Source organism: Amphibalanus amphitrite, unplaced genomic scaffold, assembly GCF_019059575.1.
Source record: "Amphibalanus amphitrite isolate SeventyFive unplaced genomic scaffold, NRLGWU_Aamphi_draft 001805F_arrow, whole genome shotgun sequence".
In the NCBI taxonomy this organism is placed as follows: domain Eukaryota; kingdom Metazoa; phylum Arthropoda; class Thecostraca; order Balanomorpha; family Balanidae; genus Amphibalanus; species Amphibalanus amphitrite.
In genome coordinates, this window is record NW_024883298.1 from 1 (window position 1) to 109,572 (window position 109,572).

Sequence of the window (109,572 nt, forward strand, 5' to 3'; positions counted from 1 at the left end):
GAGAGACGTTTATGCCTCACTGCTGGGCACGAATGGCTTGATGGTCTGTTAGTTGACTTGATTTCAGACATGCAATGCATGTATTGTATTTATGTAGGTGTATGTAATCCATCACTGGTATGTATTATGTAAGGCAAGTCCAAATGAATAAAATCTTTCTCGTGGATACCATTAAGCCTGCTATAGCGCTATATAACATTCATGCTACTAAACTGTTTGCAAACATAAAGAATAAGACAAACTTGTAACATCAAACGAGTTCAGAACTAAGTAAAGTCAATTTGTAATTCATATTATTCAGACACAAAGAACATTGAAAGAGCAGCAACTAACTGGCTAATGTTGCAGCCGTTTCATGCATCAATGGCTTTACATTCATTCTGTTGACTTGTAGTTTTGTTTGAGTTGTTTGAAAACCAGGAGTTTGATTTGCTTCATTTTTTATAATATTATTCACACTTATTTTGCTGCCTGAATGAATGCACTTTACTTCAGAAGCGCATGCTTGAGCATTATATGCGTAAGTCACTGCGTAAGGCAGATTCATTTGGTCTTTTATGAAGGATTCCCAAAGAGGTGAAAACAACACAAATCCGTATCGCTTATTGAATGTTGAACTCAGCTGCATTCCAATTCGTTTTGGCGTGAACAATTTAGTATGTTTTCGTCGCGATGTTGCCTCGGCCCCTGACGATGGAATGCACCAAACATAAATCCACCGCGGCATTTCATCTGCCTTTACGATCGTCAGCCGCGCGCTTCCTTTATTCAAGCATCGTCATTCTTTCTGCGCCATTGAGCTGGCCATATAGCTGGGAGCCAAAGCAAAAGGTGGCTGCCACAATATTGTGACGAAGCTGTTTTCGGTAGAAGCGCTGCTGTTGTTTACGTACCTCTGGAGTGTATACAACAGTATTTTAAGTTTAGCTATGGTAAATTGAACGTATAACTGATTGGAATTATTTGAGTAGAGTTGGGAAATAACGAGCATACAATTTGTAAGTGTTTATTCGCTAACAATAAGTCAACCAGAAGCTGTAAGTACACGTGAACGATGGCTTAGTTAATTGCTAACATCTTACGAAAACCTGCATAACAAATTTGTTAAAATATATTTTGTTTCTTTTGACTGTCTTATCTGATATTAGCTTGCAGAATGAGTTGATGAAAACACAATTTCTGGCTATCTGTGGACAAAAAAACACAATTTCTGGCTCTTGCATCTATCTGTGGACAAAGAATCAATATAATAACATTCACGCATAGCGCAAAATAGTAGATCCCAACATCGATTAAATGTATGCCAGATGCCTGCGTTATAAAGTAGTTCCATTATCACGTTTATTGCATATTCCTGTGGCATATATTTCGGTATGCAATATATGTAGCGCTGCCCGGTGACCTACCTTGGGCATATTCCCATTTGGTTACCTCATACCTCCCAATAACGATGCAATTATTCCGATACTCTGCTGGAGCAGTCTCGCCGATATTATCCGGATACCGACAGCTGGCAAATAATCCATGGCTGTCTGCTGCTGGCGTCCTCTCTCTCTCTCTCTCTCTCTCTCTCTCTCTCTCTCTCTCTCTCTCTCTCTCTCTCTCTCTCTCTCTCTCTCTCTCTCTCTCTCTCTCTCTCTCTCCCCTCCTCCGCACCCGTCGGCCTCCCGTCTCCACCTGCCGACCCGCCGGTCTCTCTCTGCCACCTACCGACCTGCTCAGCTGACCAATTTTCTACTTGTTCAGTAATTCTGGAATCCAGTTGCGCTATCTGCATTATTGATCACCCTTCATTTAACTATAAGGCTCTTGCTCGATCTGCTATTTCTCATTTCTATCCTGGTTTCTGATACCCTCCTCTCTTCTCATATCCCATCCTCGACCTCTTCCTCTCTCTCCTTTCTCCGTCTCCCGGTCTGTCTGCCGCTGCTCTCTGCCGGCGTCTAATTGCATGGCGCCACTCACCCGTTGCCGATCTGCCCGGGGCCTGTCAGTGACGCCGGGGGCGGCCCACGCAGCCGGAGGGGACAGCTGGGAGGAGGTGGAGGAGAAACAGGAAAAAGATCCGGGGAGGAAAGGACAAAATAAAAATAGATGCCAGTCGCGGTCATCTCGACTTGTTTAAACTAGTCCGTTTGCACTTGCCGTACTTCCTGAGGTCTGTTCCTATAATGCCGCAGCGATATTAGAATGCCTTATAATGTTGTATCGTGTCGTGACGAACTTTGTCAGCTCGTGTTAAAATGCAATCACTGAATTCTGCTGAAGGCCGGCTCTAATCGCAGCACCTGGTCTTCCGCTCCACAGCCAGGGATTGACGACCTACCCCGCCTCCAGCCGCCTCCTAATGACCCGCTCACGCCCCCTTGTCAGGACGGTACCTAAGTGGGCAAGCTACTTTTGCGAAACACAGTACGCCTCTTCGAAGCTCCATTCCGAAGCTTTTCCTACCTTTTTTCTGTGTATTGTTATAACTTCTTTCTTTTTAATTCGTTATTTGTTTCCTTCTTGTTAAGTGCTTTCACCAAATGTGATCATTTATTCATGCGCCACAGGAAAAGTTGGCATCGTCCGCCAGCCCCCGGCTCTACGGGCCACCATCGCTCCGGAAATCCATTTGCGCTGGCCCGGCCGGGCCACAATCAGTATTCAGATGCGTATAGTGGTATGATTTGATATTCTCAGTATCCATTTCAGCTTCACTACGTTACATACACGCTGAAATATCTAGATAAGACATGTGTTTGTCTGTTTCTCCGAATGGTCGATGCATGTGCCTCACAATATTGCCGCCTCAACCATCCATTGATGGAAACTATGTAATGCATATTACCTCAACGCGGTTCAGCAGAATTGTCTCGTTTCACATTGTCTGGCTGTCAGCCCTCCTCTCAAAGTCCTATTCTCCTCACTTCAGATGGTAGGCCGGCTTTCAGTCTAGCACACGTAATCCACCCTCCCGGTGAGAAGTGGCGAAAAGTAGCTGCTTCAGACCGCGGTCCGACGCTCCTCCGCCCCGGCTACTCTCAGCCCTCACTCATCGTGCTGCCGCTGCTCTCAACTCCCAGCTACCGTCGACATCGATACATCAGGTACCTGTACGCGGGCTCTGTACTCCCCGTGTCACCTTTTGTCGTTCACCGTCCCATTGTTTTCAGCTCTCCTGGCACCTCCGGATTCAGCTCCCAGCCCCCGTAATGCCCTCAGCTCTTAGCTATCCGTGCTACCTCCCCCAGCTCCCGGCTCCCGTACCGGCACTGCCAAGCCCCCCGTACCGACGCTGCTCCAGTGCTGCCCCCAGGCTCCCGACTCCCCGTGCCAGCGCTGCTCCCAGTTCCCGTCCCGGCGCTGCTCCCGGCTCCCGTGCCGGCGCTGCTCCCGGCTCCTGGTGTCGTTACCTCTGCTGCAGCACTGCGGACCGGCCGACGCCGCCGGTACCGTCGCCGGCTGCTCTCTCGCGCGCTGCGCCCGTCGAATCAATAGCTGGATCGGTGGGCGTTCCGGCCGTTCTGGCCGCACATGAAACATGAATGGGCCGACGAAGACGAAAGCGGGGTATCAGGGGCGGGCACTCTGATGACCGGTGTCGGACAGCGACCGGCCGGCCGGCCGCAACAGGACAGAGCGATAGACGGCGACGCCGGCTCGGTCTGCGTGTGGGCGGCACCACAAGTGGTTCCCGATTATCCGACCACTAGACGCAGAATGAGAAGCCGGAAGCTGAGTATTGTATCAGGTATATTGATATTATCTATTCTATTGTAAGTCTGCCCTCATTTTACTGTGTATTTTTAACCCGCGCCCCGTTGGGGTCTGCCGAGCAACGCGCCCTGTTGATCTCGAGAACCACGTAACATAGCGACAAGCAGCAAACTGTGTTGGATAGCCCTAACCTTTTGACTCAATTTCATTGACCTAGGTCAAACCGATGACGTCACAGGTCAGGTCAATGGTCGAATTTTGACTATTTACAGGCATTTCAAGAAATGCGTTGTAAAATCGAGTAAAATGCATTTCATTGACAATCATCGATGGGGCATCATTCGTCAAACACATATTCTGCTACTTGAGGTCACCGATACCAGGTCAGGTCACATAGGTCAGGTCACTGAGGGTCACAATATGAAAATATCATGTGATGCATGTTTTATGGTCCATTTTACATGCCAAATGCGATTATGTGGGTCAGGCAGCCTTTGGGGCCAGTCTAGATTATGTTCTGGTGAAGGTCAGGTCAAGGTCCGCGTGGTGAGAGCACGCGTACCCGGTTATAACAGTCCGGGTTCGAAGCGCGACGGGCGCTTGATATTTATGGGCCTCCTGACAGGTGTGGTTGCGGTTGGTGGCAGGCCGTAGCCAGGCGAAGTCAGTGAGGGGACTGGCCGTGCGCGCTCGTCACGGGGAGTTCAATGGTGGTCTTTGTTTTGCGCTACGTGCTCTAGAATTGCTAAAAATTGAGTTCAAAAATTAAACGCCATCAATTTTGGACAGTTTTTTTCGCTATAACTTGGCCAAAAAAGAGGTATCGATCTAAAATTTGATATGTAGATAGAAGAGCGCAGGGACTATCACATATTATCCAGTTTTTTTTTTCGAAACTCGATTTTTTTTATTATTGGCGTTTTGCTAAAAAAATTAATTTTAGGGGATCAAAATCCCAAAATTGTCAAAACTTGAAAAACAATTTTGTAGCGCAATCTTGAACTCAATAGCTCCTGACCTAAGGTGACCTTAAACTTGAAATTTGGTGTGAAGGTGTCAAATTGATGCCCGGAAAGGAACTAAAAATTTGGGGGGCCTGCGCGCCGCCGTTTTTTGGCTATTCAGGAAAAACCACAGGGGGAGGCCAAATTGGCCCCTCCAACAGGGCGAGGATTAATTGCACTTAAAGATGTTTGTTTCTATGCAGTACATTTTTATTTGGATTGGCGTGATTTGTTTTGTAGAGTCACTGTTTGTTTTACATTGTCCAACGCTTAAGGAAGATGCTGGAAATGCTAGGTGTTTGATGTGATATAATGACCTATCAAGATATAGCGTCCCGTCCTCAGACAGAAATCTGCCTTCCTCGATGCATTACGATGTGACAAGCTCCAAGCTTTGAGGTGGCGGCGCGGGACAACTGTTCACCATCACCTGTGGAGGGAAACGTCTCGTTCTCCAGCTAAGAGAGGCTGATGATCCTAGGTTTTATTAGATAGTCGCGTCTCCTCGCTTCCCTGTTACAAGTGCTTATATGTGCTTATATTAAATATGTTTGATAAACCTTTAAACAGTGCGCATCACTTATGCAGGTGAAGGCCTGTCAGCCATATGCAATGCGGGGGCTGATCCCTTTGTAAGACGCTTATATCTTGTATTTTTCGCATCGGATTCCTCCCTTTCCCTCCCCCTCTCTCTCTCTCTCTTTCTCTTTCTCTCTCTCTCTCTCTCTCTCTCTCTCTCTCTCTCTCTCTCTCTCTCTCTCTCTCTCTCTCTCTCTCTCTCTCTCTCTCTCTCTCTCTCTCCAATCTTTCTCTATGTGTATTTGATACGGGTCCCCACGCTCTCTCCCCCAATCCGTGCTGGCCTCCACACTGAGCCGCCGTAAACACAAACCATTGTTCCAGAGAGATATGTGCGGCGGCTCCTTTTCTTCCATTGTTCGGCCAACTAATCGTCCTCCACTTTCACTGTTATGTGGCTATTCCAACGGACCTCCACTTCAATGTTTCTTTCTATTTGTTTACAATGCCGCGTTATTGATTCTCTAGCTGGAGTTGGGGCTTGAAGCTACTCTTTGAGGCGAGGAGGCTACGGTTGGCCTTCAGTTTCCTAGCTACAGACCAAGAACGCAAAAATGTTGAAAAACGAAGTTTAGCTAATACATTTTGTCGTGAATAACGTATGTGTAGTGTACTATAATTATACTATAAATATTCACTAATATGGCTTGAAAATATGAGAAATTCTGACGAAATTTCGTTTCCGGCATCTAACTGCGTGCTCATTGACCATTGACAGGCATTATCCATTGACTGCTTCATACTTACGCAGGTATGAATAAAATTATACTTGTATGTTTTGCACGAAATGCTTGTTTGTCTGCATTTTGGCGCATGTACGCATTATACATTACCATTGGAGTCGCTTGATGTGATACACAGCTGATTTATTGATATGCTTGCTCAAAAGTATTATATCGCCATTGAAAATCTGGTTGGTATTACACATGTTGCATTGGTGAGAGAAAACATTTATTGCAGTTATGCCAAGTAACAGTTCAACGTCGTATACAGTGAAGAGGACACCAGACACGTATATGTATCGCTCGTGTCTCTAGCCCATTGACAACCAACATATTGATACAGTCGACAGTTGTTTCAACAGGACCTTAGAAACATCGCTTTCGTACGTATAACACAAGTATTTTCAACACAAGTAATTCACTACATTGGCAATGAGCTTGTTTGCATCGCCCGTATATCTGAACTGCGATATATGTATGTATGTATGTTCAGAGCAACATCAATAATGAAGATGTCTGTCTGCCTTATGTGGAACTAAGAATGTCTTGAATTGGTAAGTAAGACAAAACAATCAATGCAAGTATGGAATGAGCTGATATAGCTCGTGAATAAAGTTTGTCATTCATCAAAAACGAAAACGGTAATTTTATTGTCAACCGATTTGCAAGTTTTACCAATTAATTTCGGTGTTAATTGCATCAGTAACATATAAAATAATTTCGATGACTTGTATGGAGATTGGGGCACTCGTTTTACAGGACAAAAAGGAGCACAGCATGCCCTGTCACGTCTGCTTTTTCTCGTTAACCTGCTAGCAATGAACATTGACCTGTACAATGCACATCTCAAGTTTTTTGTTTGAAGTTACACAAGCATTTATTTAAAGGAAGGTTGTGCTCTTAATAATCTGTCTAGCATTTAGATTGACATGTGATTTTCATGAACAAGCTATGTGAAAAATAATAAAATGATAGTGGCATTATTGCAGATGCTGAACAGCACATGAATGACAGTCGCGCGGATTTGTTTAACTTATTTTGGATGATTTGAGCCTTATGCCTGGTATCACATAGGTATATCGAATGACTAACATTCTATAACGACATTATAGTTCACGACGTCCAATGAGAAAATGAAAATGTGCTCAGACCTTACATGAATATACCATGAAGAAAGATCTTACACAGCAAACAGAAAAATCAATATTTCTTCGCCTTTTGACAATATTTCAAGAGTCGACTATATTAATTGACCGCACGACTGGTGGGTGTCTCTTCTTAGAAGACTATATTGAATTGTATGGCTCCTAACACTGCACCTTTTTGTCTGCCCGTCCGCCGATCAAGGATAGATAATAAGTGAACGTAGCAGCTTTAAAGCACATATTCATTACTTAAAAAAACTTAACCTACTTAAACATAAACTGAAGACGTGGGAACATACGAGTTAAGAGGATCATATGCGAAGGCTGAATGCCGAGTAGAGGTGGCAAAACATGAAAATTTTGGGAACCAGACTCGAACCAGACCCGGCTGGACATTTCTGGAACCAGTCGGACCCGGTCTTAGTTGGAATCGGAACCATTTGGACCCGTTCCCCAAAAGTCAATTAATACAAACTACTTGTAGGTGTCATTAGTTCATCATGTAGAACAGCCTATTTCCCATTGGGAATACTCATGAGCTACTGTGTGCAAAGAAACATTCACTTCATTTACTTCATATTTTGCAATAATGTGTACTGTGCAAGATGTAAAGTTTATGGTAGGACCCGGTTGGACCCGTCATAAAATTTCCAGGAACCGGTCTGGACCCATATGGGTCCAGACTGGTTCTTTGGACCGGGTCCTCGGGTCCACATTTTGCCACCTCTAATGCCGAGTTTTTGAATGAATATCGAACGAAGGGCTCTATTTTATGTTGGCCTTTCTGATCACATGATTTTGGCATGCACGTCAAAAGTTGAATGCTTTTATTGCAATCAGGCTTTGATAAAATATGAACTGTTTTAGATCTAATACGTGAGATGTAATAAAGTTTAAGAATGAATATTTCAGTTCCCAACAATTGAGCCCATTGATGCGTTGTTCGTTGCAAAGACTGGTACAGGGATGTGCAACTCTTCTCCGTGACATCTGAAACTAACACCAGCCCTAAATGTGACCAGAAACGCTGAATAAAAAAGTATTTCGGTGAGATAATGTACGGCTCTCGCGAGATTAAGCGGTAGGTTTTGCACTTTTACATTTCCGGTTATAACTATCTCAGAAACTAATCGATCTACGATGAATCCATTTTACACGATCATGGCCGGCTTGTTACCCAACAAGTCGATCACATCTTCAACACTTAAAAACTTAAGACGACGAAGATATAGCCTGAAGTACACTAAATTTTTTATGTGCAAAACCTACCGCTAAAACCCGCGAGACCTGTACTTCTCTAGCATTGCCGTCAATCTAACAAGAGTCACCCTGATCAAGGAAACTTAGAATATGCATTTATCTAACCTGCAGATATTTTGACGTATTGAGACACTTTTCTCGCTTGCGTTATGCAGAGGCACTATAGAAACTGAAGCTAAACTGTTCTACTTCTCGTATATGCTGCATAATGCCCATTGCATACCCTTGCGCCAGAATCCGTTCTACTTTGTCTCGTAAATATTAACCCTCGCCCCGTTGGGGGGGGGGGCAATTTGCCCCTCCCCCCTGTGGTTTTTCCTAAATAGCCAAGAAAACGGCGGCGCTGCGCCGCCAAATTTTCGGTTCCTTTTCGGGAATCAATTTGACAACTCCACACAAAATTTCAAGTCTTAGGTCACCTTTGGTCAGGAGTTATTGAGGTCAAACTGAGGTCATGTTCGAGCAAAAATGAGCAAAAAACATGAAATTTTGAAACGCTCACCAAAGCTACAGCTACTTAACAATTTCAAAGTTCTTTATATAGTCATGTAGAGAAAAGACGGCGCTACAAAACTGCTATCTCGGATTTTCAAAATTTTTGGATTTTGACCCTCAAAAATTCAAAAAACTGATTTTTTTTAGAAAAACGTAAAAAAAAAGTGAATTTAAAAACCCGGAATATATGTGATAGTCCCGCCGCTCTTCTATCTACATACCAATTGTTAGATCGATACCTCTATTTTTGGCCAAGTTATAGTGAAAAAACGTTAAAATTGATGACGTCAAATTTTTGAACTCAATTTTTGGCAATTCTAGAGCACGTAGCGTAAAACCAAGACCACCACTGAACTCCCCGTGACGAGCTGCATCGAATCGATACCCAATTTATGTTAAAACATCAACTTTGAAATTTGACCTAATTTGACCTGACCTTGACCTGACCTTGACCTGACCTTCACCAGAACATAATCTAAACTGACCCCAAGGGCTGCCTGTCCCACATAATCGCATTTGACATTTAAAATGAACCATAAAACATGTATCACATGATATTTTCATATTGTGACCCCCCAGTGACCTGACCTCTGTGACCTGACCTGGTATCAGTGACCTCAAATAGCAAAATATGTGTTTGACGAACAATACCCCATCGATGATTTTTAATGAAATGCATTTAATCGATTTTACAACGCATTTCTTGAAATGCCTGTAAACGGTGAAAATTCGACCTTTGACCTGACCTGTGACGTCATCGGTTTGACCTAGGTCAACAAAATTTGGTCACAAGGTAGTTCCCTGGGCTATCCAACGCCGTTTGCCGCTTGTCGCTATGTTGCGTGGTTCTCGAGATGGTAACGCGCCCCCAACCGGGCGCGTTGCTCGGCAGACCCCAGCGTGGCGCGGGTTAACTCACTACTAACTCATTGGTGCACTTACATGCGATACAATTATTTGTCTAACTGGGAATAAAGTCATGCCACTTATTCTCATGCAAGTAATATCACAGTCCCTGAAATGCCACAGATAAGACAAACGACACACACGAATCATAACTTCCCTTGCACACACCACTGGACATTTAAATAAACAAACTATTGACACATTTAAGGACAATATTGTTTCTTTTTACACTAAGCATGTCTCCTGTCGGGTCCACAATGATGCGTATTACCTATTGTACTAGGAAACGCGAGCCCGAAATACGGTCTTTATATGTTATACCTATTAGTGAGTATGAATTGAAAATTGAAAAAAAAAAACTTTTCTCTAATACCGCGCACCAAAAATAACAGCTTGCGTAACTATGTCATTAAACCGATCAAGTAATTTATAGAAATCGCAAAAAATCAAGTTCAGGGGGATGATGCTAAAATAAAATGTTTACATCATCATCTATTTAGCCTGTATCTGCCTACCAAAAGACGTGGCTGTGAGTGAAATGTTCTATAGAAAAAAAGATAATTGTTGTGTATGATTGTGTGTAACATAGTACACACTACTATTTATGTAACAATACACGGTTTCTACTTCATTGGAGTGCATTTCCCTTCATAGACACATAATATGAAATCACATTCAGATATGCTATGTTTTCTGTAGCCATTTGGGAATAGCAGTCGATGCCTCCTGCATAATTTTGTGATATGCACTTTGTTCAAACACTCAACCAACTGGCTTTTTTGTAAATATTATGAAGAGGTGAGCTTAGAACTCGCACCTGCTTTAATATAATCAGTTTGAGCATTTATCAATGCCTGCTCATGCTCAAATGAACGCGACCTTCGCCACCACAGACTGGGGCGTGTGGTGTATTTTGATAGTTAAGAAATTAGGGAGTCAGCTTCTTCTCTCCAATCCATTATTCAACTGATTTCGTTTTCATGGTAGAATCCCCCGTGAAGAGATCGTGTCTCCCTCGAGGGCGCTTATTTTATATTTCCTAAGAGTCGGTCGCGCATAAGTTAATGTAGTTCGAGAGTAACTGTTGTATCTGGTTAAATGGATGCACACTTGCTAATGCACCACGACTGTGTTGCCGGTCTACTGATCACTTTCATCGTAAGGGATCACTCACGAGATGAGAATAATCTACAGACGATACTTTTTTGCCACTGAATAGGAGCTCCCTTTCTCAAAAAGGGAATTGGAACATTCACTCTTGTTTCTGGTAAAATTAATTAGACATCTCTTCCGGTCCGATTTGGTCAGGTGACTCTCAGATACAGTACCAGCCAGCCACCTACATAATACAAAAGTCGCGCATCATGCAATAACAACCAACCGAGTGTCCTAGGCGGTGCCCATCTGTGAGACCCTAGGCCCTCTGCTGTCGACAGTGGGTCCTACACAGATAGGAGAGCACCACGCGGCAAAAGTAGCACTGCATCAGACACTGGACGGCCACGAAGAAGCCGTGGCAGTAGTGGAAGAAGCTGGCGCTGCCCCTGCCGGCCGGCTGGCCGTCCGCCGGCTCGTCCAGACTCGGCGACGAGATCGGGTAGATGAGACTCGGCTCGTAGAAGAGCAGGAACAGCTGGCCGGCCACCACCAGCGTGTCGAGCGCCAGGTAGCCGAGCACCAGCGAGCCCAAGCACGCCTCTCGGCAGTTGACGGCGCAGATGAGCAGCGCGCCGAACACTATCAGCGTGCCCTCGACCACCATCAGCGCCACCAGTGCCGCCTTCTTGGCCGCCAGCACCTCGTCGGCGGAGAAGTGCTTCAGCAGCTCTGGCGGCTGCTTGGTCTGCGCCAGCTCCGGGTCCTTGATCAGGATGGCCAGCTTGAACATGTCGATGGTGGCGAGCAGCAGGCCAGCCACCTGCGGCGCGGCCGGGGCGGGTCAGCGCGCGGGGTCACAGGGTCAGAGGTCACGGCAGGCCGGTGGGCAGGCAGTTTAGAGAGACGGCGGACGGTCTCGGCTAGTCAGCTGGTGCGCTTAGTTGCAGTTAGGGGCCTGCATGCAGTTAGTGGACTGTGTCACTGGACAACTGGTGGAATGCGCGCACGCTTTGGACGCACACAGTGTCACAGTGCGACAAGACAACTTACGATGTGCGTGAGAGACTTCGTGACCAATCCGTGACGAGGCTAACAGATCCGGACGTGAATGGTACACCTCAGTGAGCGTTATGCACTTTTAAGTATGATTGTGACGAAGTGTGCAGATATGTCAATCTGGCACTGCCAGCACTGCCCGTGGAAACTTTGTTTTTGTATCCGACAATTTGTCTGCCGCAATTGAATTAACATTTACCATGTACTCGTATTCTATGCAAAGTATGCTACTAAAGCTCTTCTCTATAATGTTGCGCATGCTTTTTACCAGAGACTTGCTTCTCACAAACAGCACTTGCCACACTCGTTGATGCTATTTCGAAAGCCACGCAGCACACAGCACATCAAAGCCAACATCCACTGGTCTGCCACGGGCGATGTGCCTCTCGTAGTTAATTTGATCTAGACATACGCACCTCCCACCCTACCGGGAGTTCGCACACAAACCGGATAGCGCACGGGCTCGCCGGCCTTCCGGCGGCTGTGGTTCGTCTGAAACCAGATTAGCGGCAATCTATTATTTTGTGTCAAGGGAGAAATGAATGAGCTTAGGGCACAGGTTTTGACTAAGTAATAACATTGGTATATTTCTGTAGCGTCAGCATTACACTCCACGACGCAGTAATGTTCAATATGCCGGTGCTGCCTTATACGCTGTCCAAAGAACGCAGTTTTGCATAATGACTACCTAATCTTGTTCATTAGCTTCACACGATAAACAACCTTGGCGCTTACACAACACACAAGTGCTCCCCTCATTGCATCAGCGTTAGGCGCGCGGAAAACAACTTCATAATCCCAAATGATTCGACCCGAGTGCCTTCCAAAGTACTCTGGGAATGTGATGGCGCGTGCCATTCATGGAGACCCTTATGTGCATTACACCTAAGAATGTTATCGTGCCGCCGGCAGCGGCGGGATCCTATACATACACACGATATAGAGAGCCAGATCAGAGTAATTGATTGAGCTGATCGGCTCATCGCGACCGAGTAGGCGCGTCATCGTTAGCGATGAATGAGAGCACGCGAGGAGGACGGCTTATACAGGCGGCTGGATCACCGGGGTGGAGCCGCAGCCATCGTGTCGTGAGGGCTGTTTGAGGTGGTTGGTCACAGGCGGTGCGCCCTGAAACCCAAATAAACAGACAATACTGGTTTATCGCTAGTTGTAATTGTGAAACGCAATGCGCTACATAGATCGGCACCATTAATGCGTAGTGATTGAGCTTGTTCGGTGAAAGTTTAGGGATTAAACTTTTCGATGTTTTTTTTATTAAGCATTCATATTTATTAATCGTAAAACCTTTCAATTTACAATGTAAAAGCATCGAAATTTTATTAAATACTTGCGAGCAGTCCAGGTCACTCACAACAATTAATGCTGACAAAAATATAACCATCTATTTGCATGTTTATTTCTTCGTTGTTGGAAATGAAGGAATATTTCTGCTAAATTGATTTCATAAATGTTCAGCTGTTTCCTGACGTGATCACCATAGAGATCTTATTGATCACCAACTAGCAATCCAAGCTATGATCTATGTAGGCATTCGGCACTACCGCCCGATGTCAACGGCAGGTCCGGCCCGCGCGCCTCGACTCCAGTGTAATGCGGTACAGCATAAAATCAGGCGCTATACAGTGCTGCCATCTATGTGGCGTGTCTGAAGTCTATAACGGTGCTGCCGCGCTGAGTGCTGGTTCATGTAACACTTCTCACGAACTTTGAGTGAGTCAATGCGTAGAACAAGGGCTTTATTGAAGCTACGTAATTTGAAATGTATAGGAACTAAGATATTTTGCATTACCTGATCCTGAGCGTGTCTTTCAACCATGAATTTGCGGTCGTTCCACCTCTCCTGCAGTCGCCATATTGAGCTAAACCACTACGATCCCTGACGGCACATCGTGTCCCCGGCCCCCACCTAGCCATCACTCACCACCATGTACCAGCCGATCTTGCGCGTGCCGTCGTCCAGCGGGCAGCCGCAGCAGCAGTAGGTGACGATCAGCATGGCTGGCTGTTCGGTCGTCGGTCCGGCGACTACGGGCACCCTGTCCAAGCGTCGGGCGGGCCTTCTGTTCAGGTGCAGATCGGCGAGCGCCGAGCTGGCGGCCCGCTCCGGGTGGACCCTGGCTGTGCCACCGTCCCCGATGGTCACTGCGCGGCCGTTCGGGTTAACCTCTCATCAGCAAACGGACGGCATCTGACGGCGCTGCCAGGCGGCGCTGACCCTGACCGTGCCACACAGATCCTCCATGACTGATCCGCAGCCGCCGCTCCGAGACCCGGTCCGGTCGGGACGCTCCGGCTGGAACGCTCCCCTCTCCAAAAGACACCGATCGGGCGGCGGTTGCCTCTCGACTGGCGGCACTGCGCCGCTCGGGGGCAGAGCGGGAGTGGCGGCCAGCCGGGCAGTCTGCTCGCGCACCTGCTCCCGGGGCCGAGCGGTCGGCGCGCCGGCCCGGTCAGAGCAGAGGAGGGCCACGTCAGCCGGCCTCCGGGACTGCGACGGAGCGCGGAGGACCGGCGGAGATCGGGTGACACCGACCGGTGCAGACCGGAATGGAGAAGGACACAGACACGGAGACAGAGACGGTGTGGAGACAAGGTAGACAGCGGCACGGGAGACGGGACAGGAAGCGGCGGCGGTGGGAGCGACCTTTGTCCCGGCGGCCGACAGAGAGCGCCGGGCACAGTGCCGAGGTCGATACGCTCCCGTCGCCGGCCGCCGACAGACAGAGTGAGGAGGCGCGGCGAGAGGGAAGGTGAAGAGGAGAGAGCGGAGACGGCAGCCACCTGGCGCCGCCCTCTGACAGCCGGCAGCCGGTCATGGCTCACTGGGGAGTGGTCACACCGACACACGGTGACACCGGGGGCCTTGTCGTTGTTGGCTCTCAACATTTGACACAGGACATTTTTCCTGTCAGTTGGTGAAACTGAATGCTAGGAAAAAAGGAACTGTGGAACAGCCGTTTTGTCAGATCACACTGATATGCTGATCATCCACTTCTCTATTTTTGCGTGGATTTGTATAAAAGTAAGGTATGCGATGCGTAGTTACTAGTTACATTCATTCATATTGCATTCATTCTCTCATTCATTCATTCATTCATTCATTCATTCATTCATTCATTCATTCATTCATTCATTCATGCAGGGATAGGAACGATGAAATATGTAGCGTAGTTAAATTCGCGCTATTCCTGCAAAGAAGCTGTGTAATTAATTGTTATTATTCTAATCCATTAAGTCACGCCACAAAACACGATTATTGGAATCGCCAGTGCCAACATTCAGTTTGTTTACTGAGATGCTGATCTTCAAGAATTAAAAAAAAATCAAAGTTACAATATGGTGACAACACGTTGCCAGAGCCTCTGCCCTGGCTGGCACCGGCTATCGTGTCTCTATAGAGCGCAGTAGATCGCTTTACAGTCGAAATAAAGATAGAGTAAAACAGGCTAGTGGTCGTAGGCCGCCGCCTGCGGGCAGTGCCGTCCAGAATGGCGCGGCTATCTGGGCAGTTGGAGCGGCGCCGTCCACCCGTCGCGGGTCGACCCCTGATCGGAGGGAGGACTGTCGGTAGGCGGCCGTCTGACAGTCGGCTGCTTTGTGTGTGTGATGACTGGAGGTCTGTCTGCTGGTTTGTGTGTCAAAGTTGTCCATGTCTGCTGGTTTGTGTGTCTAAGTTGGCTGTCTGCTGGCTTGTCAACCGCACCGATTCTCTCTTTGGTTGGCCTATCTCTTTTTGTTCTTCCTTATCGAATTTACAGTGACAACACACTGAGTCCTTCCCGTGGCTGATTGTCGTGACAACCCCAAAGCAGGGTCGGATTCTGCAATTTCCTTCGCTCGCTTGGACGCTTGGCCACCCCAAAATACTCCCGTAAGAACAATAAAGGGACGCCGTAAATAAGACATCGCCCTACTGCCCAAGTGCTATTGCCAAACAATATCTCTCCCCGGTCGTAATCAACCCAAGATTGGTTGGTAATTGGTATATATTCGGTTTAGAGTCGCAATCTTCTCGGCCTTCTCCCGATAGTGTCGGTATTTGTGACTTCCTCTGCCTTCAGGCAGCCGCTGAGAGGACTTTGCGCCAATGAGTGGCAAAAGCTGGACCTTGTTTTCTTTAACCCTCGCCCGCACATGCCATTTTCACATCCTAGAACGCACATGGGGGGGGGGCGCCATTTCGCTCCTGTTGGAGATAGAGCTTAGCGGTAAGACCAAAAAGATTCTTTGGGAAGAGACAAATCCAATGATACCCAGTTTTACCTTCTCAGGTCAGTCATTGACCTTCCAGGTCAGGTCAAACTAAAAATGTTGCTGTTTTGGGTCACCGTTGGATATCAAGTGCGCTGCTTATCATATACCGATGACGATGCCGTTTTCTGGTGCCAAGCCAGCTAGAACCTCTTTGTCACACTACCCGACCAGGTTTTTGCTGCTGAGGTCATTTCAGGTCAAGTTAGGTCAAGGTCAATTATATGTGTTTGTATGTCTGTGTGTGTCAGTGTGTATACTGAGGTGTGCACCGATTGTTTATGTGTCCATATTTCATAAAATCATGATCTGAGAAGCTTTTACCAAAAATACGGTCAAAAAAGTTCACAAAAAGTAAATTCCGCTTGCCTAAAACGCAATTATCTTAGATGACCTAGGTTGACCTTGACCCTGACCTAGACATCTGTACATCGTCGAACAACATGTTCCATGATAGGTGGGAGGTAAGACTGGCAAAAAAGGCCAAAATCAAGGTGTCAAAAGCTCACAAGGCCCATAGCCAACGCAAGATGTTGAGAATTGGCCATTTGGGTCATGACATGACCTGAAAAACAAGGTCATATCTCCGAAAGCAAAAATCACAGAAACTTAAAATTTTCAGTGGACATCAATAAAGGATAGAGAAGCAGAAGCAGCTATACCAAAAATCAGCCTTCTAGCTCTAACAATGCTGAGTGCAGAGCAGAAAGACTGCCTGGGGGGGAGGTGGCAACCCCCCCCCCCATGTGCGGGCGAGGGTTAAATGCACCTCCTTGTCCAATGTGATGTTTTGCAACTCTAATGTTGACCGTTGTAAACGTCTCGAAACTCAGGCTTTTGTCACATTTGATAAGACTTTCTCTGTTCAGCTTCATTCCTCCCAAAGTCGGTTCACTGTTCATTCAGGCTGCACTGTACTCAGGGACACACCACTCCCAAGCGGCGCAATGGACCAGCAGAAGCCCATCTATATACATAGACCTCGGAGCTGGGCCTGTGCTCTCCTCGGAAATTATGGCGGCTCGTAAAGTGAAACTGACGCCTAGTGATGTAAGCTGAGGCGGGAGTTACCCAGAGGTTCTCTCTGTGTGTAAGTTGAGAGGTTGTTATACTATGGCCTTTTGGGTGGCATACACATAGAAAGCATGATATATAGTTTTAACAATAATGTGGTACAACATGTTGGTGTAGGCTTTAGTAATCTGGGCGCATTCTTGAAGGTGCACTCAATTGTCCAATGAGAAAATGCGTCCGATTCATATAGGACACTCACAAAAGATCATAAGTGCCCCTATCTTTCCTTGTATTGAAAAGTAAAGGTTGAAACAGAAGAATTTGTTTTTTTTTGTATTATATAGAATATGCTTCGTTCCCATAATGCGTCCTTTTTGGAATGCGCATTAAACTAAAATGACTGACGCCCCCTGTCGTTCCGACCATAAAGCTTCACTAATAACGCCTCAATACAAACGGTGCCTATCGCTCTCTGTCCCTCTGGACTCCCACACCATTCAGCTTTAGATTGGGGTGGGCGTCCAAACTTCAGTTCACCTCCGCGGCAGAGGAAAGCAGTAGTGATGAAAACCACTTCTGTCTGCAATGGATAGAGAGCCTGGTCCGCGACATTGGTACTGATACAGTCCTCTCAGCTCTGTAGATACCGGTGACCTTTCCTCTCGCCTCTCGGGCAGTCTGACCACGATTTTCGCCGACCTGCCAACAGTGGATGTGAGATGACACACCATCTCAACAGGAGGATGTCTACCAATAGAGCTTGAGCAGAGTGAGTTTGTTGGGTAAGAGCATAGCTCGTATAGTTAGGCGGTCAAAGGCTGTACTGCGTATTGTGTTTGATTGGGTTGAAATATAAATGTGACAGACGATAAAAATATAGAAAATAATTGCGTAGCAAGTAAACGAGCATAGCAAATACTGAGCAAAATCCATTACCGGTTCATAAAAATGTACGCTCCCAAATGTTCCTATCAGTGGCTCGATGAACCCCCTTCCACCCTGCTCAGCTCAGACTTCAGAGGCCCTGTCGTGTTGGAGGTGCAGAAAGTCCGACCATCTGCGCGCCGAGGGGCATTAGTTCCAAATAATGTTGAACTCAATGGGCAGTGCCAATTGCAGTTTCAAATCAGTCCCAAATGATACCAAATGCATAGCCGCGCGTGTTAACATTTGGAACTATTTGGGCCGCATTTGGGACTCATTGGTACTCGATTGGGACTGCCGGCCAGCGGCGGATCCAGCGGGCGGCGGGGGAAGCTGATTGGTTGTCTTTGCCCCGTTTCGCCGGCCGGCCACAGGGTGCGCTAGCGTCGACTGCGGGCGGCGGCGGGCGGGCGGCCGGCGCTGAAAGAACGTATTAAAATGACAACATAAAAATGTTTTATCTTACATATCTCCCCTCACATTAGTCGCATAGATTTGTTCTTGGATTCAATCGAAGGCGCTTTCAACAAGCTATGTTGCTATGCCATGTTTATGCCAGGATATAGTCGTTCAATGAAGTTATTGGTGTTTGAAGCCGTTTATTTGTCCTATTATTTCGCATTTTGCTACGTTAATTGTTGCGTCCTCCTTATCAGCTCTATCTACCGAAACGCCATGTTGCTATGCATTTTTTATGCTAGGATTTAATAATTTAATGAAGTTATTAGTGCTTGAAGCCGTTTGTTTATCCTATTATTTCGCAGTATGCTTCGTTAATTGCTGCCTTCTCTTTATTCCTGAGACTGGTATCATTGTGACCCTCGCACTTGATCCCCGGTATGATGGCGAGGTCAGGAGTCCGAAATGACCTCACGTGACCCTCAGGAAAAATATGTCCATCATGAATCGTAAAACAAAAAAAAAATATGTGTAGGTTGCTAAGCTACTAGCCTCTGGCGACATGTACCACGTCAGTGCGCGTTTCAGTCGGGTGAATGGCGATGTACCGAAACATTACACTCGTTCTTGATTAAAAACACAGCCGCGTGAACATTCCTCCCTGATCAAGACACAGTCACGGTGGGGCGCTGGTTGATCCAGCGAAACAGTTCAGTCACAGCCCACGTTTAGAAGGGTACGGGACGATCTATCCAAACATTACAGCCCACGCGCCACATGTGCGTCGCCACCACTACGGACACTAGACAGTGTCCGTACAAGTTTTCGGACCTTTCAAAACTTGTACGCAATGTCTGTACATGCTCCGAAGACCGAAAATTGGCTTGTTGCATCATATTTGAGTGACATAAATGCCGCAAAAGTATTATCAGCATTGCTTTTATTATTTTTTCTGTAAGTATTCAGGACATTTGTTTTGACAAGGAAAGGAAGCGGTCTTTATCACATTTTATTTTCGATGCATCAATGACTTGTTCTCTTTCAATTGTGTTGGTTAATTAGGTACAAATTGATTTCAGATGATCTTTTGAAAGAATTCGCTTTTCCTCACACTACTGAGCAGTTGGCAGGGCAGGGGCCGCCCCTCAGCCCCGATTCTCTCCTTGTTGAGCATCAAAGGATACGGAAGGACAAAGTCAAAAGGATACAAAGGACAAATGTGACTGAGCTCCCGCCAGCCCCGGCCTATCCGTTAGATCCGCTGCTGTCCTTTCATGTGGGCGAGGGCACAGTACAACAAATACTGTGCAACATCAGCCCGCACAAGGCATGCGGCCCTGATAATGTGAGTGCCCGGGTGATTAGAGAGTGCGCGGTGGAGCTGTCTGTGCCTATCACTATGATATGTAGACTGTCGCTGGAGCAGGGCGTTTTCCCACGTGTCTGGAAGCGTGCCAATATTGTACTCATACACAAAAAGGGTCCGAAAACATGCGCAAAAAACTACCGGTCCGTGTCCCTCCTACCTCTGTTCGGCAAAGTCTTGGAACGAGTAGTTTTTACCGAGCTTTTTCAACATGTGAAACCGGCCATTTCTGCTCAGCAGCATGGATTTATGCCCGGCCGGTCGTGTGCTACAAACCTATGTACCATGTTACACGCAGCCTGGACCAACATCTCTGCAGGATCTCAGACAGATGTCATTTACACAGACTACAGTTCGGCCTTTCAAAGTGTTAACCACAGTTTACTCCTTCACAAACTAAAATGTTCATACCAGATTTCAGATAAAGCTCTAGATTGGATTCGCTCATATCTGTCTGGGAGAGAGCAGAGAGTGGTGGTCCAGGGCAAGTGTTCCCAGTGGGTGGCTGTGAGATCTGGCACACCGGAGGGCGGATTGATCTCACCGCTGCTCTTCGCGTGCTTTGTGAACGATCTGCCTGGTGTTATCGAAACAGAAACGCTGATGTTCGCTGAATATGATGTGAAGGTGTACAGGAGAGTCGATAATGAGACAGATGTCAATTTCATCCAAGCCCAGCTGGACAGCCTGTGCGAGTGGTCAGATAAGTGGAAGCTGGAGCTGAATCCAAGCAAATGCAAAGTCCTGACCCTGACCCTAAGGCGTAAACCAATGTTGGGAGTTTACACGATAGGAGGCGTATCGTTGGAGCGTGTTAAAGTTATGCGAGATCTGGGCGTTCTTCTGGACCAAAGGCTTACGTTTGGAGATCATGTTGAGCACACCGTACGCAAAGCTAACAGAGCGTTAGGTCTACTTATGCGGACATTTGCGACGGGAAAACGAGGACGCTCGCTTGACATGTCGAAACACAGAGCCTTTTTATCAACGTACTACGCCAACGTCCGCTCAATACTGGAGTACTGCAGTGTAGTGTGGAGTGGAGCGGCGCGGACACACATGCAGCGGATTGAACGTGTGCAGGAGAAGTTTCTGGTTTGGCTCTGTGCCCGCTCCCATGTACGCGGGGTGTCGTTTGTTTACCGTGACCTCACTGAACACTTTAAGGTGAACACCCTAGCTGCCCGACACGAGCAGCACGACATTATGTTTCTCCGAAACATTCATCGAAGCAAAATATGTTCGTCATTTCTTCTGGAAAAGTTTCCCATACACGTGCCGCCCCGGACACTGCGTACACAGTCACTGTTCGCTGTCTCGTTTGCAAGGGTAAACACTAACCCGGTTTACATAGCATTTTTGACGAGGCTCTAGCTCGTTAATTTGGCGAAAATTTCGATGCAGTGGTCTTCAAATATTTAGAGGGGATCATTTTGTAAATTGTTAAGCAACATTGGCATCTTTTGCAACATCACGGACGGAGATATTAGCTTGCAACAAACCCTATGTAAACCGGCCTACTGTTCGCTCATGTTCATTCAACCGTATACCGAATGTGTGCAACGCATTCTTGGAGGCGAACAGGGATGTGGACGTCTGGGAGAGTAGCATGGCAGAGTTCAGGTCAAGAGTGAAACGGTATGTGAGTGAGAGACACAGATAGGTAGGTGTAACTGTTCGGCTGTTACTGGAAACAAATGTTTCTAGTCTGCTTTGTTTTTACTGTGGTCGTTTTTACTGTGCTTGTTTAGTGTGTATCAATGTTTTATTTGTTGACTTCATCTGTCATTGGGGTAACGCCCGTTGGTGATAAAAGAATAAATGAAATGAAATGAAATGAAAAGTCAGCAGATTGAAACTGACTAGACCGGGTCGAACCGAACTGAACAGAGTGGGCGAGTCAGGTTAAGGCAGTTGATGGGGGAAATGTAATGTTGAAACATGGGCATTGGACAGTGCCAAGGCAGGTGTAGAACAGGCAGGGTAGGGTTAAAGGGCAGGGATGTTAAGTTTTAAGACAGGCCGGGTCTGCTAGGGAGAAAGGAGGTTGAAGGGCGCATGCGGATGGTTTGCAAGACCTAAACCATGGACCGGTCATTCGCCAGGAAAAGAAGGGCACCACATTTTAGGGCATTGACGAATGGGGAGGGACTACCTAGAGCAAGCTGGGGCGTCAGACAGAAAGGGCACTGAGCTGGGTTAGGCACGGGAATCGACCGGGCGCAGGGTAGGATAAAGAACAGGCACGGGAGGGTAGGGTAGCGGATATGCAGTGGATAGGGCATGGCATATATGCATGGCAGGAAGCCGACAGGACCAGGCACAGGCAAGGTAATCACAGGATAGAGCAGATGTAGGAATGTCATATACAGGGCACAGGAATGGCGATAGATATACAGTGCAGGATAGGGGCACAGAACAGACCACAGGAAGGGCACCTACACACAACACAGGGAGGTACAGAGCCCAGGTAGGTGGGGACTCAGTAACACAAGGGCCTGTGAGAAAGAAAACTGTTTCCCACAATATGACGCATGCAAAGAGATCCAATACCGCTCTAAGGTGGTCCCACAAACGACACATTCATGCTAGTCAGAAAAGTATTAATATTTGGAGAACACAAGTGATTCTTACCTACTTACTCAAGCGGACCCAAGCGACGTGGGCCGATACGAGGAAACGTCATACGGGGAAACCGTTAATCGATAGAATGAAGAAAAACTAAAAGTGCCATCGTTATTGGTAATATTGTTCGTGATGTTGTTTATGATAACCACAAAGTTTAACTTTCGAGTTAGACTGTCAACTGACTGGACTCAGCGATCGCTGGCCCGACATTCTTCAAGGCATGTCCTGGAGCCCTCAGAGGTCGACGCAGGCTCTCAGAGGCTGGTGGGGCCCTCAAAGTTCTGCAAGGGACCTTTAGAGGCCGGACTGAGGCCCTCAGAGACAAATGCAAGGCTAGGCCCTCAGAAGCCAATGGGGCCCTTAGAGGCAGACTTGGGCCCTCGTGGGCTGGAATGGGGCATCCAAAACCGCATGAAAGTAAAGTCAGCTGCGTTGGACTCCTAGAGGCCGGCTTAAGAGCTCCAAAACTCGGCGTGGGCTTCTAAAGATCGGCTGGAGGCTCTCAGCTATCTGTGTAGGGGTCTTCTAAGGTTTATATAGGCCCGCCCCTCAGTAGCCGGGGAGGGCTCTCAGTGGCCAACAAAGACCGTCAGGAGCCAACGCTGAATGTAAGGGCCTAAAGTCAGTCAACAAACCAGTCATCGGGAAACATACTTTTTTGGACGGGTTTGTTATTCGAGGAGCGCTTGCAATTTGCATTTTGTATGCGATATGGGGATGATGGGGATGTACAGTTACATACACTATTATACCAGATATTCCAAATGGCCCACTGCGGCCGGAATCCGATCTAAAATACCACATAGATCCGTGAAAAATAGAAAATCAAGACGTACAAATCCTCGAGATGACCAGAATTCACGAAACGACGTCAGCATTGTCGCTTGAAGCTTGCCAAAGAGCGCTAAATCTGATCTTTGAAGCCTTTTCATCCGTCAAACCGGCAGAACAACCGCGTGGGGACTGCTGATGCATCCGATGTCCCGCCCGTTCTACCCTTCCAGCATCCGGCAAAGGTGCAAATCACCGGGCAATGAGGCTCCGGGTGTTGTCAGCCTTTCATGTGGTGCCCCCAAAAAATCACCAAAAATAAGGCATATATGCAACCAGTGGAACATCCTCTCAGACGAGCGTCCCCGTCTAATCCACTGATGGGGCCAAAGTGGGGAGATGATTAAGCGCACTATATCGTGCCCGACGCAAAGGAAATCTTTCTTCATGTTTGCTGAAGTCCTTCCTCATACGGCAAATATGCGCAAGATTGGCGCTGTGAGAACCTGTCCTTCCTCTGGACGTATACAATAGCTGACCTGGGATTAACTCAGACCTTAATCCCATCAAAACTCTCTGGGCGACTCTTCAAGAGAACGTCAAAGGGCTGCTAGGAGCCACCAAGATCGTTTGCCTCACCAGACAGCTCCAGAAGGTGTGGGCTAAGCTTAACCCTCGCATGTGTGCGGCGTTCGCCAGCTTCTGATGTGTAGGGAGGGGGGGGGGGGGTCGGTTGGACCCCCCCTTGCCGTTTCGCCCTTTATCGAGCTAGAGCTTTGCGGAAAAAACGATCGTGTTGCCCGTGACGAGAGGAAGCCGATAATGCCCAATTTTAAGGTCCTAGGTCAACAAAGGTCGGGAAAATCGGGCCCTGTTAGAAAGCCGTAAAGCGTTGCTGGTATGGAGTTTTTCGGGGCGCTGATCACGAATCTCGTGTTAGTTTTGATCACAGATGATGTCTTTAAGCATTTAGACCAGGTCGGGTCAGGTCAGGTCAGGTCAACCAGTATGGGTCGTGACGGGTATTCGTATTACGTGTCAACCGCCTCTGACAGCTTCGTAACATGTTACAAAGGCACCAAAACTACTTCGTAAATGTTCGAATGGCTTTTAAATTCGAATTCAGCTCCAAAAACTCAAGCCTGTAAACATGTAAAACTCGAAAAAAGTGAACCGAGGTCACCAAAGGTCAATGACCTGACCTGACCTTCAGGTGACCTTGACATCCACCCTTATGCATGGGAGCAACATAAAATCACGTTTGAAGGTTTCAAACCACGAAAAGCTTGCAAACGCGCGGCTAATGCGAGCCGACATACGCCGAATCGCGATTCCGGCCAAACATGGCTTCGAGAAAGTGCAGGGGTCGTTGCCAGATCTCGAGAACGGCTGGACCGATGGCGCTCAAATTTGGTACACGGTTAGGGACCAGTTAGTAGGGTGCCGTGCACAAGTCAGTTGGGACCCTTTCTGCACGTGCGCACGTGCAGGGTGCCGCTCCCAGATCTCGAGAACGGCTGGGCCGATTGTGCTCAAATTTGACACATCGCTAGAGACCGGTTAGTAGGGTGCCGTGCACAAGTCAGTTGGAGGTACCCCCTCGAAATTTCGCACGTGCAAGGCCCACCCTCTCGCTCGCTCCGTTAGTCGCCCCAAAAGGCGTTATACTGGTGGTACAGTGTCATAATTTGGCATACCAATGCGCAAAGAAGTGACGCAAACTTGATAAAAAAAAATTGGCTCGTTATTTGCACACGAATTTGAGATATAGGCCTCCAGAGTTCGGAACGTTTTTTTTTTTGGCCACCCGGTAATATTAAGAGATGAAATGTTTATGTAATCAACTCTTTTCATTGCTAAAAAACGAATAAGCATGTCAAGCTGAAACACGGTGTCAGGGTGTGATATGTGTCGGTTGAGGTCAGTAGCTTAGCAATACACAGGCTTGTTGTTTTATGATTGCCATATTTTTCCTAAAGGTCACGTGAGGACATGTCGGACTTGTGACCTCGCCATCGTGAGGACTCCATCATACCAGGAACCAGGTGCGAAGGTCACGATGATACCAGTAGTAGAAAACCGATGGATAGGGCTGAAGCTGTGATTCTTGGTGATTCAGACAATGTGCGCATCGGCCACTCGCTGATTGATCATCCGTCGCGGTCGCCTGCCGGCCGGCCGGCCCGAGCCGACTCGCCGCCCGCGTCGCAGTGCCTGGCGACGCGTCTGCGACGGCGGGCGACGGTGGCGCCGGCTGGCGATCGGTCGGCAAAGTGCCGGGCCAAGTCGGCGAATCAAGCTCGCTCTCTTCGCCCCTCTTGCCCCCTGGCTCCGCCCCTTTTATCCCCCTCGACGGAGAAGTTTATGCCCCAGCTTGCGCCGTTACCGCGCTAACCGACCACCTCGCGATCGGACCAATAACGCCGCCAATTCGTCCCAGACGTCCATCGGAAGAGCCGGCTGGCTACGGCTTTAGAGATGACCGGATCAAAGCCAAAGCCACACTCGTTCATCTACCGCTGCAGAAAATATGGCGAATCGAATGTCAACATCCGGTATCAGCTGCTATTGAAGTTAATGAGTGATGTTGGTTGTTGTCGAACGGTCTTGGGATAATCGAGGAATAAGTCCGATCGCGAGATGGACGCGCTTCTGGAAGACATAGGCCAGCATTACAGAGTGCAGAGATTGATTCTGTCAATAAACACAATGCATGCTTTTTATACCCTGCTGATTTACTTTTTGGGCGGCAATTAATTCTGAAAATAATAATGACTTAACCTTCCAACGCATGTGAAAGATAATGTCAAATAATTATGCTGAATGCGCAAAAAATAAGTGCAGTTTGCAGAGCTGAGCAGGGTGCTTTGAGGGAAGGTTTGGCAATCGCGCTGTCAGCATAGACTATACCAGACGGTATTATCGAGATGGGCCCGACGTGTCGACCTGAGAGGCTCTGACAGACAAGTAGATCAGACTGGGAAGTTTACACTGTCGCGATAGCGCTGATATCAGGTGACAACGCTGTCGACACCCGGATATGATCGTCTCCAAATCACCTTCGGGGTGTTCGATAGGATCTTTCGCAACTAATTTTCCAAAGTGGGGATTATGCGGGACATCTAATGCGATAACCTATTTGAACGTCCTTTATTGTCGAGTGGTGACAGATGATGTGGTGTTCAAGGAACGATTTTTTCATCTGTCAGCGATCAGGGACTATCAGTTAAGCGGTTGCGCGTTGTTTAACTGGGTTCTAGGTAGGCATAAATCGCACCATTTCGTAATATGTTTTCAAAACCTGAACTGCCGGATCTGTCTGTTATCTGTTTTTCACATAGGTACTTACATATATGAGCCCCTATCGAAGGTGAGCGGGTACGACCTAGTCCTATATTGCCCATTTGTCGCAGTGATTCCTTCGCATATTTCGGAACGAAGCATTGTCTGAAGATTCGACATTTCCTTGGTCATTGCTTTATGAATGCCGAAGGCTGGTCGCCCTTTCGCAGGGAGCCGTGCAAAATACACACGCGTAGTTAAATGACTACACCTGGGCTTGACAATGTCCACGGCCGTCCACGGCTACTAGAAGACCAATAAATAAGACATATTACTACCGTTTCTGTGATCCAAGTAAAAGGAAGCATTGCCCTTTCTGCCTCCCCCTCCCCCACCATGCACGAGGAGTGGAATGCCGATTACGCCGATACTGACCACCAGCAGTGATTGGATCAGCACTGCTGTCTGCGGTATTGTTTGCCTTTTAGGACCACTAGCAATGAGGTGTTGTCCTTACGTCAACGCAGTCATAAGGATATTGTCTGTCTCTGGACAAGCCGCCTTTCATTGCAACATGAGTTTTAAGGACAGTGTCTCATTCGTACATAGTAGTCTTACAGATCAGCACTGAAGCCGATAGCCATTGGTATTTGACTTCGCGTCAATGTCCTTTGGGCTGTCTGCTTCTTATCGGAGACCTAGATTTCAGTGGAACTATCGACACCCAGGGAGTAACACGCAATTCCTGGTTGTGCAATGAATGATGAACGTTCAATAGCCTTGGTCAACACCTCTCTAGATATGAGATAGACGCTAAACATATAAAGAGAGCATACATCCGTTGAGCTTTAATCGTGGCGCAAGAAAGCTGAGAACCGTTGCGACAGCTGCTGGAGACCTCATCTGCAGTAATTGATACCTTTTGGTGGTCATTAAATTCATTCAGCTATTAGCAAAACAGCAAGGTAAGAATGGTTTTATTCTGTCATGACAGCGTCGATCTTGCTTGTGTGCATGAGTCCTGTCAATTGCGTCAATGAGTTTTTTTTCTGTAGTCACTCGTACTGTAACTTTAGTCTTCTCGTTGCATGCCTGTAACTGGGTTGTCATGATGAATGTCCATGAGAAACTGTATGGCCGGTTCACGCGGTATTTATAAACCATAAGTTACTTAGATAGGTGGCTATAATAAACTTTCCTTAGAAGACCGTGTTGGGTACGGCTAAGATGATTTTTTTTTGTGGCCAGAGCATCTGCGTCAAAGTCGTAAAGTTATTAAAATGCCTCCAGTGTTGTAATTTCAATGTTTTTTTTTTTTTTCTCATTCAGCCAGTCAGTCGTCTTGTGCTGATCGTGTCTGTTCCCTGGTCGGCAGAATGCGCTGGCTCGTGCCGCTGCGGGCCGTCTGTCTGACGGCGCTGGTGTGCTGCGCGCTGTCAGCCCCGACCGCCCCGTGTCCGGCCACCTCTCCGGACCAGCAGGTGTTTGTGACGAGCAACTCCAGCTGCGCCGAGTTCTACCTGTGCTCCAACGGCGTGCCGCACCTGCTGGTCTGTCCCGGCGACCTGTACTTCAACCCGGCTACCAGGCGGTGCGACTACCGCCACAACGTCCCGTGCGACCTCGCCGCGCCGCCGGCCGCCGCCGTCTCGGCTCCGGCAGGGCAGCGCGCTCACCACCCGGCGGTCAGCAGCGCCCCCGTCTGTCCGGACCCGCCGGGTAGGTACCCCGCTCTGTTCCCCAACCCTGACAGCTGCTCGACCTACTACATGTGCGCCGGCACCACCGCCGTGCTGATGCCCTGTCCGGAGGGGCTGCTGTTCAACAACGACACCTGGACCTGCGACTTCCCGTCCAACGTCGTCTGCCCGGAGCTGTACGCAGCTGCCGCGGCCAGGTCTGGGTCCCTCTCAGCCGCCGCCTCTGTCTCCAAAGGAACGCCTCCTCCCTCTGACAAGTGCCCTAGCGTTGACGGCACGTACCCTGTTCTCCTTCCTAACCCGGACGACTGCGGCTCGTTCTACATGTGCAGCCACGGCGCGGCCTACCTGGTGATATGTATGCCCGGTCTGTGGTTCAACAACAACACCTGGACCTGTGACTACCCGCAGAACGTCCAGTGTAACCCGTCCGGCACTTCGGCAGCCACCGGCGTCAAGGCCCTGCTGTCCGTCAGACAGCAGATGGAAGTCGCCAACGACTGCCCAGCGGTGGACGGAACGTATCCCACCCTCCTGCCGAATCCCGCCAACTGTTCGACGTTCTACATGTGCAGCCACGGCGTGCCTTATCTCTACACTTGCCCTGCCGGGCTTCACTTCAACAAGTACACCAGCACGTGCGACTATCCGTGGCGGGCCCGTTGCACTGAGACCGAGGGCACAAAGGCATTGAAGCGGGGAGCACCCACTGCCAAGGATCCTAGCGCGGCCCTGACCTGCCCTTCTGTGGATGGAAAGTACCCTACCTTCCTTCCGAATCCGTACGACTGCACCTCGTACTACATGTGCAGTCACGGCGTCGCCTACCTGTATTACTGCCCCGCCGGTCTCCACTTCAACAGGTATATCAACACCTGTGACTACCCGTATCGAGCTCAGTGCACGGAGATTGACGACAAGACTTCAGTGAAGACGGGAGCTCTCTCAGGAGCAGGAGCTCTCGCCAGCGCTGGATCTGCCTCAACCTGCCCCGCCGTGGATGGAAAGTATCCCACTTTTCTTCCGAACCCGTACGACTGCACCACTTTCTACATGTGCAGCCACGGAGTCCCCTACTTGTTCCACTGCCCTGCCGGCCTCGAATTCAACAAGTACTCCAACACATGCGTTTCCCCATTACAGTCGCAGTGTACAGAAATTGAGGGTAAGAAGTCGATGAAATCCGTAGCCGCTCCTAATCCGGGTAATGTTATGGCGGTCTCTGAGCCTGCGGGGACGTGTCCCGAGAGGGATGGAGCGAATCCCGTGTTCCTACCGAATCCCCAAGACTGCTCCACTTTCTACCTGTGCAGCAACGGCGTGCCCTACCTCCAGCATTGCCCCGAAGGTCTGGAGTTCAACAGCCGCACCAACACGTGCGACTTCTCGTGGCACGCCGGCTGCCAGGAGATCAATGGCACAGCGGCTGCCCAGCCAGCCCTCTCACCCTGAGGTGTCTCTGAGAGGAAGCTCGTGTTGCATAAGTGTAACCCAGTGTAACCCAACGGCAGTGGCGCAGCCAGGGGGGGGTCAGAGGGTCAGCTGACCCCCCCGAAATTTCTGTCAGGGGCCCGCTCGAGAGAGAGAGAGAGAGAGAGAGAGAGAGAGAGAGAGAGAGAGAGAGAGAGAGAGAGAGAGAGAGAGAGAGAGAGAGAGAGAGAGAGAGAGAGAGAGAGAGAGAGAGAGAGGGAGGGAGGAGAGAGGTCCTAATCTAACCGGACGAGAGAACTGGCCCGGGCCCCCTGGGTGGATGGGGCCCGGGCCCCCGTGGATGGGTCCGGGCCCCCGGGAGAACGGGCCCCGGGCCCCGGGTGGACGGGGCCCGGACCCCGGTTGGATGGGGCCCGGGCCCCGGGAGAACTGGCTCGGGCCCCTGGGAGAACGGGCCCGGACCCCCTGGGTGGATGGGGCCCGGGCCCCCGGGAGAACGGGCCCCGGGTGGACGGGGCCCGGACCCCCGGGTGGACGGGGCCCGGACCCCCGGTTGGATGGGGCCCCGGCCCCCGGGAGAACGGGCCCGGGCCTCCCGGAGAACGGGCCCGGGCCCCCGGGAGAACTGGCCCGGGCCCCTGGGAGAACGTACCCGGGCCCCCTGTGTGGATGGGGCCCGGGCCCCGTGGATGGGTCCGGGGCCCCGGGAGAACGGGCCCCGGATGGACGGGCCCGGACCCCCCGTTGGATGGGGCCCGGGCCCCCGGGAGAACGGGCCCCGGGCCCCGATGGACGGGGCCCGGACCCCCGGTTGGATGGGCCCCGCGCCCCCGGGAGAACGGGCCCGGGCCTCCCGGAGAACGGGCCCGGGCCCCCTTTGTGGATAGGGCCCGGGGCCCCGGGAGAACGGGGCCCGGAACCCCGGTTGGATGGGGCCCGGGCCCCCGTGGATGGGTCCGGGCTTCGGGTGGACGGGGCCCCGACCCCCGGTTGGTCCCCGGGAGAACGGGGCCCGGGCCCCCGGATTGATGGGACCCGGGTCCCCTGGTAGACGGGGCCCGGAGCCCCGGGGGGACGGGGCCCGGTGCCCCGGGTGGACGGGGCCCGGAGCCCAAGGTGAACGTGGCCCGGGCCCCATATGGATAGGGCCCGCGCCCCCGTGTGGATAGGGCCCGGGTCCCCGGTTGAATGGGGCCCGCTAGGGTGACCCGCTTGCTCCGCAACGCGAATAAGGTGTATTTTCGATCGGTGGGCGTTTGGTTGGTCTTGTGTCCGTGGGTGTCATGTGTAGTTTATTACAAAGGTTGACGTAGGTTATTGAAAAATGAAAGCCATCGATGAGTTACTATGTAGAGGTTTGAAACATTTATATTTTTAAGAATATTGCTGCTCGTCATGCAAAAGCGATGGTTGAATTTTGGACAAAATTGAATGCTCTTTCCAACTAGGTATGCCATTTTCATTTGTCAAACGTACCAGGTTATGCAGTGAAACCCGTGTAATTAAGTAAGTCATTAACAAATACCATTTTCTCCAGCGATTTGTTCCACCTTGTTTTTGATCAATTAGCTTTTCACAATTTTTCCATGCGAGGCTGTGCATTTCTTTTGCCAACAGGCGTTGTTAGAACCAGCTCCGTCAAACAGTCACTCGAAAATAGCATTAAAGGAAATAGTTCACTTTTTAACATGGGTTTTGAACTGGAATAGCAGTTCCGTAGCTTGGGCTGAGACGAGCATAAATCAGGAGCTTTTACAGCCCAACGATCACCCTAGGCAAAGATATTCTATTTCTCGTCCCGAAAAAGGTGTCTTGCGTTGAGGATGTGTGCCTTGCATAAATTTCCATCCAGTATGAAAAGAGCATGGGTCCCGAAAATTCTTCAGAAACTAGAGAAATTATCTACGAGAACTCTAGAGAAATTCTCGTACTGATCAATTAGGACATTCAGGGGAACATTATCAGATCGAGCAGATCGCCCAAATGCCGGTGGCTGCGATAATTTCTCTGTTTCTGAAGAATTTTCGGGACCCATGCTCTTTTCATACTGGATCGCGTGTGCCTTACAGAAACTGAAAAGTTCTTCCTATATCAAAATATAGAAAAGAAATCTTTTGTTATAAAAAGGTTTTATTTTCTTTGCTGATTATTTTGAACATAAAAAATAATAAATCGTTGCAAAAAAAAATAATTTCGTGAAAGTGAACTATTTCCTTTAAGTCCCAAATCTGTCCGAAACGTCAATTTTCCAGCATAAGTGCCCTCACGGGTGCACGTGGCGCGTGCCATCCCTGCACCGCACACCATTCGATAGCCCGTTCGATTCTCTACACGATACTGTGTTCCCCGTGCCGATCGGGCCCACGGTTACCGAGATACTGCACGGGGACCGGACCAGTGTCGGGCAAATTTAGCCATTTTCGCACGATTTTGCAAGCCGATTTATACATGTATTGTAAAGCCTTTGACGCGAATTTGCACTTTTTAAGCACGCGCCATGTGCTCGTTATCGATCCGATCGAGCTGAGACCCTCAAAGGCACGTTGCCCATCCTTGATCTATAAATCGTGAAAATTTCAGCGCACTAGGCGCAACGGTCTGGCCTGTACCCCGCGCTAAGTAACACCATGCCGGGACCTTGATGGCAGACAGAATCTACGTCACCACATCACCACACCACAACAAATCCGGCCCAAGGCAATACATGTCCCATATGAGCGCGTTAACCCTCGCCGGCACAGGCCATTCCAGCCATTTTGCGTCCTTCGACGGCACAAGGGGGAGGTTGGTACGACCCCCCGCGTTTGGCCCATGATCGAGCTAGAGCTTCGCGGAAATAAAACGAACGTGTTGCCCGTGACGAGAGTAAGCCGATGATACTCAATTTTAAGGTTCTTGGCCATTGGTTGGCCTTCCAGGTCAGGTCAATGACCCAAAAATCGGGAAAATCGGGACCTGTTAGAACGTCGTAAAGTGTGGCTGCTATAGGGTTTTTCGGGGTGCTGATCACGAATAGATATCATGTTAGTTTTGATCACAGATGATGTCTTTATGCATTTAGGTCAGGTCGGGTCAGGTCAGGTCAGGTCAACCAGTAGGGGTCCTGCCGGGTATTTGTAGTACCTACGTGTCAGCCGCCTCTAGCAGCTTCGTAACATGTTACGAAGGCACCAAAACTACTTCGTGAATGTTCAAATGGTTGCTAAATTCGAATTCAGCTCCAAAAACTAGCCTAGAAACATGTATAGGTAATTCGAAAAAGTACCGAGGTCATCATAGGTCAGTGACCTGACCTGACCTTCAGGTGACCTTGACACCCACTCTAATGCATGGGAGCAGCATCAACTCACATGTTTGAACGCTTAAAACCACGAAAAGACTCCAAACGAGCGGCTAATGCGAGTCGGCATACGCCGAATCGCGATTCTGGCCAAACATGGTCTCAGTAGGTCACAGGTGAAAGGGCATTTGAGTCAGGGTCATGCAATTTCTAGGGTGGGTGTAAAACTGATCAACGCGAGGGTACTGAAAGTGTTGTCGCGATCGGCCGCTTTTTACGCGAGTTATTCACGAAAACCCTTAGGGGGTTGCATCACACCCTCCCCCTGTGCCGGCGAGGGTTAAACCTTCTTGTGATCGAATTTACGTAATGAAAAAGGATAAAGGCACAATCTTCTACAGCAGCCAATAGATGACTTAGGACAGGCACATGGGACTGCTTAAAATATTGTCCGATAGAAGCAGGCAACAGCTCCGTTAGCATAAATGCTATGCATATTGCGGAAGGGGCACATTTCGGCCTCGAAAGATACGAATTCGTACCTCATAGTAACATATTTCTGTCATGGTCAATTCGCGTAGAAATTGAACACCGGGTGATTACCGAGCTATTGTTCTATCAAAATTTTCCGATTCAAACTCGCTCAGGGTGATGGTGCAGATAAAGGGGGCCCGCTCAGCAGAATGCGTACGAAATATGGAAAGATTCTGAAAAATGGGTGGGGGCCCGCACACTAGGGGGCCCGCTTTGGAGGTGATGACCCCCCCGAAACCAAATCCTGGCTGCGCCACTGCCCAACGGGCAACGGCTGGTTCGTTGTACTTTGTTTTTGCAGCTAGCGGATTCAAATATCCTAATTTGTCTTTGGGTGTCTCAATGAGCTGTCAGTAAAACTTTACCATGTCTGTCTGTGAGTTCGTGCTTCATCTAATTATAATTTATCTTATTGATGGCAAGCTTCTTCGCACCAACTTTTGTTACCTGTGTAGGAAGGCATCGTTTTTACGCTGTGGTAAATTATTTATTGTTTTATTTGATTTTACGTGATCAAGTTGACCCAAACATATTTACTTGTAAGTTGTAATGTTTATGAATGATAGATGAATAGGCTAGCGTTCCCTCAATACATTACTGTCTTAGTGAGTGTGTAATTTGTTATCGTGTCGCGTCAATACATTGTTGTGCTATATGTTCACTTTAAATAAACATATTCCGCTCATGTTGTCTTATTGATAGCATTAGGTGGGTAGAAGGAAAAGCGCGAGGAGGAAGTAATGAAAACGTACAAATTTGTGCGAGGCTTTCTTTCTTGACTGTTCTGCGCTGACCGCACACTCTCCCTCAAGGGAGTTGGTTACCGGTGTGCGCCGTCCGCTGCAGACAGGGGCGGCGGCACCAATATCGGACGGCGCCCTCCCAACGAGGCCATCGGTCACCCACGGCCGGCGCCGCCGAAAACAATGAGCGCCGGCCGCCAGAGAGCAGACACACCCAGAGCAGAGACGGCACCGCGCGCGGCCGACACGGCCCCGACGTAATCTCGGCCGACACCCCACCCCGCCCGGCGCCCGCCCACCAGCCGGAAACAATCACAAACAAACAAAATTAGATAGCACGCTGCCAACGAAAGCCGGGGGACAGCGCCAGAGAGAGCCAGAAAGCCGAGATCGCAGAAAACAAGCGCTCAGCCGCTCAGCCACGGTCGCTGGTGTTTGCGGGTGCTGAAGGATAGATTTTGAGGAAAAGATGTAAAAATCCACATTTTGACATGGCTTTAAATCCTGGTATTTAACAATTGTCTTGCTAAGATATCTTCAAGGGTAGCTTTTGAGTAGATATGTAGAAGATCCATGTTTTGACATGGGTTTAAAACCTGGTATTTAAAAATTTTCTTGCTAAGATATATCATTTAATCCATGTCTTATTAGATGCCCTATTAGAAAGATGGTGTCACATTCTGATTTCGGGAAGGTCTGAACCGATTTCAAAATATAGTAAATCTGAGATAAAAGTCCATCTTGATAAAAGGCTTTCGAAAAGGGAAATTGACTGTCTGCGTTGATCAAGATTCCATATGTTTGGTTGAGGCTCCCGTCTGCGCCGTTGAAGTTCCCATCTACGGCAGTGACGCCCTCGTCTGCGCTCTTCACTGTTCAGGCTCCCGTCTGCTCCGCTGAGGCCCCTGAGGGTCCCTTCTGCTCTGTTTTTGACTCCCAAATGTGCCGCCAAGGGCACGACTGCCCCATAACCCTCCCGTCTGCGCCAGTGAGGCTCCCGTCTGCCCCGTAACGCTCCCTTCTGCACCGTTCAGGCTCCCTTCTGGGCCGCTGAGGCTCCCTGTCACTCGCGCTCCGCGGCTGCTGTCGAAGCTTCTGTCTCCGGAGCGACGTGCCCGGTGTACCAATAAACCCGACCGCGTGTCGAATGCCGGAGTCGAGTGGCCCCATCAGAGCCGCAGATATCCCGGCCGCACCCTGACCTAGTCGCAACCAATAATGGACTCTTCCACGTATTTTATTGGGTAAGTTATACTTCGACACGACCATTCACAAAAAGGGGCCGATGGGATAAAGTTACAAACTACGATGATAAGATTACAAACTCATTAGTCATCGAACATCCAGGCACTTCGATCAAATTATCAAATTTTTTCCCTTTTATCCCAGCATCTATTTGAGAGCACAAGGATGTATGACCGCAACAGTATTGGCCCTACCTCTATCCCATTGTGTAATTGCATGACCCTTATCCGACATCCCTCCTTCAACATGTTTCACTAGACATTTAGGTCTACATAGGTCTCACGACTCACTCCATCCCTCTCCCTTTCCCTCTCCTCTCCTCCTCTCTCTCTCTCTCTCTCTCTCTCTCTCTCTCTCTCTCTCTCTCTCTCTCTCTCTCTCTCTCTCTCTCTCTCTCTCTATCTCTCCATTACTAAGAAATTCGAGCAATTCTAGACTCAAATTTATATTTTGTGAAATGTGACTAAAGTTGAGTCATAGCCCGCAATCCACAATTCAAAATAAAATCTTAATTATCTCGGAGAGCCGCATCGCCGACTGATTGTGACTGACACGGCTGACACCCCTCGGTCTGTCACGGTACCGCCGTCAGTCAGCTGTGCGACAGGTCATCAGTCTGGGGACGGGTGGGCTCATGCGTCGCCCTGAGGGCACCGCTTGCTGAAGCGCGGCACGTCGCTAGAGCTGCGGGATATTGATGGCCGCCGGGCCACATGCCCGGTTCGGGTGGCTGCGGCCGAGAAGCGCCTGTCATGGATGTCACCGATCACTGCTCGAGCGGAGAGTGATGGCACGCTACTGAGAGCCGGGAGTGAGTGTCAGCAGTCGATGGGAGGGGCTCACGCAACCCGGACACGCGTTCGGCCGGTGATGGTAGAACAGATTGGGACTGATATATGTCCGATACGGTCGGTCATCGGAGGAATGATCAGCTACATATGTAATATCGAAATATGTTTGCGAAAATGACAGGCTTCTTTCATGAGACACTGATACAGAAACGGACTTTGGCACTGCAGGTTCGGTGGGAACCAAATTTGATAATCTAGGAAGGGCGTGTGTAGATAAGTAGGTGCGACAAGCATGCTGCTCATCAGCCAGTTGACACGGGTGACAACTGACGACTGTCCCTGACACTACTCCCCTGCGCTATCTAAGTGTTCCGCGCTCCGCCACGGCGCCGGTCCTGTCCGGGCCGCCGTTGCCACGGGCGGCTGTGTTCCTCAGGGTGTCCCCAGAGACCCAGCGACATGGCCATGTAATGGTGCCGACAGTAGCACCTGCCTGCGCGCGCGTCCCCCGGGCCCCAGGCGTAATGGGCGCCGCTATTGATCTGTAATGAAGGTGTGTATGTGGTAGATGCGATCAGCACACATAAGATGATGCGAAATAATTGCATTTGATATTATTTTCCTTGGAAGAATGTTCTCATTTCTGACGATGCAGCGAGGGCGTCAGTATAGTTAATATTCCTTCTTTCAGCAAATTGTTTTTGTCGCATTTCTTTATCAGAAATGTCCTGTTAATTGTTAAATGTAAAATGATCAATTTGAAGAGCATCGCAAGTCCCTCTGACGTTTGTCCTCTCTTCCTAACTGCCTGTCAGGGGTGGGATGATTTCGCTGAATTACGGACGTGACCAATTTGATATACGATCGGACGACTGTCGCTCGGGTAGGTGCGATACCCGGCGGCATCCTCATTGGTGCCACTCAAAGTGATATATGACTGTCCGATTGGCATGTTCATCTACACTCTGCGTCGCAAGTAGGCAAACACACCGATAATGCTGCTCAACTCTGTGGTGTTTGCATTGCATGAGGGTTTGCGATGGTATGGCACCGTTTCGAAATGATTTCCCCTGCGCAATGCGCATCTGCCATTAAGTAAAGGAGCACTTTTCTTGGAACTGTTTACAATGTGTGAAATTTTTGACCCCAGGTCATGTCAGGTCAGGTCACCAGGTCAAGTTAACTGACAAAGCCTAAAAAAGTTTGCAATCATGTCCAGCCTGCAGTGCTTGTCAGAAAGGTTTTAAGGTCAATCTTCTTTATCTTTTGCTGCATTCGGCTTGCATTCGGGTAGGTGGGGCATTCCACGATAGATCGTACCACTTTTTTTCCAATTTGACACCCTCATCTCTCGGAATTTGAAGAGAATAATATAACTGATAAGATGATAGAAAAGTCTACCCTCTTATCACAGGCCCTAACCCATTTTGGCGTATAGGTATTATGCTGCATAGTTGCTGGTTTATCGTGCTGCCCGGTAGCTCAATCAGTGAGCCCACTTTATAGATATTTCATATTAGTACGAAACCCACGAATAAGCCCAACCCCAAAGACACCCATTCAACCGTTGGGACAAATTTTCTTTAACCTTCGCCCCCCAGTGGGGGGGGGGGCATATGTTACCACCCTGTCGCGTTTTTTGCGTGTGAATAAGAAACCGCGGCGCGTAGCGCTGCGTCGCTTGGAGTAGCTTTTTGTACATCAATTTTGGACAATGTGTGAAATTTTTGACCCCAGGTCATGTCAGGTCAGGTCACCAGGTCAAGTTAACTGACAAAGCCTAAACAAGTTTGCAATCATGTCCAGCCTGCAGTGCTTGTCAGAAAGGTTTTAAAGTTGGTGGATGGCATGATGTTATGGGCGCCTACAATTTGCATATCTTGGATTTTTTATATCCGTGACCTAAGGTCAGGTCAGTGGCGTGACCTTACCATTATAAGTCAATGCAGAAAAAATGAAAATGCCTCTAGATCCGTGTGTACGCATAGGAACAGTCCAAATATTTCAGAATCACAGTGATTTGGACCAACCGTGACGACCAAGGTGTCGTTTTTGCTGATAGCCTCTAGAAAGGTCATCCGAGGTCATTTGAGGCTACAAACAGATTTTTGCCAATAACTCTCGATTGGAAAGAGATAGGATGAGATAGGATAGGATGAGAGATAAGAGATAGAGATAGCTGGGGATGTTCTCATTGTGCTTGTCTTGTTGAGACGCATCGACTGATATGCAACATGACCTTTTCCGGTCAGGTCATGACCTTGACCTGAGGTCAAATTTCTTGGCCTTTAAGGTCAAATTATAGTTCATTCGACGCGTCTTGGCGAGAGGAACACGATCCTGGCAATAGAAATGTTGTGGCTTTTTTAGTCAAAAGTTATTGTCGAAAAACACATTTCGTAAAAACAGCTATTTTTGGGGCGCCGGACATATGTACAGCCGGACCTATCAAATACAGCTTGTCACATGGTTTTGCCCAGACCGGGCACAGCTAATTGGTCGGAAATGGAATCCGCGTCGGCGACCCACTTTAGTTCCGAAGCGGTTCACGGCTATCTATTTGTACTTTACTTTTATTATAATATTATGATTCTATTTATATATATTTTGATTTTAACTCCTCATATTTAAGGCTAATGCAACTCCTGCACTCCGCCTTAGGTTTCTTTACAAACCTACACATTTAATTACCTTGATTGTCCTAAGATGCAAATGTAGCTAAATGAATAAGTACACAAGTAAGCATGTACGTGGTGCACTAATGCGTTCTCTTATTCAGCAAATTATTATCATCGTGTCAGCTCAGTCTTGGAACTAAGTAAGAACAGTCTTGGAATTGCTTAGCTAAGAAAAAGCAGAAGTACATATACAACAGAATTCATACAATAGAGCGCATACATTTGAGAGACGTATCGTCTCTAATAAATTGTCCTCCAGCGATTGGCTGTTGCACTTCAACGGTCTCTTGAAGTGCCGGATCGATGCGTGCAGGAGTTCCCCTGCACCAGTCACCACGTTGGACGATTTACCGACTTACGCGGGCCCGCCGCGGCTACCCCCAGGGCCGGTATCGTCGGTGCCGACACTGGGAGGGTGACGGGCCGACGGCGGTAGGGTCGACGGTGCCGACGGGCCGACGGCGCCGGCGCTGGCAGCGTTCCGGCTCCCCGCTACGTCAGCTGACTGGCCCGACCGGTGTGACGGCGACGGCGACTGCGGTATTCAATGGTGAGCAGATGGTGCGCATCTTTGAGTAGAAATTGACAGTTAACTTAGTTTGCCACGGAGTAGAGAGTTTCCATTTTCGTCTGAATGTGTTACGGGCTTTGATGTCGATCTACCACACCGCACACGAATTAATTTTGGCTGGATGTTCGTCTATGTATATCGCAGCAAAGGCATTCCGTTACACAGCCAAACACCAACTTGTCGAATGACTGACACTGAACAGTTGACACATGCCATGGGTGCGGGCAGATGGCGGTTCTTTTGATTATCTGACCCCGACGTATCTGTTGCTGCCTCTGGTGACCCTGAACTCTGACCCCGCCTGGACCCAGCGGTGGCGCCACCCTCCTACCGTTCCAGTCAGTCGTCCTGGAGCCTTCACCCACCCGCCATGAAGTACCAGAGCACGCGAGGACTGGAGAAGGGCGTCTCCTTCAAGGATGTCCTATTTGCAGGCGAGTGGCCCATTGATAGGTGAAGAAGCGATCAGGATCTAACGACAACCGGCTTAGGTGAATAACGTCACTTTAAAGGCTGTATTTCTAAGAGCTATGCGTTTTAAGCTCGACATAAGTTTTGCTTATTGCCACTTAACATTGCACTTTGATGGTGCGCAAACACATCATTACATCATTAGCACTGAACAATGATTGAATATCGTAATAATGGGTAGATAATTTCTCAAATATGCTATGAGTGATATTTAGTTAAGCTTCGCTGAACTTCGTATAAACGTTCAACATTCCAGGATACAGCAAGGATGGCGGCCTGTACTTCCCGGAGACGGTACCAAAGCTGTCTCAGGAGCAGCTGGAGTCGTGGTCGAAGCTCAGCTACCCAGACCTCCTGTCCGAGATCCTGTGTCTGTATATAGACCCGTCTGAGCTCAGCAGAGAACAAATCATCGGTGAGCGACAGGTATTCGGGAGATTCATTTATGACATATATTTATTGGTTTAAAACTTCATCTTTTTGTGTTCAGCTTCCGCCTAGTTCGATTGACTCGCCTGTGTCATTAAAATGTATCCTCAATCGTATTTATTGATGGAGAGATTGGAGCTATTTTATATGTGATGACGATGGCCAGACATGTCCAACATAACTGACTTTTCTGTACCTTTCCGGGCAGATCTGGCGACCGGCTCCTTCTCTCGTTTCGAACTGCCCGAGGTGATGAGGGTAGCCGAGCTGAAGAATGACCTACGAGTGTCCGAGCTCTTCCACGGACCCACGCTGGCCTTCAAGGATCTGGGACTCGGCGTGGTGGCTCGTCTGCTGGAGGTACGAACAGAAGCTTCGATTGCTTTCTAATTCTTATTCTGTTATCGAAAAAAAAAACGATTTCATATTATTTGAGCGTGCAAATCACACCTTTAGCATTGGTGATTTGTCTGTTACTTCATTCTTACGCATGGAGGCTGCTCAGTCCTTGCAGTCTGGTTCCATGTCATGAATGACCGTGTAAAGACAACGCTGCGGGCATTGCCTGTTTCTTTCTACAACCCTGCCCTACCCCTTTCCCGCTGGCAGACGTTCCTGTCCGCCTCCGGTGAGCGGTGTCTGATCGTGGTGGCCACCTCTGGCGACACGGGCAGCGCGGCCATCCAGGCGGTGCGCGGCCTGGACAACATCGACATCGTGGTGCTGCTGCCGCACGGCCGGTGCACAGAGATCCAGGAGCTGCAGATGACCACCTGCATCGACGACAACGTGCACGTCTTCGCCGGTAAGGCATGACGGAAAGAGGTTTTGTCGCCGGTAAGGCACGACGGAAAGAGGTTTTGATTGTGGCGTCGCGATGGTGCATGTTCTAGGCCTTACAAAAATAAGACGGTCCGGGATCATGTATCGTCGTTTCTATTGCAGCGGACGGGAACAGCGATGAAATAGATGTGGAAGTGAAAAGCATATTCGCCGATACCGAGTTTGTCAAGAGGCATCGTGTGATATCATCCAATTCCATCAACTGGGCTCGAGTACTATCACAGGTAATTATGCTTCCCTTCCCTTTTGCTCTCAAAGCTCGAGGAAAACGTACAAAGCGTACAAGGAAAACGTTAAAAAGTGTTACGTTGCATTGAATTGCATTTTCAAATGTTGATTGAAATGTTGAAATGATATTTTTCTCATCGTAGCTTACTTGTTTCAGTATAACTCGTTACTTCCATTAACGTCACTGGTATCCTCTCCGCAAATTTGTTCGTATGTTTTTATTTCGACAGATGACGCACTTTTTCTACGGCTACTTCCGAGCGTGCGCGAAAGTGGGTGACGTAGTCGAGATGGTTCTACCTACTGGAGCCGCAGGAAACATTACTGGTCAGTTGGGGTCTCATCAATCACTGACGTGCCAAATGCCTTCAGATTAAATATTGAGTTCTTTTTAGTATTCAAACTGTTGCGGATGTTAAACGAGGTTTGCAATTTGCAGCTCTGAAAAAGAATCATCAAAATTTGGTGTGCTCTATGACCTAAGACATGCTCCTTTCATGATACACGACGGACCCGCATATTATCCGCCCCGTAATCTGTGACAGCCTCACTGTGCCTGTGCTTTCGTCCCAAGCCGGCTGCGTGGCCGCCCGGATGGGTCTGCCCGTTCGGCTGGTGGCGGCCGTCAACACAAACGACATCGTCTACCGCAGCCTCAGCAGCGGCGACTTCTCCAAGGCGGACGAGGTGGTGGTGTCGCTCGCACCGGCCATGGACATCCAGGTGACGAGAATTAAATCAGCAAAAGGATGAAAAGACATCAGCGGCGACGAAATGTCACATTACATATGACATGTATAGTGCACTCGGATTCAGTAATGATAATCAGGAATAGGAATATTAAATGACATTGTGTTATTGATGTTGGAACTTTTCGTACTTATTTGTGTCTCTAAAAGATATATTTTCTACATATTTATACCTTTAATTCTAAGAATAAACATCCGTATACAACGTTCTCGCTCACAGGTGCCTTACAACATGGAGAGGCTGATGCTGCTGTTCAGCGGCCACAACACGGAGCTGGTGAAGGCGATGATGACGGAATTCGAGGCCAACGGTCGGGTCCAAATTGACGCTCAAGTTCTGAAGGAGATGCAGAAAGTTATTGTTGGTGAGGAAAAAGGGATAGTCGAGGGTCGATTTAGTTTTTTATTCAGTCATTTCAAGGACATGTGTGATCTGTTTGTCTCATGTCTGCGAGGCCTTTTTGAGTCGTCTGAATTCCGAAAATTTCAGCAGGTAAGTTATTGGCTTCTTGAGCATTTTGCTTTGTAGTTTATGAAAAAAAATGCCCAATTCTAGTTTGACAGCTTCATGTGACTTCTAAAGAACCAATTGCATGACTCTGTGGATGAAGTCTGCCTGATTTCGCGATGTGGTTCACTGTGCCTCTCCCTGCAGACGCTCAGGTGGTGCCGGACGACGCCATCAGTTCCACGCTGACCCGTTGCTGGGAGGAGAACCAGTACACGCTGTGTCCGCACACGGCCACGGCCGCCCACTACCACTACTGCCACGTCAGGTACAGCGTGAGGACTGCCCGTTACGATCGTTTTTTGTTTTGTTTTACTAAAAAAAAGACAATCATCGCATTTCTCACGATGTTAATTTTTTATGCACTTTTTCGACGGTTTCACCTCTGAATGACTGTGAGTACAGAGACATGAATGTCCTTGTAAATGTATATTTAGTAACCTGTGTCCGATGGAACCATCCCTGACTTCAAATTGTCATATAAGTTGTATAACCATGAAACTTCTCCCTAATTGAACTTTTTGAACTTTTTTTGAACTTTTTGAACTAATTGAACTTTTATTACGTCCTGCTCTACGTCGAGCTCCAGAACCGTTTACACCCGCTCCCCTCCCGTTTTGCCCACTCCGCAGGCCGGATGGACCGCGGCGTCTGTGTGTGGCCACGGCCGGTCCGGACAAGTTCCCCGGGGCGCTGCAGGGCGCCGGGGTGCCGTTCCAGCCTTGCGAGAGGATCCGCCAGCTGCACTCGATGCCCACGCGGTCGGAGCCGATGGAGCGCGGACAGGACTGGAAGGCCATGCTCCGACAGAAGATCGAGGCAGTGTCAGCCGTCAGGGAGGCCGGCGGTCGGTAGGGGGTGCTGGCGGGCCGCCGAGAGAGGACGATAGGAGGGATGATCCGGACGGTGCATCGTGCTAAAATGTTCGGGTCATCAGACCCTATCTGCCTGATCCTGGCCATTGGTGCTACCGAAGTGTTAAATAATATTTTTATTGAAGCTTGTAGAATACAATGAGACTGGAGTGGAAACTGAAAGGTACTGACTGCGAAGTGCGAGTCTGCAAGCGGTTGATAGCGATTAGCGAGTGGGCAGAAGGAGAGAAGAATCGACTAAATAGAATCGATACCGCTTTTGGGTCTCTCTTGCACTTTGCTAAATGAGCCTCACAGCTAACGAGAATATTCAGCCACAGAGTGCCAAACTATTGAGTTATTAGTTACACCACATGGCTGTGGTGGGAGTGAGGATGTTGTCAGCTACGTCAACGAAGCAGAGGGGAGGGGCAAAGAATGTGACATTTCTTACGACATAGTGGGCGCTCAATTGATAAAACGTCGGGCAGACGCAGACTTTTGTCCGGCTGCTGACCATGCTCATGGAGGTTCGACAAACATGCTAGTTGAAAAGGCAGCCCCAAAAGACATGCTCGCACGGCCCTCTAGCCGTCTTTCACGCCCATCAGCACCGGCGCGCCTTCTGCGCTTGTCAAATAATTTTATGATCGGCGGACCTGGAGGTAGCAGAGAAGTGTCAACACTCATCAATAGCTGCCCGTCCGCCTGTGTTACTTGAGTGCCTGTGGGGGGCTTGTTTTGTTAAGAGCATTCCTTTGGGGCCACGGCACCGCACAATTCCTCATGCTCCGCTCGGGAGGGCTTATGTGAACAGGCCCGTCCGACCCGGTTTCCTGGCAACGGGCTGATAAATGACAATTGAGAACACAGACTTCTATTAATTTTCTAAGGATGTTTATTAGGTATTGAGGTAATTTCGCGCGTATGTTGTTTATGACTGCATTGCTACACGAAGTCAAGTTTTATTCGAAACTTTCCAACAACAAAAAGATTATGGTCACGAAGTTAAATGTTGAATCTTTATATTTAGCACGATTATCAGCAAAAATAAAAATGTAAGAAGAAACTTTGTGTCAATAAAATATGGAGGTGCGACCGTGTGAGAACAGCCGTAGGTGGGCATAACGGCTGTCATTTTAGGCACGTGTGGTCTGATCCACAACGCAGCATTAAATTTCCAAAGTTTGTGACGTTGCTTAGTGTTTTCTATTCAGAAATATAAGTTCGCATGGCACACGCTTCTCCTGATAGACGTAAATAAATTCGTTAACCATACCATAGATAACATGAATCGAGACGATAGATAAGATTCATGTTATCTATGACCATACATATAACGGATTAGGAGCTTGCCATCGCTTCACGGCTCATGCTCTTCAATGGACGGATTAAGCGAACGTTGCAAGCTCCTCAAGCCAAGCTCTTCATAATTGTTTTCTTGGCGCCGCCGTTTCCAAAGGCTTTCTCACCGTTTAAGCTGATGGAATGGTATGGGTGCAAGCTCTTCTCTGTTCCTACGTCGTTCGACCGGGAACCGTCCAGCTGCGTTTCATCCTTCAGACGGCGAGTCAGGTACCGGTCGCACTGGGCTGACACCCGCTCCCGCAGTCTGACGAGCTGTTGACGGCGCCAGTTTCCCGTTCTGCCGTACAGCTGCTCCAGCGCCAACAGCATCACGCTGGCCACCACTGCCAGCGGCACGATCAGCAGCATGGCCAGCAGGTTGGTCAGCGACAGCGGCCGGTAGTTGGCCGTAGGCGCGTCGCAGTCTCGCTGCAGCTGAGTCATCCACCTGTTGCGAATCCGGTCCACCAGGCCGGTCTCAGCCAGCTCCAGCATGGCCCTGTTAAGTTTGTCACGCAGCGCCGGGCGGCCCTTGGCGATCGGCATGTAGGCGCGGATCGGTGGGTTTGGCGGTGTGTCCAGCAGACGGATCAGCTTGCAGCTCTCCTGACCGATCGCGTACCGCAGCCTCCTGAAGTCGGCGTGGAAGAGAACTCTGTCGATGTTGAAGCCAGACTTGTTATCGTGAGTCGGGTAGAGTTCGATGTACCTGTCTCCATTCTCGACGCGTTGAAACATCTCCCGTTCGTGTGGCTTGTCGCTCACCTTCCAACCGTCGAGGATGCTCACTCCCGGCTCCATGGCGATTATCCAGTCTCTCTCGGCGGCGAACTCGTGCAGGCTGTGGAGGGGCCGGCTCGGGGTCGGCACGGTCAGGTGGCACATCAGCTTGGCCGTGTAGCTGGCGTACAGCAACATGCCCAGGATCCAGCTGGAGAGGGTGACGGTGCGTGCCGCCAGCGAGTCGGGCATGGTGTCCCAGCCCTGGCCGACCACCGAGCGCAGCGTGTTCAGCAGACACGAGCCCCACGACATCTGACCGGCGACGAGCTCGCTCTCGGAGAGGCCACGACCGACCCGCACCGTGACGTGCAGCAGCACAGAGATAACCAGCAGAGAACCGAGCAGCATCCACCAGACGTCCTCGTGCAGCGGCCGCAGCAGCGACGCGAACGTCTTGGCGCGCAGCTCGGGTGCCGTCACCGGCCCGCTGCGCACATAGAAGTCGTCCTGGTACCAGCTCACGGGGATCACGTCCAGAAAGTCGATCACCGCCGTCCGGTTGGAGGTCATGCCGAGCCAGCTGAGGGCCAGGTCGGCTCGACCGTACGTCAGCTCGCCGGTCACACCGGTCCACGTGCGGTTGCCGGAGAGACGTCCGTAGCCGCCGCCTGTCAGCGGGATGATCCTGTAGCGTAAGTCCACCATGCAGGCCAGCATCTGCCACAGCTGGTAAAGGTAGCCGTCGTAGGTGTGGCTGCCGTTTTCGTGATGTGTGATGAAAAAGTACGGCGGATCGTGGAACGCTGAGATACGCAGTTCTTCATCTTTCGGAACCGCACTGTTCGGTTCAACGCTGGCCCAGCTTGGCCCCATGGAGACCAGGCCAGCGCAGCGCGCCATGGCTCACGCGACGAGCCCCCACCGGCGTCTCCTCGGGGTCTGGCAGGAGACTTTGTGCGCTTATTGCGGGCTTAGCAAGACGTCGGTGGCAATCGATGTGGCTGTTCTACCTGACCGCATGGCGGTTCTTCGTAATAACGCTAGTGCCGCTCCTATTGTCCTTTGAGTGTTATGTTGCCGGGCATACCGAGCTGGGCCACACAAGCTCCTGATCGTAATTAATTCAGTGACGTCAAGATGTTTGCTGTATAAACAGGGGTGTGCTGGTAGTTTGACGAGCTTGGGAGAATGATGAGCCTGCAGCTGTTCTTACGTACCTACTTAGATAGATACGGACTCATTTGTTCAGGCTGATGGCATAGCCAGTGGATTGTTGAGGAAAGGAGAGTGCATTGAACGCCCTCAATTTTTATTTAAACGCTCAATATCTTGAATCGATGAAGCGCACCGCTTGTGGCTGGATACCTGCACCTAATTGCCAGTGAACCGCGAATCATCATCATCGTCATCATATATATATATATATATATATATATATATATATATATATATATATATATATATATATATATATATATATATATATATATATATATATATATATATATATATATATATATATATATATATATATATATCCTATATAGGTAGGTACACTGAGGTAGGTACATCGACTGCACAGGGAGAGCAGGCTGCTAAGGACCCATGTTACCCCTGTCTAACCAAAAGAAGGCTATCGGAGGTTGGATCTGGGAAGGCCACCGGCCACGGGCAAAATAATTCAAATCCAAACGATCCACAATCTTACCAGAAGGCAAGAATGCAAACCTAGCTATATAACTATTAACCCTCGCCGGACCTATTGGTTTTCTACATACGCGCCGGCCAAGGGGGGGGGGGGCGGCGGGTACGACCCCCCTCGCCGTTTCGCACCTGGTGGAGCAAGCGCGTTGCGGAAAAAAGGAGCGTGTGCGCCGTTACGAGATGCAGAGATTGATGCCCGATTTTAACCCTCGCCGGCACAGGCCATTTCGCGTCCTTCGACGGCACAGGGGGGGGGGGGATGGTACGACCCCCCTCTCGCGTTTGGCCCCTGATCGAGCTAGAGCTTCGTGGAAAAAACGAGCGTGTTGCCCGTCACGAGAGGAAGCCGATGATATCCAATTTTAAGGTCCTAGGTCATCGGGTGACCTTCCAGGTCGGGGTCAATGACCCAAAAATCTGAAAAATCGGGACCTGTTAGAAAGTCGTAAAGTGTGGCTGCTATCTAAGGGGTTTTCCGGGGTGCTGATCACGAATATCGTGTTAGTTTTGATCAGAGATGATATCTTTAAGCATTTAGACCAGGTCGGGTCAGGTCAGGTCAGGTCAACCGGTAGGGGTCGTGACGGGTATTCGTAATACGTGTCAACCGCCTCTGACAGCTTCGTAAAATGTTACGAAGGCACCAAAACTACTTCGTAAATGTTCAAATGGTTGCTAAATTCGAAATCAGCTCCAAAAACTAGCCTAGAAACATGTAAAACTCGAAAAAGTGAACCGAGGTTACCAAAGGTCAATGGCCTGACCTGACCTTCAGGTGACCTTTTTTTATAAATTTAGTCCGAACCTTTTGATAGGAAGGATTCACAAGGACAGAGCCACCGCTAAGCGAAGCTTGTTGCGGTGACCCTGCCCTCTACCCTCCGATCGCGCAATGCCAGTGCTATGGCAGAATTGAGTCTAAAGCTTAACGTGCGCACATAGCCGCGCACGGCCGGTCCCCTCACTGACTTCGCCTGGCTACGGCCTGCCACCAACCGCAACCATACCTGTCAGGAGGCCCGCAAATGTCGAGCGCCCGTCGCGCTTCGAACCCGGACTGTTATAACCGGGAACGCGTGCTCTCACCACGCGGAGTCCAACGCTCTACCAACTGAGCTACGGGACCGGCAAACCTTGACAAGACCTTGACATCCACCCTAATGTATGGGAGCAACATCAAATCACATGTTTGAACGTTTGAAACCACGAAAAGCTTGCAAACGCGCGGCTAATGCGAGCCGACATACGCCGAATCGCGATTCCGGCCAAACATAGTCTCGGAAAGTAGGTGTAAAATTGATCAATGTGAGGGTACTGAATGTTTCGTTGCGATCAGCCGCTTTTTACGCGAGTTATTTGCAAAAAAACCTCAGCCTCCCCCCTGTGTCTGCGAGGGTCCTAGGTCAACCGGTGACCTCTGAGGTCAGGTCAATTGCTCCAGGGTACGGTTCAGTTTTTGGTGAATTACTTCGCAAAAAACGGCCGCAGAGCCGCGATTTTGGCAGCATCGTGTTCGCCTCGCTCAGGCGCGTCGAATGATAGGTATACCTACTTTTTGTTTGGGTCAGGTCAACTTAGGGTGTTGACCTCAGGTCACGGTCAGGTCAGCGCCCCAGGTCACGAAGCTGGTCGAAAGAGGTCTTGTTGCATATCATTCGATTCGGCAGGTCTTCCTGAGTCCATTGGTGGCTTTCCCGACTCGCTAGTTCAATTTGATCGGAGGTTATTGACGAAAAACTAATATGAACTTGATGACGTCATAAATGACGTCACACAAGGTCAACATTGCAAAAGTGACGCATCTTACCTTGCAAGGAGTGCATCAAATCACGATTCTGTGTGCGTGAGATAGTTGGAGATCGTTCCCGGCGCCAGAATAGCAGTTTTCATGTTTCCCTATTACATATAATGGTGAGGTCACGAAAATGACCTGACCTCATATGACCTTTAGGAAAAATCCGAGATATGCCTACAAGTTGTGAGACTTGAGTAGATTCCGCAAGTTTCATTTCCCTGTGAAAGCTCCTCTGGCAGTGAGGGCGTTGCGAAGTTGCGACCTGAAGACCGTGCAGAGGTTCACTTATGACGTCATAGGTCAGTGACCTGACCTGACCCGAAAATGCGGTTGGTGTCAAAAGATCCGGCTTGTATCAAAGGTCAGATACGTCAAGTTTCAGCTCTCTATCGCCGGCGTGCTCGGAACTATCGCGAGAAAACGCTATACGAGGGGGGACGGCACCCCCTCGACCGGCGAGGGTTAAAATCTTCCTGGACGATAGCGATCTGGTAAGTTCATTTGCCGGAAGATTCATTCTTTTTTTCTAGAAACAACACCTACACAAACACTAATCTTCGCATAGGCGTAGGAACAGGGGGGCCGGGGGGGCCATGGCCCCCCCCACTTTCGGAGGTGGGGAGGCCAGCAATGTTAACTGGCTGACTTAAGTGTCTTACTGACTTTTTGCTGACTTAAGTGTCTGTCTGTACCTAACCTACCACCCGGTAACTTGACAACTATTCAGCTTGCCCTTTAATGAGGATTCCTTTTTGTTTCTACAGCGTTATTGACCGCAATTTCCTTCACTCAATGAAGGAAACCATATCAGAGACAAGACTGTGAGTCCTGGTGACAGCATTTTGTTGAATACGAGGCGCGGGACAGCGAGCACTAAAAAGGTATAGGCAATACTAAGACAATACTAGCACGGTGCAGGAGAATGCGTATACAAACGACCAACGCTTGACCTTATCTGCTTGGGGTCGGCATAGTTCGTCAAAGGCGTACTAGCTGGGGGCCAGGGTGACCGTGCCTCAGCCTCGGTTCAAACAGGCTGGGGGCCAGCAATGTCTGTTTCTGCCCCTCCCCCTTCCACTTTCAGTGCAGTGGCGGTCGCAGAGGGGGATCAGGGCCATGCCCTTCCCCCTCCAAAGGCTAATCAGGGGGCCATCATATCATTTGGCCCCCCCAAACAACCAATGGGCCCCCATGGGCGTATGGGGCTCTGGCCCTTATTCGATTGTCAAGAGGCTCGAGAATCCCACGCTAGCTATTAACAGCTCCCAAACCAGTCTTTGAGGGTCCTACACTGATCTCGGAGGGCCCTTCAGTGGCGGTCAAGCGCCCACATTGACCGCTGAGAACCCACATTGACCTCATTTGAGGGCCCCTAAACCGGCCTCAAGGGCCCAGCCGGCGTCTGAGGGCCTCACACCGGCCTCTGGTGGCCTCATTTCTGTCTCTGGGGTCCCAAGACTAGCCTTTAGGTGCCTTTGAGGGTCCCGCACTGAATTCTGAAGACCCGATGCCGGCCTCTAAGGGTCCGCATCGGCCTCTGAGGGTCCACCTTGGCCTAGGGGTCCAACGCCGGCCCATGCCGGTCTTTTAGGGCCCCACACTGACCTCTAAGGGCCCATGCTGACCTGTAAGGACCCACATTAGCCTCTGATGGCCCAAGTCGGCATCTTAAGGTCTCATCTTGCCCTTTGCAGGCCCTGTACTGGTCTCTGAGGGCCTTAACCCTCGCCGGCCGGGGGGGGGGGCGGGTGCCGCCCCTCCATAGTTTTTTTTTTTCGCGATAGCTCCGAACACGCCGGCGATAGAGAGCTGAAGCTTGGCATACCTGACCTTTGAATCAAACGGGATCTTTTGACACCAACCGCATTTTCGGGTCAGATCAGGTCACTGACCCATGTGGTCCATAAGTGAACCTCTGCACGGTCTTCAGATGTCGCAACTTCGCAACGCCCTCACTGCCAGAGGAGATTTCACAGGGAAATGAACCTTGGAGGACCTAGTATCCAATAGGAGTCTCTCAACTTGTATAATGTAACTATATCTCGGATTTTTCCTAAAGTTCATATGAGGTCAGGTCATTTTCGTGACCTCACCATTAGGTATAAGTCAATGGGGATAAACTGAAAACTTTTCCTGGCGCCGGGAACGATCGATCTCCAACTATCTCAAGCACACCGAATCGTGATTTCATGCACTCTTTGCAAGGTTCGATGCGTCACTTTTGCAATGTTGACCTTGCGCGACGTCATTTATGAAGTTATAAGGGTCTTATTAGTTTTTCGTCAATAACTAGGTACCGATCAAATTGAGCTAGCGAGTCGGGAAAGCCACCTATGGACTCAGGAAGACCTGCCGAATCGAATGATATGCGACATGACCTCCTTCGACCAATTTCGTGACCTGGGGACGCCGACCTGACCGTGACCCGAGGTCAACACCCTAAGTTTACCTCACCCAAACAAAAAGTATATCATTCGACGCGCCTGAGAGAGGCGAACACGATGCTGGCAAAATCGCGGCTCTGCGGCCATTTTTTGCGAAGTTATTCACCAAAAACGGAACCGTGCCTTGAGGCACTTGACCTGACCTCAGAGGTCACCGGTTTTTGTTTGTTTTGTTGGGTTAGGCCCTTTCGGTCCAATGAGACCATTTCAGAGCCGGAAGGATGATAGGATATAGGGGGAGACATTGGTCTGGGCAGGCACCCTAGTGAGTCGCCGGGGCTGAGCCCGTCCAGAGGACAGGCCACCCAGCCCCAAGGCACTCACTGCACCCGGCTACAGGGTGCGCTCCCTCGGGAGCAGCGGTGCCGCTCCAAGGGAGCAGCCCGCATGAGATAAAGTTGCCTGTCCAGCCCGGAGGGGGTTGCGGTGTGGAGGAGAAGGATTTCAGTATCCTGAGGATAGAAGCACGGAACGGTGTCAGAGGTCACCGGTTGACCTAGGACCATAAAATCGGGTATCGATCTCTGCGTCTCGTAACGGCGCACACGCTCGTTTTACCGCGACGCGCTAGCTCCACCTGGGGCGAAACGGCGAGGGGGGTCGTACCCGCCCCCCGCCCCCTCGGCCAGCGCGTATGTAGAAAACCTATAGGACCGGGCCGTGGAGGGTTAAACTGGCCTCTGAAGGCCCAGACCGTCTAAAAGTCCCACACCGGCCTCTGATAAGTGATAGTCAATCAGCCCAGTTGCAGTGGTCGCTGATATAAAACCTCTTAAAAACGTTATAGGCCTGGCTGAGCCTAGCTGGGCCGTTCATGCTGATTTTTATAGGTATATTGAAAAGACTCGCTTTGCACGTTTCACGCTTGCTCGTAATGAAAAAGTTGCTGGATGCCTCTGGAATTTGCATGGGTGCCAACGGCTGCGGAGGACAGGGGAACGCGTCCATCAGTTTGAGTTTATGGACGGGAGACTCCCTGAAATTTCAACCAATTTTTTTCTTTTTTTTTGTCTCGATTTTTTTAAACCTCTGAGCATGTTTGCGAAAACAAAGTGGCCGAAATCCGAGGAGAAATCGGACTTTGGGGGTAGGTTAGGTTTTGGACCTCTGGGACCCTGGCCCCCCCACTTTCGAAAACGTTCCTACGCCTATGTCTTCGCTAAAACAACAAAATCCGATGAAGCTCTGTGATTCAGTGCTTTTGATTCAGTGGCCGCTTTTTTTTATTCATTGGCCCTCATTTAGTATAAACCACGGACGTATAAATAAACGTTTAATTATACGTCCGTGGTATAAACTCATAGATATAGAATGACGTCATATTCAGTTGACCAATCTTGGACCAATCAACGTCATGCAAAGGTCAATTTTTGTTTTTTTTTGTTTTAAATTTAGCTCGAATGTTTGAATGGACGGATTGACAGAGCCGGAGTCCACGCTAAGCAGAGCTTGTTGCGTAGACCCCGACCCCTACCGTCCGATCGCGCAATTCCGGGTAACGGGAGAATTTAGATGCCAAAGTTTAACGTGCCCTTCAAAGCCGGACACGGCCTGTCCCACTCAACTGACTTCAACTGGCTGCGGCTGCTCCCACCAACCGCAGACCATCCCCGTCAGGAGTCTCATATATCGAGCGCCGGAGCGTCTCGAACCCGGGCTCTCACCACCGGGAGTCCGATGCTCTACCAACTGAGCTACGGGACAGGCTAAAAGTGTTTACGAATCTCAATCTCAAGTGTTTACGAATTGGTGATTGGTACATTTGGTGAACGATACTCGCAAAGAAAAAGTTTGAACAGTTAGCTTAGATAATTCTCATAATTGTCTGTTACGCGTCGTAAGCGACTATTTTGCAGCGAGGTTGACCCCGCGTTCGATGTCTCTCGGACGACGAAGATTCTATGCCGTCCGGCCAATCCCGTCCAAGGTCAGCGGGGGCTCGGCCGCGGTTATGGAACGTGATTGGCCGGACGGCGTAGAATCTTTGCCGTCCGGGAGACATCGAACGCGGGGTGAGTTTGCTGTGACTTTTTTACAATTTGCCAACAATTTGCATTATATGGATGAAGTATTCCTTATATGCTGATGCTTTGTTATAATTTATCTTTGACGTTTGGGTATCGAAGAAAAGGTTGGCTGGGGCGAGTGCCGGGTTCTTTAAGATAGGCAAGATTCTTCAAGATCATATATATATATATATATATATATATATATATATATATATATATATATATATATATATATATATATATATATATATATAGAGGCAGAGCATTATAGAGTTCAGTGAGGCAGAGAGTAGAGCAAGAGCAAAGCCGTAGGGGTATATCAATATCAATATACCTAAAGAGTAGAGTACGCTCAGAATGGGATGGTCCTTGCTTTTCACGGACGCCGGTGAAAACAGGGCGCCTGGGGCGTTTTGATCAAGGCTCTTGAAATTCGCTTTCGTGGATCACGTGACCGAGATTTCGACTTGGCCCATGGGTGGTTTTTTAGCTATTACCTGCTACGGTGAACCAGAATTTAATTTATACATTCATTGCGCGGCTGTTACAAAGAGTGATACACACACATTGGGCACACTCTGAACCAAGGCTATATAACTCTGAACTAAGAGAGTGTTGTTGTTGAGTTTTGCTGTTTTATGAATGTTTAATGTGTTTTTAACTACCTCAATCTCGCTTTTACAATATCTGAGACATGAACATGGTAAGCTTTTAAAATAAAATAACACCACATTCCTACATCAGCATGAGAAGAGGGACATTTTTGGTTTTAAGACAATTTGGACAATTTTGGACAATTTGGCGATAAAGTGATAATAGGTTATGGTTTGATAAACCAGTGATAAATGGTTTGGTGAGAATTGGGTGCATTCGCCGGACAGCCCGTCGTGAAAACGGCTAATATTTTTTCCCTTTGCAGTTGAAGATGCAGAATGGCTCTGCCCCGTGTGCCGCAGCAAGCCACAGCCTGCCGGAGAGAGCACATCAACATAGTAGAAAACGTAAGTGGTTATGTGGAGTGACCAAGTGTAATGACACTTATGAGTAGTTCTTCTTATGTTGTGTGCTTATTTCACTCTCCATGCTTTATTTCACGTGATACCTAGTTATAACTTATATTATATCTGTGTCGAACAAATTAAGTATTAACTGATGGAAATCTGACCACTTGCGCAACCCATCTTCTCACAGCATGGACATCCGGAGAGAACTATGCGGCATGACAAACTCTACGAGCACTGGTGGTTCCTCCCTGCCGTCTCACGGCAGCGGCGCAACGGTGTCGAGAACGGTGGCTTGGTCAGCGTGGAATCCGGCGAGGCGCTGCGCGCTGAGGGTGGGTGATAGATGACCGGTCACTGAACAATGAAGCGAGTCAGATCATTGGGCGCAGTGATTACCAGCCACGCATCGCGGCTGGTCCGCGGAAGTTATTGCTTTGATGTCGGACTAAGTCACACAATGTTTTGTCACATTCTAGAGTGATGCTGACAATGGAATGCATCGCTAATTTGCTTCCGATGCTGCCTTAACGGTGATATGAGATGCGTGATAAACCGTTTGTTTGTTTGTTTGTTTGTTTGTTTGTTTGTTTGTTTGTTTCGTTGGGTTAGGCCCTTTCGGTCCGATGAGACCATTGCAGAGCCGGGAGGATGATATGACTTGGGGGGAGGGGGCATGGGGCGAGCACCCTAGTGAGTCGCCGGGGCTGAGCCCATTTAAATGGGCAGGCCACCCAGCCCCCAGGCTACGGGCGTGCTCGGCTTATGGGCAATCCCGCATGGAATAAAGTTGCCCGTCCAGCCCGGACCAGGGGGTTGAGGCGTGGAGAAGAAGGGTTTGAATGTCCTAAGGATGGAAAGGAAACGACGGAACGGTATGTGGTAAATCGTCATAGGTATGTCACTAGTTATGTCACAAGCAACAAGACCTTAGACAGCAAAACATGTGAAGTGTGAACACCACATCAATGGACTGGACGACACATATGGGCATCACAGCATAACTAATGACAATAACTAACGTAGCTAATAACATTAGGCACGTACATAGCATAGCATAACTAATGCATTGCAATTGCGAAGGGGGGGAGGGGGCACTCCTGGTCACCTGATAATGGGTGGCGGCTTAGAAAAAAATTAAATGACTTGTCTATCAATCTTTGTGCCTTAACGTAACTGGTAGATATAGTCCATAGTTGCAATTACGCGTATGCCATAAATACTTTTCGATTGTGCACTCATTCCGCGCAGACCTCGCATTCATAGGTGGCGTCCTAGCCCAGCGGAAGTATTCTAGGGGGCGCTGTTTGCGGCAATGGATTGTGAACTTCTAACTACGTTCCTTGCAATATGATACTGACAGATGTGAATACAAGTGTCCAAGACATTCGTCAAAAGAAAAAAAGAACAGCATATTAGGAGAAAATCACCTGATACTAAAAAAGGCAAAGTTGCAAGCCTTTCAAACACGCTGCGATGCGTTACTTATAATTTAGTGTCACTTGACGTTACGGACAGGGGCCCTCAGGGCATACTACGGGCACCGTAGCGCCATCTCTTTGGGATCTCTAAAAGCATTGCCTGCGACCTGCACCACTAGGCAGTGACAACTATCTGGTCATATAGGTAGACGGCGTGCTTACAGATGATATACCAATTCTGCCTCGATTTTTTTATGTGCTCGGTTTGAAGTTAACCGAACTTTTAAAAGTACATTTTAAATTTGAAAACTTGTAATAGCTACTAAAACATTTTAAAACTTCCTTCGAATCCTTCGTCACGAATGGTGCTAGGAAGGAAAACTTCACCTGAGATCACGTGACTAGATATGGCAGTGTGCCATATCTCATGCCCTCCGGCGCCCTGTTTTCACCGGCGTCCCTTTTCACCTAGCAACTGTTGGTGCAGTCCTGTTAAAGGAAATGGTTTACTTTTAACATGGAGTTTTGAACTGGAATAGCAGTTTTGTAGCTTGAGCTGAGACAAGCACAAATCAGAAGCTCTAATGGCCCAAAGATCACCCTAGATGAAGATGTTCTTTTTCTCTGACACTAATAAGATTGAATGAATTATCTACAATGAAAACGCTAGGTTACGATGGCCTCTCCGACCTCTCGTTCTGAAAACAGTGCCTTGCAGAGTAATGCGTGCCTTGCTGAGGAATGCTGCCACACCATCGTCAGCCAATCAGCATGTTGCTTACAGCCAATGGATTTGTTCCTACTATACATAATATGATTGGTCAACACGTAAGACTAAGCTTCCACATCAAACTATATTTTATATAGAACATAGTACCATGAAACAGGGTGTTAAGGGACAGTTTTGAGGTATGTTTTGTTATATACCTAACTCAGGAAGGGTTTGAGACAAAAAGCATCAAATTATCAGCATTTTATGTGGAATTTGGTGCTTTACATGCCTGCTGCATTAAAGTTTTAAAAATATATGCCTGCATATTATTATTTTTTGATTGAATGGTTTGAAACACTTTTTTAAGCATGATTATGATTAGAAGGGAAATCAGATGGAATAGTAACCTTTTGCTCATAACTAAAGTAAGCTAAAACCAAATCCAAAATATATTTTTGGTGCTGGACCTTCTTCAGTGGAATGACATAAAAAATAAATGAATGACACTTTTTTGTCATTCCACTGAAGAAGGTCCAGCACCGAAAATATAATTTGGAATTGTTTTTAGCTTACTTATGAGCAAAAGGTTACTATTCCATCTGATTTCCATATCATTTTTTATTATTTTTTCCTCACTGTCCGCTAGCACCCCAATGTGGGGTGTTAAGGTACACCTATATTATTCCAAGAAATGGTCATCAAATGCCCACAATTTGGGTGTGAATTGTGAAAGGGCACACAATTTATTTATTGAATTGTTTTGCATGTTCTGTCACAAAACAAGTCAGGTTCACTCACCATTAATGGCCTTTTTAGCCAATTACATGTAATGCAGTTTACACTTATGGAAAATGTGCTAATTATAAGGTAAACTGAACCAAAAAGCACCCTTCTGTCACCAACAAAAACTCACTTTGAAGGTAGTCACTTGTCATTATGTTGCCCTCTTTGTTTTGGCCTTTTTGTGATGACATCACATTTACCTACATCAGTCTTCATTGACCCATCATTGTAAAACAAAGGTGTAAAACAAAGGCAGATGATGAACACCTCAAAACAGAGTTTTGAGGTGTTCATCATCTGCCGCAAACGCCGCACTTCCAAAATAAAGTCGCTAGGAACAGCGGAGATCCCAAAAAGTAAACAAAAGTAAAAGTCTAATATCTTGAAAACCGGTGAATATTTTTCGGTGAAATTTGGTAGATATTCGTTTTTGCTCTTTCTGAACCGAGCGACATCACTTTCATGCCAATTCATTAACTTTTTTGAAGGTGGGAGGGTCCCTAAAGCAATGGCTCAGGGTAACTATTTCTTGATCAAATGCAGTCGTTCCATTGAGTTTAAGGCTGCATCCTCAGTCCTCACCACTCGATAGGTACTCTGTAAGATTGAAAGGTAATTTTAAATAGACTAGTTCCTAATTGGATAGTTGTGTACCAATAACCAGACCTTTTCGTAGTACCAGCCGTGAAAAGGTCAAGGAAAATAAATATGCTGGCAGCTGGCTAAGCATGATGATGATTCACGCGATGGATTTGGATTAAATTACAATTAGAATGTCTAGCAGAGCTGGCTAGCAGCTTCATACTTCTTGAGTTTTTGGACAGGTAACAGTTCTGTATGTTATCTTGTTATCTTTTAGTGTCAGTTTTAATTTGTAGGCATTTCCCATATTTTTGGGATGATAGACCAAGCGATTTCAGCAATAGATTGAGCAGCAGGCTACCATTCAGTGTTAAGCTTGTTTCCACTACTCATTTACTGTTATTGTTCATTCGTGTGTGTCTGGTGTCTACAACTAAAATGATTTTTCCTTATATGCGCACAACTGCTCTGGAAACAGCTGGCCCCCGCCATTTTCGTAACTTTGAATTGACATGTTGTTCTTATTCAACAGATGGATGAAGCAAAATCCAAGCCCCGTGACGACTGTTTGCCGCTGAGCAAAATTCGCACCATCATGAAGAGTTCGCCGGACATTGAGCTGGTCAGCCAGGAGTCTCTGCCGATCGTGTGCCGCGCCACGGTGAGTCGAGCTATGAGTCCCTGTCCCCTCCCAGTGACTGTTTGGCCCGCCCCACGCCCGCTGCTAACCGTGCTGAGTCGGACGATCTCGACGTTCGTGTGAAACGATAACAGAGGGCGTGCCGTAAAGGACCAGCTCCGTCGAGGGCGGAGTGTAGGTGGCGCGTCAGTCGTATGCACCGTATGGCTGGCTCATCCGAACGGAGTTACTTGATCTAAAATATTTGCTTTTCTTATGAGTAGCAACAGATGTTTCTTCCATTTCGTGGAAGTACATGCATGGTATGTACTCCGAAATTTCAGCGAAGGTCAATTAAATTGAATGACGTTCATTGGAAGTCATCCACAGAGCGATTTGGTGTGTTATTTTTCTCAGAAACTTGCAGTATTATGGCTAACCCTTCTAGTGATGGAAGGTCTGTGACGTTTTTAATCGCTATTACAGGAAATGTTTATCCAACACTTCATAACGCAAGCCTATGTGCACAGCAAAGACAAGAAATGCATCGGCTATGGCGACATCGCCGTCGCAGTAGAGAATGAAGAAAACTTGCATTTCCTGTCAGGTGAATAACTTGGTCACTAAATCTAATGTTACTTGGTTCTTTCTGGTCTTTTCAAAGAAACAATTTCATGCATTTTGTTAATAATTTAATAACTGGCATTGCCACTTCTGCTAGTTTTTTTCTTAAGTCCTCTGCGGAACGCGTGCAAAGAAAGTAAAAAAAATCCTTCGTCATTTCGGCGAGAATTAGGGCTCACAGCCCAACAGATTAAGCGATTTTGGCCAGCAGTCAGCAGATAAAGCAAGTTGTTTTCCCCTACTTTTGGCAGATATTCTACCACGGAAACGTCTAGCTGGCGAGTGCATAGATATGAGTAAGAAGAAGTCCTCAAGTCCGACGAAGTCCGACCCAGAGCCCCAGCGGTGATGTTCTCTACGTGCCTCCAAAATATTTGCTCCGTGGCACAATTCATGTGCTGTCTTCTTATTTCAGCGTTCCGTCTTGCAGGACCGCCCGTGACCTTTGTTACGATGGAAGGGTGAGAAAGAACTGTTCGTTTTAGTGGTGTATTGCGTAGGTCTCCTCGCTCATCGTCATGTGTAAAAAATCATCCTATTCATACTGTATCCGTCAAGCTCACCTTTATAAATACAAACATTCCCATATACATAACACTATGTACTGCGCATGGATATCGACAGGATAGCTTCGGGTCAGAGCTCAGTAGCATGCTGGTCAAAAATGGTCGAGTGGTACCTAATAATGCCACTCGGGAATTGGGAATTCACTTATGAAATTGAGTTTCACGTAACTGTTTTGAAATCTTGACCGTGACACCACTTTGACCCAAAAAAGGATAACAAAATACGAGCAGTGCACACAAACTATGCCCAATAGTCGTCCTTTGAACAATGCCATTGACAATGTCCTTGAGAAATGGTCGTCAACACGTCACGCCATTTTGATGTGGCTCGTCTGTCAAGTCACCATAACAAACTCGTCCTAACACACGTCACGCACGTAACAAATTTACACTGAATATGCCCATGTAACAACAATAACAACAACAAATAAAGGCTGCTCACTCCGACCTCGGCGCACCGGTATCCGATACCGATGCCCGATAACACTGCGTGTTCAGAGGCTGTCGGGTTGCAGCAGGCTGACCAGCAGTCTCGACACGCCGAGGCCCGACAGAGCGCCAGGGAAGATATAATGCCACGCTACCGCTCAGTAACGCCGGTCTTTGGCCGTCGCTACACTCGGCAGTCTTTGTGTGTCTCCCTCCCTCCCTCCTCCCACCTTCTCATTCGCAACGGAGCACGACTTCCAACTTGCTGCGGAATTCAGACGTTTGATACTACTTCGAAAGGAGCAGCCATCTCCCTCTCACATTAATTTCTAAGCGAGCGTTGATTCTGTTCTCTCCAGCACTGTCATTTCGCAGCCAGTGGAAGTCGTCTCTGCCGTTGAATCTGCCGCACTGCTGGCGGCCTAGACCACCTTGTTTCCGCGCGCCATCCACCGTTTGGTGAGCACTCCGAACACGGTGCAGATGTAGACGAGCGCGAGCAGCGCGCAGGTGACGGACAGCGCCAGCACCGAGCTGCGCGTGGGACACTTCTCCAGCAGCTCCACCTCCTCCGGGAAGCCGAACGCGTTCGTGGCTGTGGGGAGAGAGCAATATTTCGTCAGAGTCGTTGGAGCATTCAGATAAGAGAATGTCTGGAGTAGAGCAGCAAATGTATCTTGTTTGCAAATGGTGATGATGTGATGAGATACGCAAGCTGTTTGCTCATCTCCAAGTTCAGTGCGTGTTAAGTTTATGCTGCCAGTTTTGCAGTCCCAGCACCCTAAAGCCCCCATCATCTCCTGTCGTTGAAATCGAGCAAACAATGGTGATACAGCAGCCAAGCCTCTCGCAGAAAACTTACAGCCGTCGGCAGCCGGGTTGGCTCGTCGCCGGTCCTGCGGCCACGCGTCAGCGGCCGGCTGGGCGGCTTTCTCGGAGGTTTTCACGGCGTCGTCACCCAGGTCGAGCACCAGGATCTCCTGGCTGAGGGTCATCGACTCGGGGTCGTCGCTGGTTCCGGCCGAGCGATCGCCGGTCGATGCGAGCACCGAACGCTTCCTGCGGCCCCAGGACTGGAACTGCTGCCGTCCGTTGTTGCATTGTGCCTGGAGACGAGACGTTGGGCAGTTACGGGAAGGTTGTGTTCAATTCACTAGTTGGTGGTAATGTGCTATTCGTCAAGCATTCCTAGCTATGTCACGGTCCCATTTACGGTCACGTTTCTTATAAGTTCATGACGATCTGGACTGAACAGTGAACACCTGCATCATTATGTTGTGTCGCCTGGTACTTGAACTGGAAGGCGCCAGCCCATTTGGAACACGCGTGAAACGATCTCCTTCTCGTCGTGTTCAAAGCCAATTAGCCGGCCGATGGGATCGTGGTGACGGGACTTACCGGTTCACATGGTCCCAGGCAGTACTTGACGTTGCATTGGAAGATGACGCCGTACGACTCGGTGAAGCGGAAGGCCTCGTAGCGCGACTCGAGCGCGTACACTTGGGAAGTGAAGCGCGGGAAGATGTTTGTGTCCACCGGACATCTGTAGTGCAAAATGATTTGTCAGCGGTCTTTCGTTGCCGTTGAGGGTTGGCTTTTCAGCAAGTTGATATAGAGAAAATAGAGTTGGAAGTCCAGTTATTTTGAAAATGAAAGATGGCTGAAATGCACGATGATCAAGGTGCCTTTTTAACGAGTAGGGTAGGTACTTGTCAACGTTTTCTTACCCGTTCTCATCGATGATTCGGAACGTGCTCCTGGCGTCCTTGGCCATGGCCACGCAGTTGCGGGCAAAAATGCCGTAAGGTGCTGAAAAGGAAAGTTTACTGATCAGTTCCTGAATCATAGTAACGATGGGTATACATTGAAAATATGAAAACTGTATTAGTCTTCAGCCGACCTCGTTCCTTATTTAGTCTTATATCCATAGCGCTCGTAGCGCTAGGCGCTAAGTGATCCAAGGAAGAAAATGGGACGTTTCCTTATAACGTTGATATTCACTTTTGCTGATTAAGCTGTCATCCCGTTCTGAACGTTTGCTGGCTGTACCCCGCGGCTGATGACCCCATCCAGACGCTCAACTCACTGTTTTGCGGGATTTCGATGCGGAAGCGCAGCTTATCTCCGATGCGGACCGTCTCCACCTCCCGGCCGACGTCGTTCAGGATGCTGATCCTCGGCGGCGGCGCCTCAGGAGCCGATGTGATGGAAATCATGTCCGGATCCCTGCAGTAGATGACATCCGAGAGTCAGGTGGTCGCTCTGGGGTGATTTATCTCAGACCTAAGCCATGAGCATATGGCTTGTTATTTGTGACTAAAGCTCTCTACTTTCTTATTGTCCATGACAAATGCTATCGCAAGAATTCTTCAATGAACTCACTATGTCTGTAATTGGGACGAGGAGGAGGGCAAGCTGTTGCTCTGCACTAACGCACAGTTTCAGTGATTGATGCAGATAATGTTTCTGCTTATCGGAGCGCTGATATCACATAATCTTTTCATGAAACTGGTGAGCATCGTGACACGCGATTTTGAAAACGCTGTGTTTTTAAACAGACCTGATGGGAAGCATGCCGAAGGTTATGTTCTTGGAGGACATGTCGTAAGTGCAGCGCACCTTGTAAATCTTGTCCGTCTTGGTCATCACCACCGAGTGATGCTGCACCACCACAGTGTTGGAATAGACGGTGCCCTGTAGAGGAGGAGGTGCAGATGTGATTTAAATTCAAAGCTGCTCTAATGGGCAACCTGTTTGACGTGACGACAGGAAGACACTGCGTTCGTCTTTACTGCGCTTTGAGCATTTTGAGACTGCCAGGGCAAACAGTTCCATACGATGGTAATCGTTTCACGGTGACTCGCAGTTACCCCATGTATGATCGCGTCTACTCACGATGGACTGAGTGTTGCAGTCCTGTCCTGAGAGACTGAGGTCCAGCCGGAACTGGTCCGAACTGATGACGTCCACGTTGCAGGTCTCCGAGCGGCCCAGGGCGTAGATGCGGCCATTGAACGGCTTATTGGTGGAGACCTGCACTGCGATCCTCGTGTCCTTGCACTGAACCGTCACTGCGGGGAACGGAACTTCGTCAGCGAATTCATTGCATGTATGTACTGAAAATTTTAGGGAAGAGACGTTTACGTGATATTGTTTCGTATCTAATTTGTTAGGACATTGGCACTATTCGCAAACATCTGGCACAAAGCGTTAACAGTTGTTCATCTGGTGCCTCAGGCATTAGGAATATGTCTAGATGTCTGCGATTTTCTGGCTACAGTTCCTCTAACTTCCACAAAGCGAGTACACTAAGCTCGGGGACACCACAGCTGCTCCGGTATGTCTCACCGTCGTAGCAGGTGCCTGTCGAGTCGCAGTTGATGTCGCCTTCCTGCGGCCCCGCCTGATCGTTGCTGGGTGCTCCGGCGCCTCCGCCGATGTTGGGGAGGTCGGGGATGGTGACGACGGTTGGCTGGTCGCCGTCGTCAGACTCTAAAGCGTTGGGAAACGGGATTCGTCAATGGTGATTGAACGGAAGGCTGAATTTTCGGATGTTTAGCTTGAGTTTGAAGTGGTTGGTACTTGGAAGCTTTTGAGATGAACAGTGAACTGGAGTTGCAAGGTGCATGCCATTCCGAAACGGCAAGCTTTCGAGTTAGTTCAGAAGGTGCGTAGTATTCAAGATGTGCTTGTCACAGCATCTAAGAAGAGCAAGCAATTTATCCGGTGATTAATAGATCCTGTTAGCTATGTCAAAGTTCGTGCAGTAAAGAAGAGCCAATGGGGTAAGATGCCAAGCTAAGAGAGGCCACCGGGCGCTGACAAGAATGACAAAGAACAATTTCACGAGTGTGTTTGTGCTCTCTAAGCTAGGTGACCGCCTGTGCAGGCTGACCTGAGGTCGGGTCGATACCCACGGCGCCGGAGTCGAAGTTGACCGGGCCGGGGCCGCCAGCGTCGTAGTCGGCGTCATCCAGGGACCCTGTGTGCCGCCATCGGGTTAGTGGCGCGCCCTGACCCGCGCCGGTGGCCAGTCATGCGTTAAGTAGCGGTAAATCGGCGACGCACGGCCAATCATTCACGGGTTATCGGGTGCACTTCATCGAGAGGACGTAACAGTGTCCTTATGGTTAGTGTGTGCCTCATTGTGAGGTTATGGTCGAGTAGTCTCGGCAAGAGTCATGCAGTCAGTCGCCGTAGTAGTGATGTAAGTGATTCCGTCATGCGGTCAGTCGCTAGAGTAGTTAGCTGGTCATGCCGTCAATGGCTAATGAGTTGGTCATGCAGTCAGTCGCTAATCGCTAGTGAGTCGGAGAGTATGTCAGTCACCAATGAGTCGGAAAGCTGGGCGATCATCGAGTCAGAGTCGGTCAGCCAGTGGGTCGGTAAGTCGGTCAGCCAATCAAGTGGATCGCTCGGTAGCGTCCTTGGTCACGGGTAAGGACTATGTTGTCCTGCTTTCAGTAAGGTATATAGGATTGGTCTGTTATTTGATATTTCACTGGGGTATGGGCACAACGAATGGGCGGTTCGGAAGAAACCCAGTTGTAAGAGCTAACCTGCGTCGTTCGCGTAATGATGTCAATCGCACCTCAACTTACCTGCTGTTCCATCCTCGTCATCGTTGACATGGCTAAAAGGGCTGCTAGCATTGTGCTGAAACATGCGCACTAACTCCGTAACACCACATGCGAGCTTAACTGCACCCATCCCACCCTCTGGCATCTACACACCCTTTCCACTTTCACCCTATACGAGCACCTGAGCTCACCATGTAGACGTATTGGCCGACCACACGGCACACACTGATCACTCGGTCACATCGAAACATTAGTATTTTTTGCCTACGTCGATTTTTTAACATGACATGCCTTTTTGCTAACCATGTTTGTTGCAATCAAAAACATGGTTGGTTGCCGCGAAAAGTGATCTTGTTGCCTTGTGTGCCGAGTGGTCGGCGCTGCGGCCGGCCTCGTCTCCCCACGCCTCCACCTCGTTGTCCCTTACTGTACCTAGAGAGACGTCGCCGAGGCCCGGTATGGCCACCGCCGGCGGGATCTTGGCCACCAGCTCGTCGCTGGCGAGCGCTGGCGTCAGCGGAGAGGCCAGCAGGGATCGGCCTGTGCGGAGAGGGTGGCGGCGTGAAGCTACGTGCGGTGCGCGGCGTGACCAACGGGACCCAAAGCATGTGCTCAGGTGTGCCTGCTACCTCAGCGTAGTGCGTGTGCTTTGGTGAGGTTGCAGTCACTAAGCTAGACTAGGCGAATGCGATGTAAGTAGCATACATTTGAAGTCATTACATCTGCATATGTGAGAGCTTATTGAACTCAGGAGCATCAGGATGGGCATTATTGGGAATGGGACCTTTACTGGTGTGTCAGAACTGAGGTCATGGCAGCGTGGTTGACAGTTTAGCGGTGCGTTTACGAAGCAACAGTGTCTACCGATAGCGTGATGCATGCAGTTGTCATTGCGCGATTCACCTGGCAGCTGAAAGTTGCTTACCGCCGCTAAATGACTGTGCCTCTAGGCATAGCATAACATGCATATGTATCGCCATCATTGCTCCAGATTAGAAGTACTTATTTATAGTCTCCGTTTTCGTTCTTTACGTGAACCTGCAGTTCTCACCTCTCGTCATTTAGGTTGGGAATAGGGATCTAATTAAGGTGAGGCTGCTTGAAACTTCCAGCAAGAAAAGCTCGAAGCTTCAAGAAAGAGGACATCGATCCTGTCTCGGCCCTGTCCTCAATCCTGAAAGCATCCTCGTAGAAGATGCCATGTCAACTGTACCTGTTACTCGCGTTCTCCTTTCGCCCTGCACTCACTTCTGCAGACGTTTTCGTAGTAGGTGCCCGGCTGGCGTCCGGTGTCGATGAGGGGCCGGTTCGCGGAGAGGAAGGTCTCCACGCCGTCCGGTAGCGTGACGTGGTCCAGGTGGAACAGCTGGCAGTTGTAGGTGGTGCCCGTCGGCGGGCCGTGGTACAGGAACGACCGACACATGATCTCGCTCTCCACCTCACAGGCGCGCTGGCACGCCTCGGCAGTGTTAGCCTGGAGACGCGGAGAAGTGGCGGTCAGTGATTCCCACCCCCTCAGGCGCCCTGGAATGTATCCGGTCCCCGGCAGTCTTGATGTTGAGACAGGAGATCCCCAGCTGAGATGGGAGTTGGAGACTGTCAGCATTGGTCCTGGGACGCACATTACGGGAATCGGGACATATCCTTGCGAACGTGGATCTCAAACATTTGGTGCATACCTACTACCTACTATGCCTGGTTGGATCCGAATGGAAGGTTCAGACTGTGATGAGTCAGACAGGAGGTGGAACTACAGAAAGTGTTTATTGAGTACGGTGTCGGACGTTGAGGGAACGTCCCAGGGATTGGAGGTGCCGGTGAGTGGAAGCCCTTTTGGTGTGAGGGGTCATGCTCATACATGATGCCTGGTAATTGCAACAACCGGAACTCTGATGTCACGTGCACACCTCTTTAAAAGTATAGCGATTTACGGTGCGTATTGTTGGGCGGTGACAACAACAGAGGTGAGGTCTAACGGGAGTTGGTGAAGACCGTTTCGGAGCTAACTAACCTTAAAAATGCTTCAACAAAAGACACCACAGCGTGGTTTAGACAAGTCATCCAGCCACATTAAAAGCTCGCGGAACAAACAGCGCACTGTGCCTGCGGGTCTGTGCCATAAAGACATCGCCGCGGCACACCCGGGTCGCGGTTGGGGGCGTTTCTGCTCGGCCTGTGCCCTGCTACCGCCGCTACCGTCCGCTGCTGGGCCGTTCTATAAAGGTTGCCGCCGCAGTATACGGCCGGCGACCCGTTACCCTGACTGGGTTTGGCTCGGCGCCCTGTCCCGGCCGGGGTCGGCCGGCCGGCGCCCTCCGTCCGACGGGGTCGTTCGGGGTGAATTTGTATGGGAGAAAACGCCCGACGATCCCCATGCTGCACCGCCGGAATGTGATGAGGTTACGTTCGTCATTCGGGCGACCCGGCGACTAGCAATTTTCTTTTATAAGTTGACATGCATGTTGCCACTGCGATAAAGCCATTTTGCGCATGACCCCAAACGGGCGCAAATTGAAACCGTAATTGCCTGGGACTCGTTCCTGACTTTGTCATCAACTCACCATGAGTTCCAGGTCGACGTAGAAGCTGGTGTCGACGAAACGGTCGATCATGGAGTTGGGCACGCCCAGGTTGGGCACGGGAAACAGTCGCTCGCCCTTGCACGCTTCATTGCCTGCGAACGGTGGTGAGAAGCGGTCAGCTCAGTCACGCGCGTGCCTGACCTCGGCGGCCTCAGGAAAGGTCCAGCCCTGGTTGGCACGTTATTGGCACGACTGGAGGACTATGTGTGGATGCTGGAGGATAATAACCTATGCAATGGGAACGATGAACGAGATGTGATGTGCCGGGACAGGATTTTATGCAGCTCGTTGACAAGTTGAAGGGGCCGGTCGGACGAGTCGATTACAACTGTGACTTGGTACAGGAAAATAAAACACAAGGAGCGTTCAACATACATCGGATAATGGTGTTGCTTGAAATTTGAATAATACACATTCATCTCATATGAGTCATCTTGGTTGGCCCTATGACATCGTGTGATTCCCTGTAGGGGAGAGTGGGGCAAAGCGGCCACCCTAACGTTTCTAACGATGCCGACGCTTGATTTTTAAACTTGGAAAGATTCTTTCTATACCAATGTGATCCCTATTAAATTGTCTTTTATTCCAACTGCGTTTCATTTCCAAAGGCGTTCACATATGGGAGATATTGACAAAACTTTAAACCTATAGCATATTGGCCACTTTGCCCCATCCCTGAGGCAATGCGGCCACTGGCGACTTCTCAAGTCCCGATATGAGAAACAGAATAGTGGCCTCATGCACGACTAGGGTATTTGATGGTGACAATGTTTAAGGGAAGATGGATGTTTACTTTGTTATCTTCCCACCTATTGCTAAACAAAGAAAGAATTTTCTTGGAAAAACATTTAATTGCATAATTTGGTAACTCATGTAACCGAAAAGTGGCCAAGATTAATGCATGACGACACATTTGAATATTAATAATGTTTTTATCCAGATGGAAACAACTTATGGCCAATTGGGGGCTGGCCACTTTGCCCCGGCCGCTTTGCCCCGCGCATACCGTCCGAGACAAAAATATTCCAGCTCAGCTATTAGTGGGGTAAAAAGCATTAAAATTGGTAGAAGGCATGTACGATAATCACGCAATGCATGGACAAAAACGCTTATAAAAATTCCAAACGGTTATGGAATAAAATAACATTTAAAAATTGTAAACATAATTGGTAACCTGGCAAGAAATGCTTTTCCGTGTTTCACAGAACAATGGCGATGGGCCTGAAACCCCGGTCTGGCTCATTCGAACGACCGCAAAGAGAAGTATAATTGGAAATCATAAATTGGAACTGACGCCAGCTGTGGAGGGCTAAAACGATGGTTGGCCGCTTTGCCCCGGGTGGCCGCTTTGCCCCACTCTCCCCTACCTTCTAAAGACGACATCTCCGCAGAACGCAAGCGTGATGTGATGAAGGCAATTCAAGACATGACAAACTTTTACACGGTCGAGTAAATTTTAGGCCTTCTTGACATTCAGGGAACTACAAACGACCCACCACAATACACCGCTACACCGACATTCCTGTACGGTTATAAACCCAGTCCTGGCGTTATGAAGCGTGTAAAGGGTCGGCTGTATAGTTTATCACGGACCCGCGGGTCACCGTTGGAACTCTCTGCCGCTCGGGACACGGTTGGGTGCCCGCGACCTGTATATACGCATCGACTCGCTGACGTTCCAATCACTATCGCCAGTGGCACGCGGCGGAGTGACCCGAATAATACGCCCACTTGATGGTCTTGGTCCCGCGGCCGTCTCACTTCATGCCTCGGCTTACTAACGGTCTTTATGTGCTAAACATCGCTTCGCTGCTCTTTGTTTTAATGCAACGGCCCAAAAGTCCAGTACGAGAAAGATCGCAACTAATTCGGAAAACAATGTATCTCCTATCTCCAACTTATGTTTTAGGCAATGTCACGTGATGTCTCCAGCGGTATCTGTCATCTATCTTTCTTTCTGTCCCTCGTCCCTGCGTTAGTACATAGTGTAATAAATAACACTATGTTATTTATTACACTATGGTTAGTACTAGGTCAACAATTCAACATATCCGTTTGCAGAAATGTATTTTTTAATGTTCATTGAATGACGATGACATATTTTGGATGATTTTGCAACTTGTAGTTTTATCGAGTTTTCTGCGTAGATCCTGCGTAAATCGGTATCTCTTATAACCGATGCCACATTGTTTGATCGCTGGGACCCTATCAGTCCCACATTTCTCAGCAATCATCCTAACCCGGCTTGTCAGTGTCGGCTCCTGCGGCTTGCCATGGCCACCGGCTTTGTGTTCCCGTCTTTGTGCACTGTGCAGCTCTGTCAGGGCCATCAGCAATACCTCCACGGTGTCACCGTCATTCAGTCGGCTCTGTTCTCAGCGCGCGGCCGGGGGTGCAGCTAACGGGCCGTTCGGCAGCCGAGCGTGCCCCTCTCACTGGGCCACCGTACCAGCGGTGACGGCTCGGCGCCGCCGCCGGCCGCCTGTGACCGAATGACGTCTTGCTCGCCCCTGACGCCGGCGTCATCGAAAGAGCGATCACCGACCCGCTGCACAGTGGGCCGATATGCCATTCTAGCGCGACAGGGCCTGAATCTTCGAACGGAACCCTTGGTTTTTCGCGAGTAATTCGCGTAAAAAGCGACCGATCGCAACGAAACTTTCAGTACCCTCGCGATAACTACTTTTACAGCTAACCTAAAAATTTCATGACCCTGACCTTAATGATCTTTGACCTGTGACCTTCTTTCGAGACCATGTTTGGCCGGAATCGCGATTCAGCGTATGTCGGCTCGCATTAGCCGCGGGTTTGCAGTCTTTTCTTGGTTTAAAGTGTTCAAACATGGGATATTTTGTTGCTCCCATGCATTAGGGTGGTGTCAAGGTCACCAGAAGGTCAGGTAAGGTCATTGACCTTTGATGACCTTGGTTCACTTTTTCCGAGTTTTACATGTTTCCAGGCTAGTTTTTGGAGCTGAATTCGAATCTAGCAACCATTTGAACATTTACTATGTAGCTTTGGTGCCTTCGTAACATGTTACAAAGCTGTCAGAGGCGGTTGCCACCTACTGCAAATACCCGGCAAAACCCTTACTGGTTGACCTGACCTGACCTGACCCGACCTGGCCTAAATGTATGAAGACATCATCTATGATCGTAAATAACATTATATTCGTGATCAGCACCCTAAAAACCCATAGCAGCCACCCTTTACGACGTTCTAACAGGTCCCGATTTCCCCGACTTTTGGGTCATTGACCTGACCTGGAAGGTCAACCGATGACCTAGGACCTTACAATTGGGTATCATCAGCTTCCTCTTGTCACGGGCAACACGCTCGTCTTTTCCGCGAAGCTCTAGCTCGATCAGGGGCGAAACGGCGGGGGTGTCCAACGGACCCCTTCTATACGTTCGCGGCTGGAAAAACACCACTAGGGGCGAGGGTTAAGCCAAATCTGAGGGCTTATTTCAGAAAGACCGCTAAAAGAGCAATTGAATGCACTTTTCTGCGACGATGTAGCTCTATTGGTCCCCGAGGTAAGGGCCGGTTTTCGAGAAATGTTGATATATGCAACATTTTACCTTTGATGACCTCTGGTGACGTGACCTTTGACCTGACCTAGAAATGACTAATTACTTCATCTGGAATTTTGGGCGCTCTTTCGAATGCCACTTACTACGTGTCGCTATGTGGCCCAAGAGCCGAGTTAGAAGGGGAGTGTTCAATCAACACCTCCCGGCCCGGCGCGTTTGACGCCGAGCACCGGTCCGGCGCGGGTTGATGTTTGGCTGCTACATCCAAAGTCGCAAAAAGTCGCAAAAAATGCCTGTTGGATCTTGTAGTGCAATTAATCATTGACATGTAGCGAGATTTTCGAAGCGGTACTCTGCGGTACTTTTTACGGAGCGAGCGAAGCGAGCGTAGTCTTTCCTTAGATTAACGGAAATTTCTGAGTATGAGCGGCCGGCCGGCCGGCCGGCCGTGGTCACGCTTTTGCGAGGCTTATATCTCAGCAACCACTTGACCGATTTACACGCGGTAATTTTTGTAGGGTAGCTTCATTCCTTCTACCAAGTATTGGACTATTCCTGATGCATGTGGGTGACCCCTTATGCACGTGCCACGTGCAAAACCAAGAGGTGTCCGTTTTGTAATTGTTGCAATATCTTGGTAACTACTTGGCTGATTGCGCTGAAAGTTGGCATGTAGGTAGGCACCCACTAGGCACTGCATATCCATGTGCCAGAGTTGGGGTGCTGCTGCACGTGCGCACGTGCAGGGGTCGATTCCAGATCTCGAGAACGGCTGGACCGATGGCGCTCAAATTTGGCACATGGGTAGGGACCGGTTAGTAGGGTGCCGTGCAAAAGTCAGTTGGGACCCATTTTGCACGTGCGCACGTGCAGGGTGCCGCTTCCAGATCTCGAGAACGGCTGGGCCGATTGTGCTCAAATTTGGCACATCGCTAGAGACCGGTTAGTAGGGTGCCGTGCATAAGTCAGCTGGAGGTACCCCCTCGAAATGTCGCACGTGCAAGGCTCACCCTCTCGCTCGCTCCGTTAGTCGCCCCAAAAGGCGTTATACTGGTTTTTAAAAGTCTATTTGTGTGTGACATCAATTATGTGAAATTATATTTTCGTCTTTAAATCTTTGCGGTGCCAATACATCATAACGAAGTAAGAGTTCGCCATTTTCATGTGGTTATGTGTGTTCTGCAGACCCAGAGCTATCGTTTGATGTATATAAATGTGGAATTCCTCCTCAAATTGTGATTGTTTTCGTGGATCAAAGATACGTTGTCGAAGAGTGCGGGGGACGAGTTCGGTCCAAACGATTTCGAAGTTCGTGTTTAAGCTGAGTTTTCGCCATGAAATAGCAATTGTGTTGGAAAACAAAGACCACAGCAATGTAGTATGATCATTTTTGAACAAATTGGTATAGGTTTCATTGCACATCCACAAAGTTCGATTTTTTTACCCATGTCGTGCTAGACCTGGCGATCGGCCCAGTGTGCGCTGGCCGTGGTGGAACTGCGGTCTGGCTGCTGGGTCGGTGCCGTGCGGTGTGATCACTCTCTGGTCGGGTTTATTCACACGGAGATCGCAGAGCGATGTTTTCCTGTTTTCTGAGGTGTAGGCGGGAGGTCGGCCGCCCCAGCGCCGTTCGTGCGGTAGGCGCCGGCAGCCACCCACCCTCTCGTGTGCTGGGGTGACTGGTCGACGTTCCGGTCCAGCGACCACTGAGCGGCGACGGGTGCCGATCGGAGACCGCTAGGGCGCCGCCCGGCCACCGCGAGGGGCGCCGCGCCGCTCAGGCGCCTCATGACTGGGTCAGTGTAGTCCACCGGCCGCGGCGGGACACAACTTCCGTGAGGCTAGCACGAATAACAAATGGACCGACTCGCCCTGCCTGACGTCAGTTTGGAATTCCATATGGCTGATGGTGAGCCGATACCTTGTGACCTCCAGAGCACTGCACGGAGTGTGACCGTCACTGAGGTCGCCGCTGACGCTGACCCATTACCCTAATCGGCCACCTGTGTAGCTGAACTGTCCCCCGTGACTCAGCACGTCCCGTCTCCCCCGACCTCTGCCCCGTTCAGACGTACCGTTCAGACAGAGGTTCTCGAAGTAGTCGACGCCCTGGACGTCCACGATGTTGGCCGTCTGGTCAGCCGTGCGCCGGTCGTGCTCGGAGAGGTGACACTGCAGGGTCACGTAGTTGTACTCGGCCGAGCGGCATACGAACCGCTCCTGCAGCACGACATGGGGTCAGACGAGGTCATTTGAGGTCAGACTGAGGAGTAGGGGAACTGAGGGAGCTATCGAAGTGTTTGTGAGGATTTAGATGAAGTCCCGGGTCGGTAGACAATGCAATCATAAAAGCTAGTAAGACTGTCACAAAAATCCCGTAAGAAAATATACGAGGAGCTTGTATTCTGGTGAGGAATAAGCAGTCTGCTCCGAACTGAAAACCGGATCTAATTTGTTCCTTCCGATCGATACGATAACAGACAGCGCCATCCGGTCGATGTATGGACAGGTTCCGATGCTTGTTCCGATAACCCAGTGAGTGACCTAGCCACTGATTGACACGATCATTACCACCCTGTCACAAGGTGATTGATCATGATAGGTAGATCGGGCGAGTGGGTGAGTCAGCAAGGCCAGAGTTAGTTACCGTGGGTGGGGCGAGGATCGGGAGCACACTACTGTCGTCCAGCAGCGCTGCTAACCGCTAGTATCGTGCCATGGAACAGGGTTTCGCTGCCCGTGATCAAGCCGTTTACGTTCAGGTGCAGTTCGATTCCGCGTAGCGAAATGAAGACTGCTAAAGACCTTGAAATATAGGAACCGCGGTAAATTCCGTGCAATGTGACGTACCTCATTGAGACAGGCGGCCAGGCACGCCTCCTTGGTGGAGGTGAAGATGAGGGCGTTGTCCAGACCCTGCAGCATCTTGTTCGGCACGCGCTCGAACGTCCACGGACGATTGCACACTTTGTCTGCAAGGCACAACGAGTTACGGTCAATGATCGGGAGATTTCTCCATTGTGTGGCGCATTTGTTCACTTACTTATCTATCTCTTACTTGTTCATTCGTTGTGCTGGGAAGCGGTCATTATTAGTTTGTGACGTTTGTTCCATGCCTAAGTCATGCCGTTAACCATCCATGTTTTTAGCTCATAGTTAATTTAATTTTCTGAAGATTGAGGTTTTTCGCGCGGAAACAATCTCCGATGAAAAAAGAAATGACTTCGATCGTAAAATTGTATTTGGCCGCTGTGATCCAATAAATTTCACAGTCCATTGGACGACATAATTGCGTTGTCCGTAGGCGGAATGTTCCAAATGTTCCAAATTCTACGCCATCATCCTCGCACGCGTTGTCGTCCCGCCGCCGGGTCGTGCGTTCCTGACTGGTCCTCCGGCGGTGACCCCTGGCGCGTGGTGCGACAATGGCCAGTCCCTGGGGCCGTGGCACCAATCGGGCACCGTTGGTGCCGCTGCACGGTGCACGGAATTATCACCAGCGTGCCACGACCGCGCGCACAATGGCTGTGACCAGCCCGCCGCCAGCCGTCTTGGTGATTAGACGCGGCCAGACCTAATGGGAAGGCGGTCGCGGGAGGTAGGGGAGAGCGGGGTGAGTTGTATCATGTCCAAGTTGTATCAGGGCGAATTGTGCCAAACTTATCCAATGGATGGCGCTCGCGACACGACCAGCCGACGAGGTTTTCCGGGCGCCATCTTTCCCTGTTCTGTCTTGTGGCTGAGTGGACGCGTCTCGAGGTGAGAGCCGATTTTATGTTTTTTTAATGTCATTCTAAAAAAATAAGTTGCAAGAAAATGTGTGTTCTGGGCTTTACATGTGCACGAATTTGAAAGATCTCCGTAGCGGTGGTGAGGGTAGGTTCTAAGGCTGCGTGAGTGAAAACGGATTTCTCCAGCTGTCCGCTGTTTTTTTAGCACGAGGATGTTTTTTCCAAGATGGCGGCTAGGTACATGTTGTATCAGAGCCGGGTGGGGTATGTTGTAACATGTATGTATGTATGTATGTATGGGTATGTTGCTTTTGATCGCGAAAGCTAAGCCCTGGCTCGCGTTTGCAGGTAGCTAGTCAGGGGCGGATCCAGCCGATCCGTTTGGGGAGGGCAAAAGTTTAGCCGACCATCGGCGACCCCGACCCACCACCGCGCCAGTGACCAAGTTACTTCACAACGCCAGTTACACAATCTTACCCTAAGATGGTGTAAAATGTCTTATGTTAGCCCGTGCCCAGCCGCGCTGGGGCTCCTGGATTTTCATGCCCCTGGGGGATGTTTGAACACCCATATCCCTTCTAACTCGGCTACTGGGCCACGTAGCAACACGCGGTAGGCGGCGTTTGAAAGAGTGTCAAACATAATGACCAAATTACCCCAGTCACTTTTAAGGTCAGGTCAGATGTCAGATCACCAGAGCCCATCAAAGGCCAAATCCCGATAATATTTAGGTCCAGTTTCGACAATTTTTGAAGAACTGGCGCATAACTCGGAAACGAATGGAGCTAGAGCGCACCAGAAAAGCTAATTTGATAGCACTGTTACTGCTCTTTCTGGATAATTCGCTCAGATTGGACCTAAGATCAACGGTTTAGCCTCCAGGGGAAACTGCCATAATATATACTATTTTTACGCGAACGGATTTTCTGCGATAACTTTTGAATCAAACCTTGTGCAATCTTATTTTTACCGGCATCGTGTTCCTCTCGCGAAGACGCGTCGAATGAGTTATAATTTGATCATAGAAAGTGAACTTACAACTTTGACATTTGGTCAAGTCATGACCTGACCGGAAAAGGCCGTGTTGCATATCAGTCGATCCGTATCGTAAAGCTGAACAAATCTAAGGTGTTTCTATTGCTCTAGAATGCCTCCAGCAGAAGTTATTAGCGAATTGCTGCAAGCTATTGCATATCTTTCGTGACCTGAGATGATCTCAGGGACATAAGGAGGGGTCACGGGTGCTATTTTCCGGTTGGTTCACTGTGTGCTGTTTAGGTTGTAACTCGGTATTGTTAAGAGTGACGTTTCTTATAAATTTAGCACGAATGTTAGAAAGGGCGGATTGACGGGAGCCGGAGCCTACGCTAAGCAGAGCTTGTTGCGTAGAGCCCGACCTCTACCGTCCGATCGCGTAATTCCGGGCGACAGGAGAATTTAGTTTAACGTTTAACGATGCCAATGTTTAACGTGCCCTTCAAAGCCGGACACGGCCTGTACCACTCCTGACTTTGACTGGCTGCGGCTGCTCCCACCAACCTCAGACCATCCCCGTCAGGAGTCTCAAATATCGAGCGCCGGAGCGACTCAAACCCGGGCTCTCACTACCGGGAGTCCATTGCTTTACCAACTGAGCTACCGGACAGGAGGTTTGTCCAAAAAAGGTGCCTTTCAATTTTCTCTTATTGACTTATAGTGGAGAGGTCGCAAAAATGACCTAGCCCTAGGTCATTGATATAAAAATCATGTGACTAACATTTTGTACATAGGTACCGTTACCATTATTAACTGCTGAAAGTTTCAAAGCGATCCGTCACTCGGTTTAGCTATGGCAAGCATTGGAACTGTTTTTAGGTTATGTCACTTGAGGTACAGCTTAGTGACTTCGTGACCTTGAGAGACCTTGGTCTGACATTTTCAGAACATATGCAAAAAATAGGTTTAAAATGGCGGCTAGGCATGTCGCCGTTTTTTTACGCGGAACGCTCAACAGCAATGAGGCTCCCAACAAATGACAAAACTGTGGATTGCTTAGGTAATTTCGAATATAGGGTGGTGGGCGTCTTACCCGACTGGGCATCTTGCCCCCTGTTACCTCACACCATGGCCATTGGCCACACTGCATATGCTTATGCATGCATTCAGTTCAGGGGGTTCAATCTAATATCAGCATATCGACCTAAAATATCAGCAGCCAGTGGTCAGCTCCTTCCTTCGGAATGGCCGTCACGGAAAGAAGCCCTGCTTTTCGTCCATATAGGCATCGACGCCGTATTAGATTTGCTCATCGCTACATGCTTTGGGAGGGGCAAAAAGATAGTCTTGCCCACACGATTTGGCTTTGGGGAGGGCAAATGCCCATTTTGCCCTCCCCTGGATCCGCCACTGTAGCTAGTCAATGCTCGTTCCATTCCGGCACAATGTGTTGGCTTCTTTGCTCTTAACGGGCCTCTTTTGCGTCTAGTCTGTTGATGTTTCGTTCGGATTGCATTGACCTAAGTTTGGTCTAATAAAGTGAAGCCTTTGAGCATACCTATACATTGTATTAACCCCATTTAATGTTGTTGTTATGTTCAAAACCAATAGGAAGCACACTCCCTGAAACGTGAAATAGTGATACAAATTACCCCACCATGTGATACAACTCACCCAAGCCATGGGGCAAGTTGTATCAAAAACATTGTTCTATTCGGGAGACCGTAGAAGAAAAACTGGTAGAGGTAGCGGAAAAGTTACTTTGCACAAAAAAGCAGAAGAATCAAGGAAGGGGATAGTAAGGAAATAATGAGTTTATCACGGATAGTTACGAGGTTATGGGTCTCGGAGTAAAAACTGATACAACCCACCCCACTCTCCCCTATCAGTTCATTATAGCGTGCTTATAGCGTGTCGGCGACAGGTATTGGCTCGCAAAGGCACTCGCACGACTTCTGGCGGTGGGTCGCGCTGCCGTGATGGTTTGATTTGGAGGTGCAAAAAGCGGACGTTCCGCCCCGGCGGGTGAGTGCCCCTCATTAGCGTAACTGGGCCGCTGTCGCAGTATCTCTATTGCGGGAAAAACGCCCAGTGGACCGTTCAATCGCCGAGGACGCGATCGGAGGTGGTTAGGTAGCCAGTTTGGAGCGCGATGGGTTTGTTTTTGTTTGGGTTTGCGGTAACGTATAACGGGAGTAGGTCGGAGGTCGCCGCCGTTTTTGGTGATTAGATGGCGAACTGTGCGTGGAGCCACTGCATGGAATCGGATCACTAGCAGTACTTTAAAACTTTATCCATAATTACCCAGGTCAACTTTGCCGATGCATGACTTGCCGTTTCAAGCAACTTTGCGACGTTCTTGGTTCTTATTTATACGGCTCTGCATTGCAATTTTTATGCGGTATGTAAATTCCGTCTGTACCTACCTATTTCAGGTAATGACGCCTTCAGGTAAATTTATTTTCTTTTTGACCAATATCTGCTTCATTTAGAATGGCTCTCACAGTCACACAGTTTTTGAACCAAAGCACCAAAGCACAGTTGCAGTTAGACGTCTCCGTTCGATAAATGATCTGGGCTGTCCGGCAGCCGCGGCGATCTCCGTTACTATACCGTGCCACCCACCGTTGGCGGCGGCGGGCCTCCTGGGCCGGGCCAGCCTCACACCGTCTGGTGTCGGTTCCAGTCTCACTCTAATGGCCCGTCCGACCATCTGGTGGCCGTAGGAACACGCGCCGGCCGCACCGGTCCCTCCCGCCGGTACCGGCGCGGCGCGCGGACCGCACGACTCTGCCCGAGTGCTGCCGGAGCTCTCCGGAGTATACGGAAGCTCTGGTCACTCCCACCGGCTGGCAACTGACGCTGCTGGTGTTTTGGTGGCTGGGCGTCTGCCCACTTTTCACACGTTACGTGCCGTTACGGATTATCAAAGCGGTCTTCAGCATTTCGGGTGTTCAAGATCCATTAATGCGCGACAAATGGATTAATCCAGATTTCACACGTAATAAGCAGTGTTCGGGTCGGTAACTGTCGGCTGTTGTTTTTGAATAGCAGTCTGTATCAAACATTTAAGACTGGTGTTTGTGGATGATTCGTGCTCTTTAGAACATACAAAAGAGGGAAGCAGAGAAAAGTGGATCCACTGGTTTAATACAATTGGAAACAAGAGTAAGAAAGAACATAGAATCTCCCAAATTTTATGTCCGCATTTTCCATGACCAGCAGTCTATTCAGCGACTCACCCGAGCGAATCCGGAGTTTAACCATGTAGTAAGTGCTGACGGCGCGTTTCGGCACTGCCGACGGGTTGTTGGCGGACGTCTCGTTCTGCAGGAGGCACACCGTCTCCTGGATCGGCGTCAGCGGGTTTGTGACGAAACTGGAACACGGCACATCACAACGTTATTTCTGCCGTCACTACATCACAGTGGCTGGAGAAGTGGGATAGTGCTGGTCAAGCGGCAAGTACGACCATCGTAAACGGCCTTCGCACGCACGCCGTGGCTGGGAAGAACGTTTTGGTCGAGGCTCTCGAATATTACGTGGGTAATTACGGATCGATGGTTTATTATCCATGAAAAAATCGGTCACGGGTGAGTTCGCAGCTCGGACAGCCGGGCGATGCAGAACGCCTGCCTTCTGCGGCCGTTTACCACCTGAATCGCGTACTTAGCGCGTCATCTGAGGCCGGTTGACGGCGTTGGATGACGGGCAGATCTGGGGGCGTTGGCCGCCGGGCCGGGCCGGGATGACAGCTGTACAGCACGTGCTGGTCGAGCGTCGATCGTTTCCGGTGGATTGTTTGGCTAACATTTAGTGAAGAGGTCAAGTGGGTGGCTAATTCGCTTTGAACGCCGACGTTTAGCGCTGGTTATCCGGTCACTTCGTGGCTCGGGTAAACCTCAGTGAAAGGGGAGCTCCTCGCTAGCCGTTCTCGTCTAATGACACCCGGCGTACTCCCAATGCTCGGCTGAACACCATGTAAAATGGTATTTCAAAGTATTGAAGGCATCCCAAACACTCGGCTCGACGCCGTGTGACGAAGTGAGGCCGCTCACCTGAAGGACGCGGCCTGACACTCTGGCTCCTCGCGGCACCATCCCTGGCACTCGTACAGGGTCAGGTTACGGATCGTGTAGTACGTGTTGCCGCGGTAGTCCATGTCAGTCAGCTTCTCAAACGCCACTGCTGCCGACACTGTGGACGCAAAGGAACGGTGAACGTCACAACACCCTAACAAAGGAGAGTGAACTCAAGTCGCCGTTACAACTACCTTTTGTGTAACAAGTTGTCAGACATATTTTCTTGTGCTAATGCAAAAACACATTGTTTACTCAACACACGAGACATTGTCACAATAGCGATGACATGAAGATAGCGTAACCGCTTTACTTATTCGTTGAAGTAACTCGCTTTACTCTGCCATTCCATTTGCACTGTTCCACATGTCGCCTCCATTCTCACTCCGTAATGACATAACCGTTCCGTAATTGACCCAACCGCACAGCGTCTCGTATGTCACCGTCACAATTTCCGGCAGTCAGCGACCCCCGACCTCCGTGCGCGTCACGTACCGTTAGATGCCGAGAATGAGATGGTCAATAGCGTCACGGTGATGAGGCGGAGGACAGTGACGGTCCCCGGGTCACCTGCTCGCTCCATCATAGCGGCGCTTCTGAAACAATGCAGAGCGGCGCTCGTCAACAGCGCGCTGAGTGAACACGCCGCTACGGCGGCGGTCGGCGCCGAGTGATAATCACGGGGACAATGGCTGGAGTGGTTGCCAGCGTGGGTTATTGCATAAGGGTCACTGTGCCACGTTTGGTGAGTTCGAAGAGGCTACTGGGTATAAAATGTGAATACGGTACCAGTGCATTGTGCAATGTGTATAGTGCAGCCCTTGATACTGTGATGTATAACGGTGAACTTTCCGGTCACAGTTTGTAAATATATAGCACATCTTAAATCGAGATAAAAGGGCAGTTCGTTAAGCTGCTCCTTGCGATCTAAACTCGTGCAATTGAAACAGTTATTTTTTATGGGCTGTTGTTTAATTTTGGCAATGGTTAGGCACGTTCAGCCGTGCTAATTGTCAAGCACATTGTTTTCGCATCCTTTGTAAACATAGACGTTTATGTATTTTCCACTGTAAAAAAAGATGTATTGACGGCTTGATTCAGACTCCTGCTGCCTCCTTACGCAACCGTCTCACGGCGCGCAGCCCATCTGCCTGATAGTCCGATGTTCGTATCGCCGTGCCTCTGCCGGGCACCATGGTAAGCGGCGGCTCTTAGCGCCGGGCCACCACCCATCTGGGTCGGTCGTGACACTCGGCCGCTCACGGTGTCGCCGCGTCACGCGTCACGCGTCACGGCACGTCGATGCCGCCGTGGTGCCGATCTTCACCCGTTCCCGGCGTGCGCTGTGAGGCGGGCGGCCGAGCGCGCTCGGCGCTGTTACGGGGATGGCTGGCCCGCAGAACATCGTCTGATGTGGATTTTAGTGATGGTGACCGGTGGGATGATGGTTAGGTGGTGATTGAATTCAACGGTATCGGTCGAATGAACTCGTTACGGGAAGCGATTATCGACCTGAAATCTCCGGCCGATTTTCTCACATTTGAAACGTCTATCAAAACAAAAGCACCGTAAGCAGACGGCGTGGTCCGCGGCAGCCATGTAATTCAGTTGCTAGCCTTCTCGAACCACTGACCTACAGCAGCATTTTCTCTGCTCAATTCCACGTCAGATCCTGTCCAGGCCCATAACAGGGAGCCTCTCGGCACCTCCGTTGCTCCTTGCGTCCGATTAGAGACACGGCCGGCGCGCGCTCGCTGCCGGCCTGCCGTGAGGGACGCCGCGGGGCTGCGGTCACGGACTGACACGCCGCTAGGAAGCGGACTTCACTAACGAGCCGTGTGTGGCGCCGCCGGCCGACTCGCGCCGCAGGAAGCCGAAGCGGCAGGTGCTGCCGGCGAGAGCTGTGGTCCTTGCAGACTCTTCCGCCCGTCCACCGTCCCTCCGTGCTGGCTATGGGGCCAGGGCATTCGCCAGGGGCTCAGCGATGATCCACACGTCCAGGCAGAGTTGGCTCAGCGGCTCTGCGGCTCAGTTTGCGGAAGGTTTCCACCGCCGCCGAGCAGCTGCCGTGGTTCAGTGCCCGGCTTGAATGCACCGGTAAAAAGTCGTCCGCCGAGTCAGTTCAACTCGCATTAGTGGGGTGACTTGGGGTTTGCATTAGTGACGTAAAGTTAGAGCCCACGGACCGGGTGGTGGGAGCAAATTTTGGTTCTACGGGATCGCTGGTTTATCGGGTCACGGGAAGGTATAGGGCTCAGCATATTGACAGTGGTTTGGCAAAGGGATGTCCTCGACTGATTTCGTCTTTTTCTGTTGCAAAGCGCACAACTCTCCGCCGCACTGAATTATGGCTGGTGCAATTATGATGGGATAAATTTGCAGTTTTCTTACCAGTCACGATAGAAATGCATTGTTCGCACTCTGATTTTAAAACCGGGTACCATTTCCCACGACTTGCATCGCCAGAATTCCCGTTTCTGATCCAGATATGCTTACATAACACAGCCAGTTTCGGGATTTGCTGGTAATTTAAGAAGGCCAGTCTTTCGCTTACACCTGCGTCCTGTATGCATTTATTGCAGGTAATATTTGTATCGACATGCCTACATGTGCACATCAAATTGGACACAGCAGCTTCGCTTGTAGTTCTCGATCAAAATTAGAGGTGTTTTTGAATGCGCAAATATGCCTAATTCATACAAACAACAGCATTGGCATTGAAAGCGCATGCCACTCGCACTGATTTTGAACTTAGGCACTCACATATCCAATTAAATTTAGGGATATTTTCCCGATCCCTATCAGAAACTAGACAGGATTCGTAGAGAAGCGTTTGCTCCATCATCATTAGCTCCGCCGAATCTCCTGTTCATCTCGGTTTGTTTTATGGCGCTTTAATCCATCTCAGTTTACCAAGATCTGCCAGTTACAGTCACACGGCCCGACCAGATCACACTGAACGCCCATCTCATTCCCTGCTATTATCTCTCGGACGGGACAGCTTCGGCTGCCGCCCGGCCGATAGGGCGGAGCTTGGTGCGACAGAGGTCCACTATTAGCGTGGGATATTCCCGGGCGATCGTCGCGCCGACCGTGCTCTCCAACTGTGCGCGACAAATCGGGAGGTGGAAAATCGCCCTGACCACTAGCCGGCGGTACAGAGGCATCATGAGTGAGAGGTGCGTGGCGAACTAGAACTAACAGGCAAAGGAAGACGATGAAATCGATCTCGTCTTCACTGGCTGGAAAATTGCATCAATAGGCCGCAACGGTACCGAGATTTCAGCTTTGTAATATGACTTTCGGGCTGAACGTCGATATATCGCAGCGATACATCGATGACAAACTTCCTTGATCTAACGCGGACTTTCTTAGAATCCCTGAGTCTCATTATAGGACTGCTTGCCTTGAAAGGTCTGCACCGCAACGCAACTCTCAATGCATGTCTCTTGTAAAGCCGTAACCATTTGTCGCCTGTTGAACTCCAAGGACCGGTATTGTCCCGTCACTCCCCACTCACCCTGCTCGGCCCTATAGAATCTGTCCCATGGTGTCATGCCTTCACTGGGCGCCTGTCGCATCGCGCTGGTATTGAGATGGGCCCGGCGGCGTCACCGTTAGCCGGCCCGTGGCCAATGGCTATCTTTCCGGTCTACCGCGCGTGCACCGGTGCCGACGCCAGCTGCAGCGCCGCCGACGGTGCTGACGCCTCCGCGCGCGGCCATCAGAAGCGGGTCGCACAGCCAACAGACGCTTCAGCAACACTAAGGCGTCCGACTTGTTGCCGGTAAACGTGGGTACAGAGCACGTGACATGGTCATTGTTTATCATGGTTCGATGTTTCCCAATGGTGAGATGGTGTGATGAAGGTAGTTTGTGGCCGGCAGCTGGGAAAATGCAAATTACTGTCGTCAGGAACAGGTTTGTGGTGTGAGTGGTTGTTAGTGGTAATCAAAATTGATTTGTCCCATTGACTGAAACTGGTGCCTGGTGACATTCAGAAATAACTGAATGTTTATCTGATAGGATGGCATTTGTTTAAAAAAAAGATGAATGCATTTAGCAAGGTTGAAGACCAAGATGCATTACCCCTAATTAGTTGAAACTGGCGATTCCTATGTTCCTTTGAGTGTAAGTAACCGCTTTTTGAAAACGGTTCATGAGACCTCACCTTTGCAATCATGCCATGTTCTTGTTGTACGCAAGAAGAAGGGATTGAAGCAGCTGTCACACGAATAAGCTGACTGAATGAAACCAGGAGGATATGCTCCCCACTCCATTTCACCAACCAAATTTGGGCAAAAAGTGACCCAGTGTCTGGCGGTGACCCGTATACAGCACCACAGGGTCGCCCGTGCCTGTCCTGCGGTGGCGTTGTTTGACCCAGCTCACGGCCGGCGTTGGCTGCAGACAGGCTGGGTCAGGGGTCAGACCGCCGGATTGACCACCGTCTTCCGGCTGGCGCGGCGGTCACGGCTCGGGTGCCGCTGTGGAGCGCCCTCCCCGGCGCCCGCCGCCGCCGCACACTGGTCGGAAACGCCTTCACGAGAGGCCACGGGCGATTCCGGAGTTTCGGATTATTTTTTATACAGATCGATTTGAAATTGATCAAATGATTATACTTAGGCCAAAAAACCTAATCCGGGTGACCAAAAATAGCTGTAATCAGCCCCCGAAGATGGGGTATCCCAGAACTCGGAAACTGACGCGGAGCAAGAGGTTTCTTGAGCCGGATATTCAGAGTCTTATTGCTGATAGACACCAAATTGAAATCCCACATATCATGCATCAAAATGTTCGTTATGAAGTTGCCGACTGGTCAGTGCAAAATTTTTGGTATACTTTTTCCCTATCTAAGATGTACTATAGCTTTTTTATGAAGGCTCTCCTACAGTGATTCTGGAATATAACTGCAAAGTTTAGGTAAGGAAACAACAGGTAGTCCCATCTAGTTCCACTCTGATTTTTTGTGAGATGAAGTAGGATTTAAATTTACACCAGGGCAACATAAAAGCTAACTGCGCATATTTGCGCAAAATTTGCAGGAGCCGCTCTTCCTACCCAACTACCGCCCGCCCCGCCCCAGTTTCGGCTCGGCCGCCGCGCCCGGCTTACGCTGACCTGTGTTGTGTGGCCTGCACGCATCCATGCGTAGTTGACTGGTCATTAAAAACAGATGCGCTTGAGTTTATGAATTTTGTGAAAAGCGCGTTTTATGTATGCAATTATGTATGTATTGACATCAAAAGCCTTCCACATATTGCGTGGCGATTACGGCCTGCATTTAGAGAGCCTTGCTATTGACAACCATCACTCGGCTGAAGAAAGTGGAAATTGAAACCTTCGTGAATATAAGACGCTGCAAATATAGGACACCTGTCACTGACGTCGGGTTACCTTGGGTTGTCTTTTTACATTAGATCACAATTCCGGTATTTAACCCTGACCGGACCGATTAGTTTTCTACATTGACCGGGGAGGGTTGGTACAACTCCCTCGCCGTTTCGCCTCTAATTGAGCTAGAGCCTCGCAGAAAAAAACAAGCTTGTGTGCCGTTATAAGACGCAAAAATTAGGTACTACCCGATTTTAAGGTCTTAGGTCAGCCAGTGACCTCTTAGGTCAGGTAAGTGCCACAAGGCACGGGCTCGGTTTTAGGTTAATTACTTTGCCTGAAAAATGGTCGCACTGCCGCGATTTTGGCATAATCGTGTTTGTCTAGCTCAGGCGCGTTGAATGCTATACTTGGTGTTCGGGTGAAGTCAACTTAACTCTCGCCAGCACAGGCCATTTTGCGTCCTTCGACGGCACAAGGGGGGGGGGGTACGACCCCCCTCGCGTTTGGCCCCTGATCGAGCTAGAGCCTCGCGGAAAAAACGAGCGTGTTGCCCGTCACGAGAGGAAGCCGATGATACCCAATTTTAAGGTCCTAGGTCATCGGGTGACCTTCCAGGTCAGGTCAATGACCCGAAAACCGGGAAAATCGGGACCTGTTAGAAAGTCGTAAATTGTGGCTGCTATGTGGTTTTCCGGGGTGCTGATCACGAATATCGTATTAGTTTTGATCAGAAGCATTTAGACCAGGTCGGGTCAGGTCAGGTCCGGTCAACCGGTAGGGGTTGTGACGGGTATTCGTAATACGTGTCAACCGCCTCTGACAGCTTCGTAACATGTTACGAAGGCGCCAAAACTACTTCGTAAATGTTCAAATGGTTGCTAAATTCGAATTCAGCTCCAAAAACTAGCCTAGAAACATGTAAAACTCGAAAAAGTGAACCGAGGTCATCCGAGGTCACCAAAGGTTAATGACCTGACCTGACCTTCAGGTGACCTTGACACCCATCCTAATGTATGGGAGCAACATCAAATCACATGTTTGAACGTTTGAAACCACGAAAAGCTTGCAAACGCGCGGCTAATGCGAGCCGACATACGCCGAATCGCGATTTCGGCCAAACATGGTCACGGAAAAGAGGTCACAGGTCAAAAGTCATTGCGGTCAGGGTCATGAAATTTTCAGGGTAGGTGTAAAATTGATCAATGCGAGGGTACTGAAAGTTTCGTCGCGATCGGCTGCTTTTTACGCGAGTTATTCGCGAAAAACCTTAGGGGGGGGGGTTGCATCAACCCCCCTTGTGCCGGCGAGGTTTAAGGTGTTAACCTCGGGTCAAGGTCAGGTCGGAGCCCCTCAGGTCACGAAAATGGTTGAAGGAGGTCATTATCGCATATCATTCGATTCGGCAGGTCTTCCTGAGTCCAATGGTGGCTTTCCCGACTCTAGCTCCATCTGATCAGGAGTTATTGACGAAAAACTTACATGGCCTTAGTGACGTCATAAATGACGTCACGCAAAGTCAACAATGCTAAAGTCAAGCACTGGACCTTGCAAGGAGTGCATGAAACCATTCCCGGTGCCCGAATAGCAGCTCCCAATTTCCCTTGTTGACTTAAAGTGGTGCTAGATCCTGTATTATACTCAATTATGACGTCATAACTTAACGGATTCACGTCATATATTTAGTGCTTGACATCCAAATGATAGCTTACATATGACAGAGAAGGTATGCACAGTTTCATGAAGTTTGCTTCACTAGTTGTGGAATAACAAGCAAAAAACTTTTGCGGAAAGGCCGCTGGCCTCTCGCTGGAGCGTTTCCGACCAGTGTGCGCCGCCCGCGGGTCACGCCTGTTGGCCGATCGTGAGAACGCGCCTCACGCTCACAGAGCAGTTGCTGCCCGCCAGGACTGGGAACTGGACTGTCTTTGACGTCCTCGGAAGTCCTAAGGCCTTGCGTTTTGACTCCATTGCCGTAGAGTGAACAGAAGTCAATGAAACGTAAAACGAAACAAGTGACTGTCATCTGAGTAAGAAGGCGGCCGTTTACAAAGTCCGTGGCTGTCTGCAGGGACCGCATCCCGGAAGAAGCCATGAAAGCACGCCATTCAGTCCATGTCAATGACTGAAATAATCCGTGAGCTGGCTGATTAGCGAATCAGTAACGTTTGCCAGGCCTCACTGAACACAGGCCGTCTGCCCATTCAGCCGCGGAAGGTCAAAGACACGGGCTCGTTCCAGCATAAAACAAGCGTGCGTTTTCCAATCGCGACCGCACGTATTTGCGCGATCGTGCACCACGAGTTTTTCGGTCCGGTGTCTGCGGCACGTCCGACTTCAGCCCATGGAACTGTTGAACCGACAAACAGCAGAGCTCGTCGAACTCTTAGCTTTTGGAGGTTAACGGCCGTTGCCCCAGACGAACTATATTACAATTCCAAGCCGTAAGAGGAGCTTTGCAACGAGAATTGAAGTCACTCGCTCAATCTAGTTGTACTAGGGAAACTGCAGCTGTGGTCAGCTGAGACTTGAAGCTATCGCTCTCGTTCTGTGACCATATGTACTTGCATCCGTGTGAGTGACAAGACAAGTCGTGTTCCGGTTTTGGGAATTAGACGTTGAGGCAGCGACCGTGACCTATCAGTTTTCGGCTGATCAAACATTGGTGCTACCGATCGGTGATAAGATCGGATCAGTCGATCATAGCGATGACGGGAAATGAGCAAATGTAGCTTTTCCGTCTTAACTGGTCCTGGGTTGTGAGTGCCGTAGGCACCCTGACAGCTGTTACCTTCGAAATGTGCCACAGCACATTTCGAATGTATCTTAGGAAGCAGCGATATATTTCCGGATACGATTTATGACTGTCGGCAAATTAAGGGCTGATGCCAAGATGATAATTGATAATTATGGTCCGTGCTTGGCAATAAATTCCGTGTTTTTCACGCGACGGGGCGTGCTGATTGATGGCAACTCTCTGCACTAGCTTATCGCTTTCGGGATTCACACGAGAATGCGATCTTTTTACTTTGTGGACACAGTCGTGAGGATATGTGGGTCAATGGCAGATGCCCCCCACCCCTCTCAATCGGGTACACAATTAGCTTTCAGGATGAGGGCATTGTGAGATTTTGCAATTCGTTGTTATAAACAAACAGTTTTTGCTTTTTTATGAGTATTCATATTGATGTTGATATTGATGTCAAGCGTAACCGTCTACATAGAAAGCTGCAAAGACCATGCCCGTAGGCACTAAGGACTGCCGACTGGACGTAAGGTATTACCGGTGAACTGAAAAGTGACGTCTTAGTTCAAATTTATCGGTAGCTTTTGAATATTTCATCAGGTTAATAATTCTAGAGTGGTTTAACTAAAAGTTGTTCCAAGCAGAGCTAGCCCGACAGTTTTGAATTCTGTCAACACGTAGGTAGGAAAATGTAAGGCACACAAAGGGCTCGAGCCTCGAAGTTGTTCGGTGTAGTAGATTTGCGAAGCCATCGGCAGGATGGCCTGAAGAAAAACGCCTATCATCGATAACGTATTACAGCTTCATCCGTTAAAGTCTGCACAAAGTCGCAATTAACCATCGCTGTCCCATTCATCATCGTAGCCAGTCGGAATGAAATTGGGGCAAACCCCAACTTTTTCATTCCTGCTTATGCTCTGCTGCAAACGTTCTTTTGAAAATCGTCTATTTGCGTTGGCATGCCCTGTCTGCCATGCTACCTCCGCGACGGTACCGTGACGCCGGCGCGGTGGGTTGAACCGATGTGACTTAGAGCAGCATCAGCCTCAATGACCATAGGACTCCTTCACTTCATTAGCTTGGGTAGCTAACGATTTGGACGACGCTATTCAGGTTTCATCAACACAATGACTGAACATCCCAAAACTTGTAGTGAGAACTGAGAGGTTTGGAGCGTGATTGCCAACGGGAGCGATTTTTATTCAGGCAACAAAGCTTGATGGGTTAATCGAATCGAGCCATGCATCAATTCATGACCCGCACGTGCCGAAACCCACCTGTGTCTCCTGTCCTTCGCGTCGGAAGTCAAGATGACCTCAGTCCTGTGAGACGAAGCACGGTGCTGATGCAGCAGCAGGGCAGCAGAAGTTTGGCCGCTCCGACTTGCGAGGCGCTGTGCTGGGTACGTCCGACCAAGACCAGCGTACCAGCACGGACAGACGGTGTGGCACACCAGCGGACCAGCGGTGGCAGTGGCGGAGGAGCGGCGCTGGGCAGCTCCTGCTGGGACGGCGGCAGCCACGCGAGTGTCTCTGCCGGGTCCGCCGAGCGCTGGGCCACCTTCAGCGGGCCGGAACGGGGCCGCTAGTCGGCCCGGCGCGGCGCCGACCGGACAGCCGGGCCGCGCCGCGGCGGCCGCCCGAGCTGTACCCGACAGGCCGGCACCATCAGTCACCAGAGCTGCGCGGTCATCTGCCGCGAGCCAGTCAGAGCTTCTGCCCATGTCCTAAGGACTTACGCCGTCGGCCCTAATGTCAGGTTACCAAACATCAGTCATTTCAATAGACGTTCTCTTTGCCATGAGCACCTACGTTCGTATCAGAGCATAGATCTGTTATGCCTCACCAGCAGACATAGCTCCTTGAAAGCTGTGTCTGCTCTATGTAAGCTCGTGTCGGTTTGCGGACTCTGCCACGCCAAGACCCTTTGCACTTCCTGCTTTTTCTATTGAAGACTATTTCCTCACATATCGATCGCAGCACGACCGAGCCCTCCAGTTTAAACGTTAGCATGCACCGTGAGACACTCCATCGGCCGTGATCTCAGCAGGACAAAGACCGTCATCTTCCTCTGCAATCAGTCAGCATTATCACCTCCACTTCTGTTCCTTCCAGTCCAGTGCCAACGACCTCGGTCAGGGAAGACGGCATCCGTTCCGGGCGTCACGTAGGTGACAGAGCGGCGCCAGCGGTGACGACGACAGGTGTCATCTGGTCTGCCATAGGGTCTGTCGCCCAGTCTGTCATAAGTCTGTCGGTCAGGTCTGTCATATTCCGGAATGGCTGGAGCTGGCGCCTGTCGCGTTATGGGATGGAGCGGGATATCACAGCCAGGTGCTCCTCTCTTCTCGATCGGTGATGGGAAGGGAAATTTTAGACACCATCATGAGGGATAGATGCACGTGGATGCATGCTAAGGAATGACAGTTCTGGGATAGGGTCCCGGTAATCTCAAGCCCATAGCCTCAGTCTAGCAATTATGAACTCATACTTTTATAACTTTGATGCGTCGTTAGATGACAAGTGTCCACATCTCGAAACCGTTTATGGTTTATTTACCATCTTTATGGACGATAGTGGTGTTTTCTGGTATTTAATTCGATATATGGACAATGGACATCAACGTGCGGGTCTGACCGCGGCCATGGCCGCAACAAAACTGAATGGACTGATTGTTTGAAATATGACACGATGTCAAATCACTGGGGGTATCTGGAGGAAGGAATTTGAGACAAATGCCCCTCCCTCAGGCAACGCCCGAAACTTATAACAATTAAACGTTGTTTTTTTAATAGTTAGAAAACTTAATTATGCTTATCAGGAAAGTTTGATTGAAACTGCACGACAGCGCACAAGGAATTCAGATTTGATAAGTTGTTTTTTTTTGTAAAAACTTTTTGGGAGGTATACAGGCCCCTCCCTCCCGCCAGGGCGGCGGATTCGATGGATTTTAGGGTGAATCCGACTCCGACTCCGACTCCGGCTTCAAAAATCGACACCGACTCCGACTCCGACTCCAACTCCGACTTTGAATCCGGACGGTTCTATTAAAATTCATATGATATTGAAGTACATAATGAAGATAATCTTATCTTGCCTGAAACGATCACTTGTATGTACGTTCCAAGGCTTTGCGTTGCAAATATGCATTAAAAATAACATGGAGAATTAACCCGCGCCCCGCTGGGGTCTGCCGAGCAACGTGCCCTGTTGGGGGGGGGGGGGGCATTTTACCTCCCCCATAAGATCTCGATAACCACGCAACATAGCGACAAGCGGCAACTATCTTGTGACCCAATTTCATTGGCCTAGGTCAAACCGATGACGTCACAGGTCATCGGTCAGGTCAGGTCAAATTTCGAATTTTCACCGTTTACAGGCATTTCAAGAAATATGTTGTAAAATCGAGTAAAATGCATGTCATTGAAAATAATCGATGGAGAATTGTTCGTCAAACACATATTTTGCTATTTGAGGTCACTGATGCCAGATCAGGTCACAGAGGGTCACAATATGAAAATATCATGTGATGCATCAGCATGTTTTATGGTCCATTTTACATGACAAATGCGATTATGTGGGTCAGGCAGTCTTTGGGGCCAGTATAGGTTATGTTCTGGTGAAGGTCAGGTCAAGGTCGGGTCAAATTAGGTCAAATTTGTAAGTTGATATTTTTGCATAAAATGGGTATGGATTCGATGCAGCTCATCACGGGGAATCTAATGGTGGTCTTTGTTTTACGCTACGTGGTCTAGCATTGCTAAAAAAATTGAGTTAAAAAAAATTGACGTCATCAATTTTGAGCAGTTTTTTCGCTATAACTAGGCCAAAAAGGAGGTATCGATCTAACGTTTGCTTTGTAGATAGAAGAGCGCAGGGACTATCATATATTTATTCCGGGTTTCCAAATTCGAAAAACTTTTGGGATTTTTTGCGTTTTTCTGATTTTTTTTGAATTTTTTTTAGGGTCAAAATCCCAAAATTTTGAAAATCCGAGATAGAGGTTTTGTAGCGACATTTTTTTCTCTACACAACCAAATAAAGAACTTTGAAATTGCTTGTTAACCCGCGCCCCAGTGGCGGTCTCAGCCAACTTCGCCCTAGTGAGGGGGGGCATATGTTACCACCCACCTCTAACTCAAAAACTAAGAGGGCTAGAAAGACGCGGTAAAAAGCAGTCGATAGCTCTCAATGCGTACGTTTGAAAGTATTTCAGTCATTTTTCACCTTAGAGCAATATTGGGGTCACCAGAGGTCATCAAAGGTCAAAATTTGCCAATTGTCATTATATTTTTTTCAGAAAACATGCCGCTATCTCAGGAACTATGGTAGCTAGAATAACGCAGGAAAGAGCAATCGATAGCTTTTGAACTCTTCTTTTGAAAAGGTCATTATCAATATTGACCTCAGGTCAACGGTTTGGCCTCCAGAGGGCAAAAAGTCCAAAAATAGCTGTTTTTACGAAAAGTGTTTTTCGACAATAACTTTCGACTACAAAAAGCCACGACATTTCTATTGCCAGAATCGTGTTCCTCTCGCCGAGACGCGTCGAATGAACTATAATTTGACCTTGAAAGGTCAAGTTGAAAATTTGACCTCAGGTCAAGGTCATGACCTCACCGGAAAAGGTCATGTTGCATATCAGTCGATGCGTCTCAACAAGGCAAACACAATGAGACTAACCCCAGCGTTCTATCTCTTTCCAATCGCGAGTTATTGGCAAAAAACTGTTTGTAGCCTCAAGTGACCTCGGATGACCTGTCTAGAGGCTATCAGCAAAAATGACACCTTGGTCATCACGAGTGGACTAAATCATTGTGATTCTGAAATATTTGGACTGTTCCGATGCGTACACACGGATCTAGAAGCATTTTCATTTTTCTCCATTGACTTGTAATGGAAAGGTTTCGCCACTGACCTGACCTTAGGTCACGGATATAAAAAATCCGAGATATACAAATTGTAGGCGCCCATAACAGCATGCAATCCACCAAGTTTGAAACCTTTCTGACAAACACTGCAGGCTGGACATGATTGCAAACTTTTTTAGGCTTGGTCAGCTAACTTGACCTGGTGACCTGACCTGACATGACTTGGGGTCAAAAATTTCACACATTGTCCAAAATCGATGTACCAAAAGCTACCCCAAGCGGCGCGGCGCTACGCGCCGCGGTTTTTTATTCACACGCAAAAAACGCGACAGGGTGGTAACATATGCCCCCCCCCCCCACTGTGGCGAAGGTTAACTGTGGCTTTTGTGAGGGTTTCAAGATTTCATGCTTTTTGGTCATTTTTGCTCGAACATGACCTCAGTTTGACCTCAATAACTCCTGACCTAAGGTGGCCTAAGACTTGAAATTCTGTGTGAAGGTGTCAAACTAATGCCGGGAAGGTACTGAAAATTTGGCGGCGCTGCCCGCCGCTGTTTTCTTGCTATTCAAGAAAACCACAGGGGGCCATATGCCCCCCCCAACGGGGCGAGGGTTAAAAAGCAGGTGCTGGGGGAATTAACCGTCTTGTGCTTCTTTCGCTGAAAACTTTCGTTCAAAACAGCAAAATGGCCTTTTTTTTCGGCAAAATCTAATTTCGAGCGCAGTATCAATTAGGTTCAGTGTATTTCTTATTAGCTATCAGCTAGGGTTGCACTTATTGCTTGTAGGTATACCTGCCTTGTCCAGTGGTGGCGGAACATCTTCAATTAAGGGGGGGGGGGGGGCACTGCCGACTTTTGATCCCATTCTTTCCATGTAACGTCCATAGGGTTAATGTAAAATGACAAAATCAAGGGGGGACGGTGCCCCGGTGCGCCCCCCGCTCCGCGGCCTTTGGCCTTGTCATATCATCAGACAAAATCATCGGTTAAAACATCGAAATAAGTTTAATATATGAAGATATTTGTTAACAAAGAGATTAGGTGCAGACTTTGTGAGAATTAGGTGCGTTCGCCAGATAGCATCGTCAATCAAACAGGTGCAGTGTATGACGTTGAGCCGTGCAGCATTAACTCCGACTCCGGAGTCGGAGTCGGTAAGATTTTGGCGACTCCGACTCCGATTCCGACTCCGGGCAGAACTGTCGGCTCCGACCGACTCCGACTCCGACTCCTACTCCGCCCGCAGCCCTCCCTCCAGCAGCGTCAAAGGTCGCCTCTCTGGAACCTCCAGTGCACCAAAGTTCCAAACGCTCACATCTAAAAATATAGATGTTCCATTTATGGAATTAATTAGAAAATAAAATAAAGCATGGCTTTGCGCGTGAAGAAACATCGCTCTGTTGATCAACCTGGCTGCCGTCTCGGTCAATCACCATCAGTAAACTCAGCAAGACCGGCCTCCCATCGCGATAATCACCGTTTTAGCCTGTTCAGCACAGCATTAGCTCATCTCGCTGCGACCTTGGTGAGAATGAGCACGGGAGACAGTTATTTACACACCAGTCTCCTACCGAGCCTGCCGCAGCGGTCGGGTGGGGAGCGCCACGCCGCCGCGCTGCCTGATGAATGAAGCCGGCGCCCGACTCCCGCCGCGCCGCGGACAGGCGCCGCGCCGCCCGCACACAGGTATGAAACCGCCTGGGACCGGCGGCCGCAGTCGCTAAACGGAACGACACACTCAGCTGAGCTGCTGGGTCAGTCGGGCCGGCTCCAACTGAAGGTCGTAAATCTTCTGACTTACCAGAGTTCGATTCCATTGGTTTCTGCCGACGTCATGGAGATAAAGTCCACAAAACAGCTGGGAAGCTCAGCTTTGTCGCAGACCTGTCACATTTCGCAGCAGCAGCGTGTAGTTATTTTTACTACGGTGGGACCCAACAGAGTAACCGCGGTAGGCACATGCCAACAAGTGTGTCATTCTGTAACGGACAGTCAATATACTCAATGGCGTAACGAATCTCGTTTAGGGCGTGTGCAATGTCCACCTAATGTTATTGTAGGTGACTGGGAAGGGAAGTGACCGTATTCATCGAACTGAATCCTTTCGCACGTTACTCCGCACAGAGGAGCAAACCGTTCCTCCCCAGGTATTTTTTACCAGGAATCATTGGCGGTCCGTCACCGTGTGCCGCCAATGATTCTGGATTATCAAGCCTCATGCCTTGGATTGGTGTTGGATTGGTCGAGTGGGGTCTCGTATTAGCGCTAAATGACGAGAATCGGTGAGGATGCTGGACTCGAAAAGTCGCCTATTAACATTACAAAATGTCTTAGCTTTGGAATAAGCAATAACTAGATCACTTTTTGCTGTGGAAAGATCTAATTATTGCTTCGGTGAAAAATAAGAAGTATGATTTTTTTGTAAAATTACTTTAAGTCTGCAATTATTGGCCTTATAGAAACGATGAAAATCGATGTTCGCCTTCATTTCAACATTTAATATGTCATTGCCGCAGCTCAGCGGCAGGTACCCGCTTTTAAACGTTTTTTTTTTCTATTGGTCGCTTTTTCTATAACATGCCATATTAATAAACATATGAACGTGCTGGATTGATATGTATGTGCAAAGTATAAACCATCATTTCCTTATGTAGATTCCTTTCACATGAGCATTTGTCTGTCTGCTTCGGTTTTTCTTGTCGGCTTCATTCATTCAATAATCCGCTTTCAATTTTGGCCTTTCATCCTGTAGTTCATTCGTGTCCAGTCCACCAATACATGCTTTGATCGGTGAATTCAGCCACGTTGGTAATCCTCCAGTACACAGTTCCCGCCTGCCATGAACAGAAGACGTCTCCGGAAAGCAGGGCCTGTCTGCGATGAACAGTCCCCCGGTGAACAGGTTCCGCCCCGCCGCGCGCCGGCCGCGCCGTGACCCGACCGGCGCGCGGCGGCCCCGCTCTGCACTGTCCTGCCCGCTCGGCCGTGACATGCACTCGGCACAGCTGCCGCCGCCGTGACGGTGACGTCAGCGCGTGACGACGCCGTGACGGGCGCCGCGTCACGCCCTGATGTGACGCCCGCGATGGCCGCCGGTGAGTTACGCGACCTCTGACCGCGCCGGCGGCCACTGACCGGCCCGGCCGGGTCGTGACGCGGCCAACGGTCTGCTGAGGCGGTCACCGGGGTCGGGACTCAGTTCCTCCCATGTCACCTCCCATCCCGACCAGTGTCATCTATCGCTCGCGCGACTGGAGCGCTCCCGACGTGGGTCATCTGCGTCTGTCGGCCCCGGTGCGATCCTCTCGGCTCTGAGTCGTGTTCCGGCTGAATGCGCCGGCAGTCGGCCGGTCTGAACTGACGCCGGGGTGCAGACCGGACGGGACGGCCGCGCGGTGTCCAACAGACGGACAGCGGAGGCGCTACCGGTCCAACTCGGCTGGACCGGGGATGGTCACCGCTGCGGCTGTCATCTCTGCGCCGCTGTCCGCCGCATCCGACGTCTCCGCGGCCTCCTCTGTCGTCAACGCCCACCGCTTTGTCGACCACCGCTATTCAGTAGCAGCGCCGCCCCGAAAATTAGGCTTCCGCGTTCTGACGGTGTGGCACGGTCAGAATCCGACCGCCGTTACGACCAACCGTCCGCCCTGAGAGTCTGCACTCTGATGGAGCGGAAATAATTAGTGTTTGGTGAACTGATTTTGACGGGATGAGTCGTCCTTTTTCTATTGTGGCCGGTCCCGCGTAGATCACAAAAGAGCAGCTGCTGTAAGAGTTATGTCACTGTTGGTTAGCGCCACGGTTTGATTTGGAAAGGAAGGCTGGCAGCGAGGGATGATGCCTACAGGCTTCCTGAACCGGTGCCAGAAGGTGACAGCGTTCCTTCAGAGTTCAGCATCTCAAATGGAATTTGATCATGAATGCCCTCTTGACGTCAAGCAGACACGTTGAACCTGGTTTTCAGCATCATGCAAGATTCGATGTTTTGATGAACACGGTATCTTTGGTCTTTGCTAGAGAACATATACGAGTAAAGTACATTACGAATTCGGCAACTTCCCAATTTCCATCCCGGACTTCATTCGAATTCCAAGACAAAGACACGAGGTACGTTATCTTCACTGACGCTCTTCCTTAACCTAATTCTGCCTTTTTACTACTCGCATGGAGCATTCGCCCCATTAGTGCATGGCACAGGGGCGGATCCAGAAAATATCCAAGGGAGGGGCCATTAGAAACCAGGAGGCCCCCCCCCCATAATCCCACCTGTTGGAGGCCCCATCTTCCCACTTGTTGGCCCCCCCCCCAAAAAAAACTGCGTCTATTGAGCTTATCTAGCTGTTCAGGCAACATCTCAACATCTGTGCAGGCTTGGAGGCCCTCTGTGCAGGTTAGGAGGCCCTGTAAAAGTGGTCATCTCTGTGAGTATAAGAGACCTCCAAGTTATGAAAAGCTTTACCAATCTTCTAACAAAGAAGTCTTCTCAGCTAGTCTTCTAAGAAATAACTAAGTGGGTAGGTTAAAAAAAAAACTCATCGGATTTCGGCCACTTTATTTTCAGGAGGCCCCCTTTTCAGCTTTTTAACTTTTTAACTTTTTATTTTATTTTTGAAAAAAATCGGCCAAGGGGGGGGGGGCCATGGCCCCCATGGCCCCCCCCCCCCTTGTATCCGCGCCTGGCATGGCATGCGTGCGCTGTCGTAACGAACCCATACCATATGTTGCCGGACTTGGCACGGTCACGGGCGTACCCACACCGCTACACATGGGTCAGATCACGGCGAACTACGGTCTCGGGTCGGGTCACGGAGGCGCTCGGGTAATACGATTCGGAGTGCAGCGACCATCTGTTGCCAGAGTGATTATGCTGCAGCCAACATGTGTCATGCGGCAGAGCTGGAGATAGGATCTGTTAGCGGGTTGGCGTCCAGTATGCTGATTGCTGGGTGACTGGAACGAATAGAGCGTCATCTGTGAATAAAATGTGGGACTAACGTCGAGCTGCCATCTTGATTTGGAAGGGATGTTTTTGGCGTTATAGGTTAGGCCGATTTTGTTGGCACCCGATTTAAGGTATCTTAACCCGCGCCCTGCGGGGGGGGTGTTTGAACCCCTTGTGGTTTTTCGCGAATATCTCAAAAACGTCCGCGCCGCCGTTTTTGGTACACCTTATCACAAATCAATTCTACACATGTTGTGAAAATTTCAGACCAAGGTCATTCAAGGTCAGGTCACCAGGTCACTTGAAGTGACCTCACCTCATAAAAAGTTTCAATGTCTGTCATAGCTACACCGAGTGACCGATCGCTTTGAAACTTTCAACGATTGCTAAGAGCAATAGCATGTACAAAATGTATATCTCATAATTTTGATATCGAGGACCTAAGGTCAGGTCAATTTTGCGACCTCCCCATTATAAGTCAATGGGAGAAAATTGAAATGCGCCTTTTTGGGACGAAAGACATTATAAACACTCCCAAACACGGAATTACAAGTGGTTTAGACACACCGAACATGGAAATGGTGTCCGTGACCCCTGTTTATGCCCTGAGGTCATCTTAGGTCACGAATGGTATCTAACAGTTTTTCGCAAATAACTTTTGATAGAGGCATGCTAGAGCGATGAAAACGCCTTAGCTGTGTTCAGCTCGACGATACGGATCGACTGATATGCAACATGACCCTTCCCGGTCAGGTCATGACCTTGACCTGAGGTCAAATTTTCAAGCTGACCTTTCAAGGTCAAGTTATAGTTCATTTGATGCGTCTTGACGAGAGGAACACTATGTCGGTAAAAGTCAGCTCGTACAGGGCTTGGGTCAAAAGTTATTGCAGAAAAACTGTTTCCGAAAAAATCGGCTATTTTTGCAGTTTTTGCCCCCTGCAGGCAAAACCGTTGACGTTAGGTCAAATCTGAGAGAATTACTCAGAAAGGGCGTTAATAGGGCTATCGAATGCACTTTTCCGCGGCGCTGTAGCTCTATTGGTTCCCGAGTTATGCGTTGGCTTCTTGGAAATTGTCGACATTCGACCTGGAAATCGGCGAAATTTTGCCTTCAATGACCTCTGGTGACCTGACCTTTGACCTGACCAAAAAATTAACCGAAGTGACTTCGGCATTATTTTTGACGCTCTTTCGAACGCCGCCTTCCGTGTATCGCTACGTGGCCCAGGAGCCGAGTTACAGGGGGGGGGGTTCAAACCGCCCCCCCCCCCCAGCAGGGCGTGGAAATCCAGAACCCCCAGCCGGGCGCGGGTTAACAAATATTGTCACTTAATAATTTCGCACAGGCTGTAAAATGTCAGCACTAAACCATCAAGGTTCAGTTCACCGGGGTACGTAAAAGAACCTCACCTAAAAAAAAAAATTGCCTAGCTGGTGGCTGCAGTGACTGAATAGTTACTTTCAAACTTTTAACGATTGATAAGGGTGACAGAATATGACAAAGATATAAGATCTCAATTTTTATCGGTTGTCATATGGTCAGGGCAATTTTGCGACCTCCGTATTGACTTGCCATCATAAGTCAATTGGTAAAAACTTGAGACTGTGCTTCTTGTCAAGCTCTCGAGCATCCTTTTTTGTATGGTTCTGTTGTAGTTATCTAGCTGGGCGTCCTTAATATTTGACTGGAATATGCAAAAATACGAATACCCTCTACCAGTAAAACGCCTTTTGGGCGAAGAACGAGCGAGCGAGATAGTGAGCCCTGCACGTGCGGAAGGGCGAGAGGGTACTTCCAACGGCAACGGGCTTGCGCAAAGCACCCTTCTAACCGGTCGCTAGCGGTGTACCAAATTTGAACGCAATCGGCCCAGCCGTTCCTGAGATCTAGAAGCGGCATTCTGCACGTGCGCACGTGCAAACGGGGTCCAAACTGACTTTCGCACGGCACCCTGCTAACTGGTCCCCAACCGTGTACCAAATTTGAGCGCAATCGGCCCAGCCGTTCTCGAGATCTGGAAGCGCCCCCTGCACGTGCGCACGTGCAAACGGGGTCTAAACTGACTTTTGCACGGCACCCTACTAACTGGTCCCCAACCGTGTACCAAATTTGAGCGCAATCGGCCCAGCCGTTCTCGAGATCTGGAAGCGCCCCTTGCACGTACGCACGTGCAGCAGCACCCCAATTATGGCACATGGATATGCATTGCCTAGTGGGTGCCTACCTACATGCTAAGTTTCAGCGAAATTGCCCCAGTAATTACCGAGTTATTAAAATGGGAACAAATTTGACACCTCTTGTTGTTGTATTTTGCACGTGCACTGGGGGTGACCCACATGCATCGAGAGTATCCTATTTTTGGTAGAAGGGATGCTGCTACCCTACAAAATTACCGCAAACCAGTCGCCCAAGCGGCTGCTGAGATATGAGCCTCTCAAAATCACTACTTTTGCAAAACAGCTTGAACACCCTTGACTTTTCACGTGGCACGTGCCACGACGGTCACTGAGATGTTTCAAAAGTAGTCAATTACGGGGTAGAAGGGATGGGGCTACCCAACAAAAAAGACCGCAGGCCAATCGGTCCAGCGGTTGCTGAGATATAAGCCTCTCAAAAGCGTTACAGGCCGGGCCGGGCCGGGCCGCTCATACTGAGATTTTTCCGTTATATTGAAAGACTCACTTCGCTCGCTGCGCTCGCTCGTAATTATTTCTGCAATGTCAGTAGGCGGTTGGTCGTTGGACACACATCATCATTAGCATTAGAACCACTTCACTACCCAGGAACTCGCCGACGGCGGATCAAAGTGCTTTACCAATGTACACACGATTTCATGAGCTGTCGAGGACCCAAGCAACTACAGCTGTCACAAACCAAGCATTTGCACGGACTTATCCAGATAGGGGCTGAGCAGCGGGTACGCGCTGGAGGTGTCTCCGCTGGTGCTCCTCCTCTGCGCGAACTTCTGCACGCCCACGTCCACGGTCCTCTTCCTCGGCCAGCGGCCCTTCTTCTGCTGCTGCTGCTGGCGGCGCGCGCGGCTCTGCGCGCCGTTGATATGTGCGAAGAGCACGCGCAGGACGCTCTCCTTCTGGAGCCAGGTGAGCGCCGACACATCCACCTGGTCGGCGTCGGCGCGCCACTCGTTGTGCCGCTGCCAGTCGTGCACGATGTCGCGCGACGACTTCTGGCTGCCGTCGGTGGTCATCACCTCAGGCGGCGGCGCCTGGCCGGCCAGCCCGGCCGCCATCTGCTGCCGGTACTGGTGCTCGGCGTCCCGCCAGAACTGGCGCCGCTCCCCGGCCGCCGCACCCGCCACCTGCTCCAGCGCCGACAGGAAGAAGTCCTCCAGCTGAGAGCGGCGCGCCAGGACGCGGCGTGCCAGCGCGCGCAGCCGCCGAACGGTGGCCTCTCGCAGCGCGAGCTGTCGGCGCAGCTGCGCCAGCTGGCGCTGCTCCTGCTGGCGCTCGTGCTGCGCCCAGTCGAGCAGCTCGGCGCGCACCTCCTGCAGCGTGACGGCCTCCTGCAGCCGGTCCGACTCGGACTCGGCCAGCCGCTCGCGCAGCTGCTGCGTCGCCACCTGCTGCGCTGTCAGCTGGCGGCGCATCTGCAGCAGCGCAGCCGAGCTGGTCTCGGCGTGCGTGCGCGCGCGGTCCAGCTGGCGGCTGCGCGCGGCGTCGGCGGCCTCCAGCGCCAGCACCCGCGCCTGGTACTGCTGCAGCGTCCGGTTCAGGCAGTAGTTCTGCCCGTAGACGTCCGCAGTGGTGGCGCTGATCTCTTTGGCGGCCATTTGATGGGCCGTGTCCACCAGGTTGTGCACCTCCTGGCGCGCCAGCTTCTCCAGGTTGCGCTTCTCGCGGAGGATCATGGCCTCGTACTCGACCAGCTGGTTCTGGTGGCGCACCATCGTGTCCAGCAGCTCCTTCCGCAGGGACTCGTTTGTTTCCTCTAGCTTCTCGTTCGCCTCCTTCAACCCCTTCAGCTTGTTGGTCTCGTATTCGAGTCTCAAAATTTGAATTTCGTTTTCTGAAATGATTTCGTTGAGGCCTTTGATCTTGTATTCATACTCTGCTGCCAGAGTGTTTCGCTTACCGCTTTCGACTTCCCTGATTTGAGCAAGCTCCTTTTCAACCACCTCAAGTCTAGCCTCATTGGCACCTCTCTTTTGCCGAAGGTATCCCACAACTTCAATGCAGTCTCTTTCCACCTTGATAAGACGCTTGTGTACGTGTTCATTCTCATCCAACAGACTGAAAGAGCACTTACGGTACTGCTCTCGAGAATGTGCCATTGCTGTCAGTTTGATTGTGAGCAGTTCGTTGGTTCTCTGACAGCTCTTCAGCTGCTGCTCCATTTCGGCATATTCTTCTGGTGAAATCATCTTCCGCTTTTTGCCCTTTTTGCGTTTACCTTTTTTGCCCTTCTTCTTCTTCTTGCCGGATCCGGAGCCCTTGGACTTGGTAGACTTTGTCCCCTTCCCTCGTCGGCTGGAGCCGGCTTTGCCCTTTTTGGGGCCTTTCTTTCGGCCCAGCGCTGAAACTTTGCCAGGCATTGTTTTCAAAATAGGCGCCATTGCCATCGTTTGCAGCAACGCTTTTATATCTTCATTCCAGTCATGCGCCTATATCCTGTCTGCCTACTATCAGATCTTTCTATTTATGCGTACATAATTGATATTTATACATTATCTTTGTGAAAGGCTTGATAGTACTGCAGCTTCAAATAGGCCTGTTGATTCTGCTGATTTCGTAGCAGGTAGTTGGGAGTATTTTACGATGCACGAGAAGTGAATATAGCCGGTCACCATTCGTGATGGCTCGGAACCTATTTCAGTACTCACTGGTACAGTACAATGCCATTAAACAAAAATATACCCTGCGCAATATAACCCGGTGAAACAATGTTTTTCTAAAAAAAATACATGGAATAAATTTGAAATGAATGCGACCTATACGAATTTATTATTGTATTAAAACGAGCAATACCACAGCACAGATCCTCCTGTTTTCACACATGTGGGCGCTCATAGAGACCCTGCTGAGCAACACATCGCGCGTTATATAAACACGGAAGTCCTTAGTGTGTAAAGCATGGCTAGTGTGTGCACATGCCAGAGTTAAAATAAACAGATGATACGCTGTTTGCCAAAATCATGATCCGACTTTCGCAAGCTGTGTGACAAATATTGTGTCTTATGTCTTACAAATAGGTACTCCACCGTCTGGCTTCATGGAAACTGCGTAGTAGCGCCTTTCGAATAAATAAACTGGACCATTTCGTTTCCCCTACGGTAGCATTACCGTTAGTGTCTTATAAAATCACTTGTGCGTACCCGAGCATCAATCGATCTTCCCCTCCTCGCCCTTCTTTTTTTCAGAGTTCCTACAAGTGATAAGTAACAGTCGGTGGCAATACGTTTTCCTAGCCCTGACCAATATTTTGTAAACGCCTCTTTGTAAAAAAAAAGAAGCATCAGACATGACGCAGTTTATTTAACCCTCGCATGTGTAGGGGGGGTCGGATGGACCCCCCCCCCCATGGTTTTTCGCGAATAACTCGCGTAAAAAGCGGCCGATCGCGACGAAACTTTCAGTACCCTCGCATTGATCAATTTTACACCTACCCTGAAAATTTCATGACCCTGACCCAAATGACCTTTGACCTGTGACCTCTTTTCCGAGACCATGTTTGGCCGGAATCGCGATTTCGCGTATGTCGGCTCGCACTAGCCGCGTGTTTGCAAGCTTTTCGTGGTTTCAAACGTTCAAACATGTGATTTGATGTTACTCCCGTGTGTGTCAAGGTCACCTGAAGGTCAGGTCAGGTCATTGACCTTTGGTGACCTCGGGTGACCTCGGGTCACTTTTTCGAGTTTTACATGTTTCTAGGCTAGTTTTTGGAGCTGAATTCGAATTTAGCAACCATTTGAACATTTACGAAGTAGTTTTGGTGACTTCGTAACATGTTACGAAGCTGTCAGAGGCGGTTGACACGTACTACGAATACCCGTCACGACGCCTACTGGTTGACCTGACCTGACCTGACCCGACCTGGTCTAAATGCTTCAAGACATCATCTGTGATCAAAACTAACACGATATTCGTGATCAGCACCCCGAAAAACCCCTTAGCAGCCACACTTTACGACTTTCTAACAGGTCCCGATTTTCCCGACTTTGGGTCATTGACCTGACCTGGAAGGTCAACCAATGACCTAGGACCTTAAAATTGGGTATCATCGGCTTCCTCTCGTCACGGGCAACACGCTCGTTTTTTCCGCGAAGCTCTAGCTCGATCAGGGGCCAAACGGCAAGGGGGGGGGTCCAACCGACCCCCCCCCCCCCCTACACATTAGAAGCTGGCAAACGCCGCACACATGCGAGGGTTAACACTTTATTGGCACACATCATGGTGGTTGCAACACATGCGGAATGACCTCTGTTGTACTTTTGTAGCGTAAATCAACGAATCATATTGTGAAAACAGTCGTTGCACCAGCCCCATAGCCGTGAACAATGAACATGCTTCAAATCACCACGCATGCGTCAAGTAATCTACACATAAGTATCGATGTCAGTATCCGCAATCAAATCCAGTTTATTTGCCAAGTTCCCTGGACGCTATTGATATTAGTCACCGCAACTATGTCTGATAGATGAAACTGTCCGGCCGCATAGCGTCTGCCACCACCGTTTTCTAAGCCGTCACCACTGGTGTGTAAGCCGTCACCACCGATGTCTAAGCCGTCACCACCGGTCTCGGAGTCGTTACAAACAGTCGCAAAGTCAGCTCGGGAGGACGACGAGGCTTCGCGTCAGGGCAGAACTCCTCATAGGGCCTACTCAAAGCCGGGCAACGGGAGCTCCTCGTGAGCGTGCTGCTCCTGCTGCCGCCGCAGACCCTGGCGACGGCCCTGTCTCTGCCGGCGACCCTCCTGCCCCTGATCCTGACCCTGACGCTGGCGACCCTCCTGCCCCTGGTCCCGACCCTGACCGCGTCGGCCCCCCTGACCGCGGCCCCTACCCTTCTGACCGCGGCCCCTGCCCTTCTGACCGCGGCCCTTGCCACGGCAGGTGGACGGCTCGAGCTCGATCACCACTCGGCACGGACCGCCACTGCCGCCACCGGTCTTCATCGGCAGAGCGTAGATTCTGTCGGCAGAAAAGAACATGGGTAAGATGTAGAACAAACTCGAAACCCCGCAGATGTGTCTGGAAACGTTTTCGGTAAGGTATGTGATTTGAGTTTGCTCAACCCAGTACCGGATTTTGGTATATTTAAACATACAAATTACGCTTGGAATTATCAATCTTAAGCAGCACAGGAATAAACGGACTCGTTGTTATCAGTCGGGGCGCAGTTAACCAGTTGCAGTTGACGGCCCGCCTGAGGAACCCCACACCGTGTTTACATAGCGGCGCTGACCTGGCTCCGGAGGCCGGCACTTGGCTCAAGTCGCCGACGTTCTCCATACCGAACCGGTTCGCTCTGGAGAGCACCGCGTGCACGGGCAGCGTGCGACTGACGCCCTGGTCCAGCGAGGCGGTGTCGATACCAACTCCGACCACGGCCGGGTCCTCGGCCAGGTCCTGACCCGCCGCCTCGCCAAAACCTGCCCGCACGATCGCACAGCGCGTCAAACGGGAACACGTTTTACGGTGACATTCAGTGGAAACAAGTTAGCTGAAGTTTCGATGGCCCAGCGATAGAAAATAAATGCGGCGATTGTCTTATTTTAAATGTCGAACGCAACTACAACCATCTACATATGTCTATATATGACTAAAAATGACCGATCTCGCTCACCGGGGAAGTGGTAGACGCCGGGCTCGGCGTCGCTCAGGCCGAAGTAGCGGTTGCGGTCGGGCCAGTAGGCCGCGTAGCCCGTCCTTATCAGCACGATGGTGGGGTACTTGAACTGGCCGTGGGCGTCCCTCCAGGCGTTCAGGTCCTCCGGGGTGACCATGGCGTCCGGGTTGGCGGCGCTCCTCTCGCTGATGTCGATCACAGCCGCTGCGGCGCAGCCACAGGTCGAGTTAGGCAGCAAACACCTGAACTTTTCTACAGACAATGGCCCAGTGGCGCTAAAAAAATACGTTATGATGTGTCCATCCATCAGTAACCGTTAGGTCATGACAAGTCGTCGTGGACTACACAAGGTGACGGTGGTCCTCTCGTCAGATGGTCAGCCGACTGGAAGGCGGACACCGACGAGTGCTGCCTATTGCCTAGTCTCACCGTTAGCGATGAGGCGCTCCACCGGAATGTCGGCTATCGTCCACCCCTGCTCATAGAAGTGAGACGGAGCGTCCATATGAGTGCCGGCGTGCTCCACGGTCTCAATCTTGAACTTCTGGCTCCTGCAGTCAATCACAAAATGGCTTCATATAGACTGAGTGGCATGGTGACTGGAAGCGTCACACTCGTGCACAACGTTGCGCTCTAAATGAAATTCTAACATTCACGTATTGTAACTATTGTTTGGAATTATAAAAAGTGCTAAATCGTTGACCTAATGCGAACGTTGGCACTTGGCTGCACAGCATAGGGAAACGGCGAACATTTTTCTTTGTGTCGTTCTACTTCAACCATTTCATTTGTATGCCTACCTAATATGGACAATTATAATGTCCCCATAAGCATGATCTCTCGTTGCAAGGACATGTTTGGTTATGTCATACATGTTTAAGCCATTCAAGTAGGCCAGAATAAGATATCAAGCCTTGCGAGTACGTGAACCATTGCTTGGTTATCTTTATGTGCAGCGTTGAAGGTACAGTCACCAGCAGTTGCTACCCATCACCCCCGGACGGCGGGGGAGTAAGCTACCACCGCCCCTGCGAGACTAGCGCCGCCATGCGCCAAGAAGTGGAAACACCACGTGACTGAGGCCACGTGAGGGCAGGGTCACGTGATGGAGGGGCGGAGCATAGTAGCTTTTGCGCCCGACACTAACTGAAATGCGGCGCTGTGATTGGGCGCCTTAGCATGAATGAAGCCCCGGCGCCAGAATCAGCCGTTCGCCTTATATGGAAAGTGAGCCTTTGCGTTTCACTGTTCTGTATTGGTTTGAGAGCCACGGCACCATACGAATTGTGAGCCCCTTTGAACGGGTCACCGCCCGAGGCACTGAGGCGACGGCTGTGCCGGGCAAAGTCTCGCCTGGTGGGAGAGGTGGGCCAGGGAAGGTGCGATCGAGCAGCCACTGAGACGTGGATTGGTATTATCCAACCGCGACAAACGATGTCAGCAGCCTCTTCTCGTGTCACAGACAGTGTCTATGACACGAAAAGCTAGACAGACAACGTGGGCAGTGCCCACTCAAAAGCTACTAAACGATCCAGTTAAGAAGTTGGCGAGGTAGCCAGACCAAATAAAAAGTTTTTAATTCGATTTTGGTTGACAAATGACATACATACAAGCCCGCTGTGATGGACCAAAAAAGGAGCTGAACAGTAACAGTTCATACAACTTCTAAAACGCTCAACGGTTTAACAATTCAAAAATCAAAAGTTAAATGTTAAAATTAAGCCTGCATGTTTAAACTCTGGTCCGGCGCGTGCAGGAAGCTTATATTGCCAGTTGCCACTTGCAATTCCACTACGTTGTAATATAACCAAGAGTTCTGTGAGAGCAGCAACTGAAAGCCCCGTTGAGGGGGAGGGCGGCGCGAAACGGCCCCCTCTCCTTTTCAGTCGATATCTCCTAAAGTATCGCAAATGTCGCCACCAAACTTTCAAGACCCCTCCGGGCATCATTTTTACACCTTGTGACCAAAATTTTCCAGAGCTCTTATGAAAGGCTAGTCACAAATGACGTGAGAGGGATGCCATGTTCTGTCATTTTCGACCCAATAAAAGGTTTAGCGGGAAGAGCTGTCACGCTTACAGTTTTGAAGATAACGAAAAATATTCAAGATAAAAAAGATGTAAAATAAACAGGCTACCAAACTGCTTACTCTTATTTCCAAACAAAAATTGATTTTGACCATCCAAACTATAGAAGTATAACACCCGAAAATACCAACAACTTTCAAAATTAAACCGGAATAGATGTGATAGAACTATCTGCTCTAGATATGCCAAACTTAAACTCGATAGCTCCATTTTTAGCAAAGTTATGGCAAAAAACTACTCAAAATTTATTACGTAAATTTTTTAATTCAATTTTTTGCCGTCACAGAACACACAAAGCGAGCCAAAGGCCACCATTGGATTTCCTGTGATGAGCTGCATCGAATAGATATCCCTTTATGCAAAAATATGAACTTTGAAATTTGACCTTCTTTGACCTGACCTTGACCTGACTTCCACCAGAATGTAATCTAAACTGGCTCCAGTGGCCGTCTAGCTCACACCATTGAATTTTAAATGTAAAATTGGCCATAAAACATGCATCACACGACCCTAGCATAGTTGGGTTCATATTGTGACCCTTAGTGACCTGACTTCTGTGAACTGACCTGGCATCAATGACCTCTTTAGGCAACATATGTATTAGACAACCAACGCTCCATCGATGTTTTTCGATAACATGCCTTTTATTTGATGTGTTAACTGACTGTAACGCATTCCTTAGACTAAATCGGTGAAAAAATGCGACCTTTGACCTGACTTGTGACGTCATGGGTTGCACCTAGGTCAACGAAACCTGGTAACAAGGTAGTTCCCTGGTGGGGCTATCAAACGCTCTTTGAATGTTTAAAATCTGTCGGTAACCTTCCGAGATCTCAGGTGGAGGGCGAAACGGCTGCACCACCCGATCAGGTGGTAGAGTCCGCCAATAGCCCAAGGGGGCCCGGAATATTTATTCACTCATACAGTGTCATTTATTTTGAGAACACCTTTCTCACGCCATGACATGGTCCTCTCGTAATAGAACGAGATGAGGAGTGTTTTCACGCCTCCTTATGCACGGCTCTAAATGTCATTGAGCTATCAACTGTCAGCGGTTTTCGGACAATGAAGTTCTTAGTTCTTACTGAATCCAATTTTATTTCAAACGATTGTCACTGTACTAGTTTTCTTCTTATACATTTTTGAAAAAAGCGCTGAAGAAGTCTTTGATAGACGAAACCGGTCCGCTTATTCTTTTTCTAATTGTTTTTTGAATATATTCGTAGACTACTGGCTCTTTACTATAAAATTTGAGAATGTTTGGTATTACTTTGACCCGAACGATATGCAGCTGAATTTTTCCTCTTGAATGATTATGGACAGCTCGCGAAATTAACTTCAACCTAAACTACCGACAAGCAGAAGAAAATCCGATACAAGCCTACCTCAATCCTCTCACCTTATTGTGACCTTACCTCAGAAAAAATTCGAAAGCTTGTTGTAGCTACACCGACTGAGCGATCACTTTAAAACTTTCAGTAATTGCTTAGGGTAACAGTTATAAAATGGATACCTCGGATTTTTTATGTCTGTGACCTAAGGTCAGGTCAGTTTTGCGACTGCTCCATTAGGTATAAGTCGATGGGAGAAAATTGAAATGCGCCTGTTTTGGACGAATTTCGTTCTACACCCTCTCAAGCATCGGTTCATAGGTAAACATGACACACTGAATCGGAAAATTGCACCTGTGACCCCTCTGTGTGCCCCTGAGGTCATTTTAGGACATAAAAGGTCTTCAGCAGTTTTTTGACTTTTGACAGAGACGTGCTAGAGCGGTGAAAACACCGTTGATCTGAGGTCAAATTTGAGGTCAATCAGCGGTGCCCTCTGGGGGCTAAACGGTTGATCTGAGGTCAAATTTG

At 49.4% G+C, this 109,572-nt stretch overlaps 8 protein-coding genes and 1 long non-coding RNA gene across 16 annotated transcripts; 4 read left to right on the forward strand and 5 right to left on the reverse strand.

Moving 5' to 3' along the window:
- Nucleotides 1-9,800: 9,800 nt before the first annotated feature.
- On the reverse strand, nt 9,801-14,403 carry LOC122375260. 2 transcript variants are annotated; one of them, XM_043354539.1, is made up of 2 exons: nt 13,910-14,403; nt 9,801-11,731 (listed from the first exon to the last, which is right to left on the reverse strand). In XM_043354539.1, exons 1-2 carry the CDS (start codon nt 13,982-13,984, stop codon nt 11,228-11,230), a joined length of 579 nt encoding a protein of 192 aa, XP_043210474.1. In that variant the 5' UTR covers nt 13,985-14,403; the 3' UTR covers nt 9,801-11,227. The 2 variants fall into 2 exon arrangements, with proteins under 2 accessions (XP_043210474.1, XP_043210475.1); XM_043354540.1 differs by having other exon boundaries at nt 9,801-12,459; nt 13,910-14,389.
- Nucleotides 14,404-27,451: 13,048 nt separating this feature from the next.
- LOC122375264 (chondroitin proteoglycan 2-like) lies at nt 27,452-34,253 on the forward strand. Its single transcript, XM_043354543.1, has 3 exons — nt 27,452-27,588; nt 27,999-29,825; nt 33,837-34,253. Exon 2 carries the CDS (start codon nt 28,000-28,002, stop codon nt 29,773-29,775), a length of 1,776 nt encoding a protein of 591 aa, XP_043210478.1. The 5' UTR covers nt 27,452-27,588; nt 27,999; the 3' UTR covers nt 29,776-29,825; nt 33,837-34,253.
- A 5,207-nt stretch (nt 34,254-39,460) lies between these two features.
- On the forward strand, nt 39,461-43,861 carry LOC122375255 (threonine synthase-like 2). Its single transcript, XM_043354532.1, has 11 exons — nt 39,461-39,575; nt 39,908-40,030; nt 40,324-40,482; nt 40,705-40,856; nt 41,106-41,301; nt 41,442-41,563; nt 41,798-41,894; nt 42,142-42,290; nt 42,537-42,681; nt 42,972-43,092; nt 43,457-43,861. Exons 2-11 carry the CDS (start codon nt 39,967-39,969, stop codon nt 43,677-43,679), a joined length of 1,428 nt encoding a protein of 475 aa, XP_043210467.1. The 5' UTR covers nt 39,461-39,575; nt 39,908-39,966; the 3' UTR covers nt 43,680-43,861.
- Nucleotides 43,862-45,091: 1,230 nt separating this feature from the next.
- LOC122375254 (glutamate receptor-like) lies at nt 45,092-53,877 on the reverse strand. The gene is given in 2 exon segments (XM_043354531.1): nt 45,092-46,572; nt 53,739-53,877. Coding segments are annotated over 2 exon segments (1,620 nt in total).
- Nucleotides 53,878-54,310: 433 nt separating this feature from the next.
- On the forward strand, nt 54,311-55,269 carry LOC122375259. The gene is made up of 3 exons (XR_006255370.1): nt 54,311-54,403; nt 54,620-54,701; nt 54,892-55,269. It is a non-coding gene; the product is annotated as an uncharacterized LOC122375259 (long non-coding RNA).
- A 1,294-nt stretch (nt 55,270-56,563) lies between these two features.
- LOC122375258 (chromatin accessibility complex protein 1-like) lies at nt 56,564-60,034 on the forward strand. Of its 4 annotated transcripts, none has more exons than XR_006255367.1 (4): nt 56,564-56,599; nt 58,732-58,860; nt 59,305-59,425; nt 59,694-60,034. XR_006255367.1 is itself a non-coding variant. In XM_043354538.1 (4 exons), exons 1-4 carry the CDS (start codon nt 56,936-56,938, stop codon nt 59,789-59,791), a joined length of 363 nt encoding a protein of 120 aa, XP_043210473.1. In that variant the 5' UTR covers nt 56,921-56,935; the 3' UTR covers nt 59,792-60,034. The 4 variants fall into 4 exon arrangements, 1 of the variants encoding a protein (XP_043210473.1); XM_043354538.1 differs by lacking the exon at nt 56,564-56,599 and adding an exon at nt 56,921-56,950; XR_006255368.1 differs by lacking the exon at nt 56,564-56,599 and adding an exon at nt 57,001-57,031.
- LOC122375257 lies at nt 59,918-89,522 on the reverse strand. 4 transcript variants are annotated; one of them, XM_043354533.1, is made up of 18 exons: nt 89,275-89,519; nt 80,413-80,513; nt 79,897-80,035; nt 79,081-79,217; nt 73,983-74,104; nt 73,208-73,352; nt 67,579-67,691; nt 66,266-66,491; nt 65,450-65,557; nt 64,333-64,419; nt 63,786-63,929; nt 63,333-63,508; nt 62,998-63,131; nt 62,524-62,663; nt 62,165-62,246; nt 61,836-61,980; nt 61,300-61,543; nt 59,918-61,032 (listed from the first exon to the last, which is right to left on the reverse strand). In XM_043354533.1, the coding sequence occupies exons 2-18, from the start codon at nt 80,501-80,503 to the stop codon at nt 60,860-60,862; spliced, it is 2,406 nt and encodes an 801-aa protein (XP_043210468.1). In that variant the 5' UTR covers nt 80,504-80,513; nt 89,275-89,519; the 3' UTR covers nt 59,918-60,859. The 4 variants fall into 4 exon arrangements, with proteins under 4 accessions (XP_043210468.1, XP_043210470.1, XP_043210469.1 ...); XM_043354535.1 differs by lacking the exon at nt 65,450-65,557 and having other exon boundaries at nt 89,275-89,522; XM_043354534.1 differs by lacking the exon at nt 64,333-64,419.
- An 11,159-nt stretch (nt 89,523-100,681) lies between these two features.
- On the reverse strand, nt 100,682-102,367 carry LOC122375262 (basal body-orientation factor 1-like). The gene has a single exon (XM_043354541.1). It carries the CDS (start codon nt 102,365-102,367, stop codon nt 100,682-100,684), a length of 1,686 nt encoding a protein of 561 aa, XP_043210476.1.
- Nucleotides 102,368-104,188: 1,821 nt separating this feature from the next.
- On the reverse strand, nt 104,189-106,174 carry LOC122375263 (isatin hydrolase-like; the record flags this gene model as incomplete). Its single annotated transcript, XM_043354542.1, has 4 exons — nt 104,189-104,965; nt 105,240-105,426; nt 105,621-105,827; nt 106,053-106,174. Coding segments are annotated over 4 exons (829 nt in total), but the record flags the coding sequence as incomplete, so codon positions are not given.
- Nucleotides 106,175-109,572: the final 3,398 nt, after the last annotated feature.

Bases quoted from the DNA above. Each gene is read 5' to 3' on its own strand.
- LOC122375258 (XM_043354538.1), top strand. The intron at 58,861-59,304 runs GTGAGTCGAGCT...TCGCTATTACAG, and splicing joins CGATCGTGTGCCGCGCCACG to GAAATGTTTATCCAACACTT. The intron at 59,426-59,693 runs GTGAATAACTTG...TACTTTTGGCAG, and splicing joins AAACTTGCATTTCCTGTCAG to ATATTCTACCACGGAAACGT.
- LOC122375260 (XM_043354539.1), bottom strand. From the start codon at position 13,984: ATGCTGATCGTCACCTACTGCTGCTGCGGCTGCCCGCTGGACGACGGC. The intron at 11,732-13,909 runs GTGAGTGATGGC...GCCGCGCCGCAG, and splicing joins AGATCGGCTGGTACATGGTG to GTGGCTGGCCTGCTGCTCGC.
- LOC122375257 (XM_043354533.1), bottom strand. From the start codon at position 80,503: ATGATGGAGCGAGCAGGTGACCCGGGGACCGTCACTGTCCTCCGCCTC. The intron at 74,105-79,080 runs GTGAGTCGCTGA...TGTGCCTTGCAG, and splicing joins TAAACTCCGGATTCGCTCGG to ACAAAGTGTGCAATCGTCCG. The intron at 61,544-61,835 runs GTAAGTCCCGTC...TCTCGTCTCCAG, and splicing joins GCCTGGGACCATGTGAACCG to GCACAATGCAACAACGGACG.
- LOC122375264 (XM_043354543.1), top strand. From the start codon at position 28,000: ATGCGCTGGCTCGTGCCGCTGCGGGCCGTCTGTCTGACGGCGCTGGTG.
- LOC122375262 (XM_043354541.1), bottom strand. From the start codon at position 102,367: ATGCCTGGCAAAGTTTCAGCGCTGGGCCGAAAGAAAGGCCCCAAAAAG.
- LOC122375255 (XM_043354532.1), top strand. From the start codon at position 39,967: ATGAAGTACCAGAGCACGCGAGGACTGGAGAAGGGCGTCTCCTTCAAG. The intron at 40,857-41,105 runs GTACGAACAGAA...TCCCGCTGGCAG, and splicing joins TGGTGGCTCGTCTGCTGGAG to ACGTTCCTGTCCGCCTCCGG. The intron at 41,564-41,797 runs GTAATTATGCTT...TTATTTCGACAG, and splicing joins GGGCTCGAGTACTATCACAG to ATGACGCACTTTTTCTACGG.